The sequence below is a fragment of the Hyla sarda genome, chromosome 8, assembly GCF_029499605.1.
Source record: "Hyla sarda isolate aHylSar1 chromosome 8, aHylSar1.hap1, whole genome shotgun sequence".
In the NCBI taxonomy this organism is placed as follows: domain Eukaryota; kingdom Metazoa; phylum Chordata; class Amphibia; order Anura; family Hylidae; genus Hyla; species Hyla sarda.
In genome coordinates, this window is record NC_079196.1 from 127161232 (window position 1) to 127305410 (window position 144179).

Genomic DNA, 144179 nt, shown 5'->3' on the forward strand with positions numbered 1-144179 from the left:
ACCGGAGCGTTTTTTGCAATTCTGACCACTGTCACTTTAAACATTAATAACTCTGGAATGCTTTTAGTTATCATTCTGATTCCGAGATAGTTTTTTCGTGACATATTCTACTTTAACTTAGTGGTAAAATTTAATGGTAACTTGCATCCTTTCTTGGTGAAAAATCCCAAAATTTGATGAAAAAAATGAAAATTTTGCATTTTTCTAACTTTGAAGCTCTCTGCTTGTAAGGAAAATGGATATTCAAAATATATTTTTTTGGGGTTCACATATACAATATGTCTACTTTATGTTTGCATCATAAAATTTATGAGTTTTTACTTTTGGAAGACACCATAGGGCTTCAAAGTTCAGTAGCAATTTTGAAATTTTTCACAAAATTTTCAAACTCACTATTTTTCAGGGACCAGTTCAGTTTTGAAGTGGATTTGAAGGGTCTTCATATTAGAAATACCCCATAAAAGACCCCATTATAAAAACTACACCCCCTAAAGTATTCAAAAAAACATTCAGTAAGTGTATTAACCCTTTAGGTGTTTCACAGGAATAGCAGCAAAGTGAAGGAGAAAATTCAAAATCTTCATTTTTTACACTCGCATGTTCTAGTAGACCCAATTTTTGAATTTTTGCAAGGGATAAAAAGGAGAAAATTTTTACTTGTATTTGAAACCCAATTTCTCTCGAGTAAGCACATACCTCATATGTCTATGTTAATTGTTCGGCGGGCGCAGTAGAGGGCTCAGAAGGGAAGGAGCGACAAATGGTTTTTGGGGGGCATGCCGCATTTAGGAAGCCCCTATGGTGCCAGGACAGCAAAAAAAAACACATGGCATACCATTTTGGAAACTAGACCCCTCAGGGAACGTAACAAGGGGTAAAGTGAACCTTAATACCCCACAGGTGATTCACGACTTTTGCATATGTAAAAAAAATATATATTTTTTTTACCTAAAATGCTTGGTTTCCCAAAAATTTTACATTTTTAAAAAGGGTAATAGCAGAAAATACCCCCCAAAATTTGAAGCCCAATTTCTCTCGATACAGAAAACACCTCGCATGGGGGTGAAAAGTGCTCTGCTGGTGCACTACAGGTCTCAGAAGAGAAGGAGTCACATTTGGCTTTTTGAAAGCAAATTTTGCTCTGGGGGCATGCCGCATTTAGGAAGCCCCTATGGTGCCAGAACAGCAAAAAAAAAAACACATGGCATACCATTTTGGAAACTAGACCCCTCGGGGAACGTAACAAGGTGTAACGTGAACCTTAATGCCCTACAGGTGTTTCACGACTTTTGCATATGTAAAAAAAAAATTTTTTTTTTACCTAAAATGCTTGTTTTCCCAAAATGTTTACATTTTTAAAAAGGGTAATAGCGGAAAATACCCCCCAAAATTTGAAGCCCAATTTCTCCCGATTCAGAAAACACCCCATATGGGGGTGAAAAGTGCTCTGCTGGCGCACTACAGGTCTCAGAAGAGAAGGAGTAACATTTGGCTTTTTGAAAGCAAATTTTGCTCTGGGGGCATGCCGCATTTAGGAAGCCCCTATGGTGCCAGAACAGCAAAAAAAAACACATGGCATACCATTTTGGAAACTAGACCCCTCGGGGAACGTAACAAGGGGTAATGTGAACCTTAATACCCTACAGGTGTTTCACGACTTTTGCATATGTAAAAAAATATATATTTTTTTTACCTAAAATGCTTGGTTTCCCAAAATTTTTACAATTTTAAAAAGGGTAATAGCAGAAAATACCCCCCAAAATTTGAAGCCCAATTTCTCCCGATTCAGAAAACACCCCATATGGGTGTGAAAAGTGCTTTGCTGGCGCACTACAGGTCTCAGAAGAGAAGGAGTCACATTTGGCTTTTTGAAAGCGAATTTTGCTCTGGGGGCATGCCGCATTTAGGAACCCCCTATGGTGCCAGGACAGCAAAAAAAAACCACATGGCATACCATTTTGGAAACTAGACCCCTTGGGGAACGTAACAAGGGGTAATTTGAACCTTAATACCCTACAGGTGTTTCACGACTTTTGCATATGTAAAAAAATATATATTTTTTTTACCTAAAATGCTTGTTTTCCCAAAAATTTTACATTTTTTAAAAGGGTAATAGCAGAAAATACCCCCCAAAATTTGAAGCCCAATTTCTCCCGAGTACGGCGATACCCCATATGTGGCCCTAAACTGTTGCCTTGAAATACGACAGGGCTCCAAAGTGAGAGCGCCATGCGCATTTGAGGCCTAAATTAGGGACTTGCATAGGGGTGGACATAGGGGTATTCTACGCCAGTGATTCCCAAACAGGGTGCCTCCAGCTGTTGTAAAACTCCCAGCATGCCTGGACAGTCAACGGCTATCTGGCAATACTGGGAGTAGTTGTTTTGCAACAGCTGGAGGCTCCGTTTTGGAAACAGTGGCGTACCAGACGTTTTTCATTTTTATTGGGGAGGGGGGTTGTATAGGGGTATGTGTATATGTAGTGTTTTTTACTTTTTATTTTATTTTGTGTTAGTGTAGTGTTTTTAGGGTACAGTCGCATGGACGGGGGTTCACAGTAGTTTCTCGCTGGCAGTTTGAGCTACGGCAGAAAATTTGACGCAGCTCAAACTTGCAGCCGGATACTTACTGTAATCCTCCGCCCATGTGAGTGTACCCTGTACGTTCACATTGGGGGGGGGGGGGGGGGAACATCCAGCTGTTGCAAAACTGCAACTCCCAGCATGTACGGTCTATCAGTGCATGCTGGGAGTTGTAGTTTTGCAACCGCTGGAGGCTCCGTTTTGGAAACAGTGGCGTACCAGACATTTTCATTTTTATTGGGGAGGGGGGTTGTATAGGGGTATGTGTATACGTAGTGTTTTTTACTTTTTATTTTATTGTGTGTTAGTGTAGTGTAGTGTTTTTAGGGTACAGTCACACGGGGGGGGGTTCACAGTAGTTTACGTTCACATTGGGGGGGGAACATCCAGCTGTTGCAAAACTACAACTCCCAGCATGTACGGTCTATCAGTGCATGCTGGGAGTTGTAGTTTTGCAACAGCTGGAGGCACACTGGTTGTGAAACACCGAGTTTGGTAACAAACTCAGTGTTTTGCAACCAGTGTGCCTTCAGCTGTTGCAAAAGCTACAACCCCCAGCATGTACGGACAGCGGAAGGGCATGCTGGGTGTTGTAGTTATGCAACAGCTGGAGGCATACTACTTTGGCTGGGGATGCTGGGGATTGTAGTTATGCAATAGCTGGAGACACACTGGTTTACTACTTAACTCAGTGTGCCTTCAGCTGTTGCAAAACTACAACTCTCAGCAGTCACCGACAGCCAACGGGCATGCTGGGAGTTGTAGTTATGCAACCACCAGATGCACTACTACAACTCCCAGCATGCACTTTAGCTGATTGTGCAAGCTGGGAGTTGTAGTTACACAACAGCTGAAGGTACACTTTTCCATAGAAAGAATGTGCCTCCAGCTGTTGCAAAACTACAAGTCCCAGCATGCCCATAAGGGCATGCTGGGAGTTGTGGTGGTCTGCCTCCTGCTGTTGCATAACTACAGCTCCCAGCATGCCCTTGTTGCATGCTGGGAGCTGTTGCTAAGCAACAGCAGGAGGCTGTCACTCACCTCCAACGATCCTCGCCGCACAGGTCAGTCCCTCGTCGTCTCCGCCGCCGCCGCTGCTCCTGGGGCCCCGATCCCAACAGGGGCGCCGGGGATCGGGGTCCCCAGCACCCGTGGTGCACGTCCCGCACCCGCTCACGTCCTCCGGAAGAGGGGCGGAGCGGGTTGCGGGAGTGACACCCGCAGCAGGCGCCCTGATTGGTCGGCCGGTAATCCGGCCGACGAATCAGGGCGATCGTGAGGTGGCACCAGTGCCACCTCACCCCTGCTGGCTATGGCTGTTCGGGGCCGTCTCTGACGGCCCCGATCAGCCAATAATTCCGGATCACCGGGTCACTGGAGACCCGATTGACCCGGAATCCGCCGCAGATCGCTGGACTGAATTGTCCAGCGATCTGCGGCCATCGCCGACATGGGGGGTCATAATGACCCCCCTGGGCGATATGCCCCGATGCCTGCTGAACGATTTCAGCAGGCATCGGGGACCGGCTCCGCTCCAGATGGTTGCGGGGGGCCGGTAAAACACATGACGTTCTCATACGTCATGTGTCCTTAAGGACTCGGAAATGGAGACGTATGAGAACGTCATGTGTCCTTAAGGGGTTAAAACTTTTTATTTTAGACCAGAATCCCATGTATCTATGGTTATCTTATAATTTGATATTGTATTGTACTATACTTGCTTTTGTTATTATATGTACTTTCTTATCAGTTAATATTTGATAGCTTTAAACTTGCATAATGAAGTCTCCTGTCGTGTTTTAAAATTGGAGATTTTCCTAGTCTAGGTGATGGAAAATATAGATTTTATTAACGACAGGAGACGAACATTATCCCTCCCTATTCCCTACCCGATATTGGGCCTCATTTACTAAGCTGAAACTGACCAGTTTTTGTCTGGTTATTTTGTCTGAGACACGTCTGCGCCAGTGTGCGACAGTGTGCGCCTGAAAAATCCGACAAGCCCGAAAAAGGGGCATGGCTGGCCAAAAGGGGCGTGGTTTCACAACCCGACCGATTTACTATGGAATTCACAGAAAATCCTTTGGGTAAATGGCTGGAAATATCAACCTCGAAAAAGCTGGTCAGAAAATTTTCCCGACTTTTCACAATAGTGAATAGAGAGGAATCCTGCAACTTTTGCGAACACGGAAGCCCGCACACAGCGTTCGGAGTAATGAACTTCTGGACGCTGTGAGCGGAGCTCCGAAAGTCAGGGCAGCGCACAACCCCTTTAAGACTAAAGGCCTTTCGGAAGCGGTAATCTCCACTCTGCAAGCAAGTAGAAAACCAATTACCTCTAAAATCTATTTTAGGATATGGAAAAAATATTTAGAAATATGTAATCTTTCATCCATAGATCTTGAGAGGCCTAATATTGCATCAATTCTTGATTTTCTGCAAAAAGGGTTTGAAAAAGGTCTGAAACCGGCTACATTAAAGGTTCCCATCTCAGCTCTGGGAGCTTTGTTCGGCCAAAAAAAAAAGACGCAGATCATCCATTGGTCATAAGGTTCATTAGGTTGGTAAAAAGGCTACAAATAACAAAAGAAGTTCGAGTTCCTCTGTTGGATCTCACAGTGGTTCTTAATTCTCTAGGTCTACATCCGTTTGAACTTTTATCTATAAAATATTGACTCAATAGACAGCACTTTTAGTGACTATATCCGAGAGAGATTGCAGCTTTATCCGCTAATCCACCCTATACTCAAATATTGGATGACAGAATTTTGATGAGACTGGACCCTTCATGCATGCCCAAGGTAGTGTCCTCTCTTCATACATCCCAGGATATAGTTCTACCCTCTTTTGCAACCACCCCTCCAATGAAACAGAAGAAAGATTTTAAATGTTGGACGTGCGTAGGTGTATCATTAAATACCTTCAAAGAACTAAACCCTTTAGGAAAGCTGACAGACTGTTTGTTCAATTTTCCGGGCCAAATAAGGGTGTCAAAGCCAAAGCCATACTTAAAAAAAAAATTATAGCTACATGCACCAAAATTAGTATGTTTAAAATTGTCATCTTCTGACCCCTATGACTTTTTAATTTTTCCTTTTTTTTAGGGTATACAAAGTGACCAAAAATACGCAATTTGGATTTTGTTACGTGTACGCCATTGACCGTACGGTAACATTATATTTTTATAGTTCGGACATTTACACACGCGTTGATACCACATATGTTTATTTTAGTAAAATTTTTTTTTTTTTTAAATGGGAAAAGGGGGTGATTTAAACTTTTATTCAGGAAGGGGTTAAATCAATAACTTTTTTTGCCCCCCCATAGGGGACTATTACTTACAATCCTTTGATTACATGCACTGAACAATGCTATGCCTTAGCATAGCATAGATCAGTGTTATCTGCGCTCAATTGCTAAAGCCTGGTTCTCAGGCTTGGAGCAATCAAAGCCGATCGGGCAACGGGAAGCAAGGTTAGTACCCTCCCGCTATCCTCTTAGCTGTTTGGGATGCCGCGATTTCAACGTGGCGGTCCCGAACAGCTCTGCTGAACTAAATGGCAGTATTTCCTCCCAGTTTAGACACCCCTATCAACTTTGACCGCAGCATCTAAAGGGTTAATATCGGACATCATAACTGGGACCCGCAGTTACGAAGCGCGCTCAGCTTCTGAGAGTGCTTCAAATACCGGTAGTGGCCACGAGCCAAAATATACGTTTGTGGTTGTTAAGTATCTTAAGGACAGCTTCATCAACATTCTTATGTTTAATTCAACCATATTTCTCAAGCCTTTTCCTGGTTGAAGTGGATACATCTGAGTTGGGTGTTGGAGCTGCTTTTTGCTTCTCTAGGTCTTCTGTATGATGAGCTGGATAGAGAGTAGCTTATGGGTGATAGAGAATTACTGCCTGTAAAGTGAAATTTCAGGGAGTGAACACTCTTCCTGGAACGTTCTGTTCATATCGTGAATTTGACCTTCCTGGAGTCGGCTAAACGCTTTAAGTGTCATTAACCTTGGTGGGCCTTATTGTTCAAAGTTTAACTTTGTAATTACCTGGCATTATTTAGACTGGGAAGGGCCAGAAGCAATGGCAGGCTGTTGCTGCTTGGTTGGCATCTGGCTGAGGAAAAAAATACAAAATCCTATAAATAATTTTTTTCCATTTATTTGAGGGGAAAAAAAAAAAAAAAAAACAGGGTTCCAGATAAGTCTTTTATTCTCCACCACATACCAACCAAGCAGGAACAGCCTGACGTTACCAGGGTCGATGAGGCTATTGTTACTGGCCCTTCCCAGACTGTTACCGCCTAGGCCCAGGAGCACCATTTTATGACACGACGGGCCTGTTGGTACTGGCTCTTCTTGGTACCCCTGTGGCTACCGGGGTAATAATTAGGTTAGTTCATTTTTGGCACTATCTGCTGGGGAGAGCACCTATAATGCAATGTCTTACCAATCCGGGAACTACCAATTGGAGCAAAACTACAACTGCCAGCATGCCCAGCCTTTGGCTGTCCGAGCATGCTGGGAACTGTAGTTTAGCAACAGTTGGTGTCTCCCTATATGGGAAGACATTGCCAGAAGGGCCTGTTAACAATTATACAAAACGTACAGTGTGAACAGAGCCTCATAATGGCATCATCACTAGGGGAGGACCACAGACCCAGCCGGGACAGAAGCGAGGGAGGTAAGTGGACCATGTCTTTTGAATACACTTTCTGTATATACTGTATACCCCCCTAAGGGGCTATAGGAGCAGGAACTCCGGCTCCTGTATAGTATTACACAGGTACACTATATGGCCGGAGGAGGTGATTAGTGATGCTATGCATTACTCCTCACACTCTGTGGGCTGGGCACTTTTCATCCGATCTAAAAGGCAGTGAAAAAACTTCCACAGGATACAAAATTGGCTGTTTCCGCACACCAGAAAAACTGCCAAAACGCAGGAAAAATGTAGCAGTTTTTCTGGTGTTTTTTCAGCTGTTAAAAAAGCAAAGTGGACACCAAGCCTGCATTGGATAATTTTGAAGTGTGCACAGTTTGGATCCAGGTTCAAAAGAACCTGATGGAAGCCCAATGGATACAGAGGAAAAAATGTCAACAAAAGACATACTTGTGGCTCCAGCTTTGACATAGGAGCTAAGGTTTGGCTCTCCACCCAAAATGTACATCTCAAATGTACTCAAGGGGTTCCACATATCATCGGGCCTTATGAAGTAACAAATTATCAATCCCCTCTGTTATAAACTTCTAATTCTCTGAAAATACATAGCACTTTTCACTATTTTTGCTTAACAAAAAAATATATTTCCTCATTGGTTCAAGTACAAAGAACTCAGTCAAGATTGAGATTGATGGAGAGTTAGGCTAGGTTCAGACTACGGAATTTCCGCCTGCAATTCTGCTTTGAAATTGCAGGCGGAAATTCCGCTTGCTAAAATGTACTGTATAGTGAATGGTTTTCCGTTCACAAATTCATACTACGGAATTTGTGAAGCGGAATTTGTGAACGGAAAATCCGCTTGGAAATTTCCGCCTGAAGAAAGGCGTTGCTCTTTCTTCAGGCGGAAATCTGCGCGGAACACATTGCAGTCTATTGGAGACTGCACAGTCTGCGCGGTCCTAGCACCGACTGATTCAGCCGGCGCTGGCCGCACTCGGAATCTCCAGGCGGTAAATTTCTGCCCGGAAATTCCATTGTCTGAACCTAGCCTTAGGGTCTATTCACACGGCAGAATTTCTGCATGCGCATTCCGCCTCAAATTAAAGCCCAAAAGACTTCTATGGGATTCCACAATCCCATTCACACTTCTGAATTTCCACATGCAAATTCTGTACAAGCCGGAAACCACCTAAATGAATGCAGAAGCGGAATTGGTGCAGAGGTGTGGAAATTCTGCCACATGAATAGACTCTTAGAGTATGAAGTCTTTAAGATAGCGGATAGCTGTAAGGTACAAAACTTAATTTAGTAGCTGGTCTGTTGGAAGCGTTATTGGCCAGAGGAGATAGGATAGGTTCCTGCTTCCCCAGTTCATTTTCCTCCCCTGGTGAGAAAATGTTACATCCCACACCCAGACAAACCTTCACTGATGATAAAGGAGCAGGTGGCTCTTCAGAAAAGGGGGACACTGTAATGATTGGAGCTATCTTGTTTCAGGAGAAGGGTTAAATTCTCCTGAGTTTGGCTGATGGATCCTGCTTTGCTATGGTTACACCTGGGCCAATCACAATTGGCCTCAGCATCCATGCCATTATTAGGTGTATATAAATACCAAGTCACTCTGATTTAGTTGCATGCGTTTGAGGTCTTTCTGCACTAGCTTTTGTATTGCTCCTTGCTTGATCTAGCTTGTGTATTTCTTCTGTATTTGTTCTGAAAGCTCCATAGGTTTGGATTTGGCCTGTCTAATTAGTCTTCTACTGTTTATGTCTTTCCCCTGTGATGTTTCCTTGTGAAATGACTGTTACTCCTTTGTGTTCTGATCTGCTTCCCTGACTTCTGTACAGGGTTTGTTTATTCTATTGGACTTATCTACGCCTTGCAGAATAGGGTCTGGGCAAGTGGTTGAGGATTCCCACCTCCTTTAATAGGATGGCTCCAAAGGCAGGTAAAGTGGTCTGGGTACGCTAAGGGCTGCACTTTCCCCCCCTGCCCAATGTATAACACCAGCCCCATAGCCAGCCAGGGGGTTAGTGTCCCCCCTGCCAAACATACCTTTTTTATTCAGTTCTTCATTCCCAATAGGTTATTAATGTTCCCAAATGTTTATTCCATGTCCCACAGTGTCAGAGAGGTGTAGCCAGGGCCCGCTGAACCACAGCGCCTCTCTTCACTATATCACACTGCTTTGATTGACACACAGGGTTAGTCTGCCAAAGGTAGTCCTGTGTGTTTTGTCAGCACATGTGTAGAGAATCTGTAAGCCTATCAATCACCGGGAGCGGAAATCTCAAAAAAAAAAAAAAAAAAATGGCATTAGTGAGATGTAATTTCCTCCTCCTGAACTGTCAGAGGCAGGGGAGCTTCTGGGGTAGTGTTTCCCGACCAATGTGCCTCCAGCTCCTCAGGGCCGCTGCTGCTGCCACATAAAGCTCCAGGTCCTCCACTTTTTCTGGATTCTGTGTTGTCCCTGACTGAGGCAAGACACTGATTGACCAAGAGGGTAAGTCCTGTAGGGTCGGGACAACATAGAATCCAAAAAGAAGGACCAGGAACATCAGTGTAGCAACTGTGGTAGAATGGATGAGTAGAATATAGCATATTTATTATTTTTAATTTACCCAAGCCATGAAGAAAATTTGTTTTGCCCAGACAATCCCTTTACATATAATTTGCTAATTCTGATTGCTGTCAAAGTACTCCATAGAAGAACCAGATGAATACAACACAGACCAATTATAGCTCTGTTCACATCCACAGCAGTGGCTTAGATTGGATATTAGAAACTTTAATAAAATATTAAACCAACTCTTCTGACGTTAAAAAAAAAAAAAAAAATCACAGATCAAAAATAACAAAAGTAATAAATATTGTAGAGCTAGAGCAATCAGAAGCCAGGTTTCCAAAATGTGCAATTTCCTTTTGGACAATATTCATTACAAAATAAATGTCCCTTTTGGCTCCTACATTTAAGCCAATATATATTGTATAGCTCAAGGCAAAAACAACAACTGCTCCCATAGAACTCCACAGAGGCAATAGTGGCATGCCATAAATATTATAGTACATTACTACTAAACATATGGAGGAAAAAAAATAATAATAATTACTAACTAAACATCATACTCAACGCATTTAAAACAGGTAGAATTTCTCCTGAAGAAACATAAAATGAAAGAAAGCGCTTTACAGTATCTGTGTACTGTATATCAGTATGAGCAAAACAATGCAGTCATTTCTACTTTTGTAAAGCCCTATGTAAAACATAGAAGATACAAAATAAGAAAATACATACTTTCTAACAACTCCTGGACAATGAAACAACTACAGTATAGTGCACAGTACATATATTGTATGGTATAAAGTATCCTAAGCTATAACCACTGTACTGCCTTTAAAAAAATAAAATAAAAAAAAAACGATGTACTCCTGTAGGTTATGTTCTTCCACTGCAAACAATAGTGAAGTTACACTAAGCACACACATACTTATAAAGCAATACGTCTGTGGAGTCTTTTGCAGCCACGGTGACTGGAAATACCCTGTCATGCTTTCTCCTTCTGCTAGCTATTCCAATAAAACAAGCTGCTCAGTTTCTTAAAAATGTTCATCTCTTTACACCCAATTTTCAGTGTGTGACCAATAGCATTTCAAGCACTAATTTCCTTCTTCTGGCAGTGAGGGTGGGCCCTCAGAATTTTCCTGTGACAGGGCAGGGTCATTTCTTTGTGTGAGGTCATTCACTTCTGGATTGGCAGCAGAACCGTCCTGAATATCAGGAGGGGTGGCAGCTGCCTCTCTAGTAGAATATTCACTCCTTTCACGTCTTGGAGATTGTGTAGCTGTATTAGTTTCATCATTTCTCTATAAGAAAAAAAAAAAAAAGCAAGGCTTAAAAGTGACATATTTCAGCCCATCGCCTAATGTTTTCCATTACATGACGAATACTGTTGAGATGTTAACATGCAGATATTGATCCATGTCAGTGCAAATATGAAGGACTGAATAAAACAAATGTAACACTTCTGGGAAAGTGACCTGGTTAAAATGTAAGATTGAAATCAGATAATGCAAAAATCGGCAAGTCTGTACCTTGATTCCTGTCACCCACAAAGGGAGAAAGATAAAAAAAATAAACTATCAACCTGCAAGGTTTTACAAGATTACTAGATTGCGGTGACAAGATGATGTTCGTGCTTTCACTGCTATTAAAAGGGTTATCCAGGATTAGAAAAGGCCAATTTCTTTAAAAAATAGCAGTCTATATAGCCCATTTAAAGTGGATCTTTCACCTCACGAGGTACAGAGCTGCACACCTCAACAGTTAGGGCATAGGGAGATGAGCGTGTACCGTATATACTTGAGTATAAACCGACCCGAATATAAGCAGAGGCCCCTAATTTCCCCCCATAAACCTGGGAAAAAAAAATGTATTGACTCGAGTATAAGCCTAGGGTGGGAAATGCATCATCACTGTCGCCCATCTACGCTGCAGGGACCATCCGACTTCCAGTGGGGAGGGTGAGCCGGGCCGGCATTGACGCAGGGACATCCATGACGCAAGGCGCTTCCCTGCGCGGCGGCAGCAATGCAGTGTCACTAGTCCGAGGCCAGCCCAGAGAAGAGGGCCTCCCTGTCAAGATGGATGGCCAAGACTGGCTCACCCTCCCCACTGGAAGTCAGATGGTCCCTACAACGTAGATGGGCGATGATGGACGGCCCAAACCATCCCCTCACCCCCACCAGTATGCCTGAAGCTTTTTTTCACTCGAGTATAAGCCAAGGGGGACGTTTTTCAGCACGAAAAATAATACTGAAAAACTCTGCTTATACTTATACTAGTATATACGGTAGCTTTGTTTAGTGTGGCCACAGTTTGGATGGATTACAAAACAGCTGCGATAACACTACAAACAGTCTGAGAGACCAACCAAGTTGCAGAGACACATCTTTGTCCCAAAGATGTATAATTGATGTACAGTTCTCAATTCTGGGAGGGGGAGGCATGCTGTTTTGACTTCTGACAGAATGGCTGTATTAGACAACAAGGGCAATATAAATTTACAATCATGGCCACACTAAACAAAGGTATCATTCTTTCTTATCTTTATGCCTTTACTGGGGAGGTGTGCATCTCAGTCCCTCGTACGGAGGTGACAGATGCACTTTAACCCATTAATGACAATGGACGTAAATGTACGTCATGGTGTCTTGGTACTTAGGGCACCATGACGTACATGGCGGTGCTCCCGTCATGCCGGCAGGTCCCGGCTGCTCATCATAAAGAAAACATGTCATTTTATACCGGAAAGTGTACAGCGTGAAAACAAAACCTTCCAAAATTTGCTAAATTCCGGTTTTCTTTTCAATTTTCCCACATAAATAATATTTGTTTGGTTGCGCTGTACATTTTACGGTAAAATAAGTGATTTACTTACAAAGTACAATTGGTGACGCAAAAAACAAGCCCTCATATGGGTCTGTGGATGGAAATATAAGAAAGTTATGATTTTTAGAAGGCGAGGAGGAAAAAAAACGAAAATGCAAAAATAAAATTGGTCTGGTCCTTAAGGCCAAAATGGGCCTGGTCCTTAAGGGGTTAGGTATTTTAGAGTCTCCTCCATGGTGCACAGCTATTTCTCTTGCTCTACATTTCAGAGGGCGGGACCAGAAGTGAGCACCACTATAGATGGCATATAAAAGGGAAACTGATTTCTGATGCACTGCTTTTGCAAAGTGGCATTTTTTTCAGGCCAAACAAAAGTTTTCCAAGCCTCAGGATAGGTAATCTGTACCACTGACCCTTATTAGGTGAGGAGAGACTGTCTAATTAATAGTTCGAAAAATCCCCTTGAACTAAAGGTTAAAACTTGTAATGATGTCTTAATGTGTTTTACAAAAGCAGAATGCAAAACTCATGCGGCTCACTGCAATGGACATTTATCACCAAAGAGTACAAACTGAATGATAAGACAGGAAAGAAATAAGACCTTACCTCCAATTCTTTTTTCCTATTATCCCATAAGCAGCAATGGAAAAGTAATACTTTAACATGTAGAGAGCTGAACATACATATTACAATACTATAGATATACAACTAAGCAGATGGGGTATTACGCTACATTAAAACACCTTTATGGCAGATAACAGATCAGTCATAAAATTAAGTGAATATGTCACCTGAAAAAGCATATGAAACAAACTGCAATTTAACATTTAAAAAAATAAATAAATAAATAAAAAGATGCAGATGATATGTAGTATCAGAGAAGCATGGTCTAGAGTTCTTTGCTCCAAGGCCACATCGCCCCTGTGCTGTAAACAACCCATTGACAGACAGACTGGGCACAGCTTATAAGACCAAACCATGCTGAAATCCCACTCCTGCCAAAATGACAGTGGGGAAAGATCAGAGCCTGTATCTCTGGTGGGGCATTAATAAAAAAGCGCTCCCTTGTAGGATACCTGTAGATCAGATGACCAGATCAAGGACCGACTCACCTAAAATGGTTGTGCAAATGCCGACACAACACGTAAATGGGCGTATTCGTATAAGGCTGCCGCTCCTTCCTCCACACGCTCTCAGGCGTGAACAATAAAGGCTTCAACTCCAACAACCAGATTCCCAGAGGATTGCAGGGCGCTGGCAATGAAGGGGTCCACTAAGCTAGCATTAAAAACTTATCAAAAAATATACTATGCGTTTCGAACCCGTTCCAGTTTCCACCTCATGTATGATACAAATAGAGTACCAGGTAAAAATACCCCCCAAGTCTTATCCCATGACCGGAAGTAAAAAAGAACCACATATTGCAATAAATCACAAAAAAAAGCAAGAACATCCATCCACATTTCCCTGTGATGCTAAAAGCATAAAACCACAATAAATAATACATAGAAATGAAGAGATACATACACACGGAAAAAAAACTCATGACAGCAATAGTACATAATCGCAACACATACCATGTTCAGGGGTGTGGAAATTTTATAAAAAACTACTTGTCCACGGGACTAAAATAGAGCAAAATCTACTTGTCCCTCATGACGATCCACTTGTCCGGGCCAATTTTCGCTTTTACGCTCTCGTTTTTTTTCCTCCTCGCCCTACCATAACTACCTACTATAATGATACCTTTTAATTTTTCAATAACATATTCTCCGAACCAAATATTATATTATATTATTTTATATATATATATATATATATATATATATATATATATATATATATATATATATATATATATATATTAAGGGAAGTGAAATTGAAATAGTAAAAGATAATTTTGCAGATTTGGTGTTTTTCTTTTCTGCGCCATTTACCTTGTGGTCAGATAACATGTTAGTTTTATACTTTAGGTGCCTGATTACAGCAATACCAGATTTGTATCATTTACATCATGTTTTACTAATTCTGGACTTTTTCAAATTTTTTTAATTGCCATTTTTTAACCCCTGTAGCTTTATTTTTTTTCTGCATACCAGGCTGTATGAGGGCTCATGTTTTGCGCCATAATCTGTTTTTTGTATCGGTACCATCTTGGTATTGATCTGACTTTTTAATCGCTTTTTAACTTTTTTTTCTGGGATACTATAAAAATTGCAAATCTGTGGTTTGGTATTTTTTTACATTTACCGTACAGGATACATAATGTTATATTTTAATAGGTTGTACAATTACGCACGAAGCGATACCAAATATGTTTATTTTTATTATGTTTACATGTTTTTATATAGGAAAAGGGGGTGATTTGAACTTTTAACATGGAAGGGGTTAATGCAGCGGTCTTCAAACTGTGGCCCTCCAGATATTGCAAAACTACAACTCCCAGCATGCCCGGACAGCCAACGGCTGTCCTGGCATGCTGGGAATTGTAGTTTTGTAACATCTGGAGGGGCACAGTTTGAAGACCACTAGGTTAATGTGTGTCTTTCAAACTTTTGTTAAAACTTTATTTTATTTATTTGTTTACACTTTATTACACTTATATGAGGAATCATTAGATTCCTCAGACAGATGAATAGAGTTCTATTGAACTCTATTAATCTGTGTGCTCTGTGATCCATTGATAGAGCCTGGTCCAGCCAGGATCTATCAATGACAGAGCGGGACAGGAGGAAGCAGAGGTAAGTCCTCCGGCTACCTCCATAGTGGATCGCCCCCCTGCGATCACGCTGCAGGGGGGCGATCCACCCCACTAGCCCACCAGGGAGCGTTCACATCTCCCTTTAGACGCCGCTGTAGCTTTGACAGCGGCGATCTAAAGGGTTAATAGCCAGCCATGGCGATCGCCGCATGCTGGCTATTAGCGGCGGCCCCCGGCTACTGAGAACAGCCGGGGGCTGCAGTGTATGGAGCGGGCAGGAATCCCGAGCCCGCTCCATACATACTGCAGAGCGCCGCATACAGTCTCCCCGTGCAGACGTGCGGGGAGTGAAGGCAGAGGACGCAGGTCTGCACGGGGAGCAAGAAGCCACGCCCCCTCATCTCCCTCCCCCCCCGCACGTCTGCAGAGCAGGGGAGAGAAGACAAATACACAGCTTCTCATCTCCCCTGCTCTGCTTCAGAGGACACAGGCTGCAGAGTATGGAGCGGGCAGGAGTCGGGTGCCTGCTCCATACAGACTGCAGATCCGCCGCATTTGTCAGGTCCGGCCCTGCTTGCCCGAAGCCGGGCTAAGGGCCGGACAAATTCACCTGCCCGGCGCCCAAAACTGCTAGTCCCGGGCGTCGGGCGATAGAAATTCCACATCCCTGATGTTTCCCCGAAAATAAGACACTGGTTTTATATTTATTTTTCCTCAAGAAGGCACACTATGGCTTATTAAGGGGATGTCTTATTTTTTATTAAGTATGGTACAACAATACAGAGACCCACAGACTGTTGCTGGTTGGTGCTGGGCGAGAGAGACCCACAGTGCTGAGTAAAACAGCAGCTACAGCTTTATTCTTCCCCTCTGAAGAGCTTCTAGAACTTTCTGTTCCTCACTTCACTGAGGAGACTTTCACTTTCTGTCTCCCTCTATGCCGCAGCTGACAGCACGAACAGGACCCGGACCTGACAGGGGGAGCCAACCTTGTTGACGGGGCTGCTGGCACCTCTCCGGTCACCTTCGAGATAGCAGCTGTCACGATGGGGCAGATGAGAAGGGCTGCCAGTCTTCTTTACCGCTCTGAACCGATACGCTTAGCCACTCCTACCAATATACCTTATTTTCGGGGTATAGACATCAGGTGGATAAGATTCAGAAAAACATGACTTTAACAGGTGCTTCTCTTACAAAGAATGACAGTCCAGACCACGTTAGATGGATTCAGGAACAGTCAAATTTATTGGGTGCAACAACAAGTTTCGAGTCCGAGCAGGACCCTTCGTCAGGCATAGTGGATTAAAATCAAAGACTCTATATATAAGACCCGGAGCAATCATTACCGGGTCAAAAGGTCATAACATTACATAATGGTTAAAATTAGCAAGGGTAAGAGAACAAAGTAATCCAGTTAAAACTATAATAATATTGCATAAAAGGTTTGTAAAATTGTAACCAGTTCCATATATTGCAGTACAGTGGCGGTACATGTACCCCTTAAGGACCAAGCCCATTTTCACCTTAAGGACCAGGCCAATTTTATTTTTTCGTTTTTGTTTTTTCCTCCTCGCCTTCTAAAACTCCTTTATATTTCCGTCTACAGACCCATATAAGGGCTTGTTTTTTTGACCAATTGTACTTTTTATGGTAAAATGAGAGGTTTCATTTCAATGTACGGCGAACCCCCAAAAAAATTTTGCATTCACATTGTACACTTTACGGTAAAAATGACATGTGTTCTTTATTCTGTGGGTCAATACGATTGAAATGATACCGTGGCTAGATACTTTCATATTTTTTACCGCTTAAAAAAAAAATCTAAAACTTTTTGTACAAAATCAGTAATCTAAAATCGCCCTATTTTGACCACCTATAACTTTTTCATTTTTCACATATATAGGGCTGTATGAGGGCTCATTTCTTGCATCATCATCTGTACTTTTTATCGATACCACATTTGCATACATAAAACTTAGATTTTTTTTTAATAAAATGTGACAAAAAAAGCTGCATTTTGGGACTTAAATTTTTTACGTTTATGCCATTCACCATAAGGGATAATTAACATCATATTTTGATAGTACGGACATTTACGCACGCGGCGATACCAAATAGGTTTATATAAAAAAAAAAAGGTTTTCGCTTTTTGGGGGGTAAAATGGGAAAAACTGACAATTTTTATTGGGGGAGGGGATTTTTCACTTATTTATTTTTACATTTTTTATAGCAATCTATAGAACATAGCACTGCTCAGTATTATCAGTGATCTTCTGCTCTGGCCTGCTCTATCTCAGAACAGAGCAGAAGACACCGGGAGGCGGCAGCGCTGCGGGCGATCTGATCATCCATTGAAAGTACCGCACTGCCGCAGATGCAGTGATCTGTATTGATCACGGCACCCGAGGGGTTAATGGCGGACATCTGCGTGATTGCGGATGTCTGCCATTACCGGCGGGTCCCTGGCTGCTACTAGCAGCCGAAACCTGCCGTGTATGACGCGAGCACCGTTTCGAATGCTCGCGGTCATACACAGGACGTAAATGTAGGTCCTGGTGCGGGAATTCCCGCCAATCCAGGACGTACATTTACGTCCGTGGTCGTTAAGGGGTTAAGGACCGACCCATTTTTTACCTCTATGGCCAGCCTCTTTTTCTCTTTAGATGGTAATAACTTCAGAACGCTTTTTCTGAGCAGAGCGATTCGGAGATAGTTTTTTCGTGACATATTGTACTTTATATAACTGGTGCATTTTTGTTGACACATGAAGCATTTTTGTGAAACACTTCAAAATATTGTGAAAAACTGGAAAATTTCAGTTTTTTATGGTGTACACTGTGCGGTAAGTGTGATGTTCTTTATTCTGTGGGTCAGTACGATTATGGAGATACCCATTTTATATAGCTTTCTATGTTCTTTTTCCTTTTCTGAGCAAAATTCTTTTTCTGCCATTCATTTTCCAACAGCCATAACTTTTTTTATTTTTCAACCAATGCCATTGAGTAAGGGCTTATTTTTTTGTGGGAGGAGCTACACTTTTTATTGGCTTTCATTTTTTTGCTATGTGCTGCCTTTTGATCTTTTTTATTCCGCTATTTGTACCAAAATTGGCGAATTTTGCGCTTTAGTTTTTTTTACGGCGTTCACAGCGCGGGTTAATTTACATTATAGTTTTATAGTACACGTCATTACGGACGTGGCAATACCTATTATGTATACGATTTGTGTTTGATCTTTTTTGGTGATAATACAGGGCTTTTATTGGGAAAGGGGCATTTTTTTTTTTTTTTTTTACATTTCATACTTTTATTCAAGAATTTTTTAATTTAATTTTTTTACAATTTGTACAGGTTATATTATGCTGCAATACATTTGTACTGTAGCACAGTATAACCTGATGAGCTGCAGATACTACAGCCTGTGCGATCCAGCCTCTGGCTGGATCTCACAGACTTCCGTAGCAGGCAGACAGGAGGTCATGATCTGACCTCCTACTGCCATAGCAACCAACAGCGACCTCTGTCAACACCATAGATGCTGTGATCAGGATTAATCACGGCAACTATGAGGTTAATGCTGCCGGGACAGGCGCGATCGCGGCTCCGGCTGTGATTAACAGCCGGGTCTGTCGCCGATCTCCTGCGCTGCCCACGGCAGTGCCGGAGATCGCTATGACGTATGCATACGTCCAATTGCGCGAACGTGTTGGATGATTGGACGTATGCATACGTCCTATAGCGGGAAGGGGTTAAACTCAAATTGCAAACAGAGCGGTCAGTTTATGAATGAATACCGGAATGAGGCCGGTGTGGCTGTCACAGTGATTGAGTAAACATCAGCGCTGGGCGATGCCGACAATGGGACTGTGCCATATTGAATACCCGTATGTCAGCAGCGCACAGAACTGAGTACAGAAGTGGAGAGGTGCTGGACTTCGCAACAGCGCTCCCTGTTCTATCAGCACACCCGTTGACCGCGCTGAACAGAGCATGGTGCTGGTTGATTCAGATATCAGCAGTGCGCAGGTATGATGCACGCGCAGGGAGAGGGGCAGTGGTGGTGTGGTCAGCGCTGCAGAATGCCATAACTTATGAAGAGGAATGGGTGATAAGCCCAGACATAAGTGCAGCGGGCACGTTTGCAAGGAAAGGTGCCCAGTGCATCTGCCGCTGTCTGATCGGACAGCGGCAGATGCACTGGGCACCTTTCCTTGCAAACGTGCCCGCTGCATGTGCTGCTCTCTGATCGGTGATCCTGTGTCTTCCTTTTCTTCATATGTTAACTAGCTGAGTACCCGGCATTGCCCGGTATTTCCTTCCTAATCCCTGTTGGGCAGGAAAATAAACAAAGGAGGAAGCTTTTGACTTCATATCCAGTCCTCATATATTCTTGCCATATCCCAACCTCCTGTCCCGACCTCCTGTCCCGACCTCATATCTCATCCTCATATCCTGACCTCCTATCTCGACCTCCCATCCCGTTGTCATATCCCGACCAGTAATATGTGTACCAGGTCTTGAAATATCTCCAGCCATACGGAAGTTATGTGGGAACATACAATTCCCATTGACTTGCATGGGACTTTAAACAAAAACTCACAAATGGGGGTAGTTAAGGGTTAAATTAACTGTCCTATATTTTAAGTGGACATATAAGTAACATGTGACCAGGTATTATCGAAATATCTCCAGCCGTTTGGAAGTTATGCAGTAACATATTTCCATTGACTTTTATGGGACTTTAAACATAAACCCCGCCCCTGGCAAATGGGGGAGAGTAAGGGTTAAATTACCTATCCTATGTTTGTTGTTGACATATAAGTAACATGTGTGCCAAGTTTCATGTTAATATCTTTATAAAACTCAACGTGTGTGTGTGTGTGTATATATGTGTGTATGTTCCACAAAACAGTGTGTTAGTTTTTGTGGAACATACACATATATATATATACCAGATACAGGCGCAGCACTCCAACAAAATAAGTGATTTAATATCTCATGTCAGCAAGTAATGCTGACATGAGATATTAAATCACTTATTTTGTTGGAGTGCTGCGCCTGTATCTGATTTTTATCTTGGATGGACTCTGATCAAGTCCTTTGGGACGCTGGCACCAATTTTTTGGTTGGACTGGATAAGTAGTGCTGCTTTATTTTGGGATTATATATATAGATAGATAGATAAAAAGACATTTGTTTCCAGAGGACACTACACTTGTGACAGTTCTTTTGCCGTATATTTGCTGAGTTGCGATTGCGGACTTCAATACGTTGGCCGCACAGTTCAGACTGTGCGGTCGCGTATGAATAAACACCCATCAAACATTAAAAATGGATTTATGTTGCATAGCATATCTCGCCATTTTTTATTTAAACATCAGAAATGTATTGATCAGTTAAAATGATTTATCTTGGAAACAATACCGCTAAATTCTCCAAACCAAATACAAAGATTAAATAATAGGGAAGCATACTGGATATTTACCCTTTCCACTTTAGTTCCTGACTGTTTAAATGAAACTTTAGAAAATGCTCGTTGATACAAGCCTTTTTTTCTCTTCTTTTAGTGATATAATAATTTTAATTATGTCTATATCATTTTTTTAAAATCTATTTTATAAAAGTTTTTTTTTTGTGAAAATTTTTGTGGAAATATGAAAATTTGATATGGGCATGTAATTATGCGAGGTGGCGCGGCTGCTGAGATTTTATTACATCATACGTTCTTCCATGGTTGTACTTGGATGGAGTACAACTATTGTTGGTAAGCGCATTTTCACACTTAGCGTTACCACCATATCCTCAGGTATCACACAAGGGAGCGAATCCTGTTTTTTTTCTTTTCTCTCATATATACACTGTCTTTTTTTAATCCACTATGCCTGATGTAGAGTTCTGCTCGGACTCGAAACTTGTTGTTGCACCCAATAAATTTGACTGTTCCTGAATCCATCTAACGTGGTCTGGACTGTCATTCTTTGGAAGAGAAGCACCTGGCTAAGTCCTGTTTTTCTTTTCTTATCCACCTGATGTCTATCAAGTACTGAAGTGACCTAGAGCCACTTGAGAAGGACGCCGCGGCCAGCTGACCTCTACTTCCACCACGATTATACATGCAGTTCACGGTGTTGTGCCCGCAGCACAACAATCTCTGGTAAGCAGACTACATACCCATTGGGGGGCACTTACTTACCTAAAACCTCTACACTAGGAGCGCACCTTTGTTTTCTTTTTCTATTTCCAGTTGTTTCTCCGGCTGCACGCTATTCTGAGCTGAGCTCATTAAGGTTGCGGCACCAGTGTTAAGGACCAACTACTTGCATTATGGAATATTATAATAATAGTCTATTACAAAGGGATGATCTGACTAAAACTGACAGCTGATGTCCCTACTATAGAAAAAGGTACCATGCATGATTTAAAGAGGGACACCACGTTTTTCAATGCGATAGATTTAAAAATCACGACTGAACTATTTAATAGCCTAGAAAATAAACTTAGAGATGAACTACAACACCAAGTTGATGATATTAAATTCCTCAATATACCGTATTTATCGGCGTATAACACGCACTTTTTAGGCTAAAATTTTTAGCCTAAAGTCTATGAGCGTGTTATACGCCGATACACCCCCAGGAAAGGCAGGGGGAGAAAGGCCGTTGCTGCCCGCTTCTCTTCCCCTGCCTTTCCTGGGGTCTAGAGCCCTGCTGCCGGCCCTTCTCTCCCCCTGGCTATCGGCGCCGCTGCCCGTTCTGTCCCCCTGACTATCGGTGCCGGCGCCCCATTGCCGGCGCCGATAGCCAGGGGGAGAGAAGCGGCACCGACAGCCAGGGAGAGAGAAGGGGCAGCGGCACCCATTGCCGGCGCCGCTGCCCCGTTGCCTTCCCCCATCCCCGGTGGCATAATTACCTGTTGCCGGGGTCGGGTCCACGCTGCTGCAGGCCTCCGGCGTGCGTCCCCTGCGTCGTTGTTATGCGCGGCGCATGACGTCAGTGCGCCGCGCATAGCAACGACGGCGATGGCAATGGGTGCCGCTGCCCCTTCTCTCCCCCTGGCTGTCGGCGCCGCTTTCCTCCCCATGGATATCGGCGCCGGCACCGATAGTCAGGGGGACAGAACGGGCAGCGGCGCCGATAGCCAGGGGGAGAGAATGGCCGGCAGCAGGGCTCTAGACCCCAGGAAAGGCAGGGGGAGAGAAGAGGGCAGCAACTGCCTCTCTCCCCCTGCCTTTCCTGGGGGTGTATCGGGGTATACAAGCGCACACACGCACCCTCATTTTACCATGGATATTTGGGTAAAAAATTTTTTTTACCCAAATATCCTTGGTAAAATGAGGGTGCGTGTTATAGGCCGGTGCGTGGTATACCCCGATAAATACGGTATATCAGAGAGAGAACATTACCCCCAGGGGTCTTAGGATTACATTTGGTTCCACTTTTAGAAGAGATGAAGTGTATACGAAAGAATGGTACACTAATTGATTTACGTACTTTTAAAATGTTATCTTTTTTATGTAAAAATACGAAATGCTTTATGTGACCACTTGAGTACCGATATTGGGTCTATCCTAATGCGCCTGGAAGAATTTAGGGCCTATCCAGAGTATCATAGGGTCAATAGTAATGTCAATCATTTAAATAAAACTTAAAAAGATCTAATTGATAAAAAAGGCTAATAAACTACTAAGGGACAGGTTGGACTACCTACAAGGGAACCCCTGGGCCTGGAATAGCTCAAGAACACAAAACCCATCATGAAAATAATGTACAGAGACATAATAACCAAACAAAAAAGACTCGGCACCACACAGGAAGCAACAGAACACTGAGGAGGAACAAATATTCCAGACTAAATCCTATTTGAATACTAAATATAGGACCCAGCGAAAATCATCCGTACCGAGGAAGAACATGGATACGTCCAACACAAAAAAAGTTGACGGAAACCCCAAAACTCCAGAGAAAATGGCAAAAAGACTCTATTACACAAGGATTGGGAACACCCCCAACTCCCTATTCATTCCGACGAATCGGGGTCTCACTGAAAAATATAGATCTTTAAATAAAAAATTTAAGGGAGGACTCGAGGGAGGAAAAGCACCACCTGATGCAACCTTGTCTACACCAGAAAAAGGACCTCTGGCTCAACTAATTGACTTGGATTTTTCAATCCATGAGGCTATAACACCTCCCAGGGAACATTATACCTGTAGTACTAACCGGGAAGACTTGGTTATCATTGACAATACAAAAAACACGGGATGTCTAGGCCCCTTCCTAAGTCACAGCGGGCACGGTCCCCAAGCCCATGAGGAAATACAGACCATACAGTGTGAGGAAATCTCCTCGGATCCATTTGAAAACCATATAAGTCAACTCAATGAATATTCTGGTCAGGACCCCGTGGGAACTACTCTGAATGACACTATAGCCAGCCCATTGCAGGGGGATTTTTTAGAGACCACCTCTATGAAAACCTCAAGGATCCCGGAAAGGTTTCTCCCACAAAGGAGCAAAAGAAAAATAGGAGAGGTCGAGGGAGAAGAGGAGTAAAGAAGAAAAAAGGACAAGTTACCATGTCTGCACAGGGACCAGATGTGATAACTTCACAGATGGACAATGAAACTGGAATTATGAACCAGGTATGAACATTTTCAACCTCTCTAAACTAAAATAAATCCCTATGAAATATCACTACTTCAAAAAGGCTTATCCTTCTGCCCATCTCACAAAGGAGACGAGTTCCAATTATTTCTTGATTTTAATAAATTTATACGGAAAATAACTCTTAAAAAGGTTCTTCCACACCAGAACAACCGGTAGCAACAGTACGGGAACCACTGAGCAGAGTACGCATAATGTGAAGCATCAACCTGTCAAACCAGTATCTACATTATATCCTATTCATAAAAAACCTGTATATGTGGTATTTGGTATGAACTAGTCAATGAGGAATTCATGCAACTAAATAAAACCAAACGAGGACACCTTGCGAATAATGTAACCCAAAAAGAGAAATCTGCTCTCAAGAGTTTGAAGAACAACCAGAACATAGTCATTTGATCCGCAGATAAAGGTGGGGGAGCAGATAATATCCTGTCTGACAAACAGTTCTACAAAGGAATTCTGGAAGATCGTTTTAGGAAGATTAATGATGAATACCAAGCCCTGATTGCAACAGGAACAGCAGATTGAATACTGGATAAAAATAAACAGAAGTTTCTACTCTCCAACCACAGCAATAAACCCTATTTTTACTCTCTTCCTAAAATTCATAAATCCATCAGCCACCCATGCCCCATAATCTCCAACACTAACTGTTTGACTAGTAACTTGTCCCATTATATCGATCTATACTTACAGGAATACGTTATAGGTCTACCCAGCTATCTTAGAGACTCCACACAACTTATCGAACAATTACTAACGTGCAAATGGAAACAAGGTCTGTATCTAATCACGTGACGTGACTGCATTATATACGAACATCAAGCACGAAATTGGCAAATTTTTTGGCAAATGATGATAATCTTGCAGAGCCTCAAATAGATTTTTTATTGAAAGGCCTTAAATTTTGAAAAATAATTACTTAATATACCATAAAAACCATTTCCCATCAACAAAAAGGGACCACTATGGGGTCCAAAGTGAACCCTATGCAAACCTGTTTATGGGGATCTTTGAACCCGAGCACATCGAGAATGACCCAGAATTTTCAGCACACATTCTGTATCGTCAATATATTTAAGATCTGTTCTTCCTCTGGAGGGGGTTGAAGGAATCAATCCTCTTGTTTAAATTAGATTATGAACAGTAATAATAGGGGAACAACATTTACTTTAGAGATGAGTGAAGAACAGGTTAATTTCCTGGATCTTAAACATCACACAAGATGGTTTTAAGTTTATCACATCTACCTATTTTAAAACAGTAGATGTTAATAGTTATTTAGAATACCATAGCGCTCACTATAAACCTTGGTTGAGAAACGTACCCTATGGGCAATATAAGCAAAAACTGAACGAATGATGTCACTTTTAAAGTACAAGCCAGAATCCTGGCAAACAGGTTCAGAGTGAAGAAATACCCAGAATCCATTATTAAGGACACCTATAATAAAGTCAAAACAAGAACTTGGCGGGAATGTCTACATTCAGACCCAATCAAAGCAGGGGTTTCATCAGACACAGACAGTTGGCAGCCGGAATATCAATTTCATTACTACATTCTGTGCCCACTCAAAAGAAATTAAACAAGTCTTACGTAAACACTGGCATATACTTCAGAATGACAATCTCCTGAAAGAAGAACTGCCAAACCAACCGAAGGTCACTTACCGCCGCCCCCTCTCTCTAAAGAACATTTTGGCCCCTAGCATTATTAAACAACATAAAACTCAAAATAAAAACCCCGGATTACCAGCAGGTTCATATACATGCAAGATCAAACGATGCCTATGTTGCAATGAAATAAAAAATGGGGTAACTGAATGTCACTCCAATAGTACCGGTGAAAAATTCCATATAAAATTTTGACTCACCTGCCAGTCCTCTTTAGTAATTTATTTATTGGAATGCATCTGCAGACTCCAATATGTTGGACGCACAATCCAACCACTACGAAATCGCTTAAATAAGCATAGACATAAGAAACAAATTTCTTCTACATGGGGTCTCTAGACACTGCATTACCAGTCACCCGAAAGGAAAAAAATCTGATTGCTGTTATCCCCATTGACCACATTCCGGAACATATGTCGAATAGGTTTGAGTCACTTGAGAAAACAGAAGTTTTCTGGATGTTCAAACTCTTCAGTTTCACCAAGGGGCCTTAATGAAACGGTTTTATAAAGGATAACCCCCCCCCCCCCCTCGTCACATTTTATTCATGAGATTGGATCTGACTAGACACCCATCATGTGTGTTTTACCTTTCATCTTTTATTAGTATTGTTATCCAAGTACTGTAAATCACATCTTAGACATAGGTTTTTACCCCTTTTTCACCCCTCCTATTTTTACCATTTATTATTTTTTATTGGCTCCGACACCCCTATCCTAATTATATAATCCCCAATATTGCCTCCATACTCTTTGTATCATCTGTCCTTAATATAGCAAGTAAGCACTTATGTCTGGGCTTATCACCCATTCCTCTTTATAGGTTATGGCATTCTGCAGCGCTGGAGACATTAGCGGGCTGACCACACTAGCACTGTCCCGCTCCCTGCGCGCACATCGTACCTGTGCACTGCTGATATCCAAATCAACCAGCACCATGCTCTGTTTAGCGATGTCAACGGGTGTGCTGATCGCAACAGCGCTCCCCGTTCTTGACATTTCAGTGATCTGCTAAGTCCAGCACCTCTCCACTTCTGTACTCCATTCTGTGCGCTGCTGACATACGGGTGTGCAGTCTGGCAAAGTCTCGTTGTTGGCATCGTGCAGCGCTGTGGTTTACTCAATCACTGTGACAGCCACACATTTTTTTTTAAGCGTGACCAAGGCCCTATTAGGTGTTGAGGTTGCTGCATTTGCCCCCCCCCCCCATTTTTTTTTTTTTGCATGTAACGCTTCCCCCCCCCTTCAGTTAGTTACACCAAGCACACAAACTACATACTCAGCACCACCACCACCACCACGATGGCTCGCCAGGCATTTTCGGCAGCGGAGTCATACGCTTTTCTTGTCTCCGCCTCCGAATCTGTCAGTGAGGACGTGGAAGATCCTACATTCCTGTTCTTCCTCGTCCTCCTCATCATCTAGTACTTATGTTGAGTTCCCTGTATGGCGGCGGAGACACCGCCAGGCAAGGCCACGCGCCCCCCATGATAGTGGCCCAGTGGCCGGCACTAGTAATAATGACCATGCTGCTCGTACTAGGAGTCCGATCACCCCAGACAAGTGTACCAAAGCCCCCTTCCGGTGAACCTGTCTGGAGATCAGAGGCTTATCTGCCACGGATTCCGGAGTTTGTTGGCGACTCCGGAATCCGGATTGACAATTCTGGTTTCACTGAAATTGATTATTTAAGTTACTTTTTAAGTGACAGTTTTGTCAATCACATGGTGGAGCAGACGAATCTGTACGCCCAGCAGTTCATCGCCCAGCACCCCGATTTTGTTTTGGCCAGGCCCAATGAATGGTACGCCATTAATGCAGCAGAAATGAGGACATTTTGGGGCCTCTTGCTGCATATGGGCCTGGTCAAAAAGCCAAGTGTCAGGCAGTACTAGAGCGGGGACATCCTATACCAGACCCCGCTTTACAGTATGGTCATGGCATGGAGGCGGTTCGAGGCAATTCGGAAATACCTTCATTACGCAGATAATGAGGCATGTCCACCCCGAAGTGATCCCGCCTATGAACGGCTAAGAGGCCAGTCATCGATCACTTTGGGGCCAAATTTTTGGAGACCTACATACCCCTCAGGGAGCTCTCGGTAGATGAGTCTCTTATCAGTTTTAAGGGGAGACTCCTATTCCGCCAGTATATTCCCTCAAAGCGGGCACGGTATGGCGTGAAGCTCTACAAACTTTGTGAGAGTACCTCCGGGTACACTCAAGTTTAGAGTATATGACGAGATTCCTGTATTGAACCCCCAGATTGTTCCTCCACTCTGAGTGGTAACGGCTGCTCACCTGTCCCTGTGCGAGGTACCACAACACCGGTCCTCAAGCCCAATTGTATTCTGGACTACAATCGGTATATGGGGGGAGTTGATCTTTCTGATCAAGTCCTCAAGCCATACATGGCCATTTCCAAAACACAGGTATGGTACAAAAAAGTTGCGGTCTACATGGTACAACTCTCTTGTACTGTCCCAGTACACTGGCAACACAGGGACATACCTTCAGTTCCAAGAAGTCGTCCTAAAAAGGTCCTGATCTTTGGCGACCGGGAAAGAGCAGGCCGGACTTCCCAAGGAACTGAAGTTATGGGTGCCAGGATCGTCCCAGGCCAACACTTTCTAGGTGAAGTCCCCCACACTGGAAAGAAGGGATGATCCCAGAAAAAAATGCAGAGTTTGTAACAGGAGGGGGATACGGAAGGACACCATCACTCAATGTGACACTTGCCCCGAACATCCGGGCCTCTGCATTAAAAAACTGCTTCAGGGAGTATCACACTTCCATGCAGTACAAAATTTTACCTTTTCATTTTAATTTTCCATAATTTGACCCCAATGTACCAAGTCCAGAGTACATTCCAAATTTTAACACCATAATACCACTAAATTGCCCAAAAAAACTCTCATCTTAAAAAAAAATAAATAAATAAAAAAAAATGATAGGACCTCTGGGGGTATCTTTTTTTCTCTGGGTCATGGGTCACTGAGTCACTATCATCGGGGACTTTTTTGTTGCCTCAAATGCGCAGCGCGCTCTCTCCACCTGATCGGGGTGCGCATTTGAGGCAACACACATCACATTCCCAGAATGATGATTCAGAGCATAGGGTTTGGGGTGGGCACATTTTTAAGTTTTGGCTATGCTCTGGGTCATCATTCTGGGAACATAACCTGTTTTATAATTTTATGTCCCACTGTACCCCATTTTAGTTATTTAGTGTACCCCAGTTATTTACCATGTAATGCCCCTTGAGGGGGGGTCCCACTGATCAGGCTCCATAGGCAGCAATGCAGAAGCTCAAGGCCCCTGAATGCACTCCTGCTCCTCAGACCGGTGTGCACACTGTTTATGCCTAGATATGAGGTATGTCCTTACTCCAAAGAAATTTACAATGACATTTCTCCTTTTACCACTTGTGAAAATGAAAAATTTGGGGTAACCCCAGCATTTTAGTGTAAAAAATCTAATTTTTCTTTTCACATCCCACTTCATGAACATTTATCAAACACCTGTGGGGTGTTAAGACTCACTGTACCCCTTATGTTCCTTGAGGGGTGTAGTTTCCAAAATAGTATGCCATGTATATTTTTTTTTTTGCTGTCCTGGCACCATAGGGGCTTCCTAAATGCGACATGCCGCCCCCCCCCCCCCCCCCCCTATTTCAGCAAAATTTGTAAATGTGACTCCTTTTCAGAGAATTGTAGCTCGCCCGCAGTGCATTTGACGTCCACACATGGGGTATTTCCATACTCCGAAGTAATGGGGTTAGAAATTTTGGGGGGCATTTTCTCCCATTACCCCTTGTAAAAATTTTTGGGGGAAAAAAGCATTTTAGTAAAAAAAAAAAAAAAAATTCATTTTCCCATCGTACTTTAACGAAAAGTCGTCAAACACCTGTGGGGTGTTAAGGCTCACTGTACCCCTTGTTACATTCCTTGAGGGGTGTAGTTTCCAAAATAGTAGGCCATGTGGGGGTTTTATTTTTGCTGTCCTGGCACCATAGGGGCTTCCTAAATGGGATATGCCCCCCAAAAACCATTTCGGAAAAACTTACTCTCCAAAATCCCATTGTCGTGCCTTCCCTTCTGAGCCCTCTACCGCGCCCGCCGAACACTTGACATACACATATGAGGTATTTCCTTACTCGAGAGAAATTGGGTTACAAATTTTAGGAAGATTTCTCTCCTTTTACCCCTTGTAAAAATTCAAAAACTGGGTCTACAAGAACATGCGAGTGTAAAAAAAATGAAGATTTTGAATTTTCTCCTTCACTTTGCTGCTATTCCTGTGAAACACCTAAAGGGTTAACACACTTACTGAATATCATTTTGAATACTTTTGGGGGGGTGCAATTTTTATAATGGGATAATTTGTGGGGTATTTCTAATATGAAGGCCCTTCAAATCCACCTTAAAACTGAACTGGTCCCTTCAAAATTCCGCTTTTGAAAACTTTGTGAAAAATTGGAAAATTGCTGCTATACTTTGAAGCCCTCTAATGTCTTCCAAAAGTAAAAACATGTCAACTTTATGATGCAAAACATAGTAGACATATTGTATATGCGAATAAATATATAATTTATTTGGAATGTCTATTTTCCTTACAAGCAGAGAGCTTCAAAGTTAGAAAAATGCAAAATTTTCAATTTTTTCATCAAATTTTTGAATTTTTCACCAAGAAATTATGCAAGAATTTACCACTAACAAAGTAGAATATCACATAGAAGAAGTGTAGCAGGAGGCACTCGTGAATGCAACACACAATTTATTCAGGTATGGTCACAGGATGCAACATAGTCAACAAGCTGTTTCATGTTAAATGCGCTTATTCATGAATATGACGTCATTAATAAGCACATGTTGCGTGAAACAGCTTGTTGACTTTGTTGCATCCTGTGACCGTACCTGAATAAATTGTGTGTTGCATTCACGAGTGCCTCCTGCTACACTTCTTCTATGTGATTTGGGCTACTGTTTCTCCCTGGAATAGAGCACCGTGACAACAAGACTACATCTGGGATCCTGAAGTTGGTTGCAGTTAACACCACTAGAGATGAGCGAATTTACAGTAAATTCGATTCGTCACGAACTTCTCGGCTAGGCAGTTGATTACTTTTCCTGCATAAATTAGTTCAGCTTTCCGGTGCTCCGGTGGGCTGGAAAAGGTGGATACAGTCCTAGGAGACTCTTTCCTAGGACTGTATCCACCTTTTCCAGCCCACCGGAGCACCTGAATGCTGAACTAATTTACGCAGGAAAAGTCATCAACTGCCTAGCCGAGAAGTTTGTGACGAATCGAATTTACTGTAAGTTTGCTCATCTCTAAACACCACCTGCGGCAATTGGTAGGCGGCAGTGCCGACAATCTGCTTTTCTTGTTGAACTTTTAAAGTAGAATATGTCAAGAAAAAACAAACAATCTCGGAATCAGAATGAAAGGTAAAAGCATCCCAGAGATATTAATGCTTAAAGTGAAAGTGGTCAGATGTGCAAAAAATGCTCTGGTCCTACAGTGAAAATTGGCCTGGTCCCTACTGCCCAATGTCTGCATATAATTGGTTTAATTTTAGAACTGCTGAAATTAAAAACTAGTGATAATTAAACCCACAAGTTTTGGTTTAATTTTGACCTCTTTTCTACAATCATGTTCTTGTGGTCCATCTACATCACACTGTTTCAAAGGCTAAGTTTTTGTAAAAGCAGTTTTTAAAATATTCCTGAATAGCCCTTTTCTAAAAAAAATAAAAAAAATTAAAAAAATGTTTGTAAAGTTTCCGCAATGTGCAATTTTTACATACTCTACGGTATTGACCATAAGGGATATTATATACCCGCTTATGGTAATGACAACTTCTAGCATCCAGAAGGCTGTTCAAATCCACTTTTCTGAAATGGGTGCATGTCTGAACACCACCCCCCGGGCCCCTATAAATCTATAATTCCCCCCCCCCCCCCCCCCCAAAAAAAAAATAATAATAATAATTATATATATTTTAAAGTCTTGACAAAGGGAGGAATCCCGAAAGCTTGTCTCTAACAAAATTCTGTTAGTCCAATAAAAAATGTATTACAAGATACTGCAACTTTTTTTGATTTGCATCACCGGACCAATTTCGGCTACTCAAATTTAATATTATATATATATATATATATATATATATATATATTATATATATATATATTATATATATATATATATATATATATATATATATATATGTTAGAATCAGAAATATTAGGTGTAAAAGTAAGACCTGGAATAATTATTAAGGTGTTCAACAAAATCAAAAGCCGCTTCCCTCATGCCTGTCCAAATAAAAAACAAACCATCAATAAATCTCCAGTAAATTGAAATATCGCCAGACCAATGGGACTGTGCAATGTATTGGGACAAAAAGAGCACCATATAGAGATTTGCATAACTATGGACGAATTGAGTCCCCATCACGCAGCTGTGGGTCTGGCGATATAAGAAACCATTAAATGTGAAAGCCTTGAGATTTAATATGTACCTAAGACCATCTAATTTAAAAAAAAAAAAAAAAAAAAAAGGGTAGGTAGTATAGGATCACCATCCAAAAAATGAGTGACAGCAAATAACACTTTCTCTTCCAAATATTTGAGTACAAAGCACTCACATTCGCTAGGAAAAAACATATTACTTAACAACAATAAGTTGTGTAGAATCCTTAAAGTGGTTCTCCGGTGCTTACATATCTTATCCCCTATCCAAAGGATAGGGGATAAGATGCCTGATTGCGGGAGTCCCGCCGCTGGGGACGCCCGTGATCATGCACGCGGCACCCAGTTTGTAATCCGTCCCCGAAGCGTGTTCGCTCTGGGTCTGATTACGGGCGACTACAGGGTCGGCGGCGTGTGACGTCACGCCTCCGCCCCCGTGTGACGTCACGCTCCGCCCCTCTATGCAAGCCTACGGGAGGGGGCGTGATAGCTATAGTTATTAACCCTTAGCTGCATGGCCGTAAATGTTGGCACCCCTGAAATTTTTCAAGAAAATGACATATTTCTCACAGAAAAGGATTGCAGTAACACATGTTTTGCTATACACGTTTATTTCCTTTGTGTGTATTGTAACTAAACCAAAAGAGGAAAAAAAAAGCAAATTGGACATAATGTCACACCAAACTCCAAAAATGGGCTGGAAAAAATTATTGGCACCCTTAACTTAATATTTGGTTGGACACCCTTTGGAAAAAAAATTACTGAAATCAGTTGCTTCCTATAACCATTAATTAGCTTCTTACACCTCTCAGCCGGAATGATGGACCACTCTTCCTTTGTAAACTGCTCCAGGTCTCTTATTGGAAGGGCGCCTTTTCCCAACAGCAATTTTAAGAACTCTCCACAGGTGTTCAATGGGATTTAGATCTGTACTCATTGCTGGCCACTTCAGAACTCTCCAGCGCTTTGTTAACATCCATTTCTGGGTGATTTTTGATGTATGTTTGAGGTCATTGTGCGACCCAAAATCCATTGGTAATCCTCAGATTTCATGATGCCTTGCATACATTAAAGGCACCCAGTGCCAGAGGCAGCAAAACAACCCCAAAACCTCATTGAACCTCCACCATATATTTCACTGTAGGTACTGTGTTCTCTTCTTTGTAGGCCTCGTTCCGTTTTCAGGAAACCATAGAATGATGTGCTTTACCAAAAAGCTCTATCGTGGTCTCATCTGTCCACAAGAAGTTTTCCCAGAAGGATTTTGGCTTACTCAAGTTCATTTTGGCAAAATGTCTTGCTTTTTATGTCTCTGTGTCAGCAGTGGGGTCCTCCTGGGTCTCCTGCCATAGCATTTAATTTCATTTAAATATTGACGGATAGTTCGCACTGATACTGATGCTCCCTAAACCTACAGGACAGCTTGAATATCTTTGGAACTTGTTTGGGGCTGCTTATCCACCATCTGTTCTATCCTGCATTGACACCTTTCATAAATTTTTCTCTTCTGTCCACGCTACAGTGCCATGGGTTGCAAACTTCTTGACAAAGGACAAAGGCAAAGGCAAATCTAGATCTCTGGAGATGGACTTTGAGAACCTTGAAATTGTTGAAATTTTTTTTTTTTCCACAATATTGGTTCTCAAGTCCTCTTTGGTTCTCTTCTCCTCTTTCTGTTAACCATGCTTCTGTTAACCATGCTTAGTGTGGCACACACAGACACACAATGCAAAGACTAAGATAACTTCTCTCCTTTTTATCTGCTTTCAGAAGTGATTTTTATATTGCCCACACCTGTTACATTGCCCCGAGTTTAAAGGAGCACCACATGCTTGAAACAATCTTATTTATCTACAATTTTGAAAGAGTGCCAATAATTTTGTCCAGCCCATTTTAAGAGTTTGGTGGGATGTTATGTCCAATTTACTTTTTTCCTCCCTTTTTGGTTTAGTTCCAATACACACAAAGGGAATAAACATGTGTATAGCAAAACATGTGTTACTGCAATCCTTTTCTGTGAGAAATACTGCATTTTCTTAAAAAATTTCATGGGTGCCAACCTTTACAGCCATGACTGTATAAAAGATAGTTTTTTTTTTCAAGTCCCATGCAAGTATATGGTACTTCCAGTAGCTTACGACACAAGCTCCGCATCTCCAGGTGAATTTGTAAGTCTGGCTTACAAGCCACACCCCATCTCACAAAGACACGTCCACTGTTTAAGCCCCACCCGTTTTATTATCTACCCTTTTTGTGCATCAGTGTGGCTTGCAAGTCACGCCCAGTCCCACAAAGCCAAGTCCCCTTCTATTTTCAGCTTACAATATCTTCATCAAATATCAGTCCCACATGAGTACGGGGGACAGGACATGACAACAATATATGAGGATGGGATTTGAAGTCATAAGCTTCCTCCTTCATCTTTTCCTTCCTAATCCTTATTGGGGAGGAAAATCAACAGACAACCCCAGGTACTCAGCTAGGGTATCTATATTTGAGGCGATATTGTGACTAATATTGCTATTGCGGTTATATGTACAATGGCTGCTACTGAAATATTACGTACTGTTTTTGCCATATGTGCCAAATGCCATATTTGTATCGAACCAGAGGAAGAAACCGGAACGGTTTTGAAACGAGTAGTATGTTTTTGTAATAGTTTTTAATGTTCGCTTAATGGATCACTTCATTGGCAGCGCCCTGCAATCCTCCGGAATTTGGTTGCATCTCTGGTGAGGCAGGAAATGTGACAGATGAGGGATTGGCTTCAATAGCTCTCACTGCCCCTGTGCCACCTCCACCATGCAAAACTACTGTGCAAGGACAGAAATTCAAGGCTTAGCAGTGTTAGCAGAGTGTGACCTGTGACAATAAGTCGGAGGGCAATGATTTACAGAGGTGCTGCTGCCCAGAGAGCACAGAAGATCCTAAACCTAGACTGACACTTCAACTGGCCATAAAAACAAATTTTTCTGCAGAATAAACACTTGCACGCAGTTCACAGGTATCATCTGTGTCCTTACATTAAAGAAAGTAGGTTACAGTGCCATTGGATTCATATGCATTTTTTAGGTGACCATGGTTTTAAAGAGAATCTGACAAGTGAAGTCAATAACATTAATTATCTTGTTATGAAAGCTCCTGTCAGTGGCTGGTATAAATGATGCCGCAAATGAACAGTCGGTTCTTAAAGTTCCCATCAGGTGCATGTTCCTCACTAACCTGGGGTAGGCATATTGTATCCTGATACAATGTAGGGAAAAAAGTAAGCCCATAGATTTAGTGTTATGCTCTGGGCAATGTTCTGCTTAGAAAACCTGGCATTTAAGTCTATGTTACTTTGAGATATACTATCTACATAAACTCTCTTGCTAGCCATGCTCACCCCACATAGCAATTATTCTCTAGTGAGAGTGGCTTCTTTTAGCAGGAAAGTGTGCTAATCCATACTCTAAAGATTGCTCATAAATAGTCTGAGGAATATGACCGTCTAGGTGTTGACTTAGCCTCAAAATTCCAAAGATCTCAAACCAATTGAACATCTGTGTGATGGGCAGTAAAACAAGTCTGATCCATGAAAAAAATTGCTAACCTTTAGATATCTTGTGAAGACCATGTCTTGATGAGCCCTATAATATATTAGTGTTAGGGGAAACTACACAGTTAATGGGCACTGTCATTAAACATGATTTTTTATATTTTTGATTCCCAAATAAATAACTTTTGTATTGTTTTATCTTAGTTTTTCTGCTGTATACTTCTGGGCACCAGGGGTCTCACTCCTTGGCCAGAACACATTCAGTCTGGTAAAAATCTCGGATTTTGGTCTCCTGCTTATAATGGCAGGAGACCAAACTCAGGAAGTGTTTCCCTGCACTGAGCTTGATTGACAGCTACACAGACTGACAGCTACACAGACTGACAGCTACACAGACTGACAGCTACACAGACTGACAGCTACACAGACTGACAGCTACACAGACTGACAGCTACACAGACTGACAGCTACACAGACTGAAAGCTACACAGACTGTAAGCTACACAGACTGTAAGCTACACAGACTGTAAGCTACACAGACTGTAAGCTGCTGCACAGAGCTTTGCAATGATGTGAGGGCGGGAGTGGTCCCCCAGCAGGCTACAGTGATGTCATGCCTGCTGGAAAACACCCACTTTCTCCTGCTGGGAGATTGCAGTGAGCAAGAAGAAACGTAAGATACACAGCTTTTTAAAGCTCTGAATTTTTTTTTTTTTTTTAGGGGTGGGAGAGTTGTTAGGAGTAGTTAGGGAACATAGCCTGAGTTAGTTTAGAAAAGTTTATTTGGTGACAGGTACTGTTTAATGTTATGGCTAACCAGCGTAAACCATTTGGTGAAAGTTTGGCCAGTATGCAATTTCAATCTTTCCCCAAGTTACCCTGTTAAAAAAAAAAATATATATATATATATATTTATTATAATATATATATATATATATATATATATATATATATTATATATATATTATATATATATTATATATATATATATATATATATGTATATTATTATTAATGTTTTTTTTTTTTTTTTTTTTGACACTAGTCACATAAATAATGCCCATGCCACCCCACTAAACAAATGACATAACACATTCCTTCAGTTAACGTATAGACAGTACCTGCAGTGGCTGAGTTTCTGAGATAGGGCTAGTTTTGGAAAGTGCCAACATTTCTTTTATTTGATAAAAGGCATAAGCAAGAGTAACCCAAGGCGATGAGCCAATCCCCCAGGCTGGTCTGTTGACATCCTCTTGTTCTTCCTGGTGCCTTGTCTTTTTAGGTGGAAGTTTGACTTGAATAGTAGGCATGATGTTTTCTGAGTGCTGAGGTACAAGATCAATAGTTGCTATAGGAACTGGGCTGGAGGGAACAGGAATTCTTTCTGCTAGCATAGTTGCATCTGCAGTAAAACATTGTGTTAGTAACATTACAAAACACTTCTGGAATATCAGTAATATACAAAATCACAGTAAAGGATCACACTTATTTTAGTTTGCAGCATACAGGTGTCGGCTGGCAACAAAATGTCATCCATAAAGGCTACTGCTGTAGAGAGAATCAGTGCTGTCAATGTGAACTAGGCTGTGACAGTGAAAGGAAAAATCACAGTATGAGCTAGACCACTGTTTTGGTAACATAGTATTATTTAACCCCTTAAGGACCAAGCGTTTTTCTTTTTTTGCACTTTCGTTTTTTTCTCCTTACCTTTTAAAAATAATAACCTTTTTAATTTTGCACCTAAAAATCCATATGAGGACTTATTTTTTGCACCAACAATTCTACTTTGTAATGACATCAGTCATTTTACCCAAAAATCGACGCCGAAACGGGAAAAAAAATCATTGTGCGACAAAATTGAAGAAAAAACACCATTTTGTAAATTTTGGGGGCTTCTGTTTCTACACAGTACATTGTTTGGTAAAAATGACACTTTATCTTTATTCTGTAGATCCATACGATTAAAATGATACCCTACTTATATAGGTTTGATTTTGTCATACTTTTCGAAAAAATCATAACTACATGCACGAAAATGAATACATTTAAAATTGTCCTCTTCTGACCCCTATAAAAACTTTTTTATTTTTCCACGTACAGGGTGGTATGAGGGCTCATTTTTTGCGCTGTGATCTGAAGTTTTAATTGGTACCATATTTGTTTTGATCGGACTTTTTGAACGCTTTTATTCCTTTTTTAATGTTATAAAAAGTGTCCAATTATTTTGGACTCTGGAATTTTTTTTGCGCGTACGCCATTGACCGTGCGGTTTAATTAACAATATATTTTTATAGTTCGGACATTTACGCATGCAGCGATATCACATGTTTATTTTTATTATGTTTATATATTCTCATATAGAATTTGGAAAAAGGGGGGTGATTTAAACTTTTTTTTTTTTTTCACACTTTTAGTCCCCTTAGGGGACTTTTAGGAGGAATCATATGCCTGCCAGGCTTTATCATTCTGAGTGTCGGAGCTCTCAGGCTACCTCCAAAGTGGATCACCCTGCGGGGGGGGGGGGTGATCCACCCCACTGGACCACCAGGGATGGGATAAAGGCAGCGTCATACCCAGTTAATGGCACATGGACGAGCATAGACGTCCATGGTCGTTAAGGGGTTATGCAGCAATATAAAAACAGAGTCCATTTCTTCCAAAAACAGCACCTGTCCGCAGGTTTTGTGTGGAATTACAACTTAACTCTAGTCACATCACTGGAACTAAGCTGCAGAATTACACCCATCCTACAAACAAATGTAGAGCAGAAAGAAGAAAAACTACCACAGAACAGTGTTTAAAATCAGAGGGTCAAAGGTTTAACCCCTTAAGGACTCAGGGTTTTTCCGTTTTTGCACTTTTGTTTTTTCCTCCTTACCTTTTAAAAATCATAACCCTTTCAATTTTCCACCTAAAAATCCATATTATGGCTTATTTTTTGCGTCGCCAATTCTACTTTGCAGTGACATTAGTCATTTTACCCAAAAATGCACGGCGAAACGGAAAAAAAAATAATTGTGCGACAAAATCGAAAAAAAAACCTGCCATTTTGTAACTTTTGGGGGCTTCCGTTTCTACGCAGTGCATATTTCGGTAAAAATTACACCTTATTATTCTGTAGGTCCATACGGTTAAAATGATACCCTACTTATATAGGTTTGATTTTGTCGCACTTCTGGAAATTATTTTTCCACATACAGGGCGGTATGAGGACTCATTTTTTGCGCCGTGATCTGAAGTTTTTATCGGTATGATTTTTGTTTTGATCGGACTTTTTGATCACTTTTTATTCATTTTTTTCATGGTATAAAAAGTGACCAAAATACGCTTTTTTGGACTTTGGAATTTTTTTGCGCGTACGCCATTGACCGTGCGGTTTAATTAATGATATATTTTTATAGTTTGGACATTTACGCACGCGGCGATACCACGTTTATTTATTTATTTATTTTTACACGGTTTTATTTTTTTTATGGGAAAAGGGGGGTGATTCAAACTTTTATTAGGGAAGGGGTTAAATGACCTTTATTAACACTTTTTTTTTTACATTTTTTTTGCAGTGTTATAGGTCCCATAGGGACTTATAACACTGCACACACTGATCTCCTATGCTGATCACTGGCGTGTATTAACACGCCTGTGATCAGCATTATCGGCGCTTGACTGCTCCTGCCTGGATCTCAGGCACGGAGCAGTCATTCGTCGATCGGACACCGGGGAGGCAGGTAAGGGCCCTCCCGGTGTCCGGTCAGCTGTTCCGGACGCCGCGATTTCACCGTGGCGGTCCCGAACAGCCCGACTGAGCAGCCGGGTCACTTTCAGTTTCACTTTAGAAGCGGCGGTCAGCTTTGACCGCCGCTTCTAAAGGGTTAATACTGCACATCGCCGCTATCGGCGATGTGTGGTATTAGTCGCGGGTCCCAGCCATTGATTAGCGACGGGACCGACGCGATATGATGCAGGATCACGGCGCGATCCCGCTTCATATCGCGGGAGCCGGCGCAGGACGTAAATATACGTCCTGCGTCGTTAAGGGGTTAAAGTAATATCAGGAAGTATTACTTTACTGAGAAAGTAGTGGATGCATGGAATAGCCTTCCTGCATAAGTGGTCAATGCAAATACAATGAAGGAGTTTAAGCCTGCATGGGAGATGCATAAGGCTATCTTTCATATAAGAGAGCTAGGCATAAGGCTATCCTTCATATAACATAGGGACAAGGACTATTCAGAATATTGGGCAGAATAAATGGGCCAAATGGTTCTTATCTGCAAACACATTCTATGTTTCTATGTTCTATTTACACGTAAATTCCGAAGGAAAATCCGCAAGTGGTTTATGTTGCTGCCCGTTGCCCATTGATTTCAATGGGTAGCAACATAATCCACTTGTATATTTTTCTCAGCTGAAATTCTGCTTGCAAAATTTCAGCTGTGGGAAACCCACAGTGGATTTTCTACATGTAAATGCACCCTTTAGGAAGGGTTAGCTCTAGGTCAATATGGTATAGTATACTTATACGCTCAAGACTTTTAGAGGTCGTGCTTAGCTCTGAGATTTATAAGACCGAATATAAAAGCTTTGATTCTTGAAAAGGATATTAAATTGCAGCAGGGCAAACACAATGAAAAGGTCAAATACACACTTAAGCTGAAAGCAAGCTGAAAGCTTTTGTGCAGTATGTGTCATCTCTAATAGATCAATGTGAGAGCTCTACAGTCAGAATTGTTGCACTGGTCACACAATGCATTTTCCCTGCAGCATAGAGCTAATCAAGTTCCTGCACTGCACTTGCAAAGCTAGAATTATGCTCATTTGCTATGTTAGAATAAAAAGCAACTTTGCATATTTGCACAGCTGCTAAATATTGCACAGATTGCTCTAAATACATTGGTACTTTATAGATAAAAAGTGACAAAAAAATAAAATGTTTGCTAACTTAATCTACAATTTCCTTGTATGATAAAAAATATAGACAAGATAGGTACAGTTTATAGCCTACCTTCTTCCTTCTGGGGAACAGCTACCCACTGGATCAGAGCAAAGAGAAGAAGAATGACCAAAGAAGCCATGCCAATCCCCCTGAATGTTTCTGCAGCACCTGGAACAGGAAAGAAAAAAAAAAAAAAACACACACTACATATTACAAATAGAGCTATATACACTAAAGAAATGTATGTGCAGAAGTTTTCATATGGTCAATTAAGGAGGTTGAAACTTCCATTAATTCAAGAAACACAGACAATATAACAGCCAAATATATTAATTGCGCATTGTCTGACCGGGACTTAGTTTTGGCAGAATTTGGGGCATTGCTGAAACTATTGTGTAAGGGTCATTTTAAATAAAACAAACATCTTACCAAAGAAATTGACTAATACACCTCCAATCATGGCACCACATCCTCTACCAAGTCCAAGATGAAGGCCCTGAAGGATGCCCTGAGCAGAGGTCCGTAATGATGGTGGAACTGCAGCACTCAGATATGAAATGCATGCTGCCCATATGGCTGCGTGAGTCACTCCTGTAAAGAACAACAAAATTGTAACCATCCAGTGAGAATTTATTTATTTAAGTAATAGGAGTTCATTTATGGGTGCCAATTAAAAGAACATCGCACAGCATGACATTACATATTATAAAAGATTTAAAAGGAGTTTACCGACTTTGGAAAAAATATCCTAGAGCAGGGAATAGGAGGGAAATGTAAAAAACAAAATATTTGCCCCATTCCCCACTGCTCACTGCCCCCAGAGGCCTCAGCAAAAGTGACCCAGTGACATCACCCTAAACAGGACACTGCAGCCACTGGACAGTGGTCACATGCGAGAGGAAAACCAATAAGGCCAATACTGGCTGCAGTAGTGCTGGGCCACGAGCGGGTAAGAGAGTAAGATTTTTCTTTTTGTTTTCTCCCTACAACATCCCATTTCCCTGTGCAAATTATTCATGAAAAGAGAAAAAACTGTAAAATAAACAGTAAAAAAACTGTTGAGCTATTTCTACAAGCGTAAATGGACAGCGGGCTTCGGCTAGGTGTTTGCTGACATCAGTAGCACAATCAGTAGTTTTCTCATTAAAGTCTTATTTTTATTTCCATTTCAAAACTTCACTTCACAGTTTGGAGACCACTGTCCTTCAGATGTTGCACAACTACAACTCTCAGCATGCCCAGACATGCTGGGAGTTGTAGTTCTGTAACATCTGGCCACTACAACTCCCAGCATGCTTGGACAGTCTCAGCATGCTGGAGTTGGAGTTTTGCAACATCTGAATGGGCACAGTTTGGAGACCACTATACAGTGGTGTCCAAACTGTAGCGCTCCAGATTTCAATTCAAAGCATGCAGAGACTGTCCAGGCATGCTGGGAGTTGAAGTCTTGCAACATCTAGAGGGCTACAGTTTGGAGACCACTACACAGTGTTCTTCAAACTGTCCCCCTCCAGCTGTTGCATAAGTACAACTCCCAACATGTTTTTTCCAACCTGTGTGCCTCCTGCTGTTGCAAAACTAACTCCCAGCATTCACTGACAGACCATGCATGCTGGGAGTTGTAGTTTTGCAACTGCTGGAGGCACAACGGTTGGGAAACACTGAGTTAGGAAACCGACAGTGCGGAAACACTGCGGTAGTCTGTTACCTAACTCAGTGTTTCCCAATCCCAACCAGTATGCCTCCAGCTGTTGCATAACTACAACTCCCAGCATGCATTGGTCAGTGCATGCTGCTAGTTTTAGTTTTTCCCCCCACCCCCTCCTCCACGTTAATGTACAGGGTACATTCACACGGGTGGGGGTTTAAAGCAACTTTCCTGCTTCAAGTTTGGGATGCAACAAATTTTTCGCTGCAGTGGGAAACTCACTGTAAATCTCCGCCCGTTTGAATGTAACCTAAAAATACTACACTACACTAACTTTAAATAAAGAGTAAAACACTAACCCTAAATAAAGAGTAAAAACACTACATATACACTACACCCTTACACTGTGTAGGGAGTTTGCCAACAGCTGGAGGCACCCTGTTTGGGGAAAACTGACGTACAGTATTTTTGGTGGAAGAGGCAAGTGTAACGCTTGCATCCGGGTACACCCCTATGAAAATCCCTAATTTAGGCCTAAAATGCGCATGGCGCTCTCACTTCACAGCCCTGTCGTATTTCAAGGCAACAGTTTAGGGCCACACATGGGGTATCTCCGTACTCGGGAGAAATTGCGCTACAAATTTTGGGTGGCTTATTCTCCTTTTACCTCTTATGAAAATGTAAAGTTGGGGTCTACACCGGCATGTTAGAGTAAAAAAAAAAATTTTTTTACTCTAACATGCTGGTGTTGCCGCATTCTTTTCATTTTCCTAAAGGAGAAAAATGTCTCCCCAAGTACAGAAATACCCCATATCTGGAGTAAAATGCTCTGCGGGCGCACAACAGGGCTCAGGAGTGAGAGAGCGTCATGTACATTTGAGGCCTAAACTGCCCCTGGGTGGCTGCTGGTTACAGCGGTTCTGACATAAACGTAAAATAAATACCCACATGTGACCCCATTTTGGAAACTACACGCCTCACAAAAAGTAACAAGGGGTATAGTAAGCCTTAAACACCCCACAGGTGTCTGACAGATTTTTGAAACAGTGGTCCGTGAAAAAGAAGAATGTAATTTTTTATTTGCACAGGCCCCTGTTACAAAAGATCTGTCAATTGCCAATGGGGTTTAAATGCTCACTGCACCCCTTGTTACGTTCCTTGAGGGGTGTAGTTTCCCAAATAGTGTGCCATGTGGGGTGTTTTTTGCTGTTCTTGCACCATGGGGGCTTCCTAAATGGGACATGCCCCCAAAAACCATTTCACCAAAATTTGCTTTCCTAAAGCCCAATGTTGCTTCTTCTCTTCTGAGCCCTCCAGTGCACCCACAAAGTACTTTACATCCACATATGAGGTATTTCCTTGCTCGAGAGAAATTGGGTTACATATTTTGGGGGCTTTCTCCTTTTACTCCTTGTGGAAGTGAAAAATTTGCGGTAACATCAGCAATTTGGTGAAACAATTTCATTTTCATGTCCAACTTTATTGAAAATTCGTCCAATATCTGTGGGGTGTTAAGGCTCACTGTACCACTTTTACTTTTCTTAAAGGGTGTAGTTTCCCAAATAGTATGCCATGTGGGGTGTTTTTCGCTGTTCTGGCACCGTAGGGGCTTTCTAAATGCGACATGCCAACCCAAATACCATTTCAGCAAAATTTGTTCTCCAAAATCCCATTGTCGCTCCTTCCCTTCTGAGCCCTCTAGTGTACCCACAAAGCACTTAACATCCACATATGAGGTATTTTCTTGGGTTAAATATTTTGGGGGCTTTCTCTCCTTTTACCCTTTGTAAAAATAAAAAAATATGGGTCTACAATAACATGTTAATTCAAAATCTCTATTTTTTACACTTTTACCTCCCCTTTGCTGCTATTCCTGTGAAACACCTTAAGGGTTGACAATCTTTCTGAATGTCATTTTGGATACGTTGAGGGGTGCAGTATTCATAATGCTGTATTTCTAACATAAAGACCCTCAAATTCACTTCAAAACTGAACTGGTCCCTGAAAAACTCAGATTTAGAAATTTACTTGAAAAATTGGAAAATTGCTGCTGAGCTTTGAAGCCCCCTGGTGTCTTCAAAAAGTAAACACATGACAACTTTATGATGCAAACATGAAGTAGACATATTGTATATGTGAATCAATACATAATTTATTTGGAATGTCTTTTTTCCTTACAAGCAGAGAGCTTCAAAGTTAGAAAAATGCTACATTTTCTTATTTTTCATGAAATTTTTAAATTTTTCACCAAGAAATCGACGAAAATTTATCACTTACATAAAGTAGAATATGTCATGAAAAAACATTCTCTGAATCAAATTCATAAGTACAAGCATCCCAGAGTTATTAATTCTTAAAGTGACAGTGGTCAGAATTGCAAAAAATGCTCTGGCCCTTAGGGTCAAAATGGGCTCGGTCCCCAAGGGGTTAAAGCGTACCCGTCAGATCCATCTAATTTTTGTGTGTCTAGCACCTTTATTTTTTTTATTACACTTTTAAATTTAGCTCACTAGTCTGAATTCCTCTCAAAGGGAGGGGGTGTGGCCTCACTAAAGGTCTCCGCCCGCTCCCTCAGTATGCTGTCTGCTCACATCTTCCCTAGCATTAACAAAACTACAACTCCCAGCTTGCCCTCACTGACAGTAGCGGGACACAAGCTGATAGTGGGAGGTTTTTTCCTCTGTGAGCCCTGTGCGCACAGTTTTTAATCAAGGAAGTGTGTCCATGATGTAGGTGATGACGCATTGACACAGCAGGACTAGTATGTGTCCAAGCAGGCAGGGGGGGGGGGCAGTTTGACTGGCTTTTTCAGCATGAAATACTGAAAATTTTCTAACGAAAGCAGTTGCAAAACCTATTGGTCTTGCATGCTTTACAACATATCAAAAGTTTTTGTATCTGACAGTGCCCATTTAAGGGGTTCATGATGTTACATGAAAAGATCTAATAAAATATATACAAGTGTACTTACTTATGTGAGATAATTTATTTATTAGATTCCTGTGTAGATTTTAATCATTAAAAAGGAGATTTTTATGCCTACCGTAAAAAATTTTCTCGGAGGATCCATTGGGGGACACAGACCATGGGTATATGTTGCTGCCACTAGGAGGCTTGACACTAGGCAACAAGAAATGTCGTCCCCTCCCAGCAGGATATACCCTCCCACAGGCAACTGGGCTAATCAGTTTAGTCCCAGAGCAGTAGGAGAGGACCAACAGGTCAGGAAAAAACAGAACCGTCCGAGGAACCACAGAATAAAAATTAACTGAGAACACCCTCGGACAGGCAATTAAACCAGGAAACCAGAACAAATGGGAGGGAGCGGTGTCCCCCTATGGATCCTCAGAGAAAAGGAGATTTTTATGCTTAGCGTAAAATCTTTCTCGATCGGCTCCATTGGGGGACACAGACCATGGGATGTCCCAAAGCAGTCCCCGGGGTGGGTAAATGATTCCCAACTCAGGTGGGAGGCTGAGCCACAGCCGCCTGCAACACCTTGCGACCCAGACTAGCATCAATAGATGCGAAGGTATGTACCTGGTAGAATTTTGTAAGTGTGTAAAGATGACCAGGTAGCTGCTTTACAGATTTGCAAGGCAGAAGCCTTGTTGCGGAGAGCCCAGGAGGCTCTGACAAAATGAGTGGAAAGAGATGAGACCCTGAAGAGGAGTCTTCCCTTCGCAGCAGTAAGATTCTGCGAAATGATTGACTTTGAAGCAGGAAGTCCCATATGACTACCCTCCATAAGGACAAGGAAGGAGTCAGGACTAGCGACAGGAAGAAGTGACAGAGGTAAATCCAAACAGCTCGTACCACATCAAGCCAATGGAGCAAACACTCTCTGGGATGAGAAGGAGCAGGACAAAAAGACAGAAGGACAATGTCCTCATTGAGGTGAAAGGCAGAAACAACCTTAGGTAAAAAGGACTACATCGGGCGAAAGACCACTTTGTCTTAGAGTAAAACCAGGTAGGGAGATCGACAGGATAGGGATGCTAGCTCCGAAACCATCCTAATAGAAATGACTGCAATAAGGAAGGCCACGTTCCAAGAAAGGAGACTAAGAGAAACATCCCCGAGAGGTTCAAAAAGAGCCCCCTGTAGGGCCCGAGAACCAGATTGAGATTCCAGGGGGGAGCAGGTGACCTGTAAAGCAGGGTAGCATGAGCTAGGCCTCAGAGAACGGTCCGGACATGAGGATCGGACGCCAGGTGAGGGTGAAAAAGAATGGAGCCTCACACCAAAGAAAATAAGACCCTCAATTATGGTGGTAAATCTTTGCAGGAAAGGGCTTGCCCGCTCTGATCACAGTGCGAATTACCTGGGGAGAGAATCGCCTAGCTCTAAGAACCACAGTCTCAACCACCACGCCGTCAAATGCAGGGACTGTAAATTGGGGTGGCAAGAGGACCCTGAGAGAGCAGATATCATCGAAGTGGAAGGCACGGTGACACGTCATCCACCAGACGAACCAAGTCTGCGTACCACACCTGCCTGGGCCAGTCCGGAGCCACTAGAATGGCGGGAACGCCCTCAACTTGAGTTTCCTTAGGACCCTGGAAGAAGGGCAAGAGGAGGGAAAAGATATGGGAGGATGAAGTGGGACCAAGTAATCACCAGGGTGTCCATGGCTAGAGCCAGGGGGTCCCGGGAGTTCGCCACAAACCGAGGAACTATGTGGTTGTGGTGAGACGCGAAAAGGTCCACGCCTGAAGTGCCCCAGAGGTTGCAGATTTCCGGAAGAAGAGACCATTTGTTGGGGCTCGGCTGAGGAGCGGCAAAGAAAGTCCGTCTCCCAAGATTTCACACCTGGTATGTGAATAGCTGATATGGAGGGGATATAGAAGGATCTTTGAGACTTCGTCCATAGCCGCTAAGTTGCGTGCGCCACCCTGTGGAGTTGTCCATCTGTACACAAACAGGGGGTCCTGAAAGAGAAGCCAGCAGCTATAGGAAAACATCCCCGACTGCCCTATAAGTAATACATAATAAATACATTTAATGCATAATAAATAAAAAAAGGAGTATGGCCGGAAGGAGTGGAGCTGTCGGCCGTGCGTGATCATGTCAGCGTGAACATGCGCCAGTGCGCTTGTAAGCATTATCTCTGCCCAGGTCGCATCAGGAGATGAGACGTTGCGAAAACTCCATGCCGGCTCGAACATGCGCCGGTACCGGAAAACCTATCTGCAAAAAGGCGCATAATGTAGAAAAGAAACACTTAATAAAGTAAGACAAAAACATGAGGGAGAAGACCTGCACCACATAAGCTGCCCCCACACATCAGAATGGCCGAGCAGGGAGCCTATAAAAAGGAGTGGGCTCCAAACAGGGGGGCTACAGAGATTGAAAATCCTGACGGATGATGGGAACCTGAAGGAAAAGGGGGGAGATACTCACCTGCCCTTGGCAAACTTACCTCATGAAGTCTTCAGTCAGCTTTTAGTCACCTGCATCATGCTGGGTTGAGACAGCGAGACGAGCAGGGAAAGTAGGAGGACCCGGACCCATGAGGTACAACCCCAGGCGCTGACCGTTTGCGAGAAGGGGTTGACAGTACATCCACAATGTCTGTGCCCCTTTAATCGCAAATGGGGAAACAGTGAACGCTATGTTCCTGAGTCCCCATCTGAAAATAGTGAAATAAAAGGGAGAGAAAAATACTAAACATCCCTAATCTCAAAAATAAAAAAAGAATAGACCAGGTCTAGAGAACACCATACCAGCATCTGCCTCCTAACAGACACTAAGCTAAAACTGATTAACCCAGCTGCCTGTGGGCAGGAATATCCTGCTGGGAGGGGCAGACTTTTCTTGTTGCCTAGTGTCAAGCTTCCTAGTGGCAGCAGCATATACTCACGGTCTGTGTCCCCCAATGGAGCCGATAGAGAAAATATGTTGTTACATTTTTTACTTCCCATACTATTGTTAAAATACAATTCTAACTAAAGATGTAGCACTTTGTAGGTAAAAGTACAAATGCATTTGCTTTTTCCCAGTTCTCATGCCAGGAAGTTATGATTTTGGGGCAACCACTGCCTTGAGCACACATCAAAGACTTCTGACAGCTACTTGTCTGCCAGAGTACACATGGAGTCAGCCCATTTTTATTTAAGGTCGGCTTCTTCACTCCAGGAACATAAAAGAGTATTTGCATGCATCAAGAAGGATATGGGCATTATTACTTCCTCCTCTTTACTTCCTGACTGTTTGTGGTTAGCACTCGAGTTCTGTAGCACAATTGCCAGAACACAAGCCTCAGGAGACTCTGCTTTCTACATTGGCACTTCAAGATATTTACATTAATAAAATATAAAGGCAACACATTCAGCATTTTCAAGTTGAAATGCTTGATGCAATCAATTATATAACCAGCAAATACATAATTTTAATCTTTTGCAATGTACTTAGGTCCCAGTCATTATTGGCCTCTCTATCCAAAAATGTTTTAGCATTTTTTATTTCTGCGATAAGGGATCTTGTAATCAACATACCATTGGATTTTATTTTCCTCCAGGACAACTGGTAGGTGGTTCACAGAACATTTTTTAGCTTATGTAAATGTTATGTATTAATGTAAAAAATGCACATAGAAGAAAACTGTAGTCTAGTGAAGGTGTCTGCTGAAATCAACAAGACCATGTTATTATACCTAACAGGATTTTACAAGAGAGTCCTGTTTGGTCATCCTGTGTATTCGACTGTGCTTGTGAGATTACCTTGATTTAAAAAGTGTACTTTCATTTACAAAAATGTTTTTATATATTGTAGATGATAACATATGTGTACAGGGCTGGTGCAAGATTTTTGCCACCCTAGTGAACAAACATACATAATTGTGCACTTACACATGCTTTAAGTATCTGCACACAAACCCCCATCAACGGACAGTAGTGCCTGTGGCGAATGGGCGGAGACAGAATTGTGTTGTCATGAGGCATCAGTGATGGGGCGGATGTATGAAGGCACGCGCACGCACGATGGGGCGGATGTATTTCAGGATGCTGGACGGACCTGCCCTGCCTGCCTGCCTTGGAGGTGGTTCTGCGCTCCTTCAGCAGGCTAAAGAATGCAGATTATTATGGCACTGGGGTGGGATGTGGGTGCTTTGAATGAGCGGGTGCTTCAGATGCTAGCTGGCTACTAACTTTCTTGCAGTGGGCAGAGCAGCGCCCCCATCAAGAGAGTGCTTTAGGCGGCCGCTTATTTTGCTTATAGGCAGAACCGGCCTTGTATGTACTGTATTTGTAATATACATTGGTTCAAACAAATGTGTATATTTTGGGGTGAAAAAATACTGTTGTCCCTGTCTTGTTCAAAAGTTCAAAATTGTGCATTTTGGCACTTCATATACCATAAAAAAAATAATAAAAAAAAAGTGATAAAAAAAAAGTCCCACCAAAGCAAAAAATAGTATTGCTATAAACTACAGACTACACTGCAAAAAATAAAATAAAATGAGCCCTCATATAGCCCCGTATGCAGAAAAACTTTAAAGGTTACAAGGGTCAGAAGATGGAATTTTAATCCCTTGATTAACACTTTCTATTTTCCATCATAAAAAATTTAAAAAAATAGTGGAGCAAAATTTTTTTACATTTTTTTTTTACAATTTTAACCCCTTAAGGACTCGGCCATTTTTTGCAATTCTGACCACTGTCACTTTAAACATTAACCCCTTAAGGACACATGACGTACTGTAACGTCATGTGTCCACTCCCGTCATAGCGGGATCGCTGTGCCGCGTGCTATAAACCCTTTAGATGCGGCGTTCAAAGTTGAACGCCGCGTCTAAAGTGAAACCGAAAGCATGCCGGCTAGCTCAGTGGGCTGTTCGGGATAGCCGCGGTGAAATCGTAGCATCCCGAACAGCTGACAGGACAGCGGGAGGGCCCCTATCTGCCTCCTCGCTGTCCGATCGCCGAATGACTGCTCAGTGCCTGAGATCCAGGCATGAGCAGTCATGCGGCAGAATCATCGATTACTGGTTTCTTATGAGAAACCAGTGATCAATGATAAAGATTAGTGTGTGCAGTGTTATAGGTCCCTATGGGATCTATAACACTGCAAAAAAAAAGTGAAAAAAAAAAAGTGAACAAACATCATTTAACCCCTTCCCTATTAAAAGTTTGAATCACCCCCCCTTTCCCATAAAAAAAAAAAAACACAGTGTAAATAAAAATAAAAATAAACATATATGGTATCGCCGCGTGCGGAAATGTCCAAATTATAAAAATATATCGTTAATTAAACCGCACGGTCAATGGCGTGCGCGCAAAAAAATTCCAAAGTCCAAAATAGTGCATTTTTGGTCACTTTTTATATCATGAAAAAATGAATAAAAAGAATAAGTCCTATCAATGCAAAAATGGTACCGTTAAAAACTTCAGATCACGGCGCAAAAAATTAGCCCTCATACCGCCCCATACACGGAAAAATAAAAAAAAGTTATAGGGGTCAGAAGATGACAATTTTAAACGTATACATTTTTCTGCATGAAGTTATGATTTTTTCCAGAAGTGCGACAAATTCAAACCTGTATAAGTAGGGTATCATTTTAATCGTATGGACCTACAGAATAAAGATAAGGTGTCATTTTTACCGAAAAATGTACTACGTAGAAACGGAAGCCCCCAAAAGTTACAAAATGGCTTTTTTTTTAAAATTTTGTCTCACAATGATTTTTTTTTCCATTTCACCGTAGATTTTTGGGCACAATGACTGACGTCATTACAAAGTAGAATTGGTGGCGCAAAAAATAAGCCATCATATGGATTTTTAGGTGCAAAATTGAAAGAATTATGATTTTTTAAAGGCAAGGAGCAAAAAACGAAAATGCAAAAACGGAAAAAAACCCGGTCCTTAAGGGGTTAATAACTCTGGAATGCTTTTAGTTATCATTCTGATTCAGAGATTGTTTTTTCGTGACATATTCTACTTTAACATAGTGGTAAAATTTTGTGGTAACTTGCATCCTTTCTTGGTGAAAAATCCCAAAATTTGATGAAAAATTTGAAAATTTTGCATTTTTCTAACTTTGAAGCTCTCTGCTTGTAAGGAAAATGGATATTCCAAATATTTTTTATTTTTATTCACATTTCCAATATGTGCACTTTAGGTTTGCATCATAAAATTGACGTGTTTTTACTTTTGGAAGACACCAGAGGGCTTCAAAGTTTGAAATTTTGAAACTCGCTTTTTTTCAGGGACCAGTTCAGGTTTGAAGTGGATTTGAAGGGTCTTCATATTAGAAATACCCCACAAATGACCCCATTATAAAAACTACACCCCCCAAAGTATTCAAAATGACATTCAGTAAGCGTTTTAACCCTTTAGGTGTTTCACAGGAATAGCAGCAAAGTGAAGGAGAAAATTCACAATCTTCATTTTTTACACTCGCATGTTCTTGTAGACCCAATTTTTGAATTTTTACAAGGGCTAAAAGGAGAAAATTTATACTTATATTTGTTGCCCAATTTCTCTCGAGTAAGCACATACCTCATATATCTATGTAAAGTGTTCGGCGGGCGCAGTAGAGAAGGGGATTTTGGAGAGTCAACCGCTGTCCGGCAATACTGGGAGTAGTTGTTTTGCAGCAGCTGGAGGCTCCGTTTTGGGAACAGTGGCGTACCAGATGTTTTTCATTTTTATTGGGGAGGGGAGGGGGGCTGTGTAGGGGTATACGTAGTGTTTTTTACTTTTTATTTTATTGTGTGTTAGTGTAGTGTAGTGTTTTTCGGGTACAGTCTCACGGGCGGGGGTTCACAGTAGTTTCTCGCTGGCAGTTTGAGCAGCGGCAGAAAATTTGCCACAGCTCAAACTTGCAGCCGGATACTTACTGTAAACCTCCGCCCATGTGAGTGTACCCTGTAGCCCTGCTGGCTACGGCTGTTCGGGGCAGTTAGAGACGGCCTCGATCAGCCAGTAATACCGGGTCACCGGAGACCCGATTGACCCAGAATCGCCGCAGATCACTGGACTGAATTGTCCAGCGATCTGCGGCCATCGCCGACATGGGGGGGCATAATGACCCCCCTGGGCGATATGCCGGGATGCCTGCTGAACGATTTCAGCAGGCATCCGGCTCCGGTCCCCAACCGGCTAGCGGTGGGGACCGGAATTCCCACGGGCGTATGGATACGCCCTGCTTCCTTAAGGACTCGGTAAGCAGGGCGTATCCATACGCCCTGCGTCAGATCGCATACACTGCTCAATGCTATGCCATAGCATAGCATTGATCAGTGCTCCAGCCTGCCATGGCTTATTGGACCTTTGGATTACTGATCGAACAACGATCTAATATTTTTTTTGTTTCGCCGCAGATTGTTATAAAATAAGTGAAGTCATTACAATGTAAATTGGGGATGGAAAAAACAAGTCCTTATATGGGTCTGTAGATGCAAAATTGAAAGAGTTGGGATTTTCAGAAAGGGAGGAGGAAAAAACTAAATTGCAAAAAAAAAAAAAAAAAAAAATCGCCTGGTCCCCAACCTGTTGGGGATGGAGGGCGTACCTGTACACCCTTCGCCCACTCCCTTTCTATAACGCACGGCCACGGGTCGGGCCTGGCCTCTAACAACAGCCAGGACCCATGGCTAATAGCGCATGGCACTGATCGCGGTGCCGCACGCTATTAACCCTTTAGAGGCGGCGTTCAAAATTGAACGCCTCGTCTAAAGTGAAAGTAAACTAATTCCGGTTAGCTGAGGGAGCTGTTCGGGATAACCACGGTGAAATCGTGGCATCCCGAACAGCTGTAGGGCAGCAGGAGGGTCCCCTTACCTGCCTCCTGGTGTCCGATTGCCGAATGACTGCTCAGTGCCCGAGATCTAGGCATGAGCAGTCAAGCGGCAGAATCTTTGATCAATGGTTTCCTATGAGAAACCATTGATCAATGTAAAAGATCAGTGTGTGCAGTGAATATATATATATTTTTTTTATTTAACCCCTTCCCTAATAAAAGTTTGAATCACCCCCTTTCCCCCCCCCCCCCCATTAAAAAAAACCTGTAAATAAAAATAAACATATGTGATATCGCCGCGTGCGGAAAAGTCTGAATTATACAAATATATCGTTAAATAAACCGTACGGTCGATGGCGTATGCGCCAAAAAATTCCAAAGTCCAAAATAGCATATTTTTGCTCATTTTTTATATCATGAATAAAAAGCTATTAAAAATAAGTTACCGCTAAAAACTTCAGATCACGGCACAAAAAAATTAGCCCTCATACCGCCCCGTATGCGGAAAAATAAAGTTATAGGGGTCAGAAGATGACAATTTTAAACATATACATTTTCCTGCATGTAGTTAGGATTTTTTTCAGAAGAACGACAAAATCAAACCTATATAAGTAGTAGGGATCGACCAATATAGATTTTTTTAGTGCTGATACCGATAATCTGTGACCTTTCAGGCCGATATCCAATAATTTATACCGATATTCCGGTATAGGTTATAGGCCATTTCTTCCTCCAGCCCCGTAGAAGCCACTCCCAATCAATTATTTAAAGCAGGCACTTTAAATAAATGAACTGCAGCGGTTTTTGAGGGGCCAGAGACCGCCACACGCTTCTCTCCCCCTGCCTGTCCTGGGGTCCTCCCTAGTCTAACCACCACCGCTGCTGCCCTCCCCCTGCCTATCCTCTGGCCAGAGACCACCGCCGCCCGCTTCTTTCCCCCTGTCGGTCCCATCCCCGGTTTTATTATTACCTGTTCCCGGGGTCCGCGGTCTCTGTGCGCACTGACTGACGTTGCGTTGAGGATGTCACTCGTCATTGCGCAGCGCACAGCAACAGCGCAGGACGCCGCAGGAGGCAGAAGAAGCGCAGACCCCGGCAACTGGTAATTATAAAACCGGGGATGGGGGAGGCAATGGGGCAGTGGTCGTCTCTGGCCAGGTCATTATCGGCAAGGTAATTGCCAATACCGATAATGTCCAAAATCGTGAATATCGGCCAAATCGATAATCGGTCGATCCCCAATAAGTAGGGTATCATTTTAATCGTATGGACCTATAGAATAAAGATAAGGTGTCATTTTTACTGAAAAACGTACTGCGTAGAAACGGAAGCCCGCAAAATGTACAAAATGGCGTTTTCAATTTTGTCGCACAATGATTTTTTTTTCCCCATTTCGCCTTAGATTTGGGGGTAAAGTGACTGATGTAATTACAAAATAGAATTGATGGCACAAAAAATAAGCCATCATATGGATTTTTAGGTGCAAAATTGAAAGGGTTATGAGTTTCAAAAGGTAAGGAGGAAAAAAACAAAGTGCAAAAAGCGGAAAAACCATCCATCCCCAAGGGGTTAAATGGGCACTGTCAGATACAAAAACTTTGGATATGTTGTAAAGCATGCAAAACCAAAAGATTTTGCAATTGCTTTCATTAGAAAAATTTCAGTATTTCATACTGAAAAAGCCAGTCAAACTGCCCCCCCCCTGCCTGCTTAGACACATATTAGTCCTGTTGTTTCCATGCGTCATCACCTATGTCATGGACACACTTCCTTGATTGACAGCTGTGAGCGCAGGAGTTTTGCTAATGCTAGGGGAGATTTGAGCAGACAGCATACTGAGGGAGGGGGCGGAGACTTGCACAGTGAGGCCACGCCCCCTCCCTTTGAGAGGAATTCAGGCTAGTGAGCTAAATTAAAAGTGTAATAAAATAAATAAAGGTGCTAGACACATAAAAATTAGATGTACATGATCAGGATTAGGTACTGAGTGATATATTAAAAAAAGTTTTTTGTTGGATCTGACGGGTACATTTTAAGACCAAAATGGGCATCGTCCTTAAAGGGTTAATAACTATATGAACCTTTTTATTTCTTAACATAAAAGCAGTGTTTTCGCTTCCTTGAACCACCCAGTGTACCCATAATAATTTTACTGCTGTCACTTTACACAAAGCAAACAGTTTAATTAAAGCAGTTGCTTCAGGTAAACAGTGACTGGATCTACAGCTCTCCGTTCAATTAATTGTTGTTCGGGTTTGCAAGAAACTATATCCAGCTGTCTGGGAGGCCTGGAACTCTTCAGACAAGCGTCTTAAGCTGGAAGAGGGGACAGGGGGGATATTTTATTACATTATCGTTGCCTTTCCAAATATTGAATATTGCTTGCTGTATTAGTCCTGGAAATTCTGTGATCTTCAGGTGCATGACAAGGCCTAGAGCTGCTGGGTTTTAAACAGACCCAGATAATTTCTTGGTGTTGGCAGGTATACCATATGTACATTACACCAGAATAGGGGATACGTTTTAGATCGCAGAGGGACCAATCGCCGAAGCCCTGGCTCTCCCCAGGAGCGGCACCTCAGAATCCCCGCCCAAAGTTAGGGCGCAACGCTCCTTTCGTATCTCTATGGGGGACTCAAAGATTGCTATATCCTGCGGAGATCTATATCCTGCAGATAGGGAATACGTTTTTTAGTTAGTTCTGTTCCCTGCCACAATTAATTCAGTGAGTTTGGTCTTCTCCCAGTCTTGCAGGAGACCAAACTCAGGAAGTGTTTTTCTGCACTGAGCTTGACAGCTGCACAGAACCTCACTGAAAGATGCAAAGAGCCTGACTGAAACATGCATAGAGCCTGACTGAAAGTTGCACAGAGCCTGAGGTCTTCTATTCATCACAGCACTGCAACAATGTGAGGGCAGAAGTAGTCCCCTAGCCGGCTTCAGTGATGTCATGCCGGCTGGGAAATCTCTCCTGCTGGGAGATTGCACTATGTGAGCAAGAAGAAAGGTATGATACAGAGCTTTTTAAATTTCTGTTTTTTTTTTTTTTTTTGCAGTGTTAGGAGTAGGGAACAAAGCCAGAGTTAGTTTAAAAAAAAGTGTATATTTGGTGATAGGTACTATTTAAGCTTTAAATTGTTTCTGTCACCATTGCAGGATTATATTTATTATTATTCAAATGAAGTATATGCACGAGACCAGAAATATACCAATTCAACCAACAGCAGTCAAAACTGTGTATAAATCAATACTCTGAGTCACATAAGCCTGCGCCAGGAGAGCTCTAGATAGAGAATTAGATAAGAGCATCTGGAGTGTGTTGCTGTAACAAAGTCACACAAGAGACACTGAATGACATGAAGCATGTCTACCATATAATTATTGCATGGTTAACTGGGAGCTGAAACTATAAGAATAGCAGATATAGTAAATAAAGAGATTAAACTGACAGAAGAGAGGGATGTGCATGACAAGAAAGAACAGAACAGAAAAATTAATGTATAACTCAGACCAGGCAAGCCCTAATGCTGTGATCAGCAATATTAATACAACAAAGAGATATATAACACTATGATGATTGTAATCTAGTCATATGCTCATGCTATCTTCATTCAAATAACTAAATGTCACTAACACAAGACTAAACTATATGCAGAAAGCAGGATATCTGTCAGTACTTAGGGCTGCCTTCAGATAGTAACAGTTTTTAAGGCTGTAAGAAAAAGGTCTATCCAGTTCAGCCTATTACAGCGTAGTGTTGATCCAGAGAAAGGCAAACCACCCCTCCCCTCCTCCTTACAGACTACAAATACGGCAATCAGAATAAATCACTGGATCAACAATCCTTGTCCAGAATCTAGTGACTGTAACCTGTAATATTATTACACTCCAGAATTAAATCCAGAAGAGATTACCAGGACAGAATTAATGATTGTCTTTAATATCCAGACTAATATCCAGATATGCACTTACAAATTATATAATTGTACTAGAATTATACCATAGCAGTTGTAGGTCTCCATTAAACACATATACACTGTCCTGTTTCTTTATTTCTTCCCCCAAGGTTTTTTTTCTCTAAGTGTACATTTCAGTATTTATTCCATAACAGTCCAGTAAAACATTATATTGAAAAACACTTGATTAAAACATAGGATAGAATGCCACACAAATACAAAATATGCACCCTTAAAAGCTTCCTTACCCTGTAATACTTCCATGGGGAGTACTGTCCAAGCATTTTCCATGTAGGAAATATACAGATAACGTGCAGTATTACAAGCGAGGCCAATGTACAGCACCCTGTGATAAAAGTAGAGGAGACCTTGTTAATATTTATAAAAGCATCAATTTATTCACAAATATTTAATCTCCATGCCTCTCTTCATATTCTCCAACTGACAGTGATCAATAACATATGCTCCAACAAAAATATTCATTTTACAGCACAATAGAAGTCGGTTGATCTTCTGATTGCAGAAGTTAAAAAGGTAGTCACAGGGGCCCGGCATCTTGTTAACAGATTCAGAAAGCAATTCTAATAATTTACTGTTAAAAGTACTCGTTTTATTAAACATAAAGAGAAAGCAGCTCCAGGCTGACAGCAACAATGATAAACTATATCAATCATCATGCATAAAGTACATATCATATACAAAAGGCAAATTGAGCAGACAATTCGTCACAGAATATACACCTAAAATGCCATGCTATACACCCTAAAAAGTTGTTGTACTCTCATACTGTCAGGTTGTTGGATTTCCAGAACTATACATAGTCACTTAATGCAGTTATTCAGAGCCCTGACTGCTTTCATGCAACTTTGTGACAAACAAACAAATGCAAGCAATTTCAGGTTTATTGACGACAGGCGCTTAACATATCTGCTGAACTGGCCAATTTATATCCCAAGTAAAAAGGGATCACAGGGATGAACTGACAAGCAAACATTTGTTCATCATTGATGGTATTGATTATGTGGACCTTAACCTCTTAAGGACCCATGACGTATGCATACGTCATCACACCCTGGGTCTTAAGGACCCATGACGTATGCATACATCATGTCTTTTCCTGGTCTCCGGCGGAGATCGGAAGCGGATCCCTGCTGAAATCCTTCAGCAGGGATCCAGGGCAAACGCCGAGGGGGGCCATGTATGCCCCCCATGTCGGCGATCGCCGCAAATCGCAAGGGAAATTGCCCTTGCGATCTGTGGCGATACCGGGCTGATCGGGTCTCTGGGACCCGACCACCCGGTAATTTCGCATGATCCCGGTTGTCACAGACAGCCAGGACCATGCTGAAGACTAGGAGCGAGGTGGCAAGCCTGCCACCTCCTCCTATTCCCTGCGATCTGTCGGTTAGTTAACCCTTGAAGTCTGGAGAGGACGGGAGGAAGACCGGAGGGCGCGGCGGGGGACGGGGGAGTGCTGGGGACCGGCCCCGGTACTTACCTCGTCCCTGAAGACCCGGATCCCGGCGAGGAAGATGGCGGCGGCGGCGACAGGCGAGTTGATCTTCAGCCGTGGTCGGGCCCTTTACAGCAATGCACGTCGCCGTAAAGCGACATGCATTGCTGTATTGGGACCCTATATACTACAACTCCCAGCATGCCCAGACAGCCCTTGGCGTCTGGGCATGCTGGGAGTTGCAGTTTTGCAACATCTGGAGGTCCACAGTTTGGAGACCACTGTGCCCTTCCAGATGTTGCAAAACTACACATGCTCAGCATGCCCTTACTGTCCAGGCATGCTGGGAGTTGTAGTTCTGTAACATCTGGCCCTTCAGATGTTGCAGAACTACAACTTCCAGCATGCCTGGACAGTTTTGGCATACTGGGAGTTGTAGTTTTGCAACATCTGGAAGGGCACAGATTGGGAACCACTGTATTAGTGGTCTGCAAACTGTAGTCCTCCAGATGTTGCAAACTACAACTCCAAGCATGCTGGGAGTTGTAGTTCGGCAACATCTGGCTCTAAAGATGTTGCCGAACTACTACTCCCAGCATGCCTGAGAATGTTTGGGAGTTGTGGTTTTGCAACAACAGGAGGCACACTGGTTGGGAAACATTGTCTGTTTCCTAACTCAGTGTTTCCCAACCCGTGTGCCTCCAGCTGTTGCAAAACTATAACTAGTTTTGCAACAGCTGGAGGTCCCCCCTTGTGAATGTACAGGGTACATTCACATGGGCAGGGGGCTTACAGTGAGTATCAGGCTGCAAGTTTGCGATGCAGCAAATTTTGCGCGGCAGCTCAAACTCGCAGCGGGAAAATCGCTGTAACCCCCCCTGCCCGTGTGACTGTACCCCAAAAACACTACACTACACTACCACAAAATAAAATAAAAAGTAAAAAACACTACATATACACATACCCCTACACAGCCCCCCTCCCCTCCCACTGTTTTCAAAATGGAGCCTCCAGCTGTTGCAAAACAACAACTCCCAGTATTGCCGGACAGCCGTTGACTGTCCAAGCATGCTGGGAGTTTTGCAACAGCTGGAGGCACCCTGTTTGGGAATCACTGGCGTAGAATACCCCTATGTCCACCCCAATGCAAATCCCTAATTCAGGCCTCAAATGCGCATGGCGCTCTCACTTCGGAGCCCTGTCGTATTTCAAGGCAACAGTTTAGGGTCACATATGGGGTATCGCCGTACTCGGGAGAAATTGCCTTACACATTTTGGGGGGCTTTTTCTCCTTTCACCCCTTATAAAAAGGTGAAATTGGGGTCTACACCAGCAGGTTAGTGTAAAAAATTAATTTTTTACACTAACATGCTGGTGTTGCCCTATACTTTTCATTTTGACAAGAGGTAAAAGGGAAAAAAGCCCCCCAAAATTTGTAATGCAACTTCTCCCGACTACGGAGATACCCCATATGTGGGCGCAAAGTGCTCTGGGGGCGCACAACAAGGCCCAGAAGGGAGAGTGCACCATGTACATTTGAGGTGATTTGCACAGGGGTGGCTGATTGTTACAGCGGTTTTGACAAACGCAAAAAAAAAAAAAAAACACATGTGACCCCATTTCGGAAACTACACCCCTCACGGAATGTAATGAGGGGTCCAGTGAGAATTTACCCACCACTGGTGTCTGACAGATCTTTGGAACAGTGGGCTGCGCAAATTAAAAATTTTGTACAGCCCACTGTTCCAAAGATCTGACAGACACCAGTGGGGGGTAAATGCTCACTGTACCCCTTGTTACGTTCCTCAAGGGGTCTAGTTTCCAAAATGGTATGCCATGTGGGGGTTCTTTTGCTGTTCTGGCACCATTTAGGCTTCCTAAATGCGACAAGCCCCCCGAGCAAAATTTGCTCTCAAAAAGCCAAATATGACTCCTTCTCTTCTGAGCATTGTAGTTCGCCCGTAGTGCGCTTCAGGTCAACTTATGGGGTACCTCCATACTCGGAAGAGATGGGGTTACAAATTTTGGGGGGTATTTTCTGCTATTAACCCTTGCAATAAATGTGAAATTTGGGGGGGACACACACATTTTAGTGAATTTATTTTTTTTACGTATGCAAAAGTCGTGAAACCCCTGTGGGGTATTAAGGCTCACTTTATTCCTTGTTACGTTCCTCAAGGGGTCTAGTTTCCAAAATGGTATGGCATGTGGGTATTTTTTGTTGTCCTGGCACCATAGGGGCTTCCTAAATGCGACATGCCCCCGAGCAAAATTTGCTCTCAAAAAGCCAAATATGACTCCTTCTCTTCTGAGCATTGTAGTTCGCCCATAGTGCACTTCATGTCAACTTATGGGGTACCTCCATACTCAGAAGAGATGGGGTTACAAATTTTGTGGGCTATTTTCTGCTATTAACCCTTGCAAAAATGTGAAATTTGGGGGGAAGCACACATTTTATTGAAATATTTTTTAAATTTTTTTACATATGCAAAAGTTGTGAAACCCCTGTGGGGTATTAAGGCTCACTTTATTCCTTGTTACGTTCCTCAAGGGGTCTAGTTTCCAAAATGGTATGCCATGTGGGGGATTTTTGCTGTTCTGGCACCATAGGGGCTTCCTAAATGCAACATGCCCCCCAAAAACCATTTCAGAAAAACGTACGCTCCAAAATCCCCTTGTCGCTCCTTCCCTTCTGAGCCCTCTACTGCGCCCGCCGAACACTTTACATAGACATATGAGGTATGTGCTTAGTCGAGAGAAATTGGGCTACAAATAGAAGCATACATTTTCTCCTTTTACCCCTTGTAAAAATTCAAAAATTGGGTCTACAAGAACATGCGAGTGTAAAAAATGGAAATTGTGAATTTTCTCCTTCACTTTGCTGCTATTCCTGTGAAACACCTAAAGGGTTAAAATGCTGACTGAATGTCATTTTGAATATTTTGGGGGGTGCAGTTTTTATAATGGGGTCATTTGTGGGGTATTTCTAAGATGAAGACCCTTCAAATCCACTTCAAACCTGAACTGGTCCCTGAAAGTTTGTGATTTTGGAAATTTGGTGAAAAATTGGAAAATTGCTGCTGAACTTTGAAGCCCTCTGATGTCTTCCAAAAGTAAAAACTCGTCAATTTTATGATGCAAATATAAAGTAGACATATTGTATATGTGAATAAAATAAAATAATATTTGGAATATCCAATTTCATTACAAGCAGAGAGCTTCAAAGTTAGAAAAATGCAACATTTTCAAATTTTTCATCAAATTTTGGGATTTTTGGGATTTGGGATTAAGGTGTAAAATGGCTGGGTCCTTAAGGAGTTAAAAACCCAGTTTGCCAAACCACATCTGTCACCGGAGCATGTGTGCTGCCAAAAATAATGGAAATTAACAACCACACAAATAAGCCAGCAATAGTTTACTCTTAATAATCAGGCTGTGGGAAGTCTGCTTTTAGCGAGTGCTAAATGATATGTCTATGCTTGTATTAAAGGGGTACTCCACTGGAAAACATATTTTATATATATATATATATATATATATATATATATATATATATATATATATATATACATAAATATTTTTTATTTTTTTATTTTTTTTTTTTATTTTTTTTTTTTCTAAATCAACTGGTGGAAGAAAGTTTAACAGATCTGTAAATTACGTCTATTTAAAATCTTAATCCTTCCATTACTTATCTGCTATATGCTCCACAGGAAGTTCTTTTCTATTTGAATTTCCTTTCTGTTTGACCACAGTGCTCTCTTCTGACACCTCTGTCCATTTTAGGAACTGTCCAGAGTAGGAGCAAATCCTCATAGCAAACCTATCCTGCTCTGGACAGTTCCTGAAATGGACAGAGGTGTCAGCAGAGAGCACAGTGGTCAGACAGAAAAGAAATTCAAAAAGAAAAGAACTTCCTGTGGAGCATACAGCAGCTGAGCAGTACCGGAAGGATTAAGATTTTTAAATAGAAGTAATTTACAAATATGGTTAACATTCTGGCACCAGTTGATTTAAAAAAAGTTTTCCAGTGGAGTACTCCTTAACAACATACACCGTAAATGTACGGGGCTGCAAAGTGTCACTTAGCGCACAGCGCCGTACATTTATGGCGCTGCGTTTCTTGATCACTGCGTCTCTGGATGTGGTGATCAGAACGGGATGACTGCTGATATCTGCTGGGCCTTAAACCCCCCCCCCCCCCTTGTCGGCAATTGCCGTGATTTATCGGTCAATTATGATCGGCGAATCACGGCTTTTCCGGGCTGATTAGGTCTCTGGTGACCCGATAGCCCGGAAAATAGGGATGATCGGAGCCGTCAGAGAGAGCCCCGATCATCACCACATAAACACAAAAAAGTTTTAGATTTTAGAAAAACAGACTTTTCAAAAATGAGATTAGTCATAAATGAGTCTCTAACAGACTGGAACGGATTACATGGAGTCCAGGAGAAATGGGACTACTTAAAAAAATGCATTATTGAAGGCAACAGAAAACTGCATTAGACTTATCAGTAAAAGTAGGAAAAGGAAGAGTCCACTGTGGTACTCAGCAGAAGTGGCCAATATCATAAAAACTAAAAGCTAGCATTTAGTAATTATAAAACAAACCAGAGCAATGAAGATAGGGAAATCTACAAGACTAGGCGGAAAGAGGCAAATCAAATTATAAAACTTCTAAAGTGCAGGCAGAAGAAAAACTAGCTCAGTCTGTGAAAAAAGGGGATAAGACATTCTTCAGATATATAAATGAAAAAGGAAATTAAAACAAGGAATAACAATTAAAAACAAAGAAAGGAAGGTATGTAGAAGAGAAAAAAGGGATAGCCGGCTGACAATGAATACTTCTGTTCAGTTTTAACAGAAGGAAAAGGACCTCCATTAGGGAGGAAAACTTAAGCATTGTTTGATGCATGTGTCTTTACAGAGGAAGAGGTTCTATGTTTGCTATCTAAAGTGAAGACAAATAAGTCACAGGGGCCTGATGGGATACACCCAAAATTATTAAAAGAGGTTAATTGTGATCTAGCAAAACCATTAACAGATTTATTTAACCAATCACTGGTAACAGGAGTCGTCCCGGAAGATTGGAAATTAGCAAATGTCGTGGCCATTCACAAGAAAGGTAGTAGGGAGGAATCAAGCAACTATAGGCCAGTAAGTCTGACATCAATAGTGAGGAAATGAATGGAAACCCTACTAAAGGATAGGATTGTGGAACATCTAAAATCCCATGGATTGCATGAAAAACAACATGGTTTAATTCAGGGAGATCATGTCAAACAAATCTTATAGATTTTTTTGACTGGGTGACAAATAGATGGCGGAGGGGCAGTAGACATCGCATATCTAGATTTCAGTAAGGCTTTTGACATTGTCCCACATAGACGACTTATCAATAAACTAGTCATTGAGCTTGGTCTTCCATATTGTTGAGTGGATTAGACAGTGGCTGAATGACAGACAACAGAGGGTTGTAGTCAATGGAGTATATTCAGAGGAAGGTCTCGTCACCAGTGGGGTACCTCAGGGGTCTGTACTGGGACCAATTTTGTTTAATATCTTCATTAGTGATATTGCAAAAGGTCTCGATGGTAAGGCGTGTCCTTTTGCTGATGACACAAAGATATGTAACAGGGTTGATGTTCCTGGAGGGATATGCCAAATAGAAAAGAATTTAGGAAAACTAGAAGAATGGTCAGAACTCTGGCAACTAAAATTTAATGTGGACAAGTGCAAGATAATACACCTGGGGGCGTAAAAACCCTTGGGCAGAATATAGAATATGTGATATAGTCCTGACCTCAGTATCTGAGGAGAGGGATTTAGGAGTAATTATTTCAGAAGACTTAAAAGGTAGGCAAACAATGTAGTAGAGCAGCAGGAAATGCTAGCAGAATGCTTGGATGTATAGGGAGAGGTATATGCAGTAGAAAGAGAGAAGTGCTCATGCTGCTGTACAGAACACTGGTGAGAACTATTCTGCACAGTACTGGAGGCCGTATCTCCAAAAGGATATAGATACTTTAGAGAGTTCAGAGAAGAGCTACTAAACTAGTACATGGATTGCAGGATAAAACTTACAAAGAAAGGTTAAAAGGACCTTAACATGTATAGTTTGGAAGAAAGAAGAGACAGAGGTGATATGATAGAGACTTTTAAATATGCTCTCCTCCTTTACCGTGTTGATTCCCTTTATGTATTTAAAAGAAGAAAAACAACCACAAGAGGACATCGTTTTAAACTAGAGGGGCAAAGGTTTAAAAGTAATATCAGGAAGTATTACTTTACTGAGAGAGTAGTGGATGCATGGAATAGCCTTCCTTCAGAAGTGGTCGCTGCAAATACAGTGAAGGAGTTTAAACATGCATGGGATAAGCATAATGCTATCCTTCATATAAGATAGGGCCAGGGACTATTGATAGGATTCAGATTATTGGGCAGACTAGATGGGCCAAATGGTTCTTATCTGCCGACATATTCTATGTTTCTATCCTAAAGAATAGGAGTGAGGTGGCATGAATGCCACCTCCTCCTATCCCATGCGATTGGCCAGTCAGGACTGACTGGTGAATCGCAGGGCAGGGGCGAGGTCAAAGTTGAGATCCCCGCTCTGGAAGGCCGGGCAGTGAGGTAAAGATGGCGGCGGCGGTTATTGGCGGCAGACAGCGAGTGACCTGTGGCGGGGAGGACGGGCGGCAGCAGAATGTAGGGGGCAGTAGCAGAGAGAGAGGCAGCAATGAAGATCTGGCAAGTGATCTTCACTGCTGCCATGCAGTTTCAAAACTACAACTCCCAGCATGCCCAGATAGCCAAAGGCTGTCTGGGCATGCTGAGAGTTGTAGTTTTGTAACATCTGGAGGGCTACAGTTCTGGGACCACTGTATACAACTCCCAGCATGCCAAGACAGTCCAGGCATGCTGAGCGTTGTAGTTCGGCAACATCTGAAGGGCCAGATATTGCAAAACTACAATTCCCCGCATGCCCTTCGGCTCTCCGGGCATGCTCGGAGTTGTAGTTTTGCAACAACTGGAGGCACACTGGTTGGGAAACACTGTTTCCTAACTCAGCATTTCCCAACCCGTGTGCCGCCAGCTGTTGCAAAACTACAACTCCGAGCATTCACTGACAGACCATGCATGCTGGGAGTTGTAGTTTTGCAACAGCTGGAGGTACACTGGTGCGGAAACACAGCGGCAGTCTGTTACCCAACTTAGTGTTTCCCAACCAGTGTGCCGCCAGCCGTGGCATAACTACAACTCCCAGCATGTACGGTCTGGCAGTGTACGCTGGGCACTGTAGTTTTGCAACAGCTGGAGGTACTTTCCCCCCAATGTGAATGTACAGGGTACATTCACATGGGCGGGGTTCACAGCGAGTTTCCCACTTTAAGTTTGAGCTGAAGCAAATTCTCCACCGCAGCTCAAACTCCCAGCGTGAAACTCGCTGTGAACCCTCGACCGTGTGAATGTACCCTAAAAACACTACACTACCACATAATAAAGGGTAAAACACTACATATGCACATACCCCTACACTGCCCCTCCCACAATAAAAATAATTAAAAAAAAATAAAAAAAAAAGTCTCATACGACAGTGTTTCCAAAATAGAGCCTCCAGCTGTTGCAAAATAACTCACAGTATTGCCGGACAGCCATTGACTGTCCATGCATGCTGGGAGTTTTGCAACAGCTGGAAGCACCCTGTTTGGGGAACACTGATGTGTCTGTCCCTATGCAAATCCTTGATTTAGTCCTCAAATGCGCATGGCGCTCTCTCACTTCACAGCCCGGTTGTATTTCAAGGAAGCAGTTTAGGGCCACATATGGGGTATTTCCGTACTCAGGAGAAATTGCCTAACAAATTTTGGGTGCTCAGAAGAAAAGGAGCGCCATTGGGCTTTTGGAGGGAGAATTTGGCTGGAATTGAAGGCCATGTGCGTTTACAAAGCCCCCATGCTGCCAGAACAGTGGACCCCCCTCATGTGACCCCACTTTGGAATCTACACCCCTCACAGAATTTAATAAGGGGTGCAGTGAGCATTTACACCTCACAGGTGTCTGGCTGGAATTGAAGGCCAATCTGTCAAATTCTCCCTCCATGGCGCTCCTTCTCTTCTGAGCATTGTAGTTCGCCCGCAAAGCACTTTACATCCACATAAGCGGTATTTCCATACTCCCTGTACCCCTTGTTACATTCCTTGAGGGGTGTAGTTTCCCAAATAGTGTGCCATGAGGGTTTGGTTTGCTGTTCTGGCACCATGGGGGCTTCCTGAATGAGACATGCCCCAAAAAAACATTTCAGCAAAATTCGCTCTCCAAAATCCTATTGTCGCTCCTTCCCTACTGAGCCCTCTACTGCGCCCACAGAACACTTTATGTTCACATATGTGGTATTTCCTTACTCAAGAGAAATATGGTTACACATTTTGGGGGACATTTTTACCTATTACCCCTTGTAAAAATGTAAAAAATGGGTCTACAAGAACATGTTAGTGTAAAAAAAAGATTTTGAATTTCTCCTCCACTTTGCTGCTATTCCTGTGAAACACATGAAGGGTAAACAAACTTTCTGAATGTCATTTTGACTACTTTAACTTGTTGGGGATGGAGGGTGTATGGATACACCCTCGCGTCCCGTCACTTAAGGACGGAGGGCGTACCTGTACGCCCTCATTTTCGATCACCGCAGCTCGCCAAGTGGTGATTGGAACGGGATGCCTGCTGAAATCATTCAGACACCCACGATCCCTCTGAAGGGATAGGAGTGAGGTGGCAGGGGTGCCACCCCTCCTATTTGTCGTTCAGAAAGACGACCAATAGCAGATCGGGGGTGTGGGGGGGGGGGGGTTAACGTTCGGTTCCCCCGTTTTGCCCACCGACAGTAGGATGGGCAGAACGGGAAACAGACGGGGACTGGCGCCAAAAGAACCATTTAACCATTGGCGGCGGCACCGGGCGGCGATCGGCGGCAGCAGAGGACGGTGATGCGGCTCCCTGGATCCTACGGAAGCTGGTGAGTTACCTAGCAACATCTGGAGGGCTACAGTCTGAGACAACTATACAGTGGTCGCTAAACTGTAGCCCTCCAGATGTTGCAAAATTACAACTCCCAGCATGCACACACAGATTTTTGCTGTTTGGGCATGCTGGGATTTGTAGTTTTGAAACTGCTGGAGGATCACAGTTTGGAGATCACTGTGCAGTGGTTTCTAAACTGTGGCCCTTCAGATCTTGCAAAACTACAACTCTCAGCATGCCCAAACAGCTATCTTGGCATGCTGGGAGTTGTAGTTGCGTACCTCCAGCTGTTGCATAACTACATCTCCTAGCATACCCTTCGGCGATCAGTACATGCTGGGGAGTTGTAGTTTTGCAACAGCTGGAGGCACACTGGTTGGAAAATACTGAGTTAGGTAACAGAACTTAACTGAAGGTTTTCCAACCAGTGTGCCTCCAGCTGTTGCAAAAGTACAACTCCCAGAATGTACGGTCTGTCAGTGCATGCTGGGAGTTGTAGTTTTGCAACAGCTGGAGGTTTGCCCCCCAATGTGAATGTACTGGGTACATTCACACAGGCAAGTTTACAGTGAGTTTCCTGCTTCAAGTTTGAGCTGCGGCAAATTATCTGCCGCAGCACAAACTCATAGCGGGAAACTCACCGTAAACTCGCCAGCGCGAATGTACCGTAACAACACTACGCTACCACAAAATAAAGGGTAAAATACTTCATATTACACCCCCTTACACAGTCTTCCCCCCCCCCCTCAATAAAAATGAAAATGTATCCTACTGCAGTGTTTCCAAAACGGAGCCTCCAGCTGTTGCAGAACAACAACTCTCAGCATTTCCAGACAGCCACTGACTGTCCCAGCATGCTGGGAGTTTAGCAACAGCTGGAGGCATCCTGTTTGGGAATCAATGGCGTAGAATACCCCTATGTCCACCCCTATGCAATCCCTAATTTAGTCCTCAAATGCGCATGGCGCTCGCTCACTTCGGAGCCCCGTCGTATTTCAAGGAAACAGTTTAGGGTTTTTGTACTCTGGAGCAATTGCACTACAATTTTGGGAGGCTTTTTCTCCTTTTACCCATTATGAAAAGTTGGGGTCTACACCAGCCCGTTAGTGTAAAAAAAAAAAATAAAAAATAAAAATAAATAAATAAATATTACACTAACAGGCTGGTGTTGCCCCATACTTTACAATTTCGCAAGAGGTGAAAGGAATATTTTTTTTCCTGAGTACGGAAAAACCCCATATGTGGGCGTAAAATGCCCTGCGGACGCAAAACAAGGCTCAGAAGTGAGAGCGCACCATGTACATTTGAGGACTACATTGGTGATTTGCACAGGGGTGGCTGATTTCACAGCGGTTCTGAAACGCAAAAAAATACCCACGTGTGACCCTATTTTGGAAAATACACCCCTCTCGGAACGTAACAAGGGGTACAGTGAGCCCCAAAGGTGTTTGACAAATTTTTGTTAAAGTTGGATGGGAAAATTAAGGAAAAAAAATTCTCTCACTAAAATGCTGGTGTTACCCTAAATTTTTCATTTTCACAAGGGAAAATAGGAAACAAGTCCCATATGTGGATGTAAAGTGCTCTGCGGGCGCACTACAATGCCGAAAATTTGCCCAGAATTGAAGACCATGTGTGTTTACAAAGCCCCCATAGTGCCAGAACAATTGCCATTTTGCAAACTACACCACTCATGGAATGTAATAAGGGGTACCGTGAGCATTTACAGGTGTCTGACAGATTTTTGGAACAGTGGTCCGTGAAAATAAAAAGTTACATTTTTCATTTGCATAGCCCACTGTTCCAAAGATCTGTCAAACGACAGTGGGGTGTAAATGCTCACTGCACCCATTATTAAATTCTGTGAGGGGTGTAGTTTCCAAAATGTGGTCACATATGGGGGTTCCATTGTTCTGGCACCACGGGGGGGCTTTGTAAACGCACATGGCCCCTGACTTCCATTCCAAACAAATTCTCTCTCCAAAAGCTCAATGGCGCTCCCCCTCTTCTGAGCATTGTAGTGCGCCAGCAGAGCACTTGATGTCCACACATGGGGTATTTCCATACTCAGAAGAAATGGGGTTACAAATTTTGAGGGGCATTTTCTCTCATTACTCTTTGTAAAAATAAATTTTGGGGGAAAAACTGCACTTTCATAAAAAAAAAAAAAAAAACATTTTTATTTTATTTACACATCAGACTTTAAAGAAAAGTCGACAAACACCTGTGGGGTGTTAAGTAGGGATCGACCGACTATCGGTTTGGCCGATATTATCGGCCGATAATCACGATTTTGGGCATTATCGGTATCGGCAATTACCTTGCCGATAATCCGATAATGCCCTGCCCCCCGCACCGCCCCCCCACCCATACCGCCCCGGCCTCATTGCCTCCCCCATCCCCGGTTTTATAATTACCTGTTCTCGGGATCCACGCTACTTCTGGCTCCTGCTGCGTCCTGCGTTACGATGTGCGCAATGACGAGTGACGCGACATCACCGTCAGTGCGCACAGTGACAGCTCAGGAGGACGCCACCGGAGCCAGATGTAGAGTGGACCCCGGGAACAGGTAATTATAAAACCGGGGATGGGGGAGGCAATGGGGCCGGGGTGGTGCGATGTGGGGCGGTAGGGAGCGCGGAGCAGTGCGGCGGTGGGGGGGGCGACCGCAGTGATAGGACTCAGGAGGACCCCCGGACAGGCAGGGGCAGAGAAGCGGGTGGCGGAGGTGGTCTCTGGCACCGCAAAAGCCGCTGCAGTTCATTGATTTAAAGAGCCCGCTTTAAATCAGTGATCTGCAGCGGTGTCGCGAGGGGATAAATAGCCGATAATTTATACCGATATTCCCGTATAAATTATCGGCTATCGGCCCTAACCTCCACAGATTATCGGTATCGGCCCTAAAAAAAACAAAACGACATTGGTCGATCCCCAGTGTTAAGGCTCAATGGACCCCTTGTTACGTGCCTTGAGGGGTGTAGTTTCCCAAATTTTTTTTTTTTTTTTTTTTTTTTTTTTGCTATTCTGGCTCCATAGGGGCTTCCTAAATGTGACATGCCCCCCAAAAACCATTTCAGAAAAACTCCCTCTGCAAAATCCCATTGTCGCGCCTTCCCTTCTGAGCCCTCTACGGCACTCGCCAAGCACTTCACATACACATTTGAGGTATTTCCTTACTCGAGAGAAATTGGGTTACAAATTTTGGGGGTCTTTTTCTCCTATTACTATTACTCCTATTAAAAATGCAAAAACTGGGTTTACAAGAACATGAGAGTGTAAAAAAATGAAGATTTTGAATTTTCTCCTTCACTTTGCGGCTATTCATGTGAAACACCTAAAGGGGTTAACAACATTTCTTAATGTCATTTTGAATACTTTGAGCAGTTTTTATAATGGGGTATTTCTAGTAAGAAGACCCTTCAAATCCACTTCAAAACTGAACTGGTCCCTGAAATATTCTGATTTAGAAAATTTTGTGAAAAATTTGAAAATTGCTGCTGAACTTTGAAGCCCTCTGATGTCTTTCAAAAAGTAAAAACATGTCAACTTTATGATGCAAACATAGTATATGTGAATCAATATATACATTTGGAATGTCTATTTTCCTTACAAGCAGAGAGCTTCAAAGTTAGAAAAATGTAAAATTTTTTCATCAAATTTTTCACCAAGAAGTGATGCAAGTATTGACGAAAATTTACCACTAACAAAGTAGAATGTCACAAAAAAAAAAAAAAATCTCAAAATTTATTAGTAAAAGCATCCCAGAGTTATTAATGCATAAAGTGATAGAGGTCAGATTTGAAAAAAATGCTCCCGTCCTTAGGGTCATAATGGGCTCCATCCCCAAGGGGTTAATGGATGCAGTTTTCATAATGGGGTCCATTATAGGGTATTTCTAACATAAAGACCCCCAAATTCCCTTCAAAACTGAACTGGTCCCTGAAAAATCCCGATTTTGAAATTTTCATGAAAAATTGCTGCTAAACTAAAAAGCCCTCTAATGTCTTCAAAAAGTAAAGACATTTCCACTTTATGATGCAAACAAAAACTAGACATATTGTATATGTGAATCAACATATAATTTATTTGGAATGTCCACTTTCCTTACAAGCAGAGAGCTTCAAAGTTCGAAAAACGCAAAATTTTCTAATTTCATGAAATTTGTGATTTTTTTCACCAAGTAATGATGCAAGTATCATTGAAAATTTACCACTAAAAAGTAGAATATGTCACGAAAAAACAAACAAACAAACAATCTCAGAATCAAATTCATAAGTTAAAGCACCCCAGAGTTTTTAATGCTTAAAGTGACAGTGGACAGATTTGCAAAAATCGGCTGTGCCCTTAAGGTCAAAATGGGCTGCGTCCTTAAGGGGTTAAGTAGGTGTTGGCCCATGCAAAAGGACCCTAAAGGCTAACACACAAATATCTGGCACAGTTATTGCTACCTAAAAACAGTAGGATCCAGCATAAAACATTCAACATGACAAACCCTTCTCTCCATGAACATCTTTCAGTGGAAAGGGTGAAGGTCACTATACACCTTAAAAAATGTATTAATTAGTATAAGGCCTATTTTGAGCGATTTAAAACTTGCATCCAACCAAAGGGTTAGGGCCTACATATACAATCATATCTTGAAGGAGGAAAGAATCCTTAGCGTGCTGAATTTTAATACCAAAACCTTTTGTTGCCCCAAGAGATAAGCCAATGACAGAGGAGCCTAGAGCAGCTGTCTCTTTTCTCCCCAGTGACAATACATGTACGCTTAGTTAAGCCAGGTGTGTATAGGGACAAACAGCTGTTAGCTGAGCAAACCTATTGAATGTGTACTGGCACACAAAATAAGGTAATGTAACAATAAAACACACCCATGTGTTCAAGGTTCAAAATACACATTTCCCCTTCATCCAGAAGTATCTTACAATCTATAAAAAAAGAAAATAAAAAAAAGAAACGATACAAATAGTAAAAGTACATTAGGGTGTAAGATTGTGAGAGTAGAGCCCTCTTTCCTCATCTGAATTGTTTGTTCATTCATTGTGTATGTATCATCTCCATTGTAAAGTGCTTAAAGAGCACCTATCATCAACTAAACTTTCCCTAATCCCCCTCCCCATCTGTCCCTGACTAACTAACTATCTCTATCCCTGTATTTATTTTTGTTTAAAACCCCATGTATATACCTTTTTCATAGCATCTTCTGTAGTGTTGAACATTATACGAGGGCAGGAAGTGGATGTGGCCCGGCAGGCGCGACGTCATCAGAAGCCTGGCCGGGCCAGCATCTGCCCTTCTTCCTGTATGCTGCGCTCCCTTTCTGGAGCGCGCATACAGGTGGAGTGCAGGGGAGGGCCGGAGTGAGGTGGATTTCTGCGCCCCTGTCGATTCTTGTGCCCACTCCTCCCCCAGCTCTCCAGGGGGGGGGGGGCCCTGTTATGTGTGTATGTATGCTGGGAGTTGTAGTCCCTGTTAGGTAGGTGTGACACACACACACACCTCTAACAGGGACTAAAACTCCCAGCATACACACACCTAACAGGGACTAAAACTCCCAGCATACACTCACCCCTAACAGGGACTACAACTCCCAGCATACACACACACCCCTACCTAACAGGGACTACAACTCCCAGCATACATACACACATAACAGGGACCCCCCCCCCCACATATAAATCATCCCCAGGCAGAGATTTATTCCCAGTCGCTGCAGTGTATTAATCCCCAGCACATGTACAGTAACCACAGTCAGAGCTCAGGCAGGGGAGATGAGGAACAGTGCTCTGGCTTCTAGACCTGCTCTAGCCGAGCTCCTCTCTCCCCCTGCTCTGGCTATCCATGGAGATTTGCGTCCTCCGGAGCTCGGGGAGATGAGGGAAGGGGCGTGTACTGTCCGTCCCGAGCTCAGGGAGGGGAGAGGAGGGAGGGGGCGTGTACCTTCTCTATCCCCTTGCTCTGCCCTTCCCCCCCAACTCTAGCCCTCCTGCTCCTATCTTGCAGAGCCACGGGTTTGAACTTTTCACCTCACAACGGCAGAGTCAGGAGCGCGCCCTGCAGGGATGCGCACACAGTGCTCGCTCCCGTCTGTCTGAGTATCCGATTTCGGACTCAGCTGCCAGGCCGGCGTGAGTCCGAAATCACTAAAAGAGGGACTCCTAGGGAGACCTCTAGTGGACAAAAGTATAAACATAAACACATAAAAAGTATAAAAAAAAATTAATAGAACCAAATTAGAAAATGAATCTATACATATTAAACTATAAAATAAAAAACTATTTTTGATGAGAGGTACTCTAAGAATAACTTAACGCACCAGGACGTACATTTACGTCCTAAGCATAACCGCGAGAATCGGAGCGATGCCCGGATCATGCGCGGCAGGTCCCGGCTGCTGATCGCAGCCAGGGACCCGCCCGTAATGGTGGACATCCGCAATCCCCCGAATGTCCCCCATTAACCCCTCAGATGCCGTGATCAATACAGATCATGGCATCTGCAGCATCGCGGTCACTAAAATGGATGATCAGATCGCCCGCAGCGCTGCCGCGGTGATCCGATCATACAGCATGGCAGACGAAGGTCCCCTCACCTTGCTCCCCTGCCTTCTCGCCGTCTTCTGCTTTGATCTGCCTTCCCGCAGACCAGAGCAGAAGATGACCGATAATGCTGATCAGTGCTGTGTCCTATACATAGCACTGAACAGTATTAGCATTCGAGTGATTGCTATAAATAGTCCCCTGTGGGGTCTATTAAAGTGTAAAAATCAAAGTGAAAAAAGTAAAAAAAAATGTGAAAGACCCCCTCTCCCAATAAAAACGTAAGTTGTCCCATTTTCCCTATTTCACCCCCAAAAAGCGTTAAAAAATATTTTATATACATATTTGGTATCGCCGCGTGCGTAAATATCTGAACTATTAAAATAAAATGTTAATGATACCGAACGGTGGGGAAAGTAAAAATAAAAAAAAAAGTCCAAAATAGATGCTATTTTATAACATTTTATTCCCACAAAAATTTATAAAAGATGGATTCGAAGTTCTACATAAGCAAATATGGTATCAATAAAAAGTACCGATCACAGCGCAAAAAATTAACTCTCATACCGCCGCTTATACAGAAAAATGAAAATGTTATAGGTCTTCAAAATAGGGGGATTTTAAACGTACTAATTTGGTTAAAAAGTTTGCGATTTTTTTTAAGCGCAACAGTAATAGAAAAGTATGTTATCATGGGTATCATTTTAATCATATTGACCCAAAGAATGAAGAACACGTCATTTTTACCGTAAATTGTACGGAGTGAAAACAAAACCTTCCAAAATTCGAAAATTTGCGGTTTTCTTTTTAATTTCACCACACAAATAGTATTTTTTTGGTTGCGCCATACATTTAATGGTAAAGTGAGTAATTGCATTACAATGGACAACTGGTTGCGCAAAAAACAAGCCCTCATACTAGTCTGTGGATGAAAATATAAAAGAGTTATGATTTTTATAAGGCGAGGAGCAAAAAACGAAAACGTAAAAATTTTAATTGTCTGTGTCCTTAAGGCCCAAATGAGCTGCGTCCTTAAGAGGTTAAGGACACTTCGTGACACATTGTATTTTATGTTAGTGATACATTTTTTCAATACCTTCTCTGCTTTTTAGATAGTAATTCCACATAATTTAGCTAATAATTCACATTTACAAAACTTTATGTTGCCATCATTTTGTAAATCTCCAAATCCACAATCGTAACACCAAGGATGATACTGGAGAGCTGCCCACGACTTCTTGTATAAATAGTGTTTAATTTTAAAAAAGTTTATAAAAATTTACAATGCATTTCAAAGCCAGTCTGGTTTCTTTCTCAAGGTACTTGAGAAAGAAGCTGGTCCGGCTTCGAAACGCATTGTATGTATGTTTTTATAATTTTTTAAAAATAAATACCATTATTCAAGAAGTCGTGGGCAGCGCTCCATTATCATCCTTGGTGGTACGATTGTGGATTTGGATTTTTACAGAACACACAGTCCAGTGTGTTGGAGGAGGCAGCTGCAGCCTTGTATTCATGCCCTTGTCCGTGTTGTGCCGGCATTAGCACAACCACCTAAAGTGAGTCAGTTCTTGGCTCACCTTTTCAATTTGCTATTAGCTTTTGGAGGATATCACACAAGGAAGCGCCTCTTGTTCTTTTATTGCATCATTTGGTTAATATCCTTTTACTTTTTAATGAGGGCTTAGAAGCTTAGCAGCAAATTTTGAATTTTTTTATGAAAAATGGATTCTTCAACGGACCAGTTCGTTTCTGAAGTGAATTTGAGAGGTCTGAATGCTAGAAAACCCCCTCATATCACAGAAAAACAAAAGCAGGCATTAACTCCTTAACGATGCAACAATTAATTTTTTTCCTCCTTTCCCTTTAAAATCCATTATTCTTAAAATTTTTCATCAATTTGCCCTCTATAGGGCTTGTTGTTTACAGGACTAATTGTATTTTGTATCACTTATATTATCACAAGATATATGGTGAAGCAAAAAAAAAATATATATAGATTTTTGTGGCATGAAATTGAAAAAAAAAAATTACAATTACGATTACAATGATATCCAATTTATTTAGGTTTTGTTTTATTTTACTAGTTAAAATAAATTATACGTTTTAGTAGAAAATCAATGCTTAAAAAAATTGCCCTTTTCTGACCCTTTATCCGTATTTTTCCATTTATGGGGATATATGAGGGCTAATTTTTTTGTGCCATTATCTCAAGTTTTTATGAGTACCATTTTGTTTTGATGAGACCGATTGCTTTTTATAAATATTTTTCCTGTATATGCAATTCTTGCATTTTTTTTTATTTATTATTTTTTTTTTTTTTTTTTTTTTTTTTTTTTAGGTCTACACCATTCTCTATGGTGTATAAATAAAGGGGTACTTCAGGGAACTAAAACCATAGCCCATCTTTTCCATCTCACCAACCTATTTGTCTAAATATCATTCATTAGCTATATAAAAGCAGTTTCCCTCTTTCAGCTGTCACTTACATGCAAGGAGTGAGAGAGAGGTTATTATCAGATCCACCTTGTGTTTGTGCAAAGCCCTCACTGAGACTAGCCCCCACCCTCCTGGAAGACAAACACCATGTGATTTCTGTCTTATCTCGCTTTACAGCCACACCTCCCATCCCTGTATGAGGATCTTGCTGGGAGAGAAACAGCCCAATGTCTCCTCAGCATAGAACGCTGCTCTTTGCCTGCTGTAGAGCTAATCACTGACTGCTGCAATTCAGAGCAAAGAATGATTTATTGCTGGGGGAAGGATATTTTAAAGAAAAGACATGTACAGTGTGTGCTGCTGACTGTTTACAATAACACAGCATGCACACAGATAGTAAAAGCAATTGGCTGGCAGCCATTACATAGAGCCACACTGCTGGGAGTTGTAGTCTGGGCTGCAAGCAAGGAAAAAGAATATTCAGGAGACAGCCGGGGCCGTAGGAGTTGGCAAAATCACATGGCTAACTACAGGGGACACAAAACATGTATTGGGGTGCACAAAATTTTGCAGACACCATTTTTTGTTTTCTGTTATTTTGAAAGTGTAAATGAGGGAAATACAATCTAACTTTTGTTGACATATTATAAGAATGTCTAATCTGTAATTTCATGCCTTTTGGAGATTTTTCCATCTTTCCTTGGCTTCTTTATGCACATTAATACAAATTTTTATTCTGGGGCCCCAAACTTTTGATCCCCACTGTATATATTTTACTAGTTCAGACATTTACGCATGCGGCGATACCACGTTTATTTACATTATTTGATTTGAAAAATGGGAAAGGGGGGGGGATTTAAACTTATGTGGAGGGGGGTTTATTCACATTTACTACTTTATTTTTTATTAGGTTTTATTAGGTTTATGAAGCACTATATTCAGTTGATAGAGCTGTGTTAGGTCTTGTTTTTTGCAACACAAACTGTAGATTTTATCGATATTATGGGGTACGTAATAATTTGTTTGTTTTCAAGATGAAAAAAATATATAAACTGTGATTTTTGATATTTTTAACCCCACCAGGGCCAAGGGCGTACAGGTACGTCCTCGCTTCCAGGTACACCCTTGCATCCTGGTAATTAACACCTTAAGGACACAGGGCGTACCTGTATGCCCTGAGTCCGCTCCCTTTCTACAACACAGGGTCACGCCAGGTCAGGCCCAGCCTCTAACAATGGCCAGGAACCGTGGCTAATAGTGGACATCACCGATCACGGTGACGTGCGATATTAACCCTTTAGACATGGCAATCAAATTTGATCTCCGTGTCTAAAGTTGCAAAAAAATCACTCCCGGCTGCTCAGTTGTGCTGATCGGGACCACCGCAGGAGGGTCCCTTACCTGCCTCCTGCGTGTCCGATCGTTGAATGACTGCTCCGTGCCGGAGATACAGGCAGGAGCAGTCAAGCGGCAGAATCACTCATCAATGCTGTTATGCTATTGCATAGCAATGATCAGTGTAAAAGATCAGTGTAATGCAGGTTATAGTCCCTGGAGGTAAAAAAAATTTAAAGTTAAGATCATTTAACCCCTCCCCTAATAAAAGTTAAAATAACCCTCCTTTTCTCATTTATAAAAAAATAAAAAAAATAAAAACCAGTGTAAATAAAAATAAAACATATGTGGTATCGCCGCATGCTGAAATGTCCAAACTAAAAAATATATTGTTAATTAAACCGCTAGGTCAATATTCCAAAGTCCAATATAGCATATTTTTGGTAACTTTTTATACCATTAAAAAAAAAAAAAAAAAGCGATCAAAAAGTCATATATATTTTTTTTATAAATGGTACCGATAAAAACTTCAGATCACGGTGCAAAAAAAGGAGCCCCCATACCGCCCTGTAAGTGGAAAAATAAAGAAGTTATAGGGGTCAGAAGATGACAATTTTAAAATGTATTAATTTTCGTGCATGTAGTTGTGATTTTTTCCAGAAGTAAGACAAATCAAACCTATATAAGTAGGGTATCATTTTCGTATGGACCTACAGAATAAAGAGGTGTAATTTTTACCGAAAAATGTATTCCAAAAGAGACAGAAGTTGGCACTCAAACCCCTTCAACTCGCTCTAACCAGATGCCGAGCCAGCATTAGCAGTCATACAACCGGGGATCGTGGTCCGCACGCAGTGCACCTACTGCGGTGCAAAAAAGCCCAAGAAAGGGGAGAAGTTCCACAGATGCACACATAGGAGAATGAATGGGCCGAACTCACCAGTCTTCAAGGTTCAAAGCAGTGCTGTTTCTTTATTCAAAAGTGCATAAATTCACATCACATAGCAGGACGATTCACAAGCCCTTCGGCATATGAACTGGGTGACAGCTGTTGCATGTGCACCTGACCTTAAAATATTCTCACCTGGTGACGTGCATGAAGGAGGGACCAAAAGGTTTACAAAGTAAAGCATATTTAGAAATCAACACATAAAAACATATCTAATATTATGCAATGCATGACATTCCATTTACAAGAACACACTAAAGTCCAGTCTCTCATTTAAATCCAGGTTACCCTGTGCGTTAGTTCTAATTATCCACCGGGCTTCTGCTTGCAGGAGGATTTTTCTCAAATCGCACCCCTCTCTTAGAAACCAGTTCAATACCTTGGAACACTAAACCACTGCAGTCTCCACCATACCCCGTATTAATATTTTCAATGAATCTTGGTGATCCTCTCGGAGCGCACTGAATAGACGTGCTCACGGAATCTAATGTGAACAGGTCTCTTCATGCTGCCTACATAGAATCTACCGCAACTACAGGTGATAGCATACACTACCTAGGGAGTTCTGCAGGTAATCAGAGTTTTCACCATTACATCTACACCTCCAACCGTGACAAATTTACCTGGTTTTAGATAGGAACACTAAGAACAAGAGCCGCACCGGAAATCGGCGGCAATCGGCGGCGATGGCGATCCTGCAACTGATGGAAGCAAGGCGAGTTGTTGCCTAGCAACATCTGGAGGGCCACAGTTTACAGCGTTTTTTTATCTGTAGCCCTCCAGATGTTGCAAAACTACAACTCTCAACATACCCAGACAGCAGTTTGCTGTTTGGGCATGTTGGGATTTGTAGTTTTGCAAGATTTAGAGAGGTACAGTTTGGAGATCACTATGCGGTGGTCTCTGAATCGTGGCCCTCCAAATATTGCAAAACTACAACTCCCAGCATGCACGAACAGCAAACGGCTGTCTCGGCATGCTGGGAGTTGTAGTTGGGCACCTCCAGCTGTTGCATAACTACAACTCCCGGCATGCCCTTCAGCGATCAGTAAATACTGGAAGTTGTAGTTTTGCAACAGCTGGAGGCACACGGATTGGAAAATACCGAGTTGGGTAACAGAACCTAACTGAAGGTTTTCCAACCAATGTGCCTCCAGCTGTTGCAAAACTACCACTCCCAGCATGCACGGTCTGTCAGTGCATGCTGGGAGTTGTAGTTTTGCAACAGCTGGAGGTTTGCCCAACCCCATGAGAATGTGCAGGGTATATTCATACGGGCAGGTTTACAGTGAGTTTCCTACTTAGTTTGAGCTGTGGCAAATTTCCTGCCCCAGCTCAAACTCCTAGCGGGAAACTCCCTGTAAACCCCTGCCTGTGTGAACGTACCCTAAAAACACTACACTGCCACAAAATAAAAGGGCAAAACACTACATATACACACACACGCTTACTCCCCCCCCCCCCCCCCCCAATAAAAATGAAAAAAGTCTTGTACGGAAGGGTTTCCAAAACAACAACTCCCAGCAATGCCGACAGCCACTGACTGTCCAGGCATGCTGGGAATTTAGCAACAGCTGGAGGCACCCTGTTTGGAAATTACTGGCGTAGAATATTTTTGGCAGCATGGGCAACTGTAATGCTTGCATCCGGGTCCACCCCAGGCAAATCCCTAATTTAGGCGTCAAATGCACACGGCGCTCTCACTTCGGAGCCCTGTCGTATTTCAAGGAAACAGTTTAGGGCCACATATGGGGTATTTCCGTACGCAGGAGCAATTGCGTTACAATTTTTTTTTTTTTGGGGGGGGGGGGGGGGGGGCTTTTTCTCCTTTTACCCTGTATGGAAAGGAAAAGTTGGGGTCTACACCAGCCTGTTAGTGTAAAAAAAAAAAAAAATTTACACTAACATGCTGGTGTTGCCCCATACTTTTAATTTTCACAAGCGGTAAATGAAAAAATAAAAAAATAAAAAGACCCCCAAAATTTGTAACAATTTCTCCTGAGTACGGAAATACCTGCGGGCGCACAACAAGGCTCAGGAGTGAGAGCGCACTATGTACATTTGAAGCCTAAATTGGTGATTTGCACAGGGGTGGCTGATTTTACAGCGGTTCTGACATAAAGCGCAAAAGCAAACAACAAAAAAAACAATACCCACATGTGACCCCATTTTGTAAACTACACCCCACACGGAACATAAGGGCTTTAATACCCCACAGGTGTTTGAAGAATTTTTGTTAAAGTTGGATGGGGAAAAAGAAAAAAAAATTTCACCAAAATACTGGTGTTCATTTTCACAAGGGAAAATAGGAAAAAAGCCCCCCCAAAATGTGTAGCCCTATTTCTTCTGAGTATGGAAATACCTCATATTTGCAAGTAAGGAGTGAAGGAGTTACATTTGGAAAGCAAATTTTGCTGAAATTATTTTTGGGCAGCATGTCCCATTTAGGAAGCCCCTATGGTGCCAGACCAAAAAAAAAAAATGGCATACTATTTTGGAAATTACACCCCTCAAGGAACATAACAAGGGGTCCAGTGAGCCTTAACACCCCACAGGTGTTTGACGACTTTTTGTCTGATGTGTAAATGAAAAAAAAATTTTTCATTAAAGAAAATGCCCCCCAATATTTGTAAACCCATCTCTTCTGAGTATGGAAATACCCCATGTTAGGACGTAAAATGCTCTGCGGGCAAACTACAATGCTCAGACGAGAAGGAGTCTCTTGGCTTTTGGAAAGCAAATTTTGCTGAAATTGTTTTTGGGGGGCATGTCGCATTTAGGAAGCCCCTATGGTGCCAGAACAGCAAAAAAAATTAATAAATAAATAAAAACAAACACCTGGCATACTATTTTGCAAACTACACCCCTCAAGGAACGTAACAAGGGGTACAGTGAGCCTTAAAACCCCACAGGTGTTTGACGAAATGTCAATGTGTAAATATATATATGTTTTTCATTAAAATGCTGGTTTTTCCCCAAATTTTACAAGGGGTAATAGCACAAAATGCCCCCCAAAATTTGTAACCCTATTTCTTTTGAGTATGGAAATACCCCACGTGTGGACGTCAAGTCCTCTGCTTGGGCACTGCAACGCTCAGAAGAGGAGGAGCGCCACTGAGCTTTTAGAGAGAATTTGGTTGGAATGGAAGTCAGGGGCCATGTGCATTTACAAAGGCCCCCGTGGTGCCAGAACAGTGGACCCCCCACATGTGACCCCATTTTGAAAACTACACACCTCACAGAATATAATAAGGGGTGAAAATAGCATTTACACCCCACTGGTGTTTGACAGATCTTTGGAACAGTGGGCTGTGCAAATGAAAAATTACATTTTTCATTTTCACGTACCACTGTTCCAAAAATCTGTCAGACACCTGTGGGGTGTAAATTCTCACTGTACCCCTTATTACATTTCATGAGAGGTGTAGTTTCAGAAAATGGGGTCACGTGGGGGGGGGTCCATTGTTCTGGCACTATGGGGGCTTTTTCTATTAACACAAGTGGCCTTCAATTCCGGACAAATTTTCTCTTCAAAAGCCCAATGGCGCTCCTTCTCTTCTGAGCATTGCAGTTCGCCCGCAGAGCACTTCACATCCACATATGGGGTATGTTCTTACTCAGAAGAAGAAATGGGGTTACAAATTTGGGGGGGGGGGCTTTTTTTCCCCCATTTTCCCTTGTGAAAATGAAAAATCCAGGGTAACACCAGCATTTTAGTGAAAAAAAAAATGTTTTTCTTAGTTTCACCCATCCAACTTTAAAGGACAACTGCAGTGGTAAACATTTATATATGCCCGTGCCTCAAAAACAAAACAAAATAAACTCATACATACCTTACTACGAGCCCCCGTTGGTCAGGCCTCACGGTCCGGCAGTGCTGACGTCATTCCACTTCTTGGGGATGGGGACGCCACAGAGCCGTCGGCATATCACCGGCCATAGCGATGTCCTGCCCCAGCTGGTGATAGGCTGAGCCCATTGTCATGTAAGAAGCCGGCCGGAGCTCCTTACATGACAGTGGGCTCAGCCTATCACAGGCCGGGGTGGGACCGCTACAGACGGTGATACGCTAAAGGCTCTGCAGCGTCCCCGTCCCCAGGAAGTGGAATGACGTCAGCACTGCCGGACCGTGAGGCCTGTGCCGGACCAACGGGTGCTCGTAGGAAGGTATGTAGGAGTTTATTTTATTTTTTAGGCCCGGGCATATATAAATGTTTACCACTGCAGTTGTCCTTTAACACCTGTGGGGTGTTAAGGCTCACTGGACCCCTGGTTACAATCCATGAGGGGTGTAGTTTCCAAAATGGGGTCACACGTGGGTATTTTTTTAGCATTTATGTCAGAACCTCTGTACTATCAGCACCCCTGTGCAAATCCCCAATTTAGGCCTCAAATGTACATAGTGCGCTCTCACTCCTGAGCCCTGTTGTGCGCACGCAGAGTATTTTACGCCCACATATGGGGTATTTCCGTACTCAGGAGTATGGGGCAACACCAGCATGTTAATGTAATTTTTTTTTTTTTTTTTTTTTTTTACACTAACAGGCTGGTGTGGACCCCAACTTTTCCTTTTCATAAGGGGTAAAAGGAAAAAAAAGCCCCCAAAATGTCTAACACAATTGTTCCCGAAAATGAAAATGCCCCATGTGTGACCCTAAACTGTTTCCTTGAAATAAGACAGGGCTCCGAAGTGAGAACGCGCCATGCGCATTTGAGGACTAAATTAGGGATTGCATAGGGCTGGACATTGGGAATCACTGGCGTAGAATACCCCTAACAGGGTGCATCCAGCTGTTGCTAAACTCCCAGCATGCCTGGACAGTCAGTGGCTGTCCGGAAATGCTGGGAGTTGTTTTGCAACAGCTGGAGGCTCTGTTTTGGAAACTGCCATACGATACATTTTTCACTTTTATTGGGGGGGGGGGGGCAGTGTAAGGGGGTGTATATGTAGTGTTTTACCCTTTATTATGGGGGGGGCAAACCTCCAGCTGTTTCAAAACTACAACTCCCAGCATGTACTGACAGACCGTGCATGCTGGGAGTTGTACTTTTGCAACAGCAGGAGGCACACTGGTTGGAAAACCTTGTTAGGTTCTGTTACCTAACTCAGTATTTTCCAACCAGTGTGCCTCCAGCTGATGCAAAACTACAACTCCAAGCATGTACTGATCACCAAAGGGCATGCTGGGAAATGTAGTTATGCAACAGCTGGAGGTACGCAACTACAACTTCCACCATGCAGAGACAGCTGTTTGCTGTTTGGGTATGCTGGGATTTATAGTTTTGCAACAGCTGGTGGGCTGCAGTTTGGAGATCACTGTATAGTGGTCTCAAACTGTAGCCCTCCAGATGTTGCTAGGCAACCTACCGTCTTCCGTAGTCTGCACCAGGGAACAAGCCGCACGTCATCGCCGCACACAGCCACCGATGGTAATTGACCTCTGGTGCCGGTCACTTACAGTTCCCCTGCTCTGCCCGGATTACTGTTGGTGGGCAGAGCGGAGGAACCGAACTTTAACCCCCCCCCCCCCCCCCCCCCCTTCTACCCGATCTGCTATTAGTTGGTCGCTTCTGACCCACCAAATAGCAGGGGTGACACCCCTGCCACCTTACTCCAAGACACCCCTGGTCCCCCTTATTTTCCGGGTCACCGGAGACCGGTATGACCCGGAATCGCCAGTGTGAATTCACCGCCCTCCATCCTTAAGTGATAAGAAGCGAGGGAGTATCCATACGTCCTCTATCCCCAACAAGTTAAGGATGCCCTCGGACCCTGGTACTTAAGTACGCCCTGCACTGTACGACCTGGTCCCTTTTATAGGGTTTAAACCGTTACCAGCCGAGTTCATAAAAGTGAATTAACCCCTTCTCTAATAAGAAGTTCAAATTACCCCCCTTTTTTCATTTTTAAATTAAAGTAATGTAATAAAAAATAAAAAAATCATATGTGGTAGCGCCGCGTGCGTAAATGTCTGAACTATTAATATATAAGGTTAGCTAAACCGCATTATTTCTTCAGTTCTTTAGCCCATCACAAAATAACGTCCGTTCTTAATAACGGGCTATGACGGGTTAAAACGCATAATGTAAAAATCCCACAGACTATGATAGGATTTTTTAACGGACGATTTTCAGGGTTTTCATATCGGAAGATATAACAGATCTTTAAAAATGAATGTATAGTGTGAAAGGGGCCTTTATAAAAAGCTATCAAAAAGTCCCATAAAAACAAGATGGTACCTATAAAAACTACAGACCACGGCACAAAAAATGAGCCCTCATATAGCCCCGTATGCAAAAATATAAAAAAAAAGTTATAGGGGTCGAAGGTCATAGTTTTAAACATACTAATTTTGGTGCATGTAAATGGGTATCCTTGTGACCGTATGGACCAACAGAATAAAGATCAGGTGTCATTGTTACCGGAAATTGCACTGTGTAGAAATGCAAACCCCCAAAAGGGGGTTATAAATAGGCATATTTTTTATTAAATTTTTTTTCAAATTACAAATTACCCCGTACATTTTTTTTATTTTTTATGGTTATGTTAAATGATTGAGGTCATTACAAAGTATAATTGGTGGCACAAAAAACAAGCCCTTATATGGGTCTGTAGGTGCAAAATTGAAAGCCATATGATTTTTAGAAGGTGAGGTGGAAAAAATTAAATTGCAAAAACGAAAAATGGCCTGGTCCTTAAGGTGAAAATGTATGAGGAGAACCGAAAAGATAGGACTTGCTTAGCCCTTGGCGCCTATTCCCCAAGTAACGATTCCAGCCGGTAGTAGTCCATAAAACAACTGGCCTTGGTTATTCTGGGCAGACCGGGGCAACGCTTTAGGCTCCTACAGACACCACTGGCAAATCTATTTGCCAGTGATGTCTGTAGGAGCCTAAAGCGTTGCCCCGGTCTGCCCAGAATAACCAAGGCCAGTTGTTTTATGGACTACTACCGACTGGAATCGTTACTTGGGGAATAGGCGCCAAGGGCTAAGCAAGTCCTATCTTTTCGGTTCTCCTCATACTAAAGCTACACCACGACCTGGTGTACACCACGAGGTCACGGTGAAGGCCGCCCAGGCTGCCGCCCGTATTTTCAACTACAAACCCCAGCGAGTCTACAAGCTCATCAAGGTGTTGTGCCCTCAGCACAACGCTACACGGTAAGGTGCAAAAGACACGCCCACACGTTAACCCACCTTATGATTCTCCACTAGGAGCGCATCTCTTCTTTTTTATATATATCTCCTTAAAGGTGAAAATGGGCTTAGTCCTTAAGGGGTTAAACAAGGTAAATTAGAAATAGGAGTGCAATAGCAAAAATTAGTTTTAATGCCCATTTAACCCCTTAAGAATACAGACCATTTTGGCCTTAAAAGGGGTACTCCGCCCCTAGACATCTAATCCCCTATCCAAAGGATAGGGGATAAGATGTCTGATCGCGGGGGTTCCACTGCTGGGGACCCCCATGATCTCGGCTGTGTAACCCCGCCGTCATCACTGCACAGAGCGAACAATCTCTGTGTGTAATGACGGGCATTACAGGGATGGAGCATCGTGACGTAATGGCTCCACCCACTCATGCCATCATGGCCCGCCCGCCTAATGCAAGTCTATGGGAAGGGGGGTGACAGCCGCCATGCCCCCTCCCATAGACTTGTATTGATTGGGCAGAACGTGATGTCACGAGGGGCGGAGCCGTTACATCAAGATGCTCTGGCCCCTGCAGTTCGCTCTTTGTAGTGAGGACAGTGGGGTTCTGCAGCCGAGATCATTGGGGTCCCCAGTGGCAGGATCCTCACGATTAGACCTCTTATCCCCTACCCCAGTGTTTCCCAACCCAGTCCTCAAGGCACAGCAACAGTCCAGGATTTTAATTTTTCCCTGTTCTATTCCAATGGATTAACTGAAAAAACCCAGAATGTTGGTGTGCCTTGAGGACTGGGTTGGGAAACACTGCCCTACCCTATGGATAGGAGATAAGATGTCTAGGGGCAGAGTACACCTTTATGGACAGAGCCAATTTTCATTTTCGCATTTTTAAGTTTCCTTCTCTCCTTTTAAAGGGGTACTCCGGTGAAAACCTTTTTAATTTTAAATCAACTGGTTGCAGAAAGTTAAACATATTTGTAAATTACTTCTATTAAAAAATCTTAATCCTGTACTTATTAGCTGCTGAATGCTACAGAGGAAATTCCTTTCTTTTTGGAACACTGATGACATCATGAACACAGTGCTCTCTGCTGACATCTCTGTGCATTTTAGCAACCATGCATAGCAGATGTATGCTAAGGGCAGCATGGAGGCTCAGTGGTTAGCACTGCTGCCTTGCAGTGCTGGGGACTTGGGTTCAAATCCCACTAAGGACCAACAATAAATAAAGCATTATTATTATAATCACAGTTCGTAGATAGCCAGCACGGCACTACTTCCCTATTTGAGTGTAGAACAATGATGAAATGGCAGACTTGGACTAGGAATGCTGGAGGTGGTGCTCTGATTGACAATAGTGCATGAAGACGTTTCAAAGAAGCAGGAAAATAATCGGCAACTCACCGCAACCAGCTGAATAAATCTTTTTATTTCATACTCAAATATGTTACATGAGAAGAGGGTAGTGGGGGGACACAGGATGGCAACAAAGCTCCGTTTCGCACGGTGATCGTGCTTCCTCCGGCCATGTTAACCAAACCTTTAGACTGTGACTATATACAGGTAAGTGAAGGTGTGCTTCTAATCATTCCCCTGAATCCGGGTCAAGTGACCCGATAACCTGGGAAGGAGGGGGAGGTACCTTTCTATCTAGAAGCAAGCTGCCAAATCAGTCCGGTCATTTAACCCCAAAACTCCCGTCGCGCTGGTTTTAACTATCCATAGAGTTTCAGCGCGGAGTAGTTTGTGGTCAATCCGTTCACCGTTACTTGATTGTACTTTTTCCAACCCCAGGAATCGCAGGACCTCTAGGTTGTTCTCATGTGCGTCTTTTACATGGGTTATCAGACGTGTCGCGCCTGGTCTCCCCGTTCCTATGGCATCACGACCATGCTCAAAAATGACTTCAGATTGTCCTTACTCGGAGTCGTATAGAATACGACAAGATTACTGAACAGCTACATAAAGCAAAAGCCGAATTTATCAAGAGATCTACTCCGGACCAATCTGCCACTTTCCTTAACAAGCTGAAAGAAAAATTGCTACCAGTACAGGATGATCTAAAAATGAAAAAAACGGGATAAATTTATCCGAGATAAAAGGGAATACGACAGTGACCTTATATTCACCTGACAAAATAAAACAGCCGATAACAAAACGGGTGCTCCTAAATCTAAAAATAAGAACAAGAAAAAGCACACAAGTGTGAACAAACCCTTCATAAGAAAAAACGCAGGACTATCTACAAAGTCACAATCTGAACAGGACCTAACTTCACTCACCTCAGTCCCTTTAGAAGGAGTAAGAGGAGAAGAGGAAGACCCAGATGTAAGAGAGCAAGCAAGAAATCCATCTGTTCAGGAACAGAAGAAGAGAAAAGCCACAGCCTGGAACGGGAAAAGCCAGGCGTTAACGTGATCAATTTAACAAAGGAACCCTTGGACAAGGCTACAGTATCCCTGCTATCCAAGGGCCTCAATTATGGACTATGAGAAATTCAACGAGGTGACTTTCGAAATAGACATAGCCAGAGCCGTGCGGGACATTTCACTGCATAAATACTTTGCAAATAAACCTCCCTATGTTCAGTCAAAAAAAGAAGGAGATGTCCCCATTACTATTGCCCCTTTAGGTTTTCTTCCCCCAGATCTTGAGGATCGGGACAGGGAGTGCTTAGCTATGTTAGCTACAGGCTTTGAGGATATTCCTCCTTAATAATCTAGTAACCCTGAGCAAGTTAATTACTTTAAAGGAAAGAAATCAAAATTTTCCCCACCCATTGTACAGGGTAGCATACCTGATTCATTTACGAAAGCCGTAATGCAAGATGTTAAGGCTGTTCTTTACCCCGATCCTGTGATTAATCTCTCAGAGAAGGAGAGGCAAGCATTAAGGGCCTTGGAAAAAAGAGACGATCTTATGGTGGTGCGGGCCGATAAGGGGGGGGGGGGGGGGGGGGTAGTATTGTGGTACAATATATGGATGAATATAAAGAAGAAGCCACGAGACAATTGGCTGATTCTACCACATACACCCCCCTGTCGACCGACCCCACACCCAAGATCCTCAGTAATTTAAGGACACTACTATGTAAATATGTGACCAAGGGAGTATTGTCTGAAAGCAATGAAGAAAAACTTTATCCTGGAAGTGTGAAACCTGCACGTATGTACCAACTACCCAAAGTGCACAAGTCGCTGAGCCGACCCCGGGTAGACCAATTGTCGCGGGGATCGGCTCGGCGACGGAATTTTTATCACAATATCTGGATTGGATTCTTAATCCAGTCCAGAGCTCAATATTATCCCATGTCAAAGACAAAAAACATTTGCTCCAGATCACAGAAGACATACATTGGGAGCAGGGATACAGTCTATGTTCTATTGATGTCGTCAGCCTGTACACCCGAATTCCACACTATGCGGGTGTGCAGGCTGTAAAAGAATCCCTTTTGCACATGGGTACCCCCCAACCAGTTGTGGATTTTGTTACTGAGGGTCTCCAGTTTGTTCTTAATGACAATACCTTTCAGGTGGATGATAAATGGTACAAAACAGGAGATGGGGACCCCTATGGGGACCCCCGTCTCGTGTACCTATGCCAATGTCTTTTTGGCCCACTTTGAAAATTATTATGTTTACAATGAGAGAAACCCCTTCTTAAAGTATATAAAAACATATCATCGCTATGTAGACGATATTTTGGTTATATGGTCTGGTCCACAGGACATGTTCGAGGACTTTGTCCAGTATCTAAACAGGAATACAGTCAATATGCAGTTTACGAGTCAATTTGGAGGTAATACACTTGAATTCTTAGACCTAAAATTTATAGCAGAACATGACAGAATAGTCACAGAAGGATTTAGGAAGTTAGTAGCCAGAAATACGCTTCTGCATTTTAACAGCTCGCATAGGACAACTGTCAAACAAGGGATCCCGTATGGACAATTTGTCCGATTGAAACAAAATAATAGTAAAGAAACAACATACGTACAGCAAGCAGATCAGCTAGAGAACAGATTAAGAGAGAGTGAATCCAGAGAGAGTAATAAGAAATGGTAGAGAAAAAGCAGACAAAATTAATAGAAGAGATCTACTAAAGGATAAAGAACAGAGAAAAGGTGAAAAAAGGTTTACATTTATCCTACAAAACTCACCAATGAATTCGACAGTAGAAACCTTACAACAGGGAATATTCTTAATAAAAGTAAGAAGCAGAGAAAGAATAACCAGCAGGTAATTTTAAATGCAAGAGTTGTAATTTTTGTAGGTTTTGCTGGGAAACAAAGAGCATAAGGCTGGGCTCCATACATTATATTATTAATGAGCTGATCACTTGTAGAAGTGTTAATGTCATATATGCAATTCTGTGCCCATGTGGCTTTTTTTACATTGGACATACCAGACGCCAACTCCGCGTACGTATTAGGGAGCATTATTATGCCATACGAACGGGGAGACCAGGCGCGACACGTCTGATAACCCATGTAAAAGACGCACATGAGAACAACCCAGAGGTCCTGCGATTCCTGGGGTTGGAAAAAGTACAATCAAGTAACGGTGAACGGATTGACCACAAACTCCTCCGTGCTGAAACTCTATGGATAGTTAAAACCAGCGCGACGGGAGTTTTGGGGTTAAATGACCACACTAATTTGGCAGCTTGCTTCTAGATAGAAAGGTACTTCCCCCTCCTTCCCAGGTTATCGGGTCACATGACCCGGATTCAGGGGAATGATTAGAAGCACACCTTCACTTACCTGTATATAGTCACAGTCTAAAGGTTTGGTTAACATGGCCGGAGGAAGCACGATCACCGTGCGAAACGGAGCTTGGTTGCCATCCTGTGTCCCCCCACTACCCTCTTCCCATGTAACATATTTGAGTTTGAAATAAAAAGATTTATTCAGCTGGTTGCGGTGAGTTGCCGATTATTTTCCTGCTTCTTTGAAACATTATTATTATTATAAATAACATAAGCAGAGAGAACTGTGCTCGTGAGGTCATCAGAAAGCATTCCAAAAAGAAAATTTCCTCTGTAATTTACAAATATGTTTAACTTTCTGCCCCCAGTTGCTTTAAAAGAAAAAAGGTTTTCACCGGAGTACAACTTTAAGAGGCATAACATTTATTTTTCCACCTACAGACCCATATGGGGGCTTGTTTTTTGTGCGCCCAATTGTACTTTCATTTTACCATAAAATTTACCTAAAAAAAAAAAACAAAAACAATTATCTGTGGTCAGAAATGTATAAGGACACTTTTGGGGATTTGGTTTTTAGGCAGGGCACTGTATGGTAAAAATAATCCATTTATATCTTTTTTTTCTAGTATTTACTACTAACTTTTTAACCAAATTTGTATGCATATGCATAAAATTTTCCTTTTCTGATCCCTATCACTTTCATTTTACTGTATACAGGGATGTAGGAGGGGTCATTTTATGTGCTGTGATTTGTAATGTATGTTGGTATCTGTTTAAAAAAAAAATTCTGATATATGATGTGATAAAAATCAGTATTTTCAGGATTTAGTATTTTTTTTACGTTTACGCTGTTTACTGTGTGGGATCATAAGCCTATTTTAATATACAACACAGAAGAAGAATAAATAACGGAACACTCAAGGTATCTTCTGAAAACTTCTTTATTCAAAACTATGCAGCTTACAGAGGAGTGGACAGGTACAGTGTGGGGGAGGGGGGTCCCGAGAGATGGTCCCGAGAGTATTAGACTACGGTTTTGTGTACGGAAAAAAAAAACTCATACAACCGTAAATGAAGCAAAACCTATGCAACAGGATGCTACGGTTGTCAATGTAATGTCTATGCATACGGTTTGGAATACGGTTCAATACATTCTTTTTTTGTTGAAACCGGATACGGCAACCGTATTGCAAAAACGAGATGTGAATGCAGCCTTAGAGCTATGCTGTACAACAGGACACATGGACATCAACAACAATAGACTAAAGCAGTCTCACTTAGATCAATTAAAAGACATTATATAGCATTATCTGTGAACTTTTCAGAGATCATTCTACAGGGAGGGAGGATGCTTAGCTCTGTTGTGAATGGTGATGGATCTAATGTTCTATTTCTACTGGTGTTGTCTTTCACTGTACTCCTTGTCTGCTCTGACAGGAAAGGCATTACTGCAAAATGATCTGTACAGAACAGAAAGTCTCAGCTTAGTTTTATTCCTAGTGGTCAAAAAAAAAAATAAAATAAAAAAAATAAAAAAAAAAAAAATGCACCACCAAGAATTTTTTTAAATACGGTTACTTCATAAAAAAATTATTGTTTCTTTTTTTTTTATGACACATCCTCTTTTAGGGGTTTAGAAAGCCGACTCCTTTAAAATGGGCACTGTTAGATCCAAAAAGTTTTAATATGTTGTTACTGATGAAAATTTAAGACCTTTTGTTATATGGTTGTTTAAAAAAAAATATATAATAATAATAATAATAATAATAATAATAATAATAATAATAATAATAATATCAATAAAATAATAATAATAATTATAAATATTTAACCCCTTAGGGACTCACCCCATTTTCACCTTAAAGGGGTACCTCAGCCCTAATACATCTTATCCCCTATCCAAAAGGATAGGGGATAAGATGTCTGATCGCGGGGGTCCAGCCACTGGGGACCCCCACAATCTGTCATGCAACACCCACCTTAACAAGCTCTCTGCAGCGCTGGAGGTTCAGAGTGTGCAGTGACCACGGGGCTGGAGTATAGTGAGGTCACATCTCCGCCCCCATGTGATGTCACACCCTACCCCCTCAATGCAAGTCTATGGGAGGGGGAGTGACGGCTGAGGTCATCACGCTGCACACTCTGAGCCTCCAGCACTGCAGAGAGCTCGCAAAGGTGGGTGCTGAATGACAGACTGCGGGAGTCCCCAACGGCGAGACCATCGCGATCAGACATCTTATCCCCCCCATCCTTTGAATAGGGGATAAGATGTATTAGGGCAGGAGTACCCCTTTAAGGACTTAGCCCTTTTTTGCAATTCTGACCACTGCATTAACAACTCTTGGATGCTTTTACTTTTCATTCTGATTCAGAGATTGTTTTTTTCGTGACATATTCTACTTCATGTTAGTGGTAAACTTTTGGCGATATTTCCATCCTTTCTTAATCAAAAATCCCAACATTTCATTTTTAAAATTTAGCATTTTTCTAACTTTGAAGCTCTCTGCTTGTAAGAAAAATATATATTACAAATAAGTTATATATTGATTCACATATACAATGGACTACTTTATGTTTGCATCATAAAGTTGACATGTTTTTACTTTTTGAAGACATTAGAGGACTTCAAAAGTATAGCAGCAATTTTCTAAATTTTCATGAAAAATTCAAAGTCTGAATTTTTCAGGGACCAATTACAGTAAGTTTGAAGTGGATTTGAGGGGCTTTTCTGTGAAAAATACCCCATAAATGACCATTATATAAACTGCACCCCTCAATTTATTCAAAATGATGTTCAGAAAGTTTGTTAACCCTTTAGGTGTTTCATAGGAATAGCAGCAATGTGGGGGAGAAAAATCTAAATCTCCAATTTTTTACTCTAACACGTTCATGTAGCCCAATTTTTTTCATTTCATATCTACAAGGGGTATAGGGAGAAAAAGTCCCCCCAAAATTTGTAGCCCAATTTTTTTTCTTGAGTATGAAAATACCCCATATGTTGACAAAAAGTGCTCTGCGGGCTCACATTATGGCTCAAGAGGGAGAGAGCAACTGTGGGATTTTGGAGAGCAAATTTTGCTGTCATGGTTTTTGGAGGGGAATGTTGCATTTAGGAAGCCCCCATGGTGCCAGAAAAGCGCAAAAAATAAAAAAAAAAACACTCCACATGGCGCACTATTTGGGAAACTACACCTCAAGAATATAACAAGGGGTACAGTGAGCCTAAACACTTTATAGGCCATTTTGAAGTTGGCCATTTTGAATCCAACTTTTGTTTTTTCAATAGGAAGAGGGTCATGTGACACAAACTTATTGGGAATTAAACAAGAAAAACAATGTGCTTGGTTTTCACGTAACTTTATTCTTTCATGAGTTATTTACAAGTTTCTGACCACTTCTAAAATGTGTTCAATGTGCTGCCCATTGTGTTGTATTGTCAGTGCAACCCTCTTCTCCCACTCCTCACACACTAGCTTCTGAAGTTTTCTGTCTAACTGCTCAATGATGATGTCAAGTCACGGGAGCTGTGCATGATGGGAGAATATCCCCATAGAAGCTGGACAGCTCCCGGGACGTGAGTCATCAGAAAGCAGTTAGACAGAAAACAGCAACTCAACTTCAGAGGCTAATAACTATTGGAAGGATTAAGATTTTTTTAAATAGAAGTAATTTACAAATCTGTTTAACTTTCCGGAGCCAGTTGATATATATATATTAAAAAAAAAAAAAAAAAAAAAAGTTTTTGCCTGGAATACCCCTTTAACTTCCTGTTTGTGACACATTAGTAAATGTGAGGGGGGAAACTTGTCAAGATGGGTGGGGACTAGAGATGAGCGGACTTACAGTAAATTTGATTTGTCACAAACTTCTCGGCTCGGCAGTTGATGACTTTAGTCTGTATAAATTAGTTAAGCTTTCAGGTGCTCCCGTGTGCTGGAAAAGGTGGACTCTTTCCTAGGACTGTATCCCCCTTTTCCAGCCCACTGGAACACCTGAAAGCTGAACTAATTTATGCAGGATAAGTCCGCAACGGCCGAGCAGAGAAGTTTGTGATGAATTTAATTTACTGTAAGTTCGCTCATCTCTAGTGGTGATCATGGCGGCCATTTTGAAGTTTGCCATTTAGAATCCAACTTTTGTTTTTTCAATAGGAAGAGGGTCATGTGACACATCAAACCTATTGGGAATTAAACAAGAAAAACAATGATGTGCTTGGTTTTAACGTAACTTTATTCTTTCATGAGTTATTTACAAGTTTCTGACCACTTATAAAATGTGTTCAATGTGCTGCCCATTGTGTTGGATTGTCAGTGCAACCCTCTTCTCCCACTCCTCACACACTGATAGCAACACCGCAGGAGAAATGCTAGCACAGGCTTCCAGTATCTATAGTTTCAGGTGCTGCAGAATGGGCAAAACAAAAATTGGAACAGGACCCTCAGTTTACTCAGAAGATTTTGTTCAGTGATGAGGCAAACAAACAAAACCACCGCTATTGGCCTGACACTAACCCACATTGGATAGATCCTTCCAAGACTGTTGGAACACAAAAATGTATGGTGTGGTATATGGGGTACAAAGATAGTGGGGCCATTCTTCATCAATGGAAACCTCAAGGCCACTGGATATGTGAAATTTCTACATGATGATGTGTTTCCCTCTTTATGCACTGAAGCTGGCACGTTCCCTAAGTTTTTCCAGCAAGATGGTGCACCACCACATTATGGGTGTCAGGTCCCAGCATTCCTAGATGAACAGTTTCCTGGAAAGTGGATTGGTCGTCGTGGGCAAGTTGAATGGCCCCCAATGTCTCCCGATCTGACCCCCTTAGACTTTTATCTTTGGGGTCATTTGAAGGCAATTTTCTATGCTGTGAAGATACGAGATGTGCAGCACCTGAAACTACGGATACTGGAAGCCTGTGCTAGTATTTCTCCTGCGGTGTTGCCATCAGTGTGTGAAGAGTGGGAGAAGAGGGTTGCATTGACAATCCAACACAATGGGCAGCACATTGAACGCATTTTATAAGTGGTCAGAAACTTGTAAATAACTCATGAAAGAATAAAGTTACGTTAAAACCAAGCACATTGTTTTTCTTGTTTAATTTCCAATAGGTTTGATGTGTCACATGACCCTCTTCCTATTGAAAAAACAAAAGTTGGATTCTAAATGGCCAACTTCAAAATGGCCGCCATGATCACCACTAGAGATGAGCGAATTTACAGTAAATTCAATTCGTCACAAACTTCTCTGCTCGGCCGTTGCGGACTTATCCTGCATAAATTAGTTCAGCTTTCAGGTGTTCCAGTGGGCTGGAAAAGGGGGATACAGTCCTAGGAAAGAGTCCACCTTTTCCAGCACACGGGAGCACCTGAAAGCTTAACTAATTTATACAGACTAAAGTCATCAACTGCCGAGCCGAGAAGTTTGTGAAAAATCGAATTTACTGTAAGGCCGCTCATCTCTAGTCCCCACCCATCGTGAAAAGTTTCCCCCCTCACGTATACTAATGTGCCACAAACAGGAAGTTAAAGGGGTATTCCAGGCAAAAAAAAAAATTTTATTTATTTTTTTATATATCAACTGGCTCCAGAAAGTTAAACAGATTTGTAAATTACTTCTATTTAAAAAAATCTTAATCCTTCCAATAGTTATTAGCTTCTGAAGTTGAGTTGCTGTTTTCTGTCTAACTGCTTTCTGATGACTCACGTCCCGGGAGCTGTCCAGCTTCTATGGGGATATTCTCCCATCATGCACAGCTCCAGTGACTTGACATCATCATTGAGCAGTTAGACAGAAAACTTCAGAAGCTAATAAGTATTGGAAGATTAAGATTTTTTTAAAAGAAGTAATTTACAAATCTACAGAAACAAAGAGATCGTATGCACTCACCGCTGGTAAGCTGCTACGGGCTCCGAGTCCGGGATCACCACGGCATGTATAGAGACGATAAGGGGTGCTCAGAGGCTACGCCGGCTGTTTCTGACGTAGGAACGTCCTTCTTCCAGCCTCAGAAGGCCGGAAGAAGGACGTTCCTATGCCCGAAACAGCCGGCGTAGCCTCTGAGCGCCCCTTATCATCTCTATACATGCCGTGGTGATCCCGGACTCGGAGCCCGTAGCAGCTTAACAGCGGTGAGTGCATACTATCTCTTTGTTTCTGTATATATTGATACTTTACCCAGTGTGTGCACCCCGCAGGTGCTGAGTACATATTGAAGTGAGTCCGGACGCTCCTAACAGTTACCTTGCGGTATCGTATGTTTGCTTTTTCCACTTATTTGGTTTGCTATCGGGTGTGCTCTCTCCTTCTTGGAGTTTCTAATTTACAAATCTGTTTAACTTTCCGGAGCCAGTTGATATATAAAAAAAAGTTTTTGCCTGGAATACCCCTTTAATATAACTAACCATTCCAATTTTATTAAGGTGTATCAACATAAATGGCCCACCCTGTAGATAAATGTCCTTTGTGTTATAATGCCATTAAATGTAAAAGAAAATTCTGTCTTACTTGAATTGTTAACCAGGCTAGGTGTGTCTCAAGGAGTTTCCTGCAAACATGGTGTATTGTAACCATGTCAATAGAACACACCCATTACAAAGAGCACATTTTTCATGCCTTATTCCTTATGTATAAGAACACAAGACTGCAGTATTCAGGGTTTTTACTACCGTACATTCCAGCTAAGCTACAGAAACATCTGATGTATCTAACAATTGACTGACACTTTTTTGCAGATTTTGACACCCCTAGTGTGGTCTAAGTATCATTATATACAGCAATAGAGATAAGTAAACAATGAACTCATGTCATTTTGATGCAAAGTTTTACATGTAAATGTGCACTTTTTTGCCACTGATGCCAATTTTGAAATACACTTGAACGAGACATCTTTGATCAGTTGTGCCAGCTCAAGACAAATTTATGAATTGTGACAATTTGATTTAGGCACAAAATATTGCAGACTTCTGTCCAGAGCAGAGTCAGCCTTTAGAATCTGCTGCTGAAAGGGAGTGCAATAGGTAGCAAACATCCCCTATGGCCTACACATTCTTTTCTATCCTAGTCCTTTACAACAATCTCTCACTTTCCTTTTATCACCTCTAATACACTGATGGTTAAGCAATTTAGGAAGAGCGGTCACATTCTGCGGGCAATATAAAGAAGTTCCTGAATGTGAGGAAATACATTTTGGCTCCAGACAGTACAGGCAGAACAGACAAAAGACTGAGCCCAATGTCAACAAACTATTGGAGGGTGGAAGAACCTGGAATTAGAGTCATGGCATCCATCACAGGCAGCACAACATTATTAAACTCTTCTGTGCCATAATTCCAAGCTTTAAAATGTGTAATGCATTTTTAATTCATATATTTTAAATAAATTATTTTATTCTGGTTTCAATCTAAAATTGTGTAAGCACTTACCTGATGTGACCAACCAATTCTATCAACTTGTGGCTGAAGAAATAAGCAGTCAGCTCCGATATGTGGCTCAGGACAGAGCAGACACCAAACAATGTTGTGGTTCCTTTAAGGTCCTCAAGGTGCCAAAAAAGGAAGGTGAAGACATATCCATAACCAAATCCCATGAACCAGGCTACAAACAGAACAGATCCATACTGTACAGTGCAAATTATCTTGATCAGATCCCAGAATCTAAAATGCTGGACTATCTCTTCTTGACTTCTTTCCTCAGTATGATTTTGTCCTGGAGATTCAGGTTGGGAACTTGCTTCCACAGGAGAAATCTCAACATCTCTGTGTTCTTCACTTGGTTTTAAATGATGGTAATAAAAATGAAATTGTGTTGAGACAATAAGTGCCACAGACATCAGGACGCCAAAGACAATGAAGGCAATACGGTAGTTTTTATAATCTGGTTCCGTGCAGCCCTCTCCTTCAATGATCACATTGATGTGAGTGTGATCAATTCCTATTCCTATAGACAACATTGCTAACCCCCAGCCAAGTGATCCCCACATTCTTTGTAATCCATAGCGATCCCTGTGTTTGCCCAAATATTGCAAAGTTACTGTATCTACAATAGTAACAGCTGGAGCACTAAAAAACTCTCCAATGATAACTACTAATAGAATTAACAGGAATATGGTTTCTACATCCTCTTGGTTATACTGCAACAGGGAATTAGGGCTCTTTGTGATGGTGGTGGTAGTGATGGTGGTTGTAATGTTTCCAACAAGACCAGGCAATGTTGGTGCCCTAGTGCCATTTTCAACTTCCCTTATTATTCTATGTAAGGGGATGAAAGGTTCTTTGGAATACAATGTTTCAGAATTAGAAACTTCCCATGTAAAAGGATTATCCTGAAAATCCCTCTTCCGCCTGCTTTTGGCTGTTGTACTACTTTCTCTAGTAGATTGGGTCAATACGGTAGAAGTAAGTGGCAAAGGGGTTGTGCCAAATGGACTGGAGTTAGTAGGTTTGACTGGAATAGGCATATTAGGCACACACAGTAAAGCAGCTGGTTTTACAAAACCAATTCCTAAGTTGAATAATACCCAGCATAGCACTGAAAACAGTAGGACCATCTTACCCTTTCTGAATCTGTCAGCAATTACTCCCCAGAAGGGGGCACTGCAAAATTCAATAAAATATCGAATGCCTACTAATAATCCACCCTGGGTGGGAGACATCCCTAACTGTTTATAGTATACTGGTAATAAGGGATAGAGCGAACCATATGCAGAGTAAAAAAAGAAATAGAACACTTTAGATATCAGAAGATCATTGTTAATCTTTATACAGTGTTTTTCTAACCAGTCCATATCCTGATCCTCTGTAGACAAATTATCTGCACCTCCAGAATTTCCACTGGGTGCATTTTGCTCTGTGGTGACACCATTGAAAGGATCAGCAAGAACATATTTCCTCTTTTGTTCTTCTTCATCCTCAGATAATATTGCAATTTTGTCTCCTGTAGCCATGTTCTTTCAGAAGTAGGTAATTTCAGCAAGTCCCAAATGTAATTCTTTTGCTGCCCTGCAAGTCACAAGAGAGTAAGATGTCAAACAACTTTGACTTACTGTTTTATAACCCAGCAAATCTGCCACATATTGATAGGGAAGCAGAGGTGTACCATTTCTTAACACAAACTCTCTTATTCAGGAATCTTATATAGGTGACTGACAAGCCATATGAGGCTGAATATAATGTTGTATAACTTTACATAAGACAAGAACCAAAAAGATGACAAGTTGATATTTAAGGGTGGGAAAGTCCTTTGGAGAAAAAAAAATGCATTAGCTTTGACTAATATTACTGTTGTATTAAAAAATACTCAATTGATTAGATAGATTTGACTTTTTTTTTTAGCAAACAGGGATCAGACATTTTGTACTAAATTGCCCAAAGATTATTCACAAAGTAAACAGATACTGAAAAAGACAAGTTAAACAGGTTGTTGCCCATTTTTTACCCTCCTTTGTCTTTAAATTGGTAAATAGGATTCCTTACTTGGTATTGAGTGGTTTTGCTTGCCTTACTGGTGACCATTATACTTAAAGCATATCATTGATACTTTTTTGACAAAAACTATCATGCAACAATGTGCACGATTGTCATTTTCACACTGACATTGATTTAAAATTTAGCACCTACATGGCTGAACTATGCAACCAGAGACAAAGCTTCCCGCTCAGTCTCCACAGTACCCGTCTCCATTGCGAGCCCCAGCATAATGAGATTTTATGGCACTGGGTCTCGTGCTTGAGATGTGTACGCTCACTGGCGACTGAGTGGGAAGCCTCATCTCCTATAGCTTAGTTACATATGATGGGGAGAACAGCGACCCGTTCAGGCATTAAGGCACCAAATTTAAAATTAAGTGCTGCATGTCATATTTTTTTTATAAAATTTGACATGCTATTGGAGGTCTGCTTTAAATTCACTTTTTATATTATGCCCAGTAGGGATTTTCCAATCACATTAAAGGGTTACTCTGGAGATTTTATTTCTAACCTATTTTAAGTGTGCTTAGATAAGTATTAAAGGGGTATTCCAGGCAAAACCTTTTTTTATTTATATCAACTGGCTCCAGAAAGTTAAACAGATTTGTAAATTACTTCTATTAAAAAATCCTAATCCTTCCAATAGTTATTAGCATCTGAAGTTTTCTGTCTAACTGCTCAATGATGATGTCACGTCCCGGGAGCTGTGCATGATGGGAGAATATCCCCATAGGAACTGCACAGCTCCTGGGATGTGACATCATAATTGAGCAGTTAGACAGAAAACAACAACTCAACTTCAGAAGCTAATAACTATTGGAAGGATTAAGATTTTTTAATAGAAGTAATTTACAAGTCTGTTTAACTTCCCAGAGCCAGTTGATATATATATAATAAAATAAAAGTTTTGGCCTGGAATACCCCTTTAACTTGACATACCTTCCTCGCTCCTTTGCCACTGCTGCATTTCTCTAGGTGTCCATCTGTTGGACATTTTGTGCACCATCAATTGTACTTTTTAAAAGGCTATTTCTAAGGCCCCTTTCACACTGCCGTTGCTCCCCGTCGTGGGGCAACAACGGGTCCCGGTGGCTCCAATATACTATTATGGAGGCCGCCAGGCGCCTTTATGAATAGAGGGAGAAAAAGACAGCACATGCAGTAATTTTTCTCCTGCTATTCTGCCCGGCTCCCCTGACGGCCATCACACTACAGTGTCATAACGGTAGTGTGAATGTAGCCTTAATTTACCACAAAAAATAAAATTAAAATAAAAGCGTGGGGGGAAATTGAAACGAACAAAAAAAAAATTATATATAAATTTTTTTTATTTATTTATTTTTATTTTTTAAACTTTTGGGGGGCTTCATTTTCTAAGCTTTCCAGTAAAAATGATCCATTGGTCCCGATTTATTAAGAGTATTTTTCTTTGTGGGCTTTAATTCCCTACAAGTATTTTTTCCACTGTATTTGCTCTGAGCTGTCAGGTTTCCCTCCACCTTTTCTGCGGAAACATTACTAAAAATATAACGTTTATTGCTGTATTGGCACTGCTCACTCATCCAAGCTGGGCCACACATAGGGTCATTTCAACAACTGTGTAGGTTCAGTTACCAATCCGAGGGCTATATGGCGGTGCAACAAGTCCCAAAAGTCGACAAGCAATGTATATGTCCAAGAAGAACGAACGGGACTGCACTCACCAATTCTGTGACCCAAAACCTTTATTCCAGTATAAAACACATACAGCAGTATAATTGCAGGTGCGTTAACTACATATGAGCGACAATTGTTTTGCGCAGTTGCGCTTCCTCTTGGCATGAGCCAAGAGGAAAACGCAACTGCGCAAAACAATTGTATGTAGTGAACGCACCTGCAATTATCCTGCTGCATGTGAAGTTTTATACCGGAATAAAAAAAGGTGTTGGGTCACAATTGGCGAGTGCAGTCCTGTTCTTTATTCTTGGACATATACATTAGCAAATATGTTTGTATTTTTTTTTATTTTTTTTTAAATGTTTGGACGCCCCTCCTTTTAGGTGACACGCCCCTTCCCCAAGTGGCCACGCCCCTTTTCTCTGGTTTTTTGAGTAAAATGTAGAGTTGGTCAGGTTTTAAAAAAAAATTTGCCACAAATTCTGGCACAGACACAATTTGTGGTGCAATGCACAAAATTCTGGCGCACGTCCCGACAACACAAGTAGGTTTTGCATTAGTAAATCAGGGCTATTATCTTTATTCTGCAGGTCCATACGATTACAACGATACCCAATTTATATAGGATTTATTTTTGTTTTACTTATAACTTTTTGTATGAAAATATGTATGTTTAAAATGATGCTATTCTGACCCCTATAACTTTTATTTTTCAGTCTACGGGAATATATGGGGCTTTTTTAATATCTTTTTTTGTATTCATTGGTAAGATTTTTGTTATGATGGGACTTTTTGATCATTATTTTTTTTTTTTTTTTTTTTTTTTTATCTGTTAAAGTCAAAAAGTTAGCAATCTTGGTACTTATTTTGTTTTACGATTATGCCATTGACCGTGCAGTTTCATTTAAGTTATATTTTAATAGTCCTGATATGAATGCGCAGTAACACCACACGTTTATTTTTGTTTACAATATTTTATTTAAAAATGGGGGGAAAGGGGGTGATGTAAAGGCTATAGAGGCATGCTGGGAGTTGTAGGGCCGGGCCGCATGGGAGCTGGGGCCTGGCTCGGTAACTCCTGTGTTTCACCAGATTGTCAGCTCCCCTGTGGTAAGTGCTGGGAGATGGAGGTCAGTGGTTCTCTGCATTGTAATAGACATTGCAGAATCATAATTCTCATTTAGCACATTTCAATCCTTCTGCCACACAAATTCCTCCAGACCCCACCAGTATTATTACTGATCACATATGCAGGTTAGGTACCAAGGACACTGGTTTGCCACAATCCTTTCTAGTGGGCACTACCATGCCCAGGCTGCACAGTACCATGTCCAGGAGGTGCAGTGTGTGGCTCTATTATATCCTGGAGGAACAGTGTGCTGCACCATTATATCCTGGCAATATATATTATATATATATATATATATATATATATATATATATATATATATATATATATGTGTGTGTGTGTATGTGTGTGTGTATTTAGCATTTTATAATTCATCCTACTGGTGTAAGACCACAATATGGATGTATTAGGCTGGGCTTATACCTGCAGAGCTCTGTTAAGGTAGCTACATTCGCAGAATTCATCAAAATAGTGGGATTTTTTTCTTCAATTAACCCCTTCACGACGAGCGACGTACACGCACGGCGCCGCGAAGTGTCACTTGGCACGTGGCGACGTACATGTACGTCGCAGGGTTCCGGGAGCGCCGCGTCACCGGTAGCGGTGATCAGGCCGGGATGACTGCTGTTATCTAACAGCAGGCATCCCGGCACATCGACGAGGGGGGTCCTGAGACCCCCCCATGACCGCAATGCGCGCAAATCGCAGGTCAATTCAGACCTGCGATCTGCGCGATTCCGGGTCATACGGGTTACTGGTGACCCGGAAAATAAGAGGGATCGTAGGTGTCCGAGACACCCTCGATCCCCCTAAAGGGATAGGAGTTTGGTGGCAGGGGTGCCACCCCTCCTATCCCTGCTATTGGTCGGCCAAGCGACCGACCGATAGCAGACCGGGGGAGGGGGGGGGTTAAAGTTCGGTTCCCCCGCTTTGCCCACCTATCGGTGTCCGGGCAAAACGGGGGAACCGTCCAGGGAAGGTCGGCGCCGAAGGTCCCTACCTGGATCCCGGAGCACGATCCTCCATGCGGGGATCCCCCACGTGCGGCGGCGGCTTCCGGGTCCTGCTAGGTGAGTTGTTGCCTAGCAACATCCGGAGGGCCACAGTTTACAGTGGTCTCTAAACCGTGGCCCTCCAGGTGTTGCAAAACTACAACTCCCAGCATGCCCAGACAGCTGTTTGCTGTGTGGGCATGCTGGGACTTGTAGTTTTGCAATATTTAGAGGGGTTCAGGTTGTAGATCACTAAGTGGTCTCAAACTGTAGCCCTCCAGATGTTGCAAAACTACAACTCTCAGCATGCCCAGACAGCAGTTTGCTGTCTGGGCATGCTGCGAGTTGTAGTTTTGCAACATCTGGGAGGGCCACAGTTTTGAGACCACTGGACAGTGATTTACAACTTGAACCCCTCTAAATCTTGCAAAACTACAACTCCCAGCATTCAGGAACAGCATAAGGCTGTCTTGGCATGCTGGGAGTTGTACTTGCGTGCCTCCAGCCATTGCATAACTACATCTCCCAGCATGCCCTTCCGCAATCAGTACATGCTGGAAGTTGCAGTTTTGCAACAGCTGGAGGCACACTGGTTGGAAAATACTGAGTTAGGTCATAGAACCTAACTCAAGGTTTTCCAGCCAGTGTGCCTCCAGCTGTTGCAAAACTACAACTCCTAGCATGCATGGTCTGTCAGTGCATGCTGGGAGTTGTAGTTTTGACCCCCCCTCCCGTGTGAATGTACAGGCTACATTCACACTGGCGGCAGATTACAGTGAGTTCCCTGCTACAAATTTGAGCTGCGGCAAATTTTCCGCCGCAGCTCAAACTCCTAGCGGGAGACTCAGTGTAATCTGCCGCCAGTGTGAATGTAACCTAAAAATACTACACTACACTAACATAAAATAAAGAGTAAAACACTACATATACACACGTACACTGCCCCCCCCCCCCCCCACCACCCCCCTCCCCAATAAAAATGAAAAACGTATTGTATGGCAGTGTTTCTAAGATGGAGCCTCCAGCTGTTGCAAAACAAAAATTCCCAGCATTTCTGGACAGCAATTGACTGTACAAGCATGCTGGGAGTTTAGCAACAGCTGGAGGCACCCTGTTTGGGAATCACTGGCATAGAATACCCCTATGTCCACCCCTATGCAAGTCCCTAATTCAGGCCTCAAATGCGCATGGCGCTCTCACTTTGGAGCCCTGTCGTATTTCAAGGCAACAGAATAGGGTCACATATGGGGTATCGCCGTAATCGGGAGAAATTGGCTAAAAAATTTTGGGGGGCTTTTTCTCCTTTTACCCCTTAAGAAAAGGAACAGTTGGGGTCTACACCAACATGTTCGTGTAAAAAAATAAAAATGTTTACACTAACATGCTGGTGTTGCCCTATACTTTTCATTTTCACAAGAGGTAAAAGGGAAAAACGCCCCCCAAAATTTGTAATGCAATTTCTCCCGAGTACGGAGATACCCCATATGTGGGCGCAAAGTGCTCTGGGGGCGCACAACAAGGCCCAGAAGGGAGAGTGCGCCATGTACATTTGAGGTGATTTGCACAGAGGTGGCTGATTGTTACAGCGGTTCTGACTAACGCAAAAAAAAACACACCCACATGTGACCCCATTTTGGAAACTACACCCCTCACGGAATGTAATGAAGGGTGCAGTGAGAATTTACACCCCACAGGTGTCTGACGGATCTTTGGAACAAAGGTCCGTGAAAATGAAAAATTTTGCACAGCCCACTGTTCCAAAGATCTGTCAGACACCAGTGGGGGGTAAATGCTCACTGTACCCCTCATTACATTCTGTGAGGGGTCTAGTTTCCAAAATGGTATGCCATGTGGGGGTTATTTTGCTGTTCTGGCACCATAGGGGCTTCCTAAATGCGACATGCCCCCCGAGCAAAATTTGCTCTCAAAAAGCCAAATATGACGTCTTCCCTTCTGAGCATTGTAGTTCACCCGCAGTGCACTTCAGGTCCACTTATGGGGTACCTCCATACTCAAGAGATGGGGTTACAAATTTTGGGGGGTCTTTTCTGCTATTAACCATTTAAAAAATGTGAAATTTGGTGGAAAACCAACATTTTAGTGAAATTTTTTTTATTTTTTTTCATTTTTTTTACATATGCAAAAGTCGTGAAACACCTGTGGGGTATTAAGGCTCACTTTATTCCTTGTTATGTTCCTCAAGGGGTCTAGTTTCCAAAATGGTATGCCATGTGTTTTTTTTTTTTGCTGTTCTGGCACCATAGGGGCTTCCTAAATGCGACATGCCCCCAAAAACCATTTCAGAAAAACGTACTCTCTAAAATCCCCTTGTCGCTCCTTCGCTTCTGAGCCCTCTACTGCGCCCGCCGAACACTTTACATAGACATATGAGGTATGTGCTTACTCGAGCGAAATTGGGCTACAAATATAAGTATACATTTTCTCCTTTTTACCCCTTGTACAAATTCAAAAATTGGGTCTACAAGAACATGAGAGTGTAAAAAAATGAAGATTTTGAATTTTCTCCTTCACTTTGCTGCTTTTCCTGTGAAACACCTAAAGGGTTAAAACATTTACTGAATGTCATTTTGAATACTTTGGGGGGTGCAGTTTTTATAATGGGGTAATTTACGGGGTATTTCTAATATGAAGACCCTTCAAATCCACTTCAAACCTGAACTGGTCCCTGAAAAATTGCGAGTTTGAAAATTTTGTGAAAAATTGGAAAATTGCTGCTGAACTTTGAAGCCCTCTGGTGTCTTCCAAAAGTAAAAACTCGTCAATTTTATGATGCAATCATAAAGTAGACATATTGTATATGTGAATCCAAAAAAAAAAAATTATATGGAATATCCATTTTCCTTACAAGCAGAGAGCTTCAAAGTTAGAAAAATGCAAAATTTTTAAATTTTTTAATCAAATTTTGGGATTTTTCACCAAGAAAGGATGCAAGTTACCACAAAAATTTACCACTATGTTAAAGCAGAATATGTCACGAAAAAACAATCTCAGAATCAGAATGATAACTAAAAGCATTCCAGAGTTATTAATGTTTAAAGTGACAGTGGTCAGAATTGCAAAAAAGGGCTTCGTCCTAGAGGTGAAAATGGGCTCCGTCCTTAACCCCTTAAGGACCAGGCCATTTTATACCTTAAGGACCGGAGCGTTTTTTGCAATTCTGACCACTGTCACTTTAAACATTAATAACTCTGGAATGCTTTTAGTTATCATTCTGATTCCGAGATTGTTTTTTCGTGACATATTCTACTTTAACTTAGTGGTAAAATTTTATGGTAACTTGCATCCTTTCTTGGTGAAAAATCCCAAAATTTTATGAAAAAAATGAAAATTTTGCATTTTTCTAACTTTGAAGCTCTCTGCTTGTAAGGAAAATGGATATTCAAAATATATTTTTTTTGGGTTCACATATACAATATGTCTACTTTATGTTTGCATCATAAAATTTATGAGTTTTTACTTTTGGAAGACACCAGAGGGCTTCAAAGTTCAGTAGCAATTTTGAAATTTTTCACAAAATTTTCAAACTCACTATTTTTCAGGGACCAGTTCAGTTTTGAAGTGGATTTGAAGGGTCGTCATATTAGAAATACCCCATAAAAGACCCCATTATAAAAACTACACCCCCTAAAGTATTCAATAAAACATTCAGTAAGTGTATTAACCCTTTAGGTGTTTCACAGGAATAGCAGCAAAGTGAAGGAGAAAATTCAAAATCTTCATTTTTTACACTCGCATGTTCTTGTAGACCCAATTTTTGAATTTTTGTAAGGGGTAAAAAGGAGAAAATTTTTACTTGTATTTGAAACCCAATTTCTCTCGAGTAAGCACATACCTCATATGTCTATGTTATTTGTTCAGCGGGCGCAGTAGAGGGCTCAGAAGGGAAGGAGCGACAAATGGTTTTTGGGGGGCATGCCGCATTTAGGAAGCCCCTATGGTGCCAGGACAGCAAAAAAAAAAACACATGGCATACCATTTTGGAAACTAGACCCCTCGGGGAACGTAACAAGGGGTAATTTGAACCTTAATACCCTACAGGTGTTTCACGACTTTTGCATATGTAAAAAAATATATATTTTTTTTACCTAAAATGCTTGTTTTCCCAAAAATTTTACATTTTTTAAAAGGGTAATAGCAGAAAATACCCCCCAAAATTTGAAGCCCAATTTCTCCCGAGTACGGCGATACCCCATATGTGGCCCTAAACTGTTGCCTTGAAATACGACAGCGCTCCAAAGTGAGAGCGCCATACGCATTTGAGACCTAAATTAGGGATTGCATAGGGGTGGACATAGGGGAATTCTACGCCAGTGATTCCCAAACAGGGTGCCTCCAGCTGTTGTAAAACTCCCAGCATGCCTGGACAGTCAGTGGCTATCTGGCAATACTGGGAGTAGTTGTTTTGCAACAGCTGGAGGCTCCGTTTTGGAAACAGTGGCGTACCAGACGTTTTTCATTTTTATTGGGGAGGGGGGCTGTGTAGGGGTATGTGTATATGTAGTGTTTTTTACTTTTTATTTTATTTTGTGTTAGTGTAGTGTAGTGTTTTTAGGGTACAGTCGCACGGGCGGGGGGGTTCACAGTAGTTTCTCGCTGGCAGTTTGAGCTACGGCAGAAAATTTGACGCAGCTCAAACTTGCAGCCGGATACTTACTTTAATCCTCCGCCCATGTGAGTGTACCCTGTACGTTCACATTGGGGGGGGGGGGGGGGGAACATCCAGCTGTTGCAAAACTACAACTCCCAGCATGTACGGTCTATCAGTGCATGCTGGGAGTTGTAGTTTTGCAACCGCTGGAGGCTCCGTTTTGGAAACAGTGGCGTACCAGACATTTTTCATTTTTATTGGGGAGGGGGGCTGTGTTGGGGTATGTGTATATGTAGTGTTTTTTACTTTTTATTTTATTTTGTGTTAGTGTAGTGTAGTGATTTTAGGGTACAGTCGCACGGGCGGGGGGTTCACAGTCGTTTCTCGCTGGCAGTTTGAGCTGCGGCAGAAATTTTGCCGCACCTCAAACTTGCAGCCGGATACTTACTGTAATCCTCCGCCCATGTGAGTGTACCCTGTACGTTCACATTGGGGGGGGGGGGGGACATCCAGCTGTTGCAAAACTACAACTCCCAGCATGTACGGTCTATCAGTGGATGCTGGGAGTTGTAGTTTTGCAACAGCTGGAGACACACAGGTTGTGAAACACCGAGTTTGGTAACAAACTCAGTGTTTTGCAACCAGTGTGCCTTCAGCTGTTGCAAAAGCTACAACCCCCAGCATGTACGGACAGCGGAAGGGCATGCTGGGTGTTGTAGTTATGCAACAGCTGGAGGCATACTACTTTGGCTGGGGATGCTGGGGATTGTAGTTATGCAACAGCTGGAGACACACTGGTTTGCTACTTAACTCAGTGTGCCTTCAGCTGTTGCAAAACTACAACTCTCAGCAGTCACCGACAGCCAACGGGCATGCTGGGAGTTGTAGTTATGCAACCACCAGATGCACCACTACAACTCCCAGCATGCACTTTAGCTGATTGTGCAAGCTGGGAGTTGTAGTTACACAACAGCTGAAGGTGCACTTTTCCATAGAAAGAATGTGCCTCCAGCTGTTGCAAAACTACAAGTCCCAGCATGCCCATAAGGGCATGCTGGGAGTTGTGGTGGTCTGCCTCCTGCTGTTGCATAACTACAGCTCCCAGCATGCCCTTTTTGCATGCTGGGAGCTGTTGCTAAGCAACAGCAGGAGGCTGTCACTCACCTCCAACGATCCAGCCGCACAGGTCAGTCCCTCGTCGTCTCCGCCGCCGCCGCTGCTCCTGGGGCCCTCGATCCCAACAGGGGCGCCGGGGATCGGGGTCCCCAGCACCCGGGGTGCACGTCCCGCACCCGCTCACGTCCTCCGGAAGAGGGGCGGAGCGGGTTGCGGGAGTGACACCCGCAGCAGGCGCCCTGATTGGTCGGCCGACGAATCAGGGCGATCGTGAGGTGGCACCAGTGCCACCTCACCCCTGCTGCCTCTGGCTGTTCGGGGCCGTGTCTGACGGCCCCGATCAGCCAATAATTCCGGGTCACCGGGTCACTGGAGACCCGATTGACCCGGAATCCGCCGCAGATCGCTGGACTGAATTGTCCAGCGATCTGCGGCCATCGCCGACATGGGGGGTCATAATGACCCCCCTGGGCGATATGCCCCGATGCCTGCTGAACGATTTCAGCAGGCATCGGGGACCGGCTCCGCTCCAGATGGTTGCGGGGGGCCGGTAAAACACATGACGTTCTCATACGTCATGTGTCCTTAAGGACTCGGAAATGGAGACGTATGAGAACGTCATGTGTCCTTAAGGGGTTAAGGGGTTAAAGGGGTACTCCGGTGAAAACCCTTTTTTCTTTTAAATCAACTGGTGGCAGAAAGTTAAACATATTTGTAAATTACTTCTATTAAAAAATCTTAATCCTTCCAGTACTTATTAACTGCTGAATGCTACAGAGGAAATTCCTTTCTTTTTGGAACACTGATGACATCACGAGCACAGTGCTCTCTGCTGACATCTCTGTCCATTTTAGCAACCATGCATAGCAGATGTATGCGAAGGGCAGCATGGTGGCTCAGTGGTTAGCACTGCTGCCTTGCAGTGCTGGGAACTTGGGTTCAAATCCCGCTAAGAACAGCAATAAATAAAGCGTTATTATTATAATAATGTCAGCAGAGAGAACTGTGCTCGTGATGTCATCAGAGAGCATTCCAAAAAGAAAATAATTTCCTCTGTAGTATTCAGCAGCTAATAAGTACAGGAAGGATCAAGTTTTTTTAATAGAAGTAATTTACAAATATGTTTAACTTTCTGCCACCAGTTGATTTAAAGGGGAGTACCCCTTTAAATCCTGCAAATAATCATACTCCAAACAGACCCCATTAAAAGTAAAGGGATCTTTCTGGATCCAGTCAATGTCCATTGTGCAACAGATAGTCTCTCAGTTTTTCCTCAAGCAGATTCTGCGACAGATTAACTTCGATGCAGATGTGAACCTAGCTTTACAAAGAAAATGCTATCAATATTTGATCAGCATTTTATCCTTATTTGTATACAGTAAATTTATATTGGCCGTCTTTTCTAGGAAGAAAGTTAAATTAATGCTACGTTTCCATTTGCAAAAGAGATAAATGTAATAAATGCTAGGTTCTTAAAATATGGACATATTTTATCTCCCCACATGAATAGTCCCATAGATTTTAGCTCCATATTAGAATAGTACAGGAATATTTCTATCCCATATTATGCCTGTGTATCTGTACTATACCGAAAAACATTTTGATGCTTTTAGTTTTGATAAGGGCCACATTCGGGCCGAGATTTACAGCTTTAATACAGTTGACCAGTAAGTATTACACTTTTGTGAAAGTAGAGTTGGACCTCCAAGGAAGGATAGGCGATAGCACTAATGCCAATACGGAAAATACACATTTTATGATCCTTTGAAACAATTTTTATAAAAATTGTTTCAAATGGTAAGAAAGAAATCTGTGTGCTGCTGATAAACAGTGATAACGAAATGTACTGGAACATTGAGTATATCAGAGAACACTTGGATGTGTGCCTATAGTAACTTTACTGTGCTACAAGACAAATGATACCTGGAAACTGCTTCAGTGTAAATATCACACCTTACGTGGCATTTAGTAGAAGAACATTTACTTTACACTGAATAGCCACTGCTTAAAAAGTCTAAAGATTCTTATCAAATATAATTTATGTGAAAGCTTGAGACTGGTTTTTGTATGTTTTCTATGTAGAGAGTGGCATACCCAATGCCCAGAGAAATCTGTCAGGTGTTTATATCAGCATTCCTATGTAAAATACAATACCGCATTCTGAAGTCTTTTGGCAAACATTTAGGAAAACTATTACACATTAAAACTAATCAGGTTCAAAGGTCACACCGACTTCCCCAAGGAAATTCTGCAGTGTGAACATGGCAGCCTAAGGCTGGGTCCACACTACGTTTTGTCCCATACGGGAGCGCATACGGCAGGAGGGAGCTAAAAGCTCGCGCTCCCGTATGTGACCGTATGCGTTCCCGTATGCCATTCACTTCAATGAGCCGACCGGAGTGAAACGTTCGGTCCGGTTGGCTCATTTTTGCGCCGTATGCGCTTTTACAACCGGACCTAAAATCGTGGTTGACCACAGTTTTAGGTCCGGTTTAAAAGCGCATACGGCGCAAAAATGAGCCGACCGGACCGAACGTTTCACTCCGGTCGGCTCATTGAAATGAATGGCATACGGGAACGCATACGGTCACATACGGGAGCGCGAGCTTTTAGCTCCCCCCTGCCGTATGCGCTCCCGTATGGGACAAAACGTAGTGTGAACCCAGCCTTACAGTAAGGACAGCTTTCCTCCATGGATTCTAAAGCAAATCCAAAAGCAAACTTCTTATGTGCCACAATTAGAAATGAGCGAACTTACAGTAAATTCGATTCGTCACAAACTTCTCGGCTCGGCAGTTGATGACTTATCCTGCGCAAATTAGTTCAGCCTTCAGGTGCTCCGGTGGGCTGGAAAAGGTGGATACATTCCTAGGAAAGAGTCTCCTAGGACTGTATCCACCTTTTCCAGCCCACCGGTGCACCTGAAAGCTGAACTCATTTATGCAGGAAAAGTCATCAACTGCCGAGCCGAGAAGATCGTGACGAATTGAATTTACTGTAAGTTCGCTCATCTCTAGCCACAATACATTTTGTCATTTCACAGTGTCTTGCAGTCCAAAATCTGTGCAGATTTTTTTCTCCTACACAAAAAAAAAAATTTTCTCCTATAAATCCTTTCCCTATATTTTGCATTGTCAATTGTGGAAAAATGAAAAACTAGTCTCAGATGTAGCTTTCATTTTTGCATTTGAAAACCATATGCAGAAGAAGAATGCCCTGTTTGCTGGAGTTTTTAGCATTTTTCTCTCAATTAACTTCAATGGAAAAAAGCACTACGCAGTTATGCATTAAAGTGATTGAGACAGAGCTAAGTGTGGTCCCAAACACATCTGTTATAACATGTATATTGTGGTATCTGGAAATAACAGAACGGGGTTGTTTTAATCTATTTATCATGGGGGTGGGGAGCTTGAACTCCACCAATCAGTTATCTTAAGGACATACCAGCAATATCCCATTTTCCAGGAAATGTTTTTTTATTTATTTATTTTTTTAACATCTTTGTGACAGTAAAGGTTATGAATCATAAAAAAAAAAAAAAAAAGTATGAGATCACCATGAAGGATTATTTTTTCACCACACCTTGACTGTCATACAGAACTCTGCCCTGAAGAGCTAATTATTAACTTCACTATATCAGTATACGGAAAGAGACAGAGCTGCAGATCATAACTAAGTAATCCATAACATACCGTACTTAGAATAAGCAGGCTTCACAAATTCAATTGGAAGCACAGAATTACCTCAAACACTTGCTCTCATACCATAAAAGTGGGTTCAAACAGCATATCTGCCATAAAAACTGCATGTGTTACAAGAGGTTTTGGGGAAGAACAAATAGGCAACGCCGTTTTATCATGTCACCTTTCCAGACAGTTTTCCTTAAAGGGGTACTCCTCCCCTGGCATCTTATCCCCTATCCAAAGGATAGGGGATAAGATGTTGGATTGCCGCGGTCCCGCTGCTGGGAACCCCGGGGATCGCCGCTGCGGCACCCCGCCATCATTACTGCACAGAGCGAGTTCGCTCTGCACGTAATGACAGGCAATACAGGGGCCGGAGCAGCGTAATGTCATGGCTCTGCCCCTCGTGACATCCCGGCCCGTCCCCTTAATGCAAGTCTATGGCAGGGGGCGTAACGACCGCCACGCCTCCTTCCCATAGACTTGTTTTGACGGGGCGGGCTGTGACATCACGAGGGGCGGAGCCGTGATGTAACTATGCTCCGGCCCCTATATTGCCCGTCATTACATGCAGAGCGATCTCGCTCTGCACAGTAATGATAGCGGGGTGCTGCAGCAGCGATCCCCGGGGTCCCCTGCGATCTGACATCTTATCCCCTATCCTTTGGATAGGGGATAAGATGTCTAGGGGTGGAGTACCCCTTTAAAAATCAGTGTTTCACTCCAACTAGGAATATGACTGGGAATGTATGCCAAGCTAAAAATCTCCCCAGAAGAAAAGAATATCCATTTGTAGACAAATGTTTCAAAGTGAATGCCCTTTGCCAGCATAAGGGCCTATAAGTCTCCACATAACGTTATTACGCTCTCGTCAAGAAACATGACCCCTTTGGTCCCAAAAGAGGTTTTGGCCATGAATTTTACACACCGCAAGGTAGAGGGTGTACGTCATTGGTAATAATAATCTCACACATCTGAGACTTTCCTCATGTTTTGTGTCTCAGTAAAGCTTCAGCCTATGATTTTTCCTCCCAACCCCCATCATAGTCTGCAAAGCTTTATTGTTTGACTTTGTTGAATAACGTGTGCAGGAATCTTAGTGTAACATATTGTATTATGTATAAATAAATAAATCACAGGACAACCCCCTTAAAATTAAGGTGACTGGAGATGAAATTAAGGGAATTTCACCATTTGTTCATTGTGCCGCAATTGCATATTGAAATCGCAATATTTACCTCCATAATCACGCTAAGATTTTCCCCAAATTGTGCACCCTAGTGAGAACACAATGCATTGCAGCTAGATGCATATTTGTTCTCAGTGAGATAAACCGCCACCAGAGCTGTTTAACAATGGCCCCAGGGTGCGGTTAGCTTTGTGCTGTTAGGGACCACCGCGATAAGAATCACAGGGTTCCAATCAGCTAAGAGGACTGAAAGAGGGCCCTTACATGCCTCCTTGCCATCTGATCGGCGCGCCAATGCTGCAGTAAGCCATGGCAGCCTAGAGCAATCTAAAGATTGCAAGCATTAGTCCCTTATAGAGACTAAAATTGTGAAGAAAAAAAAAAAGTTTAAAGCATGCCTAAAGCATGAAAAATCATAGGCCTGAAGCTTTGAGAGACAACATGAGAGTGTGAGGTTATAACCACTGATTATTACATAGTTACATAGTTACATAGTTACATAGTTACATAGTTACATAGTTAGTACGGTCGAAAAAAGACATATGTCCATCAAGTTCAACCAGGGAATTAAGGGGTAGGGGTGTGGCGCGATATTGGGGAAGGGATGAGATTTTATATTTCTTCATAAGCATTAATCTTATTTTGTTCCAGGAATGTATCTAATCCTGTTTTAAAGCTGTTAGTTGTTCCTGCTGTGACCAGTTCCTGAGGTAGACCGTTCCATAAATTATTGTGGAGCAATATAAAAATCAAGCAACATTTTTTAACTTTTTTTCAGCGACTACACATTGGGGGGGGGGGGGGGGGGGGGAGATTTCTCAAAACCTGTCCAGAGGAAAAGTTGTTGAGTTGCATATAGCAACCAATCAGATCGCTTCTTTCGTTTTTGAAAAGGCCTCTGAAAAATGAAAGCAGCAAGCTGATTGGTTGCTATGGGCATCTCAGCAACTCAGAGGGTGGTTCAAATGGAGGTGTTTCAAACTTATTAGAAAAGGGTTCACGTCTATTTAAATGGTTACTGTTAGATCCAAAAATCTTTTTATATTTTGTTATATCTTGTTTTTTTTTTTTTATATTTAATAAAGAAAACAGTCCCTGAAAATCCCACCACGAGGGGTCCATATACCTACTGGGACACTTACCAGTCCCACAGCAGCATCACAAATGTCCATGAGTCATGGACAAGAGATGACTCACGGACAAGGCTGCAAGAGCAGACAGACCAATCACCTCCCACTGCCACAAGGGAGGGACACCCCCCCTTCCCCCAAGAGGATTTCTAGCACTGTGAGCTAATGAAAAGTTATTTTTATAATAAATATAGGTGTTAGAGGCATAGAAATTAGATGTATATGTCAGGGTTTTTTTTTTCTTTTTTGTGGGTATGCTTGACAGGCACGCTTTAAACTTTTTTTTTTTTCACTATTTTTAGTCTCCATAGGAGACTGCTCCAGGCTGCCATGGCTTTCTGCAGCGTTGGCATGCCGATCAAATGGCAAGCAGGCAGGTAAGGGCCCTTCCGCTGTCCTCTCGGCTGATTGGAACCCTGTGATTTCATCACGGTGGTCCTTAACAGCACAGGGCTAACTGGCACACATTTTTTACTGCTTTTAGACGGCACAATCAATAATCTAAAGGGTTAATGTTTGAGCATTGGCTCAATCACCATTGTCTGGCATTAGCCATGGGTCCCAGCAACCAGGACCCACCGAGTATGAACTGCGCTCAGCTCCTGAGCGAGATTCAAACAGCGGAAACAAGCACAGGAAAAACATGTACACCCTGTGTCCTTAAAGACCCACCTCCGACAGATACCACACAAAGCCTTTCTGGTTTATGCATCCCAGCCTTACTGTGCCATGGTCTTGACTAATCACTGGCCGCAGTGATGTCCCGCCTTGGCCAGTGATTGGCTGAGCGGCAGTATAAAATATTGGGCTCCAGCACCAGGAAGAAGACCAAGGCTGGGGCTCAATACTGCTCAGCCTAAAGCCAGATAACCAGCACTGGAGTACTCTTTAAGGGGGTTATCTTTATCCTATTGTCCACACAAAGAAAAAAGTAGTTGGCACTGCTGGCTACTCACTATCATATGGGTCTTTACGGGTGTTGTCACACTGCGCGATCCTGTGCCGTTTGCGTGGTGCTCTGCCCGCCCGTAGCAAAGGCACAAATTGAAACAAAAGAAGTCCGCAGACGGCACTCACAGTTCAGCAGAAGTTTATTCGGGAACGCTGGACATCAACAAACACGCCAGGTGCACCGTCGACCGGTTTGGCGCTACACAGAGCGCTTACACGTGACCTTGCCTCTCCGACGCGGGAAATCGCTGTGGCTGGAGATACTCTAACCGCAGTGTGACGATCCCACACGTAAGCAGGAAGCCAGACCGGAGGACCGAAGACTGATATCGGAGCAACGGGGGAAGGGGAGTTAAGGTTTGTTTTGTTTTTTGTGGCCCGGGTAGGACAGAATATAGAAAACCAGTGCTGGAGTACTCCTTTAAAGCTTTATGTGAACAGACCATAACAGATGTGCCATCTGTTTCATCTGCCAGTGGTTTGTCATTTTAGGCTAAGGCTTCTCGGAAACTTTTTCTCACTCTCTACCACAAAATGGCTTAGACATCGCTGTCCATAGGAATGCATTGTGTAGATGGCTACATTAAATAAGACACTAGCAACTTCTTTCCTGACGCTCTACAAATGGAAGTCTCCTTAGAACTGCTGCTACTTCATCCTCCAAAACAGTGTTCCCTAACCTGTGGCAATACAGTTATTGAAGAACTACAACTCCCAGCATGCTCCCAACTCAAATCTCCAGGGAAAACACGTACAAATGATTTAACAGAAAAACAATAGAAGTCTTATTACAAAAAGTAAGGATGAGTGAAACTTGTATAAGAGCCTTAAAGGGGTACTCCCGTGGAAAACTAACTGGTGCCAGAAAGTTAAACAGATTTGTAAATGACTTCTATAAAAAAAAAATCTTAATCCTTCCAGTACTTATTAGGTATTGAATACTATAGAGGAAATTATTTTCTTTTTGGAACACAGAGCTCTCTGCTGACATCATGACCACAGTGCTTTCTGCTGACACCTCTGTCCATAGTAGGAGAAAAACCCCATAGCCAAACATATATTGCTCTGGACAGTTCCTAAAATGGACAGAGATGTCAGCAGAGAGCTCTGTGTTCCAAAAAGAAAACAATTTCCTCTGTAGTATTCAGCAGCTAATAAGTACTGGAAGGATTAAAACATTTTAATAGAAGTAATTTACAAATCTGTTTAACTTTCTGGCACCAGTTGATTTTAAAAAAAAAAAGTTTTCCATGGGAGTACCCCTTTAAGGACAGTGGGGACCACATGATCATCTCCCAGTGTACACAGCTGCAATGTCCACAGATGATGGTCGTTGCACACAGTCCACCCTGTCAGTGAATTTCCCTATAGAGCTGATGCCAGTGCTGCCCATCCCCAGCTCCGGACGATGCTGTGCCCCCGGGCTGCTCGGTGGAGTTGTTTTTATGTTTGCGGAAGTTCTGGCAGGGGAGGCGCATCAGGCTGAAGCATCAACTATTATCGAGGAGACTACAAGCCATGGATGGCACCTCACACTACACGGCCGGCACCTCACACTACACGGCCGGCACCTCACACTACACGGCCGGCACCACACTACATGGCCACACTCACCTTCACCCGGCTGACAACCGCAGCTAGCGCGCTCCTTGCTGATTCATGACCGCAGCCCCAGATGACGATCGGCCGCTGATGTGGAGGATGTCAGCAGACAGGCCGGTCATACCTGTAGTCTCATACACTAGGCTACCGGTTGGACCTGTTTCATAGCAGAAGCCACCACCCTGTACAATTACAGCCCGGCAGAGCAGCAGGTGAATTGCTGCCCATCCTGCTACTTCAGCCCGGCCCCTCCCCCGTCACCGCCTTTCCTTCCTACCACTAAAAACGCCCAGCAGTCTGGAGCTGTTCTGATGGAGGTGCACAGGAAGGGGAGATTCTTTTTCTTATTATTAATTATTATTTTCATCATCATCATTATTATTATTACCGATGGTACTTTATAGAAAACCAATAGGATAATAAACCAGTAGGAGATGAAGAAAGCCCTTCTCCCATTAGCCTAGAGCGAGCAGGTTCAGGTACAGTCTCATCCATACCACAGCACTAGTGTATTCTGTGGTACGCCATCATTTTAACCCGTTTATGTCCCCTATACGTTGGTGTACAATTTTTTGTGGGATAGAAAAATTCTGCATGCACTACTTTTATTTACCACAAAAAACTGTATGCTGTGGTATATGTTTTTCCATTAGAAGTATTTAATGATATATTTCGTGGTTAATGGGTGTTTTTAGTTTAATTTTTTCTACAGTTTTTACATAGTTTAACCCCTTGAGGACGGAGCCATTTTTCATTTTTGCTCTTCCATTTTTTCCTTCTCACCTTTAAATTTTCCACCTACAGACCCATATGAGGGCTTGTTTTTTGCACCAACAATGTTACTTTGTACTACTGTCAATCATTACACCACCAAATGTACGGCAAAACCAGAAAAAAAAATATTCCGTATACGGGGAGGTATGAGAGCTCATTTTGCATCATGGTCTGAAGTTTTTATTGGTACCATTTTTTTTATGGGACTTTTTGATCGCTTTTTATAAATTTTTTAGGGCATGCAAAGTGACCAAAAGTACGCAATTGTAGACTTTGGAATATTTTTTTACATGTACACCATTGACCGTGTGGTTTAACCCCTTAAGGAACATGGGCATATGGATATGCCCTTGGTTGCTGGTACTTAAGGACCAAGGGCGTTTCAATCAGCAGGCACCCCGGGTCTATGGTGACCCGGAAAATAAGGGGAATCGGGGTTATCCAAGACACCCACGATCCCCCTGAAGGGATAGGAGTGAGGTGGCAGGGGTGCCACCCCTCCTATCCCTGCTACTGATCATCAAGAAGCGATGGCCAATAGCAGATCGGGAGCGAGGGGGTTAACTTTCGTTTTCCCCATTCTGCCCACCCACAATAGGCTGGGCTGAAAGGGGAAACCGACGAGGACCGGTGCCGAAGTCCACTTACCCATCGGCTGCGTCAGCGGGCGGCGATTGGCAGCAGATGCGGACAGCGATGCGGCTCCCTGGAACCTACGGAAGCCGGTGAGTTGCCTAGCAACATCTGGAGGGCTACAGTTTGAGACCACTATACAGTGGTCTCTAAACTGTAGCCCTCCAGATGTTGCAAAACTGCAACTCTCAGCATTCCCAGACAGCTGTTTACTGTGTGGGCATGCTGGGATTTGCAGTTTTGAAACAGCTGGAGGGCTACAGTTTGGAGATCACTGTGCAGTGATCTCTAAACTGTGGCCATCTAGATGTTGCAAAACTACAACTCCCAGCATACCCAGACAGCTGTTTGCTATGTGGGCATGCTGGGATTTGCAGTTTTGCAACAGCTGGAGGGCTACAGTTTGGAGATCACTGTGCAGTGGTCTCTAAACTGTAGCTCTCCAGATGTTGCAAAACTGCAAATCCCAGCATGCCCAAACAGCTGTCTCGGCATGCTGGGAGTAGTAGTTGCGTACCTCCAGTTGTTGCATAACTACATCTCCCAGCATGCCATTCGGCGATCAGTACATGCTGGGAGTTGTAGTTTTGCAACAGCTGTAGGCACACTGGTTGGAAAATACTGAGTTAGGTAACAGAACCTAACTGAAGGTTTTCCAACCAGTGTACCTCCAGCTGTTGCAAAAGTAGAACTCCCAGCATGCACGGTCTGTCAGCACATGCTGGGAGTTGTAGTTTTGAAACAGCGGGAGATTTGCCCCCCCCCCCCATGTGAATATACAGGGTACATTCACACGGGCAGGTTTACAGCGAGTTTCCTACTTCAAGTATGAGCCGCGGCACATTTTTTGCCGCAGTGCAAACTACTAGTGGGAAACTCACTGTAAACCTCCGCCCTTGTGAATGTACCCTAAAAATACTACACTACACTAACACATAATAAAGGGTTAAACACTACATATACACCCCCTTACACTGTCGTCCCCCCCCCAAATAAAAAAAAAACGTACGAAAGTGTTTCCAAAACGGAGCCTCCAGCTGTTGCAAAAAAAAAACAACTCACAGCATTTCCGGACAGCCACTGACTGTTCAGGCATGCTGGGAGTTTAGCAACAGCTGGTGGCATCCTGTTTGGGAATCACTATGCAATACCCCTATGTCCCCCCCTATGCAATCCGTAATTTAGTCCTCAAATGCGCATGGCGTTCTCTCACTTCGATGCCTTGTCGTATTTCAAGGAAACAGTTTGGGGCCACATATGGGGTATATTCTTACTCGGGAGAAATTGCACTACAAATCTTGGGGGGCTTTTTCACCTTTTACCCTTTATGAAAAGGAAAAGTTGGGGGCTACACCAGCCTGTTAGTGTAAAAATAAATAAATAAATTGTACACTAACATGCTGGTGTTGCCCCATACTTTTTATTTTCACAAGCGGTAAAAGGAAAAAATTACCCCAAATTTTGTAACACAAATACCGACGGAAATACCCCATATGTGGACATAAAATGCTCTGCGGGTGCCCAACAATGCTCAGGAGTGAGAGCGCACCATGTACATTTGAGGCCTAAATTGGTGATTTGCACAGGGGTGGCTGATTTTACAGCGGTTCTGACATAAAAGCAAAAAAATAAATACCCACATGTGACCCCATTTTGGAGATTACACCCCTCATGGAACATAACAAGGGGTATAGGGAGCCTTAACCCCTTAAGGACCAGCACAAATAAACCTGTACGCCCCTGAAAGACCAGGCCTGTTTTTTCAAATCGGGGATGTCTGTCTTTATTAGAGAATAACTCTGGTAACGTTTTGCCAATCACGATAATTCTGACATTGTTTTTTGTCACAAGTTGTCCTTCATGTACATAGTAAAAGAAAGCCGATATAATTTGTAGTTTTTTTTTACAATGCAAAAAATCATGAAATTTTTTTTTAAATTACAATTTTTTGCTATTTTAACACTAATAGGTTGCATATATTTATACTTACTGACCAAATAGTTTACGAAACTTATACTTTCAGATGTCAACTTTATTTTGACAGCATTTTTTTGTTTTTAATTAACATTTTAAATTAATTAGAAGCCTAACAATTTAACTTGAAATTTTGAAAAGTACATCTTTTTTATGTGCTATGCAAGGTTTGCAGAAGTTTGAAGGTGGTAGAACATAGGAACACGCCCCCAAATTACCACATTTTAAAAACTAGACCCCTCAAGGTATTCGCTAGGGGGTACAGTGAGTATTTTAACATTATAGTTTTTTGGCAGGAATTGTTACAAAGTCAGTGTTAAAAATTCGAAATTTGCATTTTTTCACAAATGCATCATTTGTGGGACATATTTTTTGTACATCACTTCTGATATTGCAAGAAATGCAGCCTATATTTTATTAAGCTGCTCGGCCCGTGTTTGGAAATATCCCCGCTTAGGCCATATTTGGTTCCTTGGCCGCATGGTAGGACCCAGAAGGAGAGGAGAGCCATTTGGCTTTCAGGGCATCATTTTAGGCCGAATGGATTGTAGGCCGCACTTCATGCCTGCAAATGGTTTTACCTGCCAGAACCATACCGCACCCCCACAAGTGACCCCATTTTGTAAACTACACCCCCTAAAGTATTCATCTAGACTAAAAGTGAGTACTTTGAGTCCTTTTTGTGTGGCTGGAATGGATACAAAGTCAGTGGAAACATTTTTAATTTCTTTTTTTTTTCACAAATGCATCATTTGTGGGACATATTTTTTGTACATTGCATCTGAAAAGTAGAAAATGCACCCTATATTTTATTACGCTGTTCGTCCCGTGTTCGGTAATACCCCCGCTTAGACCATATTTGGTTGCATGGCCACATGGTGGGACCCAAAAGGAGAGGAGCCCCATTTGGCTTTCAGGATATCATTATACGAATTATAGTCCGCACTTCATCTTGCAAAGCATTCTAGCTATCAGAACAATACCGCACCCCCAGAAGTGACCCTATTTTCAAAACTACACCCCCTAAAGTATTCACCTAGGGCAAAAGTGAGCACGTTGAGCCCTTATTGTGTGGCTAGAATTTTTTCAAAGTCAATGGAAAAAATAGAAATTTGCTTTTTTCCCCCACAAATTCTTTATTTGTGGGACATCATTTTGGTAAGTCGCTTTTAAAATGGAGGAAATATGCCCCATATTTTATCACCATGTACGTCCCGGGCTGGGCAGTACCCCTACTTAGGCCATATCTGGTTTCCTGACCGCCTGGTAGGACCAAGAAGGAGAGGAGCCCCCTTTGGCTTTCAGGGCATCATTATATGAATAGTCCCCATTCATACTGCGTTTCTGCAGTATAGGTGTCCGTTGTCATGTCAAAAAAGGGATGCCAATGTATATTGTAGCAGTTTCATTCAGAAATAAATGGAGCTGCTACAGTATACATCAGCATCACTCTTTTTGACGTGATGCTGACGGATACCTCTAACACTGCGGAAACGCAGTATGAACGGGACGCAGTGTAGGGGCACAAAGAGCACATCCGCGGCTTATTTCACACCGCGGATGCCCCCCAGCAGTCACAAGGGGCGAGATCACTGCTGTGGCTGGGTAGCTCAATGTGTCCGCTCATGACTGCCGGCGGGAAATCCACCGCTATGAGTGGACACATAAAGCTACCTAGCCGCAGCAGGGAGCTCATTATTGTGACTGTTGGCGGGCATCCGCAGCACGTAATATGCTGCGGATGTGCGCCGTGTGATCCCACACATTATGCATTTTTATTTTTGATTATATTTATTTAATAAATATATTTTTTTACATTTTTTTTTTACATTTTTTTTTTTACACTTATTGAGGGGCATTTACTAAGGGGTTTAGTCATTTTTTTCTGACTATTTTTGGGGCAAAATTGTCGTTATTGCGCTTACCCTATTTTTCGTGCTACTTTCTCTAGCAAGAGTTAGAAAGTAAAAATTTTTTTACCCGCTTGATTTACACAAGTTTTCATTTTTGACTTGCAGTGGTCAGGTATTTATTAACTGAGACAGTCGCAGTTGCGCAATAAACTGTCGCAACGGCCTTAAAAATTGACACGAAGCAGGAAAAGCTACTGCCGCCCGGGCTCCAACATACTTTCTCCCCGCTACCCTCACTGCGCCACCGGGACACTGCAGTGATTTACATCCCACCTCTCTCACCTGCCAGCGCCACACAACTCCCATCTGTCTGCTGTTGCAAGACTACAAGTCCCAGCATGCCCTTACAGTGAGGACACGCCGGGAGTTGTAGTCTTGTAGCAGCGGAAGCTGAGCGGCATGGACGGGAGACAAGGGGGGGATGTATATCAGTGTTCCCATAAGTGAGGGTATGAGGAGCCCGGGCGGCTGCACTGTAATGTCAGCCCGGGCTCCTGCCCTGAGAGCCAAAAGCTTTGGCTGTCAGGGCATGCTGGCTGAGTGTTGTAGTTTTAATTTAGCCAAACAACAAGTACGGCAAAACAATACGTGCCGTATGTAGGTCCCGGGGGTACCAATATATAGCCAAAAACAAAGAGACCCACAATACTGATATTATTTCAAAAAGTATAACAATCTTTATTAGATAATAAAAACAGTTTTAAAAAAATTAGTAAAAGGCAGAGGATGACCTTACGCAGGAGACAACAGGTGCCAGTGGACCTGGTATGGGTAATGTAGGTATTCAGTCAAGAGCATACATAATATAAGGCTGGCGTAGCTGCATACTTATAATATCGTGACAATAGATATAATATCTAACATACATTGAGGTAACATGGGGAGCAGCAATGCAATACAACAGACATAAATAGGAAATACCTAAAAAAGACTACCTGTCATATACCCAAAGGCCAGGAGCACCAAGCACCAACACCCCAACGCACGTTTCGCGTATGGGCTTCGTCAGGGGGGCCTTATATTATGTATGCTCTTGACTGAATACCTACATTACCCATACCAGGTCCACTGGCACCTGTTGTCTCCTGCGTAAGGTCATCCTCTGCCTTTTACTAATTTTTTTAAAACTGTTTTTATTGTCTAATAAAGATTGTTATACTTTTTGAAATAATATCAGTATTGTGGGTCTCTTTGTTTTTGGCTATATATGTGTTGTAGTTTTGCAACAGCTAGAGGGCCACAGTTTGCAGACCACTGGTTTGTGGTCTGTAAACTGTAGTCCTCCAGCTGTTGCAAAACTAAACAGCTGAAGGGGACCGGCGAAGACGTTCACTTACCCTTCCGAGGCTCCACCGACGATCGCTGACGGAGATCGTCGGGCGGCACTGTTGCGCGGCAGTGTCGTGCAGCGCTGGATCCTACGGAAGCTGGTAAGTTGCCCAAGCCCTAAAACTGTTTCCCAACCAGGGTGCCTCCAAATGTTGCAAGACTACAACTCCCAGCATGCCTGGACACCCTTTGGTAGTTGTAGTCTTGCAACATCTGAAGGCACCCTGGTTGGGAAACACTATTTTAGGCCAGTGTTTCCCAACCAGGGTGCCTCCAGATGTTGCAAAACTACAACTCCCAGGTTGGGAAAGACTGTGCCCGGCCTCCGCCCCACCTTACTGTAAGGGCATGCTGGGAGTTGTAGTCCTGCAGCTGGGGGCAGGGGACAAGCTTGTCACTTGCCCACACATCTCCTGCACCACACAACTACAACTCCCAGCATGTCCTTACTGTAAGGGCATGCTGACAGTTGTAGTCGTGTGGGGCGGGAGATGTGTGAGCAGGTGATAATAAATGTACTAACCCTTTTTTTTTTTTCTTCTCATTTCAGATCCGTGTATCCTGTGGACTCCTTCGGATTCGGTGGACTACTTTGATGACCAGCGTTTTTCTTTGTTTGGGGGGAGTGTTTTTTGTAATAAATTTTTTTTAAAACCTGTTGTGTTTTTTCCTTACTTTACTAGACAGGCTTAGTAGTGGAAGCTGTCTTGTAGACGGAGTCCATTACTAAGCTGGGCTTAGCGTTAGCCACAAAAACAGCTAGTGCTAACCCCCTATTATTACCCCGGTACCCAACACCACAGGGGTGCCGAGAAGAGCTGGTACCAACAGGCCTGGAGCGTCAAAAATGGCGTTCCTGGGCCTAGGCGGTAACAGGCTGGCGTTATTTAGGCTGGGGAGGGCCAGTAACAATAGTCCTCGCCCACCCTGGCAACGTCAGGCTGTTACTGTTTGGTTGGTATTTGGCTGAGAATGAAAATAGGGGGGACCCAATGCGTTTTTTTTTAAATAAATAATTAAATATTTTAAAAAAGCACATAGGGTCCCCCCTATTTTTATTCTCAGCCAAATACCAACCAAACAGTAACAGCCTGACGTTACCAGGGTGGGCGAGGACCATTGTTACTGGCCCTCCCCAGCCTAAATAACGCCAGCCTGTTACCGCCTAGGCCCAGGAGCGCCATTTTTGACGCTCCGGGCCTGTTGGTACCGTCTCTTCCCGGCACCCCTGTGGTGTTGGGTACCGGGGTAATAATTGGGGGTTAGCGCTAGCTGTTTTTGTGGCTAACACTAAGCCTGGCTTAGTAATGGACTCCGTCTATAAGACAGCTTCCACTACTAAGCCTGTCTAGTAAAGTTTAAAAAAAAAACACAACAGGTTTAAAAAAAAATGTTATTACAAAAAAACACTCCCCCACAAGCCCTCATTAACCATTTTATTAACATCAAGCAAAGAAAAATGCTGGTCGTCGAAGTAGTCCACCGAATCCGAAGGAGTCCACAGGATACACGGATCTGTAGAAGAAGTAAAAAAAAAAAAAAAAAAAGTGTAAGTACGTTTAGGGAGAAAAAAACTGTGTTAAAATTTTTTTTATAAACACACACACTAAACGCGTTTACCACTATTCTGAGCCATGACTACAATTTAGTTATCGAATTATTTAGATGTGGTGAAAAAGCTAAAAAAAACTCAAAAACAAAAGATCCAGAAGGAAACCTAGCAGCCAAACCTATTCAGACAGCAGGAAAAAGGAACAGACTATTTTTTCTACTACATGAAGTAAATTTCCCACTGTGTGCCAAATTTATTAATGTCGTGCAACAATTTAGTAAATTTGTCGCACATAGTCAAAAATGAAGTAGAAAAAAACTGGGTAAAAACCAGACTACATAGTAAAAGTTTAGTAAATGCCCCTCATTGTCTTTACACTTTCTTTTTTACACTTTTATTTATTTTATATATTTTTTTTACACTTTTTTTAATGCTTTGGAATACTTAGTATTCCAAAGCATTGCAACTATATGCTGCCTGCTAGTTTTACACTAGCAGGCAGCATATGAGGACGTGCCTCTGGCACGTCCTCACAGGCAATAACCAGGGCAGACCTGGGGGTCCTAGTAAAGACCCCCGGCTGCCCAGGTAAGCAGTAGCACCCTGCGGTCGTTGCAGGGTGCTATAGGAGAGACAGAGGGAGCCCCCTCCCTCTGTCAAAACTCCTTACAGCTCGCGGTCGCTTCCGATCACGGCTGTAAGGGTTAATTTGCCGGGACCGAAGTTTTCTTCGGTACCGGCAGTGTGGCAGGTCCCCGCCTGCCCGGGATCACACACAGCACCCCGCGATCGCGCTGCGGGGTGCTGCACAGGTGACAGAGGGAGCTCCCTCTGTCATTACACTTACAGCCCGCGGTCACTTCCGACCGCGGCTGTAAGGGTTAAACTGCCGGGACCGAAGTTTAGTTTGGTCCCGGCAGTGCGGCAGGGTCCCGGCTGTGTGTTACAGCCGAGTCCCTGCCGCGATCTCGTGGGTGCACTGGGCAGCACCCATGAGAGCCATGGACGAGTATACACGTCCTAATGGCAGAACGTGCATTCAGCCTGGACGTATATACACGTCCATGGTCCTTAACCCGTACAGGACCTAGGGCGTATGGATACACCTTCTGTACCTGGATCTTAAGGACCCAGGGCGTACCTGTACGCCCGTGGGAATTTCGGTCAGCAGGAACCCCGTGCTAATGCCCAGGGGGGTCATTAGACCCCCCCCCCATGTCGGCGATTCGCGCAAATCGCAAGTGAATTCACACTTGCGATTTGCGCCGATTCCAGGTCATACAGGTCTATGGTGACCCAGAATATAAGGGGGATCGCGGTTGTCTAAGACACCCACGATTCCCTTCTAGCGATAGGAGTGAGGTGGCAGAGGTGCCACCCCTCCTATCTCTGCTATTGGTGGTCTAGACGCGACCACCAATAGCAGATCACGGGCGGGGGGGGGGGGGGTTACTTTCGTTTTCCCCGTTCTGCCCACCCACAATAGGCGGGGCAGAACGCCGAAGATCCACTTACCCGTCGGTGGAAGCTGCGGGATGGGATCGGCGGCGGTGATCGGCGCAGGCAGCGATGTCGTGCAGCAGAAGAGGACGGCTCCCTGGATCCGACGGAAGCCGGTAAGTTGCCTAGCAACATCTAGAGGGCTACAGTCTAAGACTGTAACCCTCCAGATGTTGCAAAACTACAACTCCCAGCATGCCCAGACAGCTGCTGGGCATGGTGGGAGATGCAGTTTTGCAACAGCTGGAGGTCTACAGTTTAGAGACCACTGCACAGTGATCTCTAAACTGTAGCACTCTAGATCTTGCAAAACTACAACTCCTATGCCCACATAGCTGTTTGCTGTCTGTGCATGCTGGGATTTGTAGTTTTGCAACATCTGGAGGTCCACAGTTTGGAGATCACAGTGCAGTGGTCTCTATCTGTAGCCCTCCAGATGTTGCAAAACTGCAAATCCCAGCATACCGAAACAGCTGTCTCGGCATGCTGGGAGTTGTAGTTGCGATCCCTCCAGCTGTTACACAACTAGATCTCCCAGTATGCCCTTCGGCGATCAGTACATGCTGTGAGTTGTAGTTTTGCAACAGCTATAGGCACACTGGTTGGAAAATACTGAGTTAGGTAACAGAACCTAACTGAAGGTTTTCCAACCAGCGTGCCTCCAGCTGTTGCAAAACTACAACTCCCAGCATGCATGGTCTGTCAGTACATGCTGGGAGTTGTAGTTTTGAAATAGCTGGAGGTTTGCCCCCCCATGTGAACGTACAGGGTACATTCACACGGACAGGTTTACAGTAAGTTTCCTGCTTCAAGTATGAGCTGCGGCAAATTTTTCGCCGCAGCGCAAATTTCTAGCGGGAAGCTCACTGTAAACCTCCGCCAGTGTGAATGTACCCTAAAAACACTACACTACACTAACACATAATAAAGGGTAAAACACTACATAAACACCCCCTTACACTGTCCCCCCAATAAAAATGAAAAATGTATTGTACTGCAGTGTTTCCAAAACGGAGCCTCCAGCTGTTGCAAAACAACAACTCCCAGCATTTCCGGACAGCAACTGACTGTCCAGGCATGCTGGGAGTTTAGCAACAGCTGGAGACACCCTGTTTGGGAATCACTGGCGTAGAATACCCCTATGTCCACCCCTATGCAATCCCTAATTTAGTCCTCAAATGCGCATGGCGCTCTCTCACTTCAGAGCCCTGTCGTATTTCAAGGAAACAGTTTAGGGCCACATATGGGGTATCTCCGTAATCAGAGAAATTGCGTTACAAATTTTGGGTGGGCTTTTTCTCCTTTTACCCCTTATGAAAAGGAAAAGTTGGGGGCTACACCAGCCTGTCAGTGTAAAAAAATGTAAAATTTTACACTAACATGCTGGTGTTGTCCTTTAATTTTTATTTTCACAAGTGTTAAAAGGAAAAAAAGACCCCCAAAATTTGTAACGCAATTTCTCCTGAGTACGGAAATACCCCATATGTGGGCGTAAAATGCTCTGCGGGTGCATAACAAGGCTCAAGAGTGAGAGCGCACTAAATTGGTGATTTGCACAGGGGTGGCTGATTTTACAGCGGCTCTGACATAAAACGCAAAAAAATAAATACCCACATGTGACCCCATTTTGGAAACTACACCCCTCACGGAAAGTAACAAGGGGTATAGTGAGCCTTTACACCCCACAGGTGTTTGACGAATTTTCATTAAAGTTGGATGGAAAAATGAAAAAAAAATCACAAAAATGCTGGTGTTACCCAAAATTTTTCATTTTCACAAGGAAACATAGGAAGAAAGCCACAAACATTTCTAACCCCATTTTTTCTGAGTAAGAAAATACCCCATATGTGGATGTAAAGTGCTCGGCGGGCGCACTACAATGCTCAGAAGAGAAGGAGCACCATTGGGATTTTGAAGATAAAATTTGTCCGCAATTGAAGGCTACGTGTGTTTACAAAGCCCCCATAGAGCCAGAACAATGGACCCCCCCACCCACATAAGACCCAATTTTGGAAACTACACCCCTCACGTAATGTAATAAGGGGTACAGTGAGCATTTACGCCCCACAGGTGTCTGACAGATTTTTGGAACAGTGATCCGTGAAAATGAAAAAGTTAATTTTTCATTTGCACAGCCCACTGTTCCAAAGATATGTCAAACGCCAGTGGGGTGTAAATACTCACTGCACCCCTTATTAAATTCTGTGGGGGGTGTAGTTTCCAAAATGGGGTCACGCGGGGGGGTCCACTGTTCTGGCACCACGGGGGGGGGGGGCTTTGTAAACGCACATGGCCCCCTACTTCTATTCCTACCAAATTCTGTCTTCAAAAGCTCAATGGTGCTCCTTCTCTTCTGAGCATTGTAGTGCGCCAGCAGATCACTTGATGTCCACACATGGGGTATATCCATACTCAGAAGAAATGGGGTTACAAATTTTGGGGGTCATTTTATCCTATTACCCCTTGTAAAAATATAAAATGTGGGGGAAAACCATTTTTTTTTTCATTTACACATCCGACTTTAGCAAAAAGTCGTCAAACACCTGTGAGGTTTTAAGGCTCAATGTACCCCTTGTTGTGTTCCTTGAGGGGTGTAGTTTCTAAAATAGTATGCCATGTTTTTTTTTTTGCTGTTCTGGCACCATAGGGGCTTCCTAAATACGACATGCCCTCCAAAAACCCTTTCAGCAAAATTCGCTTTTCAAAAGCCAAATGTGACTCCTTCTCTTCTGAGCATTGTAGTGCGCCAGCAGAGCACTTGACGTCCACAATTGGGGTATTTCCATACTCAGAAGAGATGGGGTTACAAATTTTGGGGGGCATTTTGTCCTATTATCCCTTTTAAAAATGTAAAATTTGGGGGAAAACGAGCATTTTAGTGGAAAACAATAAATAAATAATTTACACATCCAACTTTAACAAAAAGTCGTCAAACACCTGTGGGGTGTTAAGGCTCACTGGACCCCTTGTTTATGTGTCTTGAGGGGTGTAGTTTCCAAAATAGTATGCCATGTGGTGTTTTTTTTTTTGCTGTTCTGGCACCATAGGGGCTTCCTAAATGCGGACATGCCCCACAAAAACCATTTCAGAAAAACTCACTCTCCAAATTCCCATTGTCGCTCCTTCCCTTCTGAGCCCTCTACTGCACCCGCTGTACACTTGACATCCACATATGAGGTATTTCCTTACTCGAGAGAAATTGGGCTACACATTTTAGGAAGATTTCTCTCCTTTTACCCCTTGTAAAAATTCAAGAAAATTTTGAATTTTCTCCTTCAATTTGCTGCTATTCCTGTGAAACACCTAAAGGGTTAACAAACCTTTTGAATGTCATTTTGAATACTTTGGGGTGTGCAGTTTTTATAATGGGGTCATTTGTGGGGCATTTCTAATATTAAAGCCCTTCAAATCCACTTCAAAACAGAACTGGTCCCTGAAAAATTTAGATTTTGAAAATGTTGTGAAAAATTGGAAAATTGCTGCTGAACTTTGAAGCCCTCTGATGTCTTCCAAAAGTAAAAACATAAAAAATCTAAACCGAATGACCAGGGAGTCAGGAGTTTATCTGGCGCAGAGAGGAACCATCAGGCAGCCAAGTAAAATCAATGGATTTATTAGATGCAACGCGTTTCGCTGCGCATGCGCAGCTTCATCAGGCATGACAAGGGAAGGCTGGTAACAGATATATATACCTCCAGGAATTAACCATTAGAGTACTTTTTGAAAGAGTTGTTACATAGAATTACATATCCACATATAAATGTGACAATGTATGAAAAATATATAAATAGATATAAATAAATATAAATAGGCAAACAAAAGTCACAAAAATAATAATAAAACAACAATATAAAAACACAATGCAATCTTATAAACATATATATATATATATAATGCAATTATCGCTTGTGGTGTGAATATAACACCACAAGCGACTCAAGGAATCACACCGCTTAGTCACGGGTGCGGCATTTAACAACACAAGTTGGATATTATTTCAAAAAATGTATATGATATAAAGAGATATGGACCTATAAGGTGTTATGTATGTTAATTAAATTTTTTATTGTATATCGCTGCCTTATTAAGTAAAAAATAAAAAATAAATAATAAACAGTGCGGTAAACCAAATCGCAACTGACCAGAAGGGAATGTATGAACACTACTTGGAGAAAAGTGAAAAAGATGAACTAGAATAACTAGTGCGGTATTGAGTACAGCACCCGGCGAAAACGCAGGGTGTGAATATTCGTGAAGAGATCCAAATTTACAAACATTAAATAATTAAATAAAAAATACAGAAGTTTCTATATGCAGAAAGGAAAGAAAGAACAAAAAACGGAACTTGAATAATAAAACATAAGGAATAATAAATACACAGTGGGGCGCTCCAGGGTGAACAGCACAGAAGGAACGAGGTAAAAAATTAGATCAAGGTATAATATTTGGAAGATTAATCCTATAGGAAAAAATGGAAAATTTTTAAACCCTAATTTATCAGAAAACCCAGAGGTTGCAGAGGAGATCAAAGAAAACGCCAACCCACCTCTACAATTATCCCAAAGACATAAAAATTAATAACAAAAAAAGAAAATATAAATTTTTTTAATTTATCTAGCTATATACTTTCCGAAAATGAAACTAATTTACTTGCGAAGGGGCTTTCCTTTTGTCTTGCTGTACGTCCGAATGACTTTCAGTTATTCTTAGATCTAAATGACTTTATTCGTAGATTAACATTGAGCCGTCACTTTTTTTATCCAGAACAGATCCGATCATCAAACTATCAATACCCCCCAAATTCCGAATTTGGGAGTTTGTAATTCTAACATTGGTAACACTCCAACTTCTGTTACCACACCAGTTGACATGACCCCAGCTCGTCATGTACTAGTAAAACCCAAATCTTCGTTTTACCCTTTACATAACCGTGGCAGCCATCTTGAGACTTTTTACCATATGGTCATGCAAGATTTTTAATGTGATAAATCTGTTATTTTTAAGGAGAATGATAATCTAACTTCTGCTGAGAGAATTGCAATTAAATCCATACAGAACAATAAATCTATTATTGTTCGCCCTGCAGATAAAGGTGGGGGGGGGGGTCGCTGTTTTGAATAGGGTTGATTATAAAAATGAAGCCCTCAGAATCCTATCAGATCTTGAATATTATACCCCGCTTTCCTATGACCCTTCTCCTCATATTTTTTCACAATATTGTTTGCTTATAGGTGGAGCTGTAGAAAAACAATTGTTGGATAAAAGGGAACACACATTTCTCAATATTAAAAATTATAATTTACCTATTTTTTATTATTTACCCAAATTACATAAATGCTTAACCAATCCCCCTGGTAGACCTATTATTTCTGGTATTGGTTCGATTACTGCAAACCTTTCCCACTTTATAGATTTATTTCTCCAACCTTTTGTTTTACATTTACCATCCTATTTGAGAGATTCAGCTCAGCTCATTTCTGAATTACATGCCCTATCCCTACCCCCTCATTATAGTTTCCTTACCCTGGATGTGTGCTCCCTCTATTCTAACATCTCCACTGATTTAGGTGTTCCTGCAATTAAACATTTTCTACAAGAGGACCCCTCATTAAACCCCAGCCAGTCAGAATTTTTACTGGAGTCTATTAGATTTATTCTTCTCAATAATGTTTTTGAATTCAATCATACCATCTATCGGCAGAACAGGGGCTGTGCCATGGGGACTCGATTCGCCCCCAGTTACGCCAATTTGTTTATGGGGCGATTCGAGTCCCTAGTTATGGCACAGTCCCTGTATTTTAAGTCAGCTTTTTTCTTTCGTTGTTATATAGACGACCTCTTCTTGATCTGGGTAGGTACCAAACATGAAGCTGACCTCTTTGTACATGAGTTGAATACTAATACATGGGGCATAAAATTTACTATGCATTATGCAGAAAACTCCATCCAATTTTTAGACCTTGATATCCATAAAACAGTCGATGGCACTATTTCCACGAAGACTTTTTTCAAATCTGTTGATATTAACAGTTTTTTACAGTTCGATAGTGCACATTATCCAAGCTCGCTAAGAGGGGTGCCATTCGGCCAGTATTTACGAATTCGCAGAAATTGCACTTCTGATTCAGATTTCATTTCTCAAGCTGAGGTTTTAAAACAACGCTTCATACAGAAGGGCTATCCTAAATCGCTTCTAACCAAGGCATATATGAAGGTGAAAGATAAAAGACAATCTGATTTGGTTACATCTATTTCCAAAAAATCCAGTTCCAATCAGCCTCATAACCCCTTTAGATATAATTTTGTTACAAATTTCAATATTGAGGCATCTAATATGAGAAAAATACTAACTAAAAACTGGCCCATTATTCAAAATGATAAAATTCTAAACCAAATAATTCCCCCAGTTCCTAATGTCACCTACAGACGTTCCAAAAATCTCAGCAATTTATTAGCCCCCAGTAGATTTTCCGAACATCTTACACCACAGAATTCGTGTTCCATTAAACCATATTGTTTCCCTTGTAAAAAAAAAGTCACTGCCTTTGTTGTGAATGGATCATTCAAACTGATACTTTTTCTTCCGTCTTCACACAACAAACATTTGAAATAAAAGATTCACTAAATTGCGACACCACTTTTGCTATCTATCTATTAACCTGTGGTTGCGACAGCCAATACGTTGGCCGCACCACACAAACGGTGCGCTCCAGGATGAACAAGCACAGATGGAACATAAAACATGTTTTTTTGTTGCATAGTTTGTCCCGACATTTCACTCTTCATCATCAAAAAAATACCGAAACTTTGAAATGAATTATTCTAGAAACTATCCCCATTCATTTACCTAACAGAATACAAAGATTAAATAATCGTGAATCCTTCTGGATTCACAAACTACATACTTTGCACCCTCAAGGTTTTAACCCCTTCAGGACGGAGCCCATTTTAGCCTTAAGGACCGGAGCGTTTTTTGCACATCTGACCACTGTCACTTTAAACATTAATAACTCTGGAATGCTTTTAGTTATCATTCTGATTCCGAGATTGTTTTTTCGTGACATATTCTACTTTAACATAGTGGTAATTTTTTGTCGATACTTGCATCCTTTCTTGGTGAAAAATCCGTAAATTTGATGAAAAATGAGAAAATTTTGCATTTTTCTAACTTTGAAGCGCTCTGCTTGTAAGGAAAATGGATATTACGAATAAATTTTTTTTGGTTCACATTTCCAATATGTCTACTTTATGTTTGCATCATAAAATTGACGTGTTTTTACTTTTGGAAGACACCAGAGGGCTTCAACGGTCAGCAGCAATTTTCCGATTTTTCACAAAATTTTCAAACTCAGTATTTTTCAGGGACCAGTTCAGGTTTGAAGTGGATTTGAAGGGTCTTCATATTAGAAATACCCCATAAATGACCCCATTATAAAAACTACACCCCCCAAAGTATTCAAAATGACATTCAGTCAGCGTTTTAACCCTTTAGGAAAAGCAGCAAAGTGAAGGAGAAAATTCACAATCTTCATTTTTTACACTCGCATGTTTTTGTAGACCCAATTTTTTAATTTTTACAAGGGGTAAAAGGACAAAATTTTTACTTGTATTTGTAGCCCAATTTCTCTCGAGTAAGCACATACCTCATATGTCTATGTAAATTGTTCGGCGGGCGCAGTAGAGGGCTCAGAAGGGAAGGAGCGACAAGAGGATTTTGGAGAGTACGTTTTTCTGAAATGGTTTTTGGGGGGCATGTTACATTTAGGAAGCCCTTATGGTGCCAGAACAGCAAAAAAAAACCACATGGCATACCATTTTGGAAACTAGACCCCTCGGGGAATGTAACATGGGATAAAGTGAACCTTAATACCCCACAGGTGTTTCACGACTTTTGCAAATGTAAAAAAATAAAAAAATTTTTACCTAAAATGCTTGTTTTCCCAAAAATATTTTATTTTTAAAAAGGGTAATAGCAGAAAATACCCCTAAAAATTTGAAGCCCAATTTCTCCCGATTCAGAAAACACCCCATATGGGGGTGAAAAGTGCTCTGCTGGCGCACTACAGGTCTCGGAAGAGAAGGAGTCACATTTGGCTTTTTGAACGCAAATTTTGCTCTGGGGGCATGCCGCATTTAGGAAGCCCCTATGGTGCCAGGACAGCAAAAAAAAAAACACATGGCATACCATTTTGGAAACTAGACCCCTCGGGGAACGTAACAAGTGGTTAAGTGAACCTTTATACCCCACAGGTGTTTCACGACTTTTGCATATGTAAAAAAAAAATTTTTTTTTTACCTAAAATGCTTGTTTTCCCCAAAATTTTACATTTTTAAAAAGGGTAAAAGCAGAAAATACCCCCCAAAATTTGTAACACAATTTCTCCGGAGTACGGCGATACCCCATATGTGACCCTAAACTGTTGCCTTGAAATACGACAGGGCTCCAAAGTGAGAGCGCCATGCGCATTTGAGGCCTAAATTAGGGATTGCATAGGGGTGGACATAGGGGTATTCTACGCCAGTGATTCCCAAACAGGGTGCCTCCAGCTGTTGCAAAACTCCCAGCATGCCTGGACAGTCAACGGCTGTCCGACAATACTGGGAGTTGTTTTGCAACAGCTGGAGGCTCCGTTCTGGAAACAGTGGCGTACCAGACGTTTTTCATTTTTATTGGGGAGGGGAGGGGGGCTATGTAGGGGTATGTGTATACGTAGTGTTTTTTACTTTTTATTTTATTTTTTGTGGTAGTGTAGTGTAGTGTAGTGTTTTTAGGGTACAGTCGCACGGGCGGGGGTTCACAGTAGTTTCTCGCTGGCAATTTGAGCTGCAGCAGAAAGTTTGCGGCAGCTCAAATTTGCAGCCAGATACTTACTGTAATCCTCCGCCCATGTGAGTGTACCCTGTACGTTCACATTGGGGGGGACATCCAGCTGTTGCATAACTACAACTCCCAGCATGCCCGTTGGCTGTCGGTGACTGCTGAGGGTTGCAGTTTTGCAACAACTGTAGGCACACTGGTTATGTATCACTCAGTTTGTGACCTAACTCAGTGTTTCACAACCAGTGTGCCTCCAGCTGTTGCAAAACTACAACTCCCAGCATGTACGGTGCATGGTGTACGGTGACTGCTGAGAGTTGTAGTTTGCAACAGCTGGAGGCACACCGGTCGTGAAACACTGAGTTAGGTAAAAAAAAAACTCTGAGTTTCACAACCAGTGTGCCTTCAGCTGTTGCAAAACTACAACTCTCAGCAGTCACCGACAGCCAACGGGCATGCTGGGAGTTGTAGTTATGCAACCAGCAGATGCACCACTACAACTCCCAGCATGCACTTTAGCTGTTTGTGCAAGCTGGGAGTTGTAGTTATACAACAGCTGAAGGTACACTTTTCCATAGAAAGAATGTGCCTCCAGCTGTTGCAAAACCATAAAACCCAACATGCCCATAAGGGAATGCTGGGAGTTGTGGTGGTCTGCCTCCTGCTGTTGCATAACTACAGCTCCCAGCATGCCCTTTTTGCATGCTGGGAGCTGTTGCTAAGCAACAGCAGGAGGCTGTCACTCACCTCCAACGATCCAGACGCTGCAGGTCAGTCCCTCGTCGTCTCCGCCGCCGCAGCTGCTCCTGGGGCCCCGATCCCAACAGGGGCGCCGGGGATCGGGGTCCCCAGCACCCGGGGTGCACGTCCCGCACCCGCTCACGTCCTCCAGAAGAGGGGCGGAGCGGGTGCGGGAGTGACACCCGCAGCAGGCGCCCTGATTGGTCGGCCGGTAATCCGGCCGACCAATCAGGGCGATCGTGAGGTGGCACCAGTGCCACCTCACCCCTGCAGGCTCTGGCTGTTCGGGGCCGTCAGAGACGGCCCCGAACAGCCAGTAATTCCGGGTCATCGGGTCACTGGAGACCCGATTGACCCGGAATCGCCGCAGATCGCTGGACTGAATTGTCCAGCGATCTGCGGCCATCGCCGACATGGGGGGGCATAATGACCCCCCTGGGCGATATGCCGGGATGCCTGCTGAACGATTTCAGCAGGCATCCGGCTCCGGTCCCCAACCGGCTAGCGGTGGGGGCCGGAATTCCCACGGGCGTATGGATACGCCCTCGGTCCTTAAGGACTCGGGATGCAGGGCGTATCCATACGCCCTATGTCCTGAAGAGGTTAATGAATGTATCGATACAGTTAAATAATCTGATAAATTAGGGTTTAAAAATTTTCCATTTTTTCCTATAGGATTAATCTCCAAAATATTATACCTTGATCTAATTTTTTTCCCTCGTTCCTTCTGTGCTGTTCACCCTGGAGCGCCCCACTGTGTATTTATTATTCCTTATGTTCATACATTCCCTTCTGGTCAGTTGCGATTTGGTTTACCGCACTGTTTATTATTTATTTTTTATTTTTTATTTAATAAGGCAGCGATATACAATTAAAAATGTTTTTTTTAATTAACATACATAAAACCTTATAGGTCCATATCTCTTTATATCATATACATTTTTTGAAATAATATCCAACTTGTGTTGTTGAATGCCGCACCGGTGACTAAGCGGTGTGATTCCTTGAGTCGCTTGTGGTGTTATATTCACACCACATGCGATAATTGTATTATATATATATATATGTTTATAAGATTGCATTGTGTTTTTATATTGTTGTTTTATTATTATTTTTGTGACTTTTGTTTGCCTATTTATATTTATTTATATCTATTTATATATTTTTCATACATTGTCACTGTCACGATGCCGGCTGGCAGGAGGTGGATCCTCTGTGCCAGAGAGGGATTGGCGTGGACCGTGCTAGTGGACCGGTTCTAAGTCACTACTGGTTTTCACCAGAGCCCGCCGCAAAGCGGGATGGTCTTGCTGCGGCGGTAGTGACCAGGTCGTATCCACTAGCAACGGCTCAACCTCTCTGGCTGCTGAAGATAGGCGCGGTACAAGGGAGTAGACAGAAGCAAGGTCGGACGTAGCAGAAGGTCGGGGCAGGCAGCAAGGATCGTAGTCAGGGGCAACGGCAGAAGGTCTGGAACACAGGCTAGGAACACACAAAGGAACGCTTTCACTGGCACAATGGCAACAAGATCCGGCGAGGGAGTGAAGGGGAAGTGAGGTATAAATAGGGAGTGCACAGGTGAACACACTAATTGGAACCACTGCGCCAATCAGCGGCGCAGTGGCCCTTTAAATCGCAGAGACCCGGCGCGCGCGCGCCCTAGGGAGCGGGGCCGCGCGCGCCGGGACAGGACAGACGGAGAGCGAGTCAGGTACGGGAGCCGGGATGCGCATCGCGAGCGGGCGCCACCCGCATCGCGAATCGCATCCCGGCTGGAGACGGTATCGCAGTGCACCGGGTCAGTGGAGCTGCCCGGAGCGCTGCGGTAGCGAGAGTGAAGCGAGCGCTCCGGGGAGGAGCGGGGACCCGGAGCGCTCGGCGTAACAGTACCCCCCCCCTTGGGTCTCCCCCTCTTCTTAGAGCCTGGGAACCTGAGGAGCAGACTTTTGTCTAGGATGTTGTCCTCAGGTTCCCAGGATCTCTCTTCAGGTCCACAGCCCTCCCAATCCACCAAAAAGAACCTTTTTCCTCTGACCGTCTTGGAGGCCAGTATCTCTTTCACTGAGAAGACGTCAGAAGAACCGGAGACAGGAGTGGGAGAAACTAACTTGGGAGAGAAACGGTTGATGATGAGTGGTTTAAGAAGAGAGACATGAAAGGCATTAGGAATACGAAGAGAAGGAGGAAGAAGAAGTTTGTAAGAGACAGGATTAATTTGGCACAAGACTTTGAAAGGACCAAGATAGCGTGGTCCCAGTTTGTAACTGGGGACACGAAAGCGGACATATTTAGCGGAGAGCCATACCTTGTCTCCGGGAGCAAAAATGGGGGGAGCTCTTCTTTTCATATCGGCAAACTTTTTCATGCGAGATGAAGCCTGTAAAAGAGAATTTTGGGTCTCTTTCCATATGGTGGAAAGATCACGAGTCACTTCATCTACAGCGGGCAAACCAGAGGGCAAGGGAGTAGGGAGGGGGGGAAGAGGGTGACGGCCGTACACCACGAAAAATGGGGATTTGGAGGAAGATTCAGAGACTCTGAAGTTATACGAGAATTCGGCCCATGGTAGAAGATCTGCCCAGTCATCCTGGCGGGAGGAAACAAAATGGCGTAAATAATCACCCAGGACCTGGTTAATTCTTTCCACTTGCCCATTGGATTGAGGGTGATATGCAGAGGAAAAGTTTAATTTAATCTTGAGTTGTTTACAGAGAGCCCTCCAGAATTTTGACACGAATTGGACGCCTCTATCCGAGACAATCTGCGTGGGCAAGCCGTGAAGACGAAAAATGTGTACAAAAAATTGTTTTGCCAACTGAGGCGCTGAAGGAAGACCAGGAAGAGGGATGAAATGTGCCATCTTGGAGAATCGATCAACGACCACCCAAACAACAGTGTTGCCACGGGATGGAGGTAAGTCTGTAATAAAGTCCATACCAATCAGAGACCAAGGCTGTTCGGGGACAGGCAGAGGATGAAGAAGGCCAGCGGGTTTCTGGCGAGGAGTCTTATCCCGGGCACAGACAGTGCAGGCTCGCACAAAATCCACAACATCCGTCTCCAGAGTCGGCCACCAATAGAAACGAGAGATGAGTTGCACGGATTTCTTGATACCCGCATGACCTGCGAGATGGGAGGAGTGACCCCATTTGAGGATTCCGAGGCGTTGGCGAGGAGAAACGAAGGTCTTCCCTGGAGGAGTTTGCCTGATGGAGGCTGGAGAAGTGGAGATCAGGCAGTCAGGGGGAATGATGTGTTGCGGAGAGAGCTCTACTTCCGAGGCATCCGAGGAACGAGAGAGAGCATCGGCCCTAATGTTCTTATCGGCAGGCCGAAAGTGAATTTCAAAATTAAATCGGGCAAAGAACAGAGACCACCTGGCCTGGCGAGGATTCAGCCGTTGGGCAGACTGGAGATAGGAGAGGTTCTTGTGATCGGTGTAAATAATAACGGGAAATCTTGATCCCTCCAACAGATGCCTCCATTCCTCAAGTGCTAATTTAATGGCTAGAAGCTCTCGGTCCCCGATGGAGTAGTTCCTCTCAGCCGGAGAGAAGGTCCTAGAAAAAAAACCACAAGTAACAGCATGCCCGGAAGAATTTTTTTGTAGAAGGACCGCTCCAGCTCCTACAGAGGAGGCATCAACCTCCAATAGGAAGGGTTTAGATGGGTCAGGTCTGGAGAGCACGGGAGCCGAAGAAAAGGCAGACTTGAGCTGTTTAAAGGCGTCTTCCGCTTGAGGAGGCCATGACTTAGGATTGGCATTCTTTTTGGTTAAAGCCACAATAGGAGCCACAATGGTGGAAAAACGTGGAATAAATTGTCTGTAATAATTGGCGAACCCCAAAAAACCTTGGATAGCACGGAGTCCGGAGGGGCGTGGCCAATCTAAGACGGCAGAGAGTTTATCTGGATCCATTTGTAGTCCCTGGCCAGAGACCAAGTATCCTAGGAAAGGAAGAGATTGACATTCAAACAGACATTTCTCCATTTTGGCATAAAGTTGATTGTCACGAAGTCTCTGAAGAACCATGCGGACATGCTGGCGGTGTTCTTCTAAGTTGGCAGAAAAAATCAGGATATCGTCCAGATATACAACAACACAGGAATATAAGAGATCACGAAAAATTTCATTAACAAAGTCTTGGAAGACGGCAGGGGCGTTGCACAGGCCAAAGGGCATGACCAGATACTCAAAGTGTCCATCTCTAGTGTTAAATGCCGTTTTCCATTCATCCCCCTCTCTGATGCGGATGAGATTATAGGCACCTCTTAAGTCCAGTTTGGTAAAGATGTGGGCACCTTGGAGGCGATCAAAGAGTTCAGAGATGAGAGGTAGGGGGTAGCGGTTTTTTACAGTGATTTTATTAAGACCGCGGTAGTCAATGCAAGGACGTAGGGAGCCATCTTTTTTGGACACAAAGAAAAATCCGGCTCCGGCAGGAGAGGAGGATTTGCGGATAAAGCCCTTCTTTAAATTTTCCTGGATATACTCAGACATAGCAAGAGTCTCTGGGACAGAGAGAGGATAAATTCTGCCCCGGGGTGGAGTAGTGCCCGGGAGGAGGTCAATAGGACAGTCATAAGGCCTGTGAGGAGGTAAAGTCTCAGCTTGTTTTTTGCAAAAAACATCCGCAAAGTCCATATAGGCCTTAGGGAGACCGGTTACAGGGGAAACCACAGGGTCACGGCAAGGAGTACTGGGAACCGGTTTAAGACAGTCCTTGGAACAAGAGGGGCCCCAACTCTTGATCTCCCCAGTGGACCAATCCAGGGTTGGGGAATGGTGTTGAAGCCAGGGTAGTCCAAGGAGAATTTCGGAAGTGCAATTGGAGAGGACCAAAAACTCAATTTTTTCGTGGTGAGGTCCAATGCACATTAGGAGGGGTTCCGTGCGGTAACGCACGGCACAGTCCAATCTTTCATTGTTAACGCAATTGATGTAGAGAGGTCTGGCGAGACTGGTCACTGGGATGTTGAACCTGTTGATGAGAGAGGCCAAAATAAAGTTTCCTGCAGATCCGGAGTCCAAGAAGGCCTTTGTGGAGAAGGAGAAGGTAGAGGCAGATATCCGCACAGGCACAGTAAGACGTGGAGAAGCGGAGTTGACTTCAAGGACTGTTTCACCTTTGTGCGGAGTCAGCGTACGTCTTTCCAGGCGGGGAGGACGAATAGGACAATCCTTCAGGAAGTGTTCGGTACTGGCACAGTACAGGCAGAGATTCTCCATGCGACGTCGTGTCCTCTCTTGAGGTGTCAGGCGAGACCGGTCAACTTGCATAGCCTCCACGGCGGGAGGCACAGGAACGGATTGCAGAGGACCAGAGGAGAGAGGAGCCGGGGAGAAAAAACGCCTCGTGCGAACAAAGTCCATATCCTGGCGGAGCTCCTGACGCCTTTCGGAAAAACGCATGTCAATGCGAGTGGCAAGATAAATGAGTTCATGTAGATTAGCAGGGATTTCTCGTGCGGCCAGAACATCTTTAATGTTGCTGGATAGGCCTTTTTTAAAGGTCGCGCAGAGGGCCTCATTATTCCAGGATAGTTCTGAAGCAAGAGTACGGAATTGTACGGCGTACTCGCCAACGGAAGAATTACCCTGGACCAGGTTCAACAGGGCAGTCTCAGCAGAAGAGGCTCGGGCAGGTTCCTCAAAGACACTACGAAATTCCGAGAAGAAGGAGTGTACAGAGGCAGTGACAGGGTCATTGCGGTCCCAGAGCGGTGTGGCCCATGACAGAGCTTTTCCAGACAGAAGGCTGACTACGAAAGCCATCTTAGACCTTTCAGTAGGAAACTGGTCCGACATCATCTCCAAGTGCAGGGAACATTGTGAAAGAAAGCCACGGCAAAACTTAGAGTCCCCATCAAATTTATCCGGCAAGGATAGTCGTAGGCCTGAGGCGGCCACTTGCTGCGGAGGAGGTGATTGCTGAAGCTGTGGTAGTAGCTGCTGTAGCATCACGGTCAGTTGAGACAGCTCGTGGCCTTGTTGTGCTATCTGTTGTGAGTGCTGGGCGACCACCGTAGTGAGGTCAGCGACATCTGGCAGAGGTACTTCAGCGGGATCCATGGCCGGATCTACTGTCACGATGCCGGCTGGCAGGAGGTGGATCCTCTGTGCCAGAGAGGGATTGGCGTGGACCGTGCTAGTGGACCGGTTCTAAGTCACTACTGGTTTTCACCAGAGCCCGCCGCAAAGCGGGATGGTCTTGCTGCGGCGGTAGTGACCAGGTCGTATCCACTAGCAACGGCTCAACCTCTCTGGCTGCTGAAGATAGGCGCGGTACAAGGGAGTAGACAGAAGCAAGGTCGGACGTAGCAGAAGGTCGGGGCAGGCAGCAAGGATCGTAGTCAGGGGCAATGGCAGAAGGTCTGGAACACAGGCTAGGAACACACAAAGGAACGCTTTCACTGGCACAATGGCAACAAGATCCGGCGAGGGAGTGAAGGGGAAGTGAGGTATAAATAGGGAGTGCACAGGTGAACACACTAATTGGAACCACTGCGCCAATCAGCGGCGCAGTGGCCCTTTAAATCGCAGAGACCCGGCGCGCGCGCGCCCTAGGGAGCGGGGCCACGCGCGCCGGGACAGGACAGACGGAGAGCGAGTCAGGTACGGGAGCCGGGATGCGCATCGCGAGCGGGCGCCACCCGCATCGCGAATCGCATCCCGGCTGGAGACGGTATCGCAGTGCACCGGGTCAGTGGAGCTGCCCGGAGCGCTGCGGTAGCGAGAGTGAAGCGAGCGCTCCGGGGAGGAGCGGGGACCCGGAGCGCTCGGCGTAACAGTCACATTTATATGTGGATATGTAATTCTATGTAACAACTCTTTCAAAAAGTACTCTAATGGTTAA

General features: G+C 42.9%; 1 protein-coding gene across 6 annotated transcripts; it reads right to left on the reverse strand.

Moving 5' to 3' along the window:
- Window positions 1-10643: 10643 nt before the first annotated feature.
- On the reverse strand, window positions 10644-119534 carry MFSD6 (major facilitator superfamily domain containing 6). 6 transcript variants are annotated; one of them, XM_056536376.1, is made up of 8 exons: window positions 118101-118407; window positions 97990-99564; window positions 57216-57313; window positions 41049-41210; window positions 40689-40787; window positions 36808-37088; window positions 13246-13261; window positions 10979-11114 (listed from the first exon to the last, which is right to left on the reverse strand). In XM_056536376.1, exons 2-8 carry the CDS (start codon window positions 99507-99509, stop codon window positions 11107-11109), a joined length of 2184 nt encoding a protein of 727 aa, XP_056392351.1. In that variant the 5' UTR covers window positions 99510-99564; window positions 118101-118407; the 3' UTR covers window positions 10979-11106. The 6 variants fall into 6 exon arrangements, with proteins under 6 accessions (XP_056392350.1, XP_056392348.1, XP_056392347.1 ...); XM_056536375.1 differs by lacking the exons at window positions 13246-13261; window positions 118101-118407 and adding an exon at window positions 119511-119534 and having other exon boundaries at window positions 10644-11114; XM_056536373.1 differs by lacking the exons at window positions 13246-13261; window positions 118101-118407 and adding an exon at window positions 118477-118611 and having other exon boundaries at window positions 10644-11114.
- Window positions 119535-144179: the final 24645 nt, after the last annotated feature.

Bases quoted from the DNA above. Each gene is read 5' to 3' on its own strand.
- MFSD6 (XM_056536375.1), bottom strand. From the start codon at position 99,509: ATGGCTACAGGAGACAAAATTGCAATATTATCTGAGGATGAAGAAGAA. The intron at 57,314-97,989 runs GTAAGTGCTTAC...CTTTTATCACAG, and splicing joins GAATTGGTTGGTCACATCAG to GGTGCTGTACATTGGCCTCG. The intron at 40,788-41,048 runs GTAAGATGTTTG...TTCCTGTTCCAG, and splicing joins TGTATTAGTCAATTTCTTTG to GTGCTGCAGAAACATTCAGG.